At 54.5% G+C, this 141445-nt stretch overlaps 1 protein-coding gene across 3 annotated transcripts; it reads right to left on the bottom strand.

Moving 5' to 3' along the window:
- Positions 1 to 13534: 13534 nt before the first annotated feature.
- RXRA (retinoid X receptor alpha) lies at positions 13535 to 112281 on the bottom strand. Of its 3 annotated transcripts, none has more exons than XM_053962437.1 (10): positions 112136 to 112281; positions 45384 to 45649; positions 40572 to 40722; positions 39639 to 39818; positions 27952 to 28121; positions 23505 to 23634; positions 20147 to 20279; positions 19018 to 19109; positions 17356 to 17461; positions 13535 to 14241 (listed from the first exon to the last, which is right to left on the bottom strand). In XM_053962437.1, exons 1-10 carry the CDS (start codon positions 112161 to 112163, stop codon positions 14094 to 14096), a joined length of 1404 nt encoding a protein of 467 aa, XP_053818412.1. In that variant the 5' UTR covers positions 112164 to 112281; the 3' UTR covers positions 13535 to 14093. The 3 variants fall into 3 exon arrangements, 2 of the variants coding, with proteins under 2 accessions (XP_053818412.1, XP_053818410.1); XM_053962435.1 differs by lacking the exon at positions 112136 to 112281 and adding an exon at positions 46474 to 46786; XR_008434513.1 differs by lacking the exons at positions 13535 to 14241; positions 17356 to 17461; positions 19018 to 19109; positions 112136 to 112281 and adding exons at positions 19148 to 19399; positions 19494 to 19718; positions 46474 to 46609; positions 46845 to 47734.
- Between the last annotated feature and the right edge of the window lie 29164 nt (positions 112282 to 141445).

Consider the following 141445-nt stretch of genomic DNA (forward strand, 5'->3'; position numbering starts at 1 on the left):
AGAACTTCTGGCCTGGGATCTGTCTAGACACTGCAGGCAGGTCCCAGGCCGTGCGTGGGGATTCTCATGGCAAGAGCTCCCAGTGCTGACAGACAGTCCCAGCAAGCAGGGAGGGGAGGAAAACACCCTGCATTCCCTCTTCCCCGGGGATTTGGGGCTCGGCGAGAGCCTGAGGGACGCTCAGGACACGTTGGATTTGTTCTGCACCACGCTGCAGCTTGCCCAGGGCTGTCCTGAGTCCCAGCATGAAGCTTTGGGGTCTCTCAGTGCTGTCTGTGCATCAAAAGGGTCCTCACAGGTTTGTGGCCTCGCTGCGTCCCTGGGCATGGAGGGAGACATAAAATACTCAATTTAGAGCACGTGCCAAAAATCCCTATTTCCAGCAGCAGGCAGCACCCAGTGCCCATTAGCCAAGAGTTGTTGAGTTAATTAGAAATGTATATTTGATACCAGGGCTGAGCGGGGCCCCGCACGCCGCTAAGGTTTAATAATTGATTTGTAATTTATTTGCCCATTAATTCTTCCTCTTTCAGAGCCAAGGCAGGAGCTGGTGCAGGCTCGTCCATCATCCCGGGCAGCAGCAGCAGCAGAGCAGCCCCTGCTCCCCCTGAGCTGTCGGGGGTGACAGGCTGGAGCCTGGTGCAGGCTGTAATTACTTACTGACTTCAGAAGCTTTTTATAGGAGCTGCGTGTGCCTCTCGAGGAAGATTAACAAAGGGTTCCTTTCCCATGGACTGGAGCCGCGTGTCAGCACGAGCCAGGCTCCAGAAATTATTGATTCCCTTTCCATAAGGTTTGCATTTCCAAGGTAAGTGATTTGGCTCTTACAGGCAGCAGGTCCCAGGGCTCCATCCATCAGCGGGGCTGACCCGAGCACCGGCAGCAGGTTCAGCTCTAAACACAGTCTGCCACACTTTCCCTCGCTGCCACCACTTCTTGTGGCAGGGAGAAGGGTTTCCAAGGTGCCCATTCCCAGTTAATCAGAGGGAAAACATGATTGCAATCCCCGAGACCCCCACTCGTTCCTCCTGTCACGGGATCAGGGGTTCATTCCTGTCTGCTCATTCCTTTTCTTTGCCGTGTGTTTTCTGAAATTCCAGGGTTGTATCTGAAAATATCTGTGTATTTCAAAGTCCCCTGGAGGAAAACAGTTTTTTCCAGATGCCTGGAATGCCCCAAGGTCCTGGAAACCTGGGACAGCCTGGATGGACCAGAGGACACCGAGACACCCACGAGCAGCAGGACAAGCAGGCAAAATCCCAGCAGGGTAGGAAAGGGCCCTGACAAGAACAGTTGGCAAGCAGGAAAATATCCTGAATAGTCAAGAAGAACATTTCACAGAGGTGAAAATCCCATTTTTAATCAAGAAAATACTGCCCACACTCTCAGGAAGGAGAGCCCCGTGCCTGCCCAGTGCTGGCTCCCCTCTCATCTCAGCAATCCTCATCCTCCACCTCTGGCTGTCAGAACATGCCCTGATAGAGGAATAAGGATGGGAAAAGTGGGTTGGGATGGGGCAGGAATGCCAGCTCCCCACATGGGCAGGCTAGAGACGAGACAAAAGCCTCCAGGAAGGTTGGGAGGCCCAGGGATGATTTTGGCAGGAGGGAGGCCACAGAGCAAGCCAATCTTCATGTGTGAAATCCCACGTGGAGCTGCTGCTATAAATAAGGTTGACGGATTGATTGCCATAAATCATAACCCTGCTGACACCCCAGAGCTCTCACAAGCAGCAGGGATGCTCGTGGGGCTGGTTCTGGTCCCTGGGCAGAGGCAGGAGAGAGATTACTCATTCCTTGTTTTTCCTGGATCCACCTCCTCCCTCCCCCACGGGAAGAGAAGGATGGATTGAATCTCCTTGGGAAAGGGTCGGTGACATCTCTTCGTCACGGGGGTCCCCAGATTTGCAGGATCAAGTCCTTGTAGTCGCAGGGAAAGTGATGCTTTCAGCAAGGTTACAGCTTGTTTAGGGCAGAAAAAAAAAATAAATAAAATCCAAATTCTCTTCCTTTGAGGTTAAACCCCTTATTTTCACAGAGCTCTGGGGCAGATCAGGGGGCACACAGCTCTCACCTCAGCCTGGTTTGCCCTCAGCATCGGGCTGGCCTGGTCCATGGGGCAGGATCAGCCCAGGATCAGCTCACAGCTGCCTGGGAATGACCCCATGGGAGCACAGACCCCACCCGGGGCTCTGCCTACAACCTGCCTTAGTGGTGACAACCCAGGCCGGTACAAAAGCACCTGGTTCCTTTGTCTGATCTGCCTGTGCCTTCCCTGGCTCCAGCAGCATTCCTGATCTACATCCCTGGGAAGATACGAGAGTTTTCCCTGGATAAAGTCCCTCAGGAAAACCCAAGCACCTGGTTCCTTTGTCTGATCTGCCTGTGCCTTCCCTGGCTCCAGCAGCATTCCTGATCTACATCCCTGGGAAGATACGAGAGTTTTCCCTGGATAAAGTCCCTCAGGAAAACCCAGCACCCCCAGTGACACCACCAGCCAGCACCAGAGCCTGCAGCTTGTCCCTCTCCTTCAAAACCTTTTCCACGAACACACTTTCCTTAAAGTTCACAATGTTCTGGGCATAAATCCTTCCCCTCCCTTCCATGCTGCTGGAAGTTTGCTACCGGCTATATATTTTTAGATTTTAAAAATGTCACCCTCAAGTGCTCCGAGCACACGTAAGTACCGTAAGAAACAAACCCATATAGACTTGCTGTCAATAACCCAGCCTCAGATGGACTCCCTGCAGCCCTGGCACAGTAAATTACAGCCTTTCCCCCCCTCAAATGATGCCTGGCTGCTTATTATTGGCTTTCATCTTTATTGCCTCGGCAGGTGGAATGGTTGGAGTGACAACAGCAAATAGCCAGCCACAAATTGTGTCTGCTGCCAGCCTTGCTGCTGCTTGTGTGCAGGCTGAGGGGCTCAGGGAGCCTCCAGAACCCTGCAAGGATGCTGGGGTGGGCAATCCAGGGGGAATTCCTAAAGCCCAGAGTGAGGATGCCCTGGGTAGCTGGCCCTAATTCACCCTCTCACTTACCCCACTACAGATTTTGCTTCTCTTGGAGCATCCTGTATCAGAGCCCAGTGAATCCACAGCTGGCTGGATGTACAAATAGCTCTGGAATTGGAGAACATTTCCTGGGGCTGATCCTTTCACTGCCACAGGTTGGTCCCCAGGTGTCTCTGCTGTCTCCAGAACTGTCTGATTTGTGCCTGGAGACGTGGGGCCGTGTCAGATCAGAGTTAAAACTGGCTGCGCTGAGCTGTCGTGGCTTTGAAACTCGCGGGGGGCACTTCCATGGGCTGGAAGGCATCTCCTGACAATGATGCTCTTGCAGAGGGGCCAAGCAGAGAGTTTGGGAAGGCAGAGGAGGGGTGGGAACGTCCAGCAGGGCAAGGCGGTACGGGCAGGTGGTCCCCTAAAGAGAAGGAAGGCAATTCCTCAGCACCATAACGACCAGAGCCTTCCAGGCAGGGGTTAATGCCGGGGGGCTTCGGGGAGCCACCCCCACCCTGCCGACAGCAGGAAATTCTCTTCTTCGCCATAAGGAGGGAAACAATCCCGGAGCAGGAGCAGACAGGCCAGAGCAAGCTTTTCTCATCCGACCGGAGCCTGACCGGAGGATCCAGTTTCAGGATTAGGCAACGTCCCGGGGAGCCACGGGCCGGGGAGGGGACGCAGAGGGCGAAGGACACCCGGGAGCAGCCGGGCCACCCCGGCCCTGCCACCTCCCTGTCACCCGGGGAGCGTGGGACGGGACAGGGACGGGACGGGGACGAGACAGGGGTGGGACTGGGACTGGGCAGGGATGGGGCTGGGATGAGATAGGGATGGGGCAGGGGTAGAGAAGGGTTGGGACATGGGTGAGACAGGGATTGAATGGGGATGGGGCAGGGATGGGACTGAGATAGAGCAGGGTTGGGGCAGGGATGGGACAGGGAAAGGATGGGACAGGGATGGCACAGGGCTGGAGAAGGGTTGGGGCAGGGACAGGACAGGAATGGGACAAGGATGGGATAGGGATAGGACTGGGTCGAGGCAGGGATGGAGCAGGACTGGGACAAGGATGGGGCAGGGATGGAATGAGCACAGGACAGGGCTGGAGCAGGGATGAAGGACTCTGGCTGGGGGCTGATGAGGTCCAAGAGGGGCAGCAGGGCGGTGCCATCCCTCTCTGCTCTTCCTGTGGCATTTTGGGATCAGAACTCATTTCGCTGCCAGCCGGAGGAAAGGCTTTCCCCTCGCTCTGGGCTGGTGGGACTTCGCAGGGACACAAAGGCTTCCTCTGCCTGCAGGGTGGTGTGAGCCCGCCCAGGCTCTTCCAGGACACTGGAATCACTTCCCTGCCCTGGAGATGAAGCTGCAGCTCCTGCAGCCCCTCCTGGTGACACAGAGCCCTGAGGGCCACACCACTCTCCAGTGAAGTGCTCTATCCCTTCCCCTCTCCCTGGCAAGCAGGAACACATCCTGACAAGGCAAGAACGTTTCACAGAGGTGAAAATCCCATTTTTAATCGAGAAAATACAGCCCACACTCTCAGGAAGGAGAGCCCCGTGCCTGCCCAGTGCTGGCTCCCCTCTCATCTCAGCAATCCTCATCCTCCTCCACCTCTGGAAACCTCTGGCTGTCAGAACGTGCTCTGGCAGAGGAATAAGGATGGGAAATGTGGGTTGGGATGGGGCAGGAATGCCAATCCCTCTCCCACCACAAGCAGGATGAGCAGAAAGCAGCTCCCCGAGAGGGCAGGAAGGAGCTGGGAGCCCCAGGAAGAGATTCCAGCCTGCAAAGCTCCCCAGCAGCAAGGCAGGAACACCCCCAGAGAGTCACAGAATCACCCAGGCTGCAAAAGAACTTTGAGACCATCGAGTGCAACCCTTCCCAGTCTGCTCCTGACTCGGTGGCCAGGAAATTCCCCCTCCATCCCTCAGCTCTCCAGCGAACTCACACAAGGATGGGGCTGCTCTTCTTACAAGCAGGAGGCTTTTATGTTGTAAATTAAAATATCCAGACAAAGTGAACCCTGAGAGCCGAGTCCCCAGGAATCACAATGACTCAAACATGAGCTTTTCACAAGAAAATAAATTCAATGCCCTGGCTGCTTTAATCATCGGGCTTTTCTACCTTTACCATCACCCCAGCAAACACTTGTGCCTTCATTTAATGCTCTTCAGCCTAATACCCACCACAAAAGAAATCCAGCAGAAAGCCTGGCTGATAACTTCAGCGAATTTCCATTTGACCCTCCCCTTGGGTTTTGGGGTGAGTGTTGAGTGAATGAGCTTTAAAAGCATCTTTTCATTTAGCAGAGGCTCACCGAGCCAAGAATCATACCTCACTCTGTCAGAAGAAAAACAAGATGTGGGCTCAGAGCAATTGAGCAGCGCTGGAGCCCGGGATGGAAAATCTTGCCTCCAAAGCCAAACAAGGTTTCACTGCCAGTGTTGTAAGGCAGAGAGATGCGAAATTTTTGTGGCTGATATTTCTCACCCGTGCCTTGGGATCTGGGGCGCTTTGGAAAGGAAAGAGCCTCGGTTTAGGGGATGCTTCAAATGAGAATTTGTTAACCCTTGGTCAGGCTGTGAGGGAAGAGCGGGCACGGGCACCCCGGGGAGGGAAAATGAGTTAAAATGGGTCAAGATTCAGTGTTTGGGCTCTTGGTCTGTGCAACTCTCCTCAGCAGGAAATTTCAGAGTCAGGACAGGAATTTTAGGGTCAGGACAGGAATTCCAGAGCCGGGGCAAGGAGGAGGGAAGGAGCTGGAAGTGATTGAGAGCAAAGCATCTTTTAGGGGCAGAAAACCGCTCAGAAGGACCTGATTTGGGGCACTGTGGAGTGAGAGAGGCAGAGCTTCACTCCCTCATCTCTGCAGCCTCGCAGGGTGAGGTCAAAAGAGAATAAACAAACAAAACAACAGAAATCTTAAAACCCACCAAAACAAACCTCACAATTATAAATATATATCTTTTTTTTTTTTTTTCCCTACAGATTGTTTTATTCCAGCCCCAGGGCTGCTCTGGGCAGGGGAACGGGAGCTGGGTAGGGGGAGAGGGAATCGGGCAGGGGAGTGGGATCCCGGGAAAAGGAGTGGGATCCCGGGAAAAGGAGTGGGATCCCGGGAAAAGGAGTGGGATCCCGGGAAAAGGAGTGGGATCCCGGGCCGGGGAAGGGCAGCCCGGGCCGGGCTCGCTGCGGTCGGGAGATGGCAGCAGCACTTTGCTCTTTGCTCGGACGGGCCAGGCCGGCCCCCGGGGGCTCCCCCCAATCCCGGTGGGATCAGCCCCGCTCCGGGAGCCTCTTGGCCCGCAGCCGCCTCCGCAAGCCCGGCCCTGCTGAGCCGCGCTCAGCTCCCACGGAAAGAAGCGCCCGGCACTTCCCAGCCCGAAGTCCCACCTGGAAACGCCTGGAGCGCAATTCCCACCCCGCCCTGGGCAGCTGGGGATGGAGGGGGAAGCGCTGGGGCATGGCAGAGGATCAGCTGAGCTCCCGAATTTGATTTGGAGCAGAGTCTGAACCTGAAATGCAGGCGCTCTGAGCTCTCCCGGTGCTCCCATCTGCTCCATTCCCACCCGCACAGGGGCGAGCCTGGGGCTCGGTGGGTGTCTCTCCGGCTCGCTGGTGCCGTGGGGACACCCCTGGAAATGTCACTCGGGAAATGCGCTGCAGAAGGCCGAGGTGCCCTCTGTGGCCCCGGGGCGGGGGGAGGCGGCCCCGAGAGGCCACGGCAGGACCCCGACCCCGGCCCCGGGGCCAGCTGGGGTGAAAAGGCTGCTTGAGAGAGGTCAGGAGGAGAAAACCAACCTGCTTTTCTTCGGCAATTATGAAGTGACAAATTACCAGTGAAAGAGCTCATCTGTCTGGATTTTGTTTGGAGAGTCCCCTCCTCGCCGCAAACCTGAGGCACGGAGAGGGCCGGGATCACAGCCCTTCTCTTAAGGATTTCCAAACACTCTGCTGACACCCCACTCCATCTCTGTCAGCACTGGGAATGCTCAGAAATTAAGCCGTGCCTTCCCAAGAGCGAGCCCTGCACCCCCAGCTCAGCATCTCCCACTCTCCATCCCCTCCGGCACCCGGAGCACAGGGAATGGCATTTCGCAGGGGAAGTTGGGGTCGCCTCGGATCCCACATCTCCGAGAGCTCAGGATTTAAAGAATCGTGGCGTTCCTGATAAAGGAGAGAGCCCCGGAGCTCCCCGTGTGCCGTCGCTGAGCTGGGATGTCTCCACGCTGCTCCCAGGGCAAGGGTGAATCCCGCGCACGCCCAGCCCGGAGACACAACAAAAGGCCGGTGCGAGGTTTAATTGCATTACAATCATCTGCTGGTATCAAGGAATCGGGAGGAGAGTCAAAACAGGCACTTCGATCCCTGCAGAAGCTGGAAAAACAGCAACGACTTGGCCAAGGTGCAAACCTCCTCCTCCTCGAGGGAGAGCAGAGCCCTTCCCAGGTTTGGGGCTCTGGGAGTGCTCCCCAGGCAGAAAACACAGCGGGAACCAAACACAAGATTTAAAAAAGGCAAAACCTACCAAAAATCAGTGGCCAGCTCGGCTTCGCTTTCTTTTCTGTTTTGAGCGTCGTTAAAAATAGAAGCAAAAATAAATAGATTTTCAAAGGGAGATGCGGTTTCCCAAGCAGCGGGCAGCAGTGACCCGGGCAGCCCACGGAGCATCCCGGCGCTGCCCCGCACATCGCAGCCCGCTCCACCCGGGAGAAGGGGACGAAAACCCTCGGGAGGGAGGTCAATATTTACTCTCCAAACACCGAGTGCTGCCCGGAGGTTAACGAGGCACACAAGCAGCCTGTGCAGCTGGAGATGGGAGCGTGGCCGGGCGGGTGCTGCCGGCTCCCTGGGGGCTGCCGAAGCGGGGCAGGGAGTGGGAATGGGCAGCTTTGGGTAAAAAAAAACAAACAAAAAAACAAAACAAAACAAAACAACCCTGTGCCCCTTCCCCTGCCCTCCACAAACCTCCTGCCGGCGCTTCCCGAATGACAAAACCTCGTTTTTCCCAAATGAGAAAACACGGATCGGCGCTAACCGAATTGAGCCTCTGATTTTCCATCTCCCTCCGCCGGGGGAGGATTTATCCCGGCTGGAAACCCGAGAAGAGCGAGTTCAACCTCCTTTACACCTGGCAACAAATCCAGGTTAAGCGCAGCCTAAAGGCTCCCGGTCTCCCACCCTCTGCTGCCAGCTCCTGCTCCGGGGACCACTCCAGGAGGGATTTGGGCTAGCAAACATCTCCATCATCCCGTGCTGGGAGTGCCCCCAAATTCTGGAACCCTGGATACTGAGAATTTTAAACTTTCTGTGCTGAAGGGCACAGACCCACAAGAGAACACTGAATTTGACCTGAGGTCGTGGAACAGGCTTTTAAAACTGATTAACAGCACTGGGATTACGGGTGTGGAGTTGGTTAGGAGTCTGTAATATCACAGGGTGGAAAACTTAGAGTTTGGGGTTTTAGAATATAGAAATAAAGATGAAGCAAGATGGAGGTTTTAGGGTGGAGGCAGGTTGTTCTTCTTACTTCTTCACCTTCTTCTTCCTCCTTCTTCACCTTCTTCTTCCTCCTTCTTCATGGGTTTGGGTGATGTTTTGTGACTGGACAGAAAAGTCCCCATTGCGGGCTTGGAGGGATCAGTTATTGGGTTAAAAGGGAAATCAATCCAGGTGTCCTTTCTTAATTGGCTAGTTTAGTTTTAAAAGACCTTGTAACAAGAATTAATTAGCCATTTTGTGTCCCGCTAATGAAAAGCTGCCGAAGTCAGGGTTGTGAGGCTGTGACACTGATAAGAAATAATAAACACCTGAGTCTGAGCATGGAATGCCCTCTCAAGTGCCTTCAATCCCGACCTCGGGAAATCGGGATTCCCTCTGTGCCCGCAGAGCCGAGCCCTGGCACGGGGACAGCGCCACCCGCAGCCCTGGGGTGCGCCCAGGGTGGCCTCGGTCACCGCGGTGCCAGCCGGGCAGGGACGGGCTGGCACTGAGATGCCATCGCTGGGCACCCCTGAGCCACAGCGGGCACCCGGGCAGGGGCAAAGGGACGGGGAATCCCGCATGGGAAATACCTGGGGAAAAGGGGAAGAGTCCTGGGGAGAGCTGGGGCTGCTCCTGCCTGACAGCCAGCGGGGTTTCCTTGGATTTGCAGTGCCCTGGAATGGGGACAGCCCCCCCAGTGAATAACTCGAGACACACCAAAAAGAACAAACGAGGACTTGGACTGGGTTATATTTTAAAATGCTCATATATTTTCTTTTTTTTTTTTTTTTTCTCCTTTTTTCTTTTTCTCTTTTTTTTTTCTTCTCATTTTTTTTCCACGATTCTAATACAATTGTTCTCAAAATACTGGCGTTTCCAGCTGCAGTTCTTTTTTTTTTTTTTTTTTTATTTTCTTTTTTTTTTTTAACCTTTTTTGTTGTTTTTGAAGTGAATAATAATATACGGTAGTGATTTCACAGTAAAACAGACCTGCGGGAACGCCAGAGATACGTGACAAAAGACACCCCCAGACCAGCCCTCCCCCTCCCTCCCACCCCCCTCCCATCCCCAAAAAGATTTTGGAAGTGGGGGGGAAAAAAAAAATAAAAAGTTCATTCAAAAAAATTATTTCAAAAGAGATTTCATATAAAGCCTTTAAAACACGGTCAGAAGTTTCTCCCTCTTCTCCAGATCCCTGTGGCTGAACATTTACAGAGAGAAAGAGAGAAAAAATAGAGAGAGTTTATAACAATCTCTGTAGAAGAAACAAAACAATCCAGGAAAGAAAATATCCAAGGATACAGTAAGGGATAAAATTACATTTGTACAAAAATAGATTTTTAACTTTATTGATGCTTTAGATATTTTTTCCTTATCTTTTATCTTTTTTTTTTTTGTCATTCTAAATTTTAATGTCTTTTTTTTTTTTAATCTATGTATCCCATAGCCAAGGCATCCATCACTAAGTATTGGGAATTGCTAAAGCTATTCTTTACTCCAAACCACCTGCTTAAAAGAAAGAAAAAACAAAAGAAAAGAAGAAAAAGGAAACAAAAAGAAGAAAAACAAAACAAAAAGGCATCTTAAAATAGATGCAGTTCCTTTGTCTCGAGGAATAAAAATCCAGATTTGGCATCTGCCAATTCAGAAAGGGATTCAGATACAATGGAAGCAAAACACGGAAAAAAAAAAAAAAAAACAAAAAAAAAAGCGAGGAGAAGGAAAAAAAAAAAAAAACCAGAAAAAATAATCGACTTAAACCACAAAAAGCCAGGAAAAGTCTGTAACTGCTACAGGTCTCTAAGTGTACATGTGAGTGGGGTATTATACAGTGTTGGTATCTACAGTACATACACGGACACACAGAGACCCCCGAGCAGCCCTGAGGGGCTCAGCACAGCCCCAGCCTCTGCGGGCTCAGCACAGCTCCCCATCCTGCTTTTGGGATCAGCACAGCTCCAGCCTCTGTGGGGTCAGCACAGCTCCCCATCCTGCTTTTGGGATCAGCACAGCCCCAGCCTCTGCAGGGTCAGCACAGCTCCCCATCCTGCTTTTGGGATCAGCACAGCTCCAGCCTCTGTGGGGTCAGCACAGCCCCATCCTGCTTTTGGGATCAGCACAGCTCCAGCCTCTGTGGGGTCAGCAGCCCATCCTGCTTTTGGGACCAGCAGCCAGTCTGTTTTTGGGACCAGCAGCCAGTCTGGTTTTGGGACCAGCAGCCCAGCCTGTTTTTGGGGTCAGCAGCCCATCCTGCTTTTGGGACCAGCAGCCAGCCTGGTTTTGGGGTCAGCAGCCCATCCTGTTTTGGGGTCAGCAGCCCAGCCCAGGGCTGTCCCTGCGGCAGGGGAGGGGTCACAAGGCCAGGGCTCAGCGTTCCCCACACCCACCTGCCCCAAACGGCCCCAAGGGCGCTCCTGGACAGTTCCAGTGCCAAGGGAAGCCGGGCACTGCCACGGAGGGTTTGGGGTGCGCTGCACTGGGTTAGGGGTGGGTGGAACGTGCAGCGAGGGGTGCAGCAGGTGGCTGAAAGGCTGATGTTTGTGCTATCTTCAGAAAATGAAAGACTGTTCCACCAACAAGGAGTTAAAGTAAGCATTTCAAAGAGATCACCCCCATCGAAGCAGATTTTTGCAAGAGTACTGAGAGCTGGTGAAATCCATTCCTAACCTCTCTAGGGAATCATGTGCCTTTTGTTCTCCTTCAGCCACGCTCACCTCTCCACACTCAGCCTTATCATGATGAGGACAACAACAACAACAAATGAAAGCCCAAAGTGAAAAGAATACAAAGGAAAGACTCAAAGTCATGCAAAGCTCGTTGCTTTAAGGCTGCTCTGGCTGCTCCCAACACACAAAAGCTTCTCCTTCCCACGGGAAGATGAGGATGGAGGGGCTGGGCTGGGCTTTGGGGGCTCAGGGAATCCCAACTCCCTTTCACCAGCTGAGAAGTGAAATCCCCAGGACAAGGCTCAGCCTTTCCCACGGGCATGGACTGAGGCTGTGCTGCTCCAGCAGGGAAACCGAGGCACGAGGATGATCCTGACCTGGAGCTTGGGGCCTGCAAAGCCTCCCCCTTGGCTTTGTAAGGTCAGATGCTAATGGGGATGGGATGGGATGGGATGGGATGGGATGGGATGGGATGGGATGGGATGGGATGGGATGGGATGGGATGGGATGAAGACTGGATGATGTGAGATGGGATGGGATGCAATGGGACACAGTGGGATGGGATGGGGACAGATGGGAAGAAAGGGGATGGAGGATGATGGAATGTGACAGAATGGAAAGGGATGGGATGACATAGGATGGGATGGGACAGGATGGGATGAGATGAAATGAGATGAGATGGGATGGGACAGGATGGGCCAGGACGAGATGGGACAGGATGGGCCAGGACGAGATGGGACGGGATGGGATGAGATGGGATGGGATGGGATGGGATGGGATGGGATGGGATGGGATGGGATGGGATGGGATGGGATGGGATCTCCCACTGTGCCACCCTGCAGCCACCACAGCACCCAAGAGCCCCTCCCCAGCCCTCCCCCAGGAAAAAAGCAGCTCCACCCACCAGAGACCAGCGGGTTTACCCTAGTGCAACATCCACCAACTTCCCCAAAGCCTTTCCTCTGTGCCAAGCAAGCCCCAGGCTCCTTTCTGCTGGGGCCTGGGGGCTGCCCAGGAGCTGGGTGGGCTCGGGGCTCTGCCACCTCCCTGCACCCCCCTGGGGCTGCGCCAGCCTCCCGCTGGCAGGGAACAGCCTGCTTGTGTTTCCTGGCACCCTCGCCAGATTTCATTTCTCCTGCCTCGTTTTCTTGGCAAATTCTTGCAGGGTGAAGCTGTTTAATAATATTTTCAGTGGCTTGCAGGCTGCTGGGGAAACAGAGCCAAGGCACTCTGCCTGCCTCTGCCGATTCGCCACTTCGGGCCAGCCCCAGGAGGAGTTGCCACCTGAAATCCTGAGTGGTTTTTAACTTTTGGAGCTGCAGGGGATGGAGCTGGGCACTCCAGGGGGCAACGGTGTCCCCTCCAAAACAGAGGTGTGAGTGAGGTGATGGGTGCTGCTCCATCCCCTTCCAGGAACAAAGGAGGAGTTTTCAACCAGCTGCAAACCATGGGGAGCAAGAGGATCTTTGGGACCTCATCCTTTGCTTTTTAAAGCACAGAGCACGTGGAAGTGGTGGGGAAGCCCTTGGCCACAGGCACCTCTTTCTCAGGGGGAAAACCCTTCCCAACATCCCTCATCATTCCCTCTGCTTTGTTTTTCTCTCCAACTCGTGTTTTTGGTGGGGCACTGGAGACACCTGATGAGGAGGGGGTGAAGGGGGATCTCTCCCTTGCTGACCTCTGGCCACACACTCCTGGGGGAATCCCATCCCGTGGTGGGGGGGGCACATTCCTGTCCCCAAAACCCTGTCCAGCTCCCCGCTGTCACACCAAGACTCAAGGAAAGGGTTGTGCAAAAGCCAAGGTGCTTTTGGTGCTCTCAGAATCCCAGAGAGGACAGGGGTGATGGTGCTGCCACATCCCCCACCCAGCCCGGCCCTCCCAGCCCCCACGGGGGAGACCCAGGGGAGGGGGAGCCCTGTTCTTGCTTCACCACTAATTAACAGCTGCAATTAAGCAGCCTGGCCGAGCACTCCCACTAATTGTTGCCTTGCAGTGTTTTGCAGGGCTGAAAGAACAGGAGCAGCCTCCTGGGTGAGCCAAAACCCCGGAGTGGGTTGTACTGGGGCAGCACTGGGATGTACTGGGGCAGCACTGGGTTGTACTGGGGCAGCACTGGGATGTACTGGGGCAGCACTGGGATGTACTGGAATGCCCTGCTGAGGGCAGGGGTCCCAGCAAGCCCCCAGGAGCTGAGGAAGGGCCACAGAGAGTCCCTGTCAGCCTTAAAGCAAGCGCTGCAGCTGGCTCAGTCCACACCTTTGGGGTGGGCAGCGATGCCCAGGCACCCTCTGGGGTGGCCAAAGGGCATTCCCTGCGTGTTCTGGGATTCAGCTCAATCCCAAACCCTCTGGAAGAGGAAGGAGAAGGCTCTGTGCAGCCACGGGTGACTCATTCAGGGGGCACCGCCTCTCCCTCCGCAAAGTAACTACCGAGACTACTAAGAATAGTTAAAAACCAAAAATAGAATTTTTTTTTCTTTTTTTTTTTTTCTTTTTTTTGTCTTCTTCTTCTCTTTTTTCAAAAACTCCATCCTCTGAAAATAGCCCAGCTGCAATCTGGCAAGAGTCCAACCACTCCCCCTCAGGCTCGTCCAAACCCCACTGCCCCGAGGGCTGGCACCGTCCTTGTCCCCAGGGGAGGGCTGGGGGTGACACCAGCCCGTGGTGGCTCATCCCAAACCTCATGGCACGGCGGGGGTTGGCAAAGCTCTCTCCGCTCCCACTTCTCTACGGGTAGCACAGGGAACCAGCGAGCAGGTCTGGAGACGCAGCAGTGACAGCGAACGGACAGGGGGGGCAGGCGACGAGGAGGCCGGGGGTCCCCCGGAGCAGACGGTGCCTGCGGCGCTGGGGGCAGCAGGGAGGGACGGGCTGGGGCCGAGGAAAGCAGAGGAAAGCCCCCGAGGGAGCCGGGCGAGGGACTGACCCAGCGGAGGTCTCTTAAGTCATTTGGTGCGGCGCTTCCAGCATTTCCATCAAGAAGGTGTCGATGGGCGTGTCGCCTATTAGCTTGAAGAAGAAGAGGTGCTCCAGGCATTTGAGGCCGATGGATCGCAGGGCTGGGAGGCGGAGCAGGAGCTTGGCAAACCTGGGGAAAGGGAGACACGGCACGGTCAGACATCCCCCAGGTGCAGCCCCGCTTCTGGTTTGGAGTCAAAGAGTTCTTGCTACCAAATCGTGGGGCTGGCACCCAGAGCCATGCAGGGAAATCATGAATTGTGGCCCAGCCTCGGAGATCAGGCAGCCACGGGGAGATTCACAACAAACACGTGCTGGGAACGGAGCTGAAAGAGTGAAACGAGAAAGGAAAGGGCAGCCCTGGACCGGGGGGCACCCCGAGATGCTCCTGGGGTCCCTGTGCTGCAGCCATCGGGAGGAGGCACCCCGGGATCAGCCTTGGCACTGGCAGTGCTGCAAGCAGCAGCAGCAGCTCAAGTTTTGGTCAGGGAAAAGGGCAAACAGCTGGGAAGGGGCTGGAGGAGATGCCCAGTGGGGTGAGCTGGCACTTGGGCTGGGTGATGCCCCTTTTCCTGCAGGCTCTGGGCACTCCTGAGCAGCCCCACCAGTCCTCACTGGGGTTTGACCATGCCCAGCTGAGCCCCGGGGCTGCTGGCCAGGCAGGGGACACCAGGGGCCCAGCCAGGGGTGACACAGGAGCTGAGAGGGAGCACTGCAAACCAGGAGTGCTCCCCTTTTCCCAGGGCTCTGAGGAGGGCAAAAAAAAAACCCTTTCCCCACACCCTGCCCTGCCTGGAGCAGATGGTTTCAGGCCACACGAGGCAGGAGGGCTGGGGAGAGCTGGCAGCTCTGGGGCCAGGATGGCAATGAGCCACCCACAGCCATCCTCACCAGGGAAAAGCTGCTGGCTGACAAGAAGCTGTGGAGCCAGGAGAAAGCCACCAGCTCCTGCAAGAGAGCCTTGGAGCGCCCCAGGTGCCACTGGATGTCACCTCCTTGTGTGAGTGCTCCCAACCCAGGGAAAAAGCCCTTCAATGGCCACAGCAGGGTTATCTATCAGCTTTTCCTGCTGCAAAATCAGGGCTTGAACAGCAGCAAAGGGCCAGGGGGAATGGGAGCTTGCAGAAAACACACACAGAGACATGCACAAGCACACAGATATTCTATGTGCATGCACAGTTCCCTCTCCCTATTTTTTTTTAATTATATTTTTTTTTTTCTGCTGAGCTGGCGAGAATGGTGGGAGCAGAGCCAGGAAAAACAAATCAGTCCTACCATCCCATTCAGGAAGTTTCACTTTAAACCAAACCAGATGATGGCTCCAGCCCTCGGATATGTTTAACTGTGAGATAACCAGCCCAGAGCACAACGTGCCAGGGCTGGGAGGGGAGAAAAGAGCCCTGATTCCCAATTCCCTGAGGCACCCAGCCCTCCCTGGGGCTGCACAGGGGGAGCAGGGCTGGGTTTTTCCTGGGAATGCCTCTCTGTGCAGAAAAATTCCCTTTTGGTGTTTACAGGGTGCTCCCAAGCTGCTGCTGGGTAGGGATTTGGGGCACCTGAAAAGGTGGGGATTCCAGAAATCCCACAGCACGGAGCAGGGCTCAGCCACAGGGAGAACTTGTTTGCAGCCCCAGCTGGTGAGCACACTGTGCCAGCAAGATGTCCAGAGTTCCAGAGAACTTTGGGGAGCTCTTGTGCAACCCCAGCCCTCCCAGCCCACGAGTTCACCCTCCTGAGGCACGTCCTGGGATGGGGCCAGCACTGCCCTGCACCACTGAGGTGTGCAGGGCCCAGGCACAGCTCTCAGGACATCCCTGAGCGTGCAGAACCTCTCGGGTCTGCACCAAGGATGGGTGTGAACACCACACAAGAAGGTTCCCAGCCCAAGGTCACTCAAAGCCAGTGAGAGATGAAATTGCAGAGCCCCTGGCGCAGCTTCTGGGCTTCAAACACTCCCTCAAACACCAGTGAGCACTGAGGCAGAGCCCTGGGGAACTGCTGTGGGCTGGTGGCTGTGTCTGTGCTGCCAGGCATGGTGGCTTGCTGGGGCTGTCCCTGTGCCACCCCCTGTGCGTGCCAGGGCTGCAGATCCTGCACAGTGTGCAAAGAGCTCACCCCACCGAGGGAATAATCCAGAAGAGCTGCTGGCCATGATTCCCAAGGCAGCTCTCCTGGTGCCAGGAACAGCTCTTCTGCAACACCACAACTGCCAAAGTCCAGGGTCTGGCTCTGGATTTGCTCCAGAAATGCAATTTAATGAAGTCTTCTGGACGAGGAGGCAGCATGGGTGCACACAAACCCCCTGGGAGAGGAGAGGTGACAGCCCTGCTCCTTGCCCTGTGCTCATCCCTCAATTCCCCTGCTCACCACAAGCCAAACACACCCCATGGCACCCTCATCCCCACTCTGCCTGCCTCAAACCAACCAGAAATCCCTTCACAACACACCTCTCTTCATCTGCCAGCACTCTGGGACCCAAAGTGGGGGGAAAACCAAATCCAGCATCACTTCTGAGAACACGCTCTGCCCGCTGCACTCCCTGCTGTGAAAGCATCCTTTTCATCTAACCATCCACACAAGGCCAGGAATGCAGGTGAGATGCAAATCCCAGTTGCCTGGGCTGTTTTCCCCCAACATTCATGCACCAGTAGCAGCTTCCAGTGCTTTGCTTGCTTTCTCAAGAAGCTGTCAGGAACTTAACTGGCAGCTGCCAGCTCCAGGCTCTAACTGGGAAAATGCGCCCACTCAGCTCCGGAGCCGTCCAGGAACACATTCCTAATCCCCCCTCCCATTCCCAGCTGGACTGGGGGAGGCAGGGAGGGGAGAAAAAGAGCATCAATTGAGGCTTTCACTTCCCAGCAATGATGCTCATCTGCCACCGAAAATTAACTCCATGTGAGTCCTATTTTTGCTGCGGTTTCGCTGGCCGTGGTTTCCAAAGGGGAAATGATACCCCCTTCCCACATGTGCTCATCCCACTGCTGGGGCTGTGGGAGCTGGGGCTCCTCAGCTCTGCCCACCTTGCTGGATTTCCTGGCAAGGGAATAAAGAGCTCTGTGCGCTGCACAGGGGAGGTTTTTTAGGGATGCTCGCAGCTGGAGCGGGTAGAAATGAGGGGTTTGTCCGCAGGGAATCACTGGGAACGGAGAGCCCAGAGCAGAGAGGGGACCCTGGGAGCTGCAGCACCCATTGCAGGGGGTTTGCAGAGGGGCAGGGTGCAGGAGGAGGGGCACAGGGAGCTCACCTGCCGGGCTGGTCGGGGTATTTGTGTTTGCAGTAAGCCTCTAGCGAGGCGTACACCTTCTCCCGCAGCGCCTCCACCTCCGCCGGGTTCGACAGGCCCTTGGAGTCTGAAAGGCAACACAAAAACCATCAGCCAAACACCTCCAGGCTTCCCAGGCAGGCAGGAAGCCCTCTGTGCACTCCCTCCATCTCTTGCAGCCCCACCAAAGTGTGGCTGCAAGCTCTGAGCTCCAGGGATTTGGGGAGCACTCAAAGGTTTACCCCGCGATCACAGATTTTCCCTCAACCTCATACCCCAGCCCCAAATGTTTTGGCTCATTCCAGTGGTCCCAGACCCCCATTTTAAAGGGTTTCATTCCCACTCCAGCCCTGGGCTCGTGGGATTTCTCCCTCCAGCACTGTGGTGGGGCTGAAGGAGAAGCCCCTGCTCTGGCACAGCCCCCAGGACAGGACACAGTGAGGATCTGTTTTTAGCAGGGTGAAAGGGACAGTGTAGAAATCGATATCCCCAAGCCCATGTGCCACAGGAACCTCTCCAGATTCCCCATCTTTGACCATATACAGCTAATCCCAAATTACAGACAATAAATTACTGCTGATTACAAGGAGGGGGGGGACTAAAAAAAATAAAAACCAAACTGGTCAAGAAGAAAAACAAACGCAAGAAACTGTAATAAACCCTGCTGGAACAGCCTGGCCTGGCTGTGGTGGGAAAATCCAGGCAAGGAGCTGTGCTTGGGCACAAACTGTGCTCTGGGAGGGCAGGGTGGTGGTGGATGGGGAGGTTTGTCCTTGGCTGCCATCTGGTTCTGCTCTGATCCACTCTGAAATCCAGAGATCCCCCCCAGAGAGCTGTGCAGGCTGGCTCCTGCTGCACAGGGATTTGCTCCCTGGAATGCTGGAGAAAATCCCTGGCACTGAAACTTCTTCTTCCCTTGGGCAGCTGGGGCTGAGAGGGAAAAGGGAGCAGCGTGACCCTCCCAGAGTCTGTGAAACTGTGGTCAAAAATGGAAGGGTTTGTGTGTTTTATGAGCACATTTCACGTCTTTCAGCCTCTCCAGGTCTGCAAAGGTATTTTCCTGAAACACAGGTAATAAAAGCCCTTGGATGGTGAGGTTGGGAAGCAGAGACAATTATCTCCATGCTCTGGTGTTGCTCTGATCCATATTTTTCTCTTCAACAACATCTAGATTCCACTTTGTTCCAATTCAGGGACAATTCCCTCAAGCACCTGAACTTTCTTTTCACAGTCACTCTAAAAGGGGGAGAGCTGACAGGACAAGGAGGAATGGCTGTAAACTGAACAAGAGTAGGCTTAGATTGGATTTTGGGAAGAAATCCTTCCCTGTGAGGGTGGGCAGGCCCTGGCACAGGGTGTCCAGAGAAGCTGTGGCTGCCCCTGGATCCATGAAGTGTCCAAAGCCAGGCTGGATGAAGCTTGGAGCAACCTGGGACAGTGCAAAGTCCCTGCAAAGGTTTGGAACAAGATGAGCTTTAAGATCCTTTCCAAACCAAACCAACTTTCACCCCTGCCTCCCTTCCTGCCCTATGGCATCTGGGTGCCCTCTGCTATTTCCAACGGGGCTTTTTGGGGGAAGAAAAGGAGCCAAAAGGGACAGAAGAGCAGCCAAGAGGGGCCAGGAGAGCAGAGCCAGGCACGTACCGGGGTTGAAGAGGACGATGGCTCGCAGGCAGCCCAGCTCTGTCTTGTCCATCAGCATGTCCCGCATTTTGGACACCAGTTCTGTCAGTACTCTGCAAAAGGACAGAGAAAGCACAGAGTCAGCATGAAAGGGGGAAAAAAAAAAAAAAAAAAAAAAGGAAATGAAAAGCCCCAGGTGTCAGAGCCAGAGCGAGAAGCTCCAGTCACGTTTAACGAACTTGGGGATGGTGCTGGCCTGTACCAGCTGAGGATGTGGCCTCATTTTCCTCCTCCATCAAAAATAGCTCATTAGGAACATCAATAGTTCCTGTGAGATACAACAGGGACCATAAAAACCGCCTTCATCCATTCACCGAGAGGCTCTGGCACCTGAGAAAGCCGCCTAAAAATAAAAAATAACAATAAAAACCCACCCCAACAGGTATCTAAAAGTAATTTCCTCTGCCGGTAATTTTTATTGCTCCCTTTGCTCTTACTGAAGGTGTCGGTCTTGAAGTATTTTCCACTGATTGCCCAGTTTTTCATGTTAGATCCTGCAGCAAAGTCATGATCTTGCACTTATGACCTCACAGGAACAAATGATGTCACCCAGGTCCGAAGAACAATTTCCTCACAGAGCAGAGCAGCAAAGGTGATTTGGTTTCAACTCAAGATGAGTCTCAGGGAGAGAAATCAGCATTTCAGCAGCGTCTGGAGTCACGCTGTGGGTCAAACACCCTGTAAGCCTGGCTTTAAAACACCTTCCCAAAGGCTGAGATTAAAGAGCCCTCGGGACACGCCTGTGGAACCTGCTGAGCATCGCCGGGGCCTTTTCATTGTGCAAATAAAATCAAGTCTTGGTCCAATTAAAGATGAAAAGGAACAAAGGAGTGGCCTCCTCGTAATGTTAGAAGGCATCTGGACCCCATGAAAGGGGCTTTGATTTGCACTGGGCACTCCTCCCTGCTTGGGGCCGTTGGGTTTTTGGGTGAGTTTCAGCGGAGGGGTTTTCTGCGTGTGTGTTCGTGGGATGGACTCCCTCATCCTGGGCTCCTTCAGGAAGGAAGGGAGGCAGTTTGGGGTGCAGACAGGGATGGGGGTGTCCAGGCACGGTGCTTTGATGGAACCCCAGCCCTCCATCCCTGCCCACCTGTCGAAGATGGCCCCGACGCCGGCGCTGTGCGCGCTGTTCCGGTGCACGTGCAGCCCCGTGGCCAGCAGGATCCCGTCCTTCACGGCTATGGAGCGGTGGGAGAAGGAGGCAATTAGGAGCTCGTTCCACCCTGGGGAGGAGAAAACCAGCGAGGCTGCAGGTTAGGGCCATGGGATCCTCAGGAAGTTTGGGATTCGGTGAGGTCACCTGTCTAACAGCAGGAGGAAACCGCCTTGGGTGCAGGAACGTGGCTGGATGTGGGAAAGGAAGGGGGAGCCAGCTTTTTCTTGGATGTCAGGGAAGGAAAAAAACCATCAGGAACCCAATGCACTAAAAATAAAGCTAATAAGGGGAGCAGTTTCCTCTATAAACTGTGCAGACACTGAGCAAACAGCTCTGCCTGAAGCTCCTCGTGGGTGTGGAGCTCCCCTCAGCCTCCCAGCAGCTCCAGCCCTATCAGCACTTGCTATCAGCTCATCAGGCTCCTCCTCAGGCCACAGAAGTTCACTCACCAGCCCTGAGCCCTGTAAAAGGGACCATGAAATCTCTGGCTTTCTATGTGGGTTTGCTGCTCCTGCCATGAAAACACTGGGAGGGATTGGGGCTGCTCTCTGCACAGTCCCACGTCTGTGAATGCTTCCACAGCTGCCTGGAAAACAGATTTTAGTCTTATCAGCTGCTTTGGGATATAGGAATGACATCCTCTGAGCCCAGACCTACAGGGAAGGGAAGGGAGATGTGACCTCCACACCTTCCAGCTCCCCCTCCCAATCCAACACCTCTTCAACTCCTAAATCCATCACAGGCTGAGCTCAAGAATTCCTGAAACAAAGCTCCAACGAGAGGAAATGCTGCCAAGCTTGAAGGGTGGAAATCTGGGTGACTTCCAGCCAGGAGCAGCATCTTCAGTAAAACAAGATGGGGTCTTCTGCAACACCCCTGGCCTGAACATGTTCTGGAGTTCTGGTCCAGGAAACTCAGGATATTTGAATTTAGGTTTTTTTTTTTTTCCCCAGGCTGGAAAAGGAACACAACAATATCCCTCACCTCTCCTGTCACAAGAACACATCTCACTGCCTGGAATGAACACAAGGCCCATGTGTGCTGTATTTACCTTCTGCTGCAGCCCTCGGTTGTGCCATCAGAAATGTTGACAAGGAATAAAGTTCACTCTTTCCTAAGTGGCCACAGGATGTTTCCACCCCAGCCACGGGAACATTTCTTTGGCTATTTACTGGGTGAGGCCTGGCACTTTCACAGGGATTGCAACACTGTGAAACCTGAGGGGGATGGAGGAGAAGGAGCCTGCAGAAACCCTGCTCCTGGGAGGAAGAGGAACTCCCAGAGGCAGATCCATGGGAATTTGTCACACACAGCCCCACAGCAGCTCCAACCAAAAGGAACCAGAGCTGGCTCTCCACACCCAGCCCAAGCTGGGCTTATTCCAGTGCAGGAGTGCTGGATTCATCAGCATCCTTCCTCTGGATTATTCCCATGTAGAGCTGGGATGTTTCAGCTGAAATGGGGAAGATTTTCCTGCCTTGGCTTTCACCAGAACATCCCCAAAGAGCTGCCAAGACAGAGGCAGGCAGGAAAAATTCACTATAACCACAGGCAGCAGATTGGACTTAGAGACCAACCAAGTCTCCCCTGAGAGTTCTGCATTTCAGCCCAAGCTCTGGAGTGGCAGAGCAGAATTCTGTGACTCCTTTCTCACCAAACAGGGTGGCTGCAGCCTCCAGGGGTGCTCTGGCTCCTCTGGGATGGGGAAGGCACTCTGCCAGAGCAGTGACCACCCTGTCAATCCATCTCCCTGCCAAGTTTCCCCACCAGCCCTACAAAGCCAGCTGCGGGGATGTAACGCTCAGCATCCTTTGCCAGGCTGAGAAAACATCAGGTTATTCCTGTCTCAGCTTGGAAACAAGAAAACCAGTGGAAAACACGCCTAAAAAGTCAGGTTTCCTTCCCTTCCAAACAGCTCAGAGAGGGGGTGTTTTTAAATGATTCAGGATTTGAGGAAAGCTGCTGCCAGCCCATCCAGCACTGCTCCTCCAGAGCTGTGTGCTCCACTTGTTTTGCCTCCCAGGATGCCTGACTGAGGCTCTTAGCTGGATTTTAGTGCTTCAATATTTCATGGGCAGCTGTTCTCAGCAGGCCACTCAATAATGCATCCAGCCACTGGTTTAGAAGACCTGGGGAAGGTTATCTGAGGCCCTGGCAGAGATGTCTGGAGCATGGAGCTCCAGGGAGCTGCTCAGCAGTCTCAGGGTTGGAGCCACCACGAAATTTGGGATGTGATGGGGTTGGCAGCCCCTCTCCTGCTGTGTGGAGTGAGTCACAAACAGAGAACACAGGTCAGGAGTTCTCCAGCTCCAGTTTTAACCAGCTGCCTGCTAAAGAGAGAGGAAAACCTGGAACTCCCATGGTGGGTTTGGGTTCCAGCTCCCAAGAGGAAAAGGCAGAGCTTTGTCCGAAATCAGCTCTTTGCAGAAAGCCCTCAAAGATCCCAGGGAAGCAGAGAGGCTTCCCTGCTCATCCCCTCTAGAAGAGGCTCTAGAAATCCTCTTCAAATCCACACCTGGGATGTTCCACAGGGCCCTGAGCCAGCTCTGGCAAAATCCATGGAGCACCTTCACCCAAGGGCTGCAGGAGCCATCCTGGAAGGGTGCAGGACCTGAGCAAAAGTGAATTTGGGGGAAATAAAAGGAGCTTTCAAAGTACCAAGGACTTCAATGTCCCTGGTTTACAAAGAGCCTCATGTCTCAAACACATCCTTCCCGAGCTCTGCTCCTGGTTTCTTGCCCTCCACGAGCTTTGTACAGCAGCAGGAGCTTGAATTCACTCAACAGGGGAAGACCCTTCCTACAGCCAACTGCTTCCACCTCCCAAATCCTGCTCCTGCAGCCCCCTCCTGCACAAGGAAATTTAAAATAAGCCCTGAGAGTTCTATTTTCATCTTGGTGGGTGGGAGAAGAAGTGAGATGTACTTTTTCTCTCCTTTCTGGTTTTAATTATGATCAAACATTTCAGTTTGATGAAAATTTCATGGGTGCCTGAGCCCGTTTGGTCTTTCAAGCCTCAGTTTGGGAGCAAGGCAGAGTTTAACTCCTTTGGTTTAAGTCACCCAGCACCCATCTCTGCGTTCCTCATGGATCAGAGATGAAGCTGGGCCATTTTAGATCCAATTCACCAACACATCCCAGGGAAGGCTTTCAAAATCCTACTTAAAAACCAAACGATCAGAGCCTATCAAGAATCAATGAAAGATTTTCAAGCTGCCAGGAGCTAAATCGGAGGGTACAGCCTGTCCCAAGGGACATGCAGCACTGCCCACGTGGGGACAGATGTCACTCACCTGCTCTGAGCAAGATGACCTGGTCATCCAGGGGCAGCTCGGAGAAGTGGGGGATCCTCTTGGCCCACTCCACCAGGGTGAAGAGCTGTTTGTCTGCTGCCTGGCAGATGTTTGTCACTGGGTCATTGGGCTGCCAAAAAATAAAAAACAAAATAAATTAAAAAAAAAAAAAAAACAAAAGAGATGGAAAAGCTTAAGCAGAGTGAGGAAAAGAGAGGCTGGAGGAGCAGCCTGCCTGCCATCCCTGAGGTGGGTGTTATCACTCACAGGCAAAGGAAGTGATTTGGCTGCTCCACCACAAGGGTTTTAATAGTTTTTAGCAAATATTCCAGCATGGGAATTGGGAGTGCTGAGACTCCATATCCATCACCCTGACTGATGAAGCCAAGCAGCTCCAGCCTGGGGAAGGGCAGACTCCAGCATCTCCCAGCTCCATAAACCAGCACCAGAGGGGGCATTACAGGAAAAAAAGAAGAAAAAAAAAAAAAAAAAAAAAGAGAAAACCCCTTTCCTTTGAAATATTATCCAGTAACAGAAACCATCTGCTCTCAAGGAGGACAGTCAGCCTAAACACACCAAATCCCTGTTTAAAGGAACTGCTCACAGCTCAAGTGGATTTGTGATTAGGAACTGGAAGAGCCTGTTTAACCCTGGGGAAGGCTGAGCTCGCTGATCCAAGTGTGTCTGTAGGGTTTACCTCTCTGGACGGGGATGTATGAGCCCTTCCCACCTCCCACTGTAATCCCTGCTGATATCCAGCAGCTTGCTTTGTACAATTAGCTTCTCTCCATGCCCTTAAAAGAGCAGTTTCCAAACTGGAGGAGAAGTGTTTACTTCAGCCCTGGCTTGCAGGGGGAAGGGCAGCCACGAATGTCAGTGTAACCTGTGGCACAGCCCCCTCCCAGGCTGGGGCCACACTGCCAAGCCACCCTCGTGCCCCTCAGAGCCTGGCCCCACACCCCCGCCAGCAAACCCAAAGCTCTGTGCCTCAGTAGCCAACATCTCCCATTCTCCAGGCTTAAAATAGCCAGGATCTGGCAAGCTCAGGGCACCTGCCTTGGAAGGATCTCCACCTGTCGCGTGCGGAGATGGATGGGCACAGGCTGGCACCGGGCACCGCACGGGGATGTGCCCCCCTTGTCCCACCGCCCTCCAGCAGCTCCCCCAGGGCTGCAAGGGCAGGGCAGTCTCGCTGCCAGGGAGCTGGGGCTCTTCCCTGAGGAAGGAGAGGTGAGCAGGGCCTGGGCTTTTCCTGGGAGAAGGAGATCAGATGGGATTTCCCCGGGACAAGGGGAAAAGCCAGAAGTGCCCGAGAGGAGGAGCTTTGCAGGGCTCAGGGTTTCACTGGAAGCACTGGGAATGCTGACATTCAGAGGCAGGAAGGGGGAGAAGGGACACCAGAGGTGTCATCCCTGACCCCAGGATATCCCAGTTTGCTCGGCCAGGTGGAGAACCCTGGCATCCAGGTGAGGTGGGATGGGGATCACGAACTGTGCTCCAGCAGAACCCATAATTGCAGCAACAAGGGCCTGCAGGGCCCCACAAAAGGGATAATTTAGGTAAATTAGATGTTTTTGCTAAAGCTTTCATCAAGGCTGGCTCCCGGGCAGGGGCTCCAGGTTCCCCATCTGTGGGCAGCACAAGCTGTCCCCAAGCTCTGCTGCTCCAAAGCCTCATCCTCGGCTTCAGTTCCACCTCAGATGGCAATTCCTGGAACCACCACGGCTCTTCCTGGCAGAACCTGATCACTGGAGCGTGAGAAGCAGCTGGAAGTGTCCAGAGGGCCCTGCCTGGCTCCAGGAAGGGAATGGCAGTGCTGGAAACCCTCCCTGTGCACGGAAAGCGAATCCCCTCCTGCAGCAAATAGCAAGGGCACGGTGCCAGGGCGTGACAGAGCCAAAGGGCACCTGATCCTCCTGGAAAACCGCAGCTTGGAGGCATCTTCCAGAAAATGGTGACTTGAAACCAGGCCTTCAAAGGCCAGTCAAAACCTCATGGGGAGGAGCTCTCAGTTACAGGCTTCGCCTTCTGGCCAGGAGCCTGTCCCAGGCAGTGCTTGCAGGGCAGGAGCCCAAATTCCCAAGGCATGGGGCAGAGGCAAAGCCACCCCCTGGGACAGGGACATGGCACAAGGGGACAGCCACAGACATGAGAGCATGGAGTGGCAGGACAAGGGGGAATGGATCTGAACTAAAAGAGTGGGGTTAGAGCAGATATTAGGGGAAAATTCTTCCCTGGGAGGGTGGGGAGGCCCTGGCACAGGGTGCCCAGAGAAGCTGTGGCTGCTCCATCCCTGGAAGAGTTCAAGGTCAGGCTGGATGGAGCTTGGAGAACCTGGGACAGTGGAAGGTGCTTGCAAGATGATTTTAAGGTCCCTTCTAACCAATTCTATGTGGGAGACAAGGGTGCTAATCCCTAAATCACCCTGCCACCCCCATCCCAGCCTGGCACAGCCAGCTGGAAATGTCCCTGCAGGTCACCAGCCTGAGGTGCAGAAGCACAAATCAAAGCACCCAACACACGAGGCCAACAGCAAACAGCTCATGTTCTCCCTGTGTTTATCAGGGCCTGGATTTGTCTGCCTTTCCATCACCTGGGCTCTGGGGAAGGGCAGCAGCTCCTCTGTCTTCCCTCTCCTCATCCCGTGGTGGCCTCATCACCGGGAGCTGCTGATCTCATCCATCTGCTAAACCTGCTACAAATGTCACCTCGTGCTTGACAATAATAGGGCATTTCAACAAGCCTCCTGCTTCTATTTAGATGCAACACACATCCTTGTTCACAGTAATGCGTGTTGAATTATGCAGGAACCGGCTTTCAATTTGAGGAGACGCAGTGCCAGACGAAGCCATTTATTTCAGCTCCCTCTCTGGGGTTTGTTTTCAAGTCAGCACAGGGCTGGCTCCAGCTCCCCTGAAGGATTTTTGATGCTGAGAGCAGTCAGAGCCTCTCTGAGCCCTCCTAACTCCTCCAAAAAAAGCTCTTTACAGCCTCGTGGGGATGGGATGCTCCTCTTGAATGCAGGTGAGGGTTTGTACCTGATTCTCTGCCTGATCCTGGAGAGTTTCGCTGAGGGATTGGCTCTGTCATACCACAAAGCCATGAATATCCAAGAGCCACCTAAGGAATGCTAGGAAAAGCTGTCTTTGCAAAAAGAGCATCCCCAAAAAGCCAATTAGACATGTCCTGACTCCCAGATCCCTCACAGAATTCTGCTGGAAGTGACCCTAAAGATGCTCTATTTCCAACGCCCTGCCATGGGAAGGGATTTCTCACTCAAACCCTCCAAGCCTCATATAAAGAGAGAGATAAAAGTATTGTTGGTACAGAAAATAAACACTGCAGAGTCCTTGCACTTGTTCAGAATAGCTGCATTCCATCAGCTGAGCCTCACAGCCACCCAGCAGGAACTGCACAGGGATATTTCAGTGCATAAGCCTGCTCCTCTCCTGGCTCAGCCAGCTCAAATGTTGGCAGAGTTCAAACTCTGAGTCCCTCAAAGGACTTTGTGGCAACCAAGAGATGCTCCCCACTGCAGCCTCAGCTGCTGTTTTTCAGAGGAATTTCTCCATTCCCACTGCTTTCACGGGAAAAGGGACTATGGAGGAGTGGGGACTGCACCCTAAATACTGCCTGGGCTGCAGAGGGTCCGTCCTGGAAATGGAATTTCAGAGGAGGGTTTGGCTCTCACATTAGGAGGTTGCTGCTTTGCAGGGAGATTCCTCCCTTTTGATAAGGGAATATCATAAGAAAGGGCCCCAAACACTTCCCCTCACTCTCCACAGAATCCCAGGCTGGTCTGGGTTGGAAGGGATCTCAGGACCCTCTCATTGCAACCCCCTGCCATGGGCAGGGACACCTTCCACCAGCCCAGGCTGCTCCTGTCCCATTTCCCTGTCATCCCTCTCTTGTGCACACAACATCCTAGTACAGCCCTGATGCCCCAAGCAGGCCTGGTTATAATGCAAGTTTCTAACTGGGAAAAGAACTTGAAAGCCAACTCATAGGCAAAATTTCTCCAGGTTTTCTCTCCTCAGAGCCAAGCAGCTGCATAATTCTGCACCTGAGATGTCACACCCTCATTCTCCAGCTCTTATCTCTCTGCACTTCAGCCACACAGGTCTGTTTATTGCCTTGATTGGACCCTGAGCTCTTCAGAACAGAGTGTCTTCCTGCCTTTTAGCACTGAGGGCTGTAATTTACAATAAAACCTTCTCTGTGAGCTCTTTTAGTTACTCCTTACAGCACCTCTCACTTCCCCGTGGCTGTGGGACAGAAGACACCAAACGCTGGTGGCTGCTGGCTCCGCTCTCCCGCTGCTGAGCTGACTCACAGAGCCTACAGCAGAGCCAAGAATTGCATTTATTTTTTTTTTTTTCCCCACATAGGACAACCCCTCTCTGTCCTCACGGTCACTCCTGATGTCCCCAAGGCTGAGGTGCCTCACCGAGCTGGGGGTCAGGCCCATGTTTGCCTCGATGTACGTCTCCGTCTTTGGCTCCACGGCGAGCTCAGCCTCCAGGATCTTCTCCACGGGCATGTCCTCGTTGGCGCTGCTCGTGGACTCCACCTCGTTCTCGTTGCGGTCCTTCCCCCGCTGCCTCTCCTCCTGCACGGCTGCGAGGGACACAGAGGGGCAGTGGCACAGTCAGACTGGGACAGGTGAGCAGCGTGATTGTCACCGGTGAGCCAGGAACGGGTAAGTGACACAGACTCCAGGTCAGAAGGCTAAAGAGGCTGGCAGCCCCCAGTTTGTTGGAACCCCTTCTTTTATACACTCAGCCGGGCCTGATTGGTCATTTAATCAATACATTTCACATGACTGGCTAATTAAGAAGACACCCTTCAGTAAACATGAGGAAAACAACTTATTACAAACACCACCTGCAGATGGTTTGCCATTTGTTTACCATTCTTTCTCTCTGCCTCCCTAAAACTTCCCAGACCAACTCATGGGAAAGCTTATCTGGCTTTCTCACTCTCTGACCAGACTGTCATCTCCACAGTGTGACGGCTGACTCTCACAATTAAAAGGCAAATATCATGTACATATTTAAGAGAAGTTTTGTAGGTTTACAGTTATGTTTTACCTCCTTTGTGCTGTTATCAGGGAGTGGCCTGGATTTGGGACATTTGGGAGAGTTGGCAACAGCTGACCTCCAATCAAGATTTAAGGAAGTGATCTCCACCACTGGACAGTGAAGAAGGAGTCAATGGACAGAATTTTGGAGGAGCTAAAGGGTTAAAAGGCCAAACCTCCATTGTGTGGATGAGCACATGGTGGGAAAAATCCTCTGCTCCCGGCACCGTAATATTTTATCTATTCAGCCTTCTGTTGTATTCTTTTATAAGGTTTTAATAAACCTTTTAAAGTTTTTGGGAGTAGCATTTCTCACAGTGTCACCCCCAGGCCCCACAGGTGGCCATAAAACCCCAAAGCATCCTGCAGGATCACCCCCCTCTGATATCTGCTCCCACTGTGGCCAGACTGGGATATCCCAGGGAATGTGAGATTTGGGGAAGGCAGGGAGCAGCCCCAGCCTGGGAAATCAGCTCTGTGTGTGCTCCCCGGGGATGATCCTGCTTGGACAGGGCCTCTGCTGGGAAAGCCCCTTCTCTGCAGAGGGACAGGCCCTGGAAATAAAAATAAATGATGGAAAGCACCACAAAGGAAGCCACACTTCGAGTCGCTGCGGGAGAGGGAACGGGGTGAAGGGATAGAATCAGGGAATCCTAAAGAAAAGAGTCAGGTCAGTTTAAAGCAGAAATCCCAAGTTCAGCCACCTCTGAGGCTGGCAGTGCTGAATTTCCCTGGAGGCCACGCCGTGCCCCTCTCCAGCTCCCTGGCCCAGCTCCCATGGGACAGGAGCTCCATGCAAACCTCCATCCTGCCTTGGCTTGGGGCAAGCCCCAGACAGACAGGAGAGACCTGTCCCAAATCCTGTGGGGTGGGAATGATCTCGCCAGCAGCCTGTCACATGCTGATGAATTATCTCTGAGCAGCTCAGAGATGAGAAACACTTACTAGATGCTAATAACATTATTATTAGTAGTAATGACCTCCCTTGGAAACCTGCACATGCTTTTCCTACACCTGGAAGGCGGCTTTGTGCACTTGCAGTGGGAACTCTCTCCATCACCTTGTCACAGACCCTAAATCCCACACTTTTCTGTTTCCCACCGCACATTTTAGCCCACTCTGCTTGAGAACAGCCCAAGCATCTCTGGCCGTGAGGCACAATTCTCCAAACTCACCCAGCTCATTGCTGAGGCACTCCATTAACGTCAAAACGCTGCTATTTATCGACAATTACCCCAGCACTCCCTCCCTGCTGCATCTGAAGCAGGTTATGGGATGTTCAGGCAGGGCAGCAGGGGCACAGGTGTTGTTTGGGGGAAACCAGAGCTGTCTGTGACACAGCGAGACTTTTCAGACCATCAGTGGGACCAGCTCTATGCCAAGTGCAAAACCAAAACATAAAATTTGAAACTCCAGGAAAAAAATAAAATAAAATAAAATAAAATAAAATAAAATAAAATAAATCCCAGGAAATTGAGACACAGGCTACAGGAGCCCTCTCTGGCTGTTGATCCCATTAACCCAGCTCCCAGGCTCCCCCCCTTCCCTCAGCGTTGCTGTTTACTGCACGTCAACAGAGCTCAGGCTGTTCCATGTGAAAGCTGTTATGCAAAAAGGCAAGAGGTTCCCTTCTGCAAACTTCTCTGGGCCCACCAACGTTGTCTGCTGGGCTGCCAGAGCCAGGTAAACTCAGATTTGTCTCGTGGCTTTTGTCCATCTGGCATGGATTCTTCTTCTTTTTCAAGCCATCATAAAACCCTGCTTCAGTTTCACCCCTCCAACCCCTCTCCTCCTTCTCCAAGCCTCAGAAAGAGGGAAGTTTTTGCTTAATGCCAAGTCTTCCTCAGCACCACAGATGCACCAAGATTCCTCTGGGCACATTAGAGGAGATGAAACACCTACTAAATAACACGAAAGCCTGAGAGAAAGGCAAAGCCTCAACAAATGGGATCTTATAAAAAGACTTAAATGCCAAAGTGCCGGTGGAGATTGGCAGCAGCTCTCAAGGATGAAGGCCCAAAATTGGGACCACTGGGGTCACTCCACCATGGTGTTAACCCCAAAAACACATCCTCGTGCTGGACACTGGGATTTGTGGCAAAGCATTGCAGAGGGCTGGGCAGACAGGGGCTACTTAAAGCCCTTTCCAGCTGCAAATCTCAACCTCATCAGTGCCACATTCCTGGCCTGAAGAGTCAGACACACTTCAGGGGTTGTAGGAGAGGATCTTACAGGGCACCTCGACAGCACCTGCCTGCGATCAGGCTGAACGCAGCTGATACAAGAGACAGATGGGCAGAGATCAGACACGTAAGGAGTTTGTTCTATTGATCCGAGCTCGGAGCTGCTGCACCAGAAAATCGGTGCTGCAGCTCCCTGCAGAGCTGGTCAGGGGACAGCTGACTCATCCCAGCTCAGCCCCACGCACAGCCCGCGCTGCAGCAGTGACACCCTGAGCAGAGCAGATGGCACAGGCCCACCCAGCAGCCAAAGATAAGCCCAGCCCTCACCAGGGAGTGTTATCTGCTCTGCTGCACCCTGCTGCCAAGCCCAGGCAGCCTCCTCCAACAGCAGGACAAGTGTGGAATCATTTCACCCTCGCCCTTGTCAACCCATCCATCCATCCATCCATCCATCCATCCATCCATCATCCATCCATCCATCCATCCATCCATCCATCCATCCATCCATCATCCATCCATCCCTCCATCCATCCATCCATCCATCCATCCCTCATCCATCCATCCATCCATCCATCCATCATCCATCCATCCATCCCTCATCCATCCATCCATCCATCCATCCATCCATCATCCATCCATCCATCCATCCATCATCCATCCATCCATCCATCCCTCCATCCATCCATCCATCCATCATCCATCCATCCATCCATCCATCCATCCATCCATCCATCATCCATCCATCCATCCATCCATCCCTCCATCCATCCATCCATCCATCCATCCATCATCCATCCCTCCATCCATCCATCCATCCATCCATCCATCCATCATCATCCCTCATCCATCCATCCATCATCCATCCATCATCCATCCATCCATCCATCCATCATCCATCCATCCATCATCCATCCATCCATCCATCCATCCATCCATCCATCCATCCATCCATCATCCATCCATTCCTCATCCATCCCTCATCCATCCATCCATCATCCATCCATCCATCCATCATCCATCCATCCATCATCCATCCATCCATCCATCCATCCATCCATCCATCATCCATCCATCCATCATCCATCCATCCATCCATCATCCATCCATCCATCCATCCATCCATCCATCCATCCATCATCCATCCATCCATCATCCATCCATCCATCCATCCATCCATCATCCATCCATCCATCCATCCATCCATCCATCCATCCATCCATCATCCATCCATCCATCATCCATCCATCCATCCATCCATCCATCATCCATCCATCCATCCATCCATCCATCCATCCATCCATCCATCCATCATCCATCCATTCCTCATCCATCCCTCATCCATCCATCCATCCATCCATCCATCATCCATCCATCCATCCATCCATCCATCCATCCATCCATCCATCCCTCCCTCCCTCCGTCCCATTCCCTGCAGGAAAGCAGGGGCTGTTTCCCAGTGCTCAACGTGGATCCCCACTATCCTCCCTTCTCCCTGGGACCATGCCTCATGCACAGATCTTCCCCAAGGAGTGCACCTGCAGGAGCAGGGGAAGCTCAGCTCCTCCTGGTTCTCCCCACACCACCCAGAGTTTGTGTACACAAGCTGTCCCTCCCTTGGGAATGATGCAGGACACTTGCCCAGCCCTGGGATGGATGCAGCTTTTGGGGATGCCTGCCAGGCTGTTGACTCAGTTGCTGATCCTATTTTCTCTCCCTATCAGGAACGAAGTGGGAACAGCCTCATTCCTCATGTGTGCCACAGAATTGCTCCTGCAGCAGCTCTGAGCCTGCCTTGGGGTACACAAGAACCCCCCTCCCATCATCACCTCACTGTCACCTCATCCTTCCAGGTGTGGCACTCCCAAAGTCCCTCTTCAGGATCCAGTGAGTTCCAACCTCGTGTCTCCACTTCCCTAATTCTGGATCCACCCTGAAGCACCTGAGAGCCCCAGGGCTGGAGAGCCCCACACGTTGTCCTGAAAGGGGCATGGATTTGCAGCTGGAACTCCAGACTCGTGGATTCTGTGGGTTCCAAGACTTGGATTTCCCTGCAGGTGCTGCCATCCTGGCTTCAGAAGCTCAGCAGAGCTGAGAAGACATCCAAGGAGCAGGGAGCTGCCAGTCACTCACAGTCACGTGTTTTTAGGAGAGTCCTCTACATCCCCAACATCTACAGGCACAAGCCCAGAGGAAAATGTCTGCATTTCCTGCCACCAGCATTACCCTGGAGCTGCTGAGGACCTGACAAGCTGTTGCTCCTTCTTAGGAGAGGTGCTGAGGGACACATCACCATCCCAGGAAATAAATGGGGACTGTGTTCCTTGAGATGTAGGAAAAAAAGCAACACACAGAAGAGAGGGAAAGAAAGAAGGACAAGTGGTTTTTTTACCCATGAAATCTGGGAAAATCTCCAGCAGTGAGCAGACCCCTCACCATGCAGACCATTCCTGAAGTCCACTCCCCACTCCACTGGGGATTGGTCAAATAAACCACAGTGGAGATGACAAAAATTATGTTTTTCAAATGGATCTGGTCTGAGAACTGCATTTCTTTGTGGGTTTAGTTGTTATTTATGTTTTTAAGAAGAGAAACACCAAAGTAGCAGCTGCATGGCAGCTTGTCTGGTGACACCAAAACAGGAATAACCTTGCTCTTCTCAGTTGCCCAACAACACTGATTTTCCTGGTCCTGCGGGTGGCAGAGCTTTGGATGAACAGCGTGGGTCTATCCACCTCAAATGCAGGAGGTGAGGCAGGAATTTGGCTTGCTGCACCCCAGAAAACCCTCTCATGCAAGGCACAGCTCTCCTAAGTTGTAGCCACCCCGCGTCTCCAGAGCTGAGCTTCCCAGCCCTCTCCCCCGTGCTGATGGCTGTGCCAATGCTTTTATTTCTCTTCAAGGAGCCTCGGATGGCCGAGAGCTTTTCCAGGCTGGTTTCCTAAACATAGGGGAAGCATTTGAACCTTGCAATCCACTTGAGGAGAAAAAAAGATGCAGTCAGAGAGCTTGGAGAGGCAGCCCCACCTCCTCCAGCTATGTCTGAGCCCAGCCAAGGACAGAAGCCTGTGTTTTCCATGGCACCTGATGAAGAGCCTCTCCTGTTATTCTGCCTGATTTGGTCTGTACTTGCCTCAGGCCAGTTGCTGTCATGTTTCATCTTGAGCTTCTCCAGCCCATCTGCACTTCCCCAGGCCATGGTACAGCAAGACATGGAGCCCCATGTGTCCAAGCCACTCCTTGGTGACCTCTGGTGTCTTTAAAATCCAAAATGTCTTGCCCTGTGGATTGCAGATGAGCCTCAGCTATCCAGGCCTGAGGGCTGATGTGCCAAAGTGCCAGATCCATCCTCTGCAGGTGTCCACAGCACACTGGACACCTTGGCTTTGCTCATGGGGCAGCATCTGATGGCTAAAAAAGCAGGTTTGAGTCCATTGCAAAGTGCCACCCAGCCCAGTTCTGGTGGCCAAACCTACCCCTGTGGGTGGCCACGTTCTGGGCACTGCACTTCTGCACCAAAGGAATGCCAGTGGAGGGAGGGAGAGGCCCAAAGGAAAGGATTTTCCACAGGGCAGTGGTGTTTCTGAGAGGGCAGGAGCAGCACAGGTTTGTTTATTTGCTGGGAGAGACCTGGAGGCTACAGCAGCTCCAGTGACACTCACCCAGTGTCAACACAGAGCTTTTTGGGATGGAAATCCATCCCTCCAGGAGCAACAGGGTGGGGGTTGTTCTTTCTATGGGGAAAGGATAACTCACTCCCCCAAAAATGGGATTTTCTCAGGGAAACTGAGAGCACAGGGGGAAGGCACCAAAGCTCAGCCCAGAGAGCCCCAAACCTGCTCAGTTTTAGTTTTCCCCCATCCTGCAGGTGGGTGGCTGGTTATTTATGAGGTGCTGGGTGGGGGTTATTGGGGATTTCCATTTCTCTCACACTGGAATTTACTGGTCTCTGCTGCCTTTCATGAAGCCACATCTTTGCTGTGTATCATCAGCATCTTGAAGCATTTATGCCCCAGGTACCTGTTTATATCCAAAATGCCAAGACAGCTGAGAAAACAAATTCAGACAGTGTTTCTTCTGCTTTGCTTTCGTGTGTCACCTTTTTTTTTTTTCTTTTTCAGAGGTGCAGCTTTCTGCTGCTGTAAACAACCTCAAAAGCTACGACACATGAAATAAATGGTTTGTTTTTTCTTTTTTTCCTCCAACATTTTCAACTGAACGCTGTAATTTTTTAAGGGATGCAAAATACCACCGTGATAATTAAAAAGTGTAACTTCAGAGTGTTAAAAAGTGGATTGAAATCTTAGCATGAAGTTAGTTCACAAGAGGAACAGTTCTGGAAAACAACAGCAAAAAATCTCTAACTCACTTCACTCTCTGGACACTGAAGTATAAACAAACAGCAACAAAAGGAGAGAAAACCATAAGCCAAACCCATTTTCTCAACCTAAGAGCATCCTTAAAAACAACAAAAAAAACCCAAACCCAGATAATTTAACCAGCTGGTTTTAAGGGCAGCACTTTAAAAGGATATAAGAAACAAGCTCATTAAGCTGGAAGACATTTTCCATTCCAAAATTACTCCCAAAAATAACTGTGCTCTTGAACTTTGCCCCTTCACTAGGCTGTGGCCACTTGCCTGCTTTCACATTCACTTGGACAATGGGTTGGAAACCTGAATTCCTGCTCTTTCTCCCCAGATTCCTCGTGCCCCTGAGGGATGGTCCAGGGGCTGGGATGGCCCAAACTCCAGGGGGATGCACAGCCATGGCAGGGGATCAGGCACAAATCCATGTGGGAATCTTCAGTCCCTCTGGGCTAAGTGACTGAGCAGCTCCCTGGAGACATGGGAAGGTCTCTGGGCTGTGGAGATGCTGCAAGTCCAACCTTTCCCAGGCTGAACCCCTCAGCTTGGCAATTGAGAGGGGGAAAACCAACCCACAAACACGGGAAGAGGGAGAATTAACTCAGGCTGTGAAATTTAATGAAGCCCTGAAGTCAGAGACCAGGCGTGCAGCTGGACAGATGTTCTGGATGCTCCGAGCATGGCTCTGGATCTCAGCACAGCAGCTGTACCTGCACCTGGATTTAGGAACAACTCTGGTATCAGGCATGCAGCCTGAGCTGCAGGTGCTGCAGGGGAACAGCTCTGTGCTCTCCAGATGGGCTCTGAGATGCACCAACAGCCACTTCACCCATGTGGCACCAAACCCCAGCCTGCAGCCTGGCACGTGGGAGCCCTGCTCCCAACCTGGCAGCCCAGCAGGTCCTGCAGAGCCGGCCTGGCTCTCCCCAGGAGCCCCTCGTGGCCGGGGGGAGGCTCTGGGAGCCGGTTCCCAACGCTGCTCCCTGTGAGGCGGCCACGGGAGCATGGGAAAGGCTCCTCGCTGGTATTTCCTGCTCCCTGTGCGATCCCGAGGCGCTGCCAGCGCTGCTCACACGGGACAGCCCCAGCTCACCACGCCCCCGCCGAGCCCGTCACCCCTGCTGTCACCCCTGCCACACAGGACCCCCCATCCCAAGCCCTCTGGTGTTCACCCCCACCTCTTCACAAGAGCTCTGCCTCCCTGATTCCGTGGCAGTTCCCACTTTTTCCCTTTTGAACCCAAGGCTGCTGGTGCACAGACACCTCAGACCCCGATGAGGAACACACGGAGCAGGGAGAGTTCAGCTCCTGGATGCAAACAGCCACCCCCACAATAATAACCCCTGCATTAGTCAAGATCCCTGATGGTAATCTTAATTTTGTTGACTATCCGGTATTTAGTGGGAGACAGAGTACAAAAAACCAAAGCCTTACACAGCTGGCAGAAATTCATAGGGGAAAAAAATGTTCCCAGTTGCTTATTTATTATGGCTGCAGCATCTCAGAGAGTGTGGGGCTCATTCACTGTGAATGCTGGGATCTCTCTGACGTGTTTCTAGCATGAAACAGGCAGAAGAGATGCACACAGCAGGAGGAATCCCCTACTCCTGCAGGCTTTCCCCTCTTTAAGCCAAGGTTTGCAGCCCTGAAGGATCCCTGTCCCCCAGCAGGGCCACGCTGGGTACGCTGCTGCTTCTGCCCTGGGCACAGGGTCCAGTCCTCTGGGTCTGCTCCTGGCATGTTCACCTGGAGACCCCTCAGCTGCTGGGATCCAACCTCCATCAGGTTGATTTTGCTTCTCTAATCCAACTTCTCACCCAACAGCCCCTTTCCTTTTACCCTGTTTAAATGGAGTACAAGCTTGGCTCTCACTCCTCCTCCCAGCATCACCCAGCATTGCTCCCCACCCCAGCCCTGCCTCTCACTCAGCTCCAGCACTCACTTTAGAGGCTTTTATTGTGCTTCCACCAAATCCCAGCACCTCTGGGTTACAGGAGAGATACTTCCCAGCAGGAATCTGCTATGCCTTTACACAGATATAAATTAGGTCTCAGAGCAAGATGTTTTTTAGGGAAATGAGGCCCATAACCCAGGCTCTTTTACTTAAAAGATACAAGGGTTTATGCTAGGGGATAAAAAGCCAGCTATGATGTGAATACTTAGGCAAAAGGAATTAACAATGCAGGATTTAGCCCAGAACTCTTCCCCAAAACAGAGGTGGGAGCAGGAGAGGACAATTCCAGTCAGCTGGGATGGGTGCAATGGGAAGAGACCCATTTCTTGACAAACCAGGTGGATACCACATGTGAAACTCAAGAGCTGCTCAAAACCAGAGCTCGGCAAGATCCAACTTCTGACTTTCAGCTCTAGGACAATGGAGACCTTTCCGTGAGACACTGAATTTTCAGGTTTATAACAAGAGACAGGGGAGTTATTCCAGCTTTCCCTACATGGGGATTATGCCTAAATCATCTCATGATGACTGTCACATCACCAGCTCCTGCCCTTCCCCAGCGCTGCCCTCACCAGATCCATCAGCACTGCCTGAGTGCACTCCTGGAGTTATCAGGATCCCATCTGTCACACTTTTAAATAATTTGTCTGATCATTATGAATTCATTTGCTATTCATTGTGATAATGTTAATCAAGATGAATTAATAGAGTCCTCACACTGTACGTGCTCCCTGGGGACTTCCACCACCATTTAGAAATTAATTAATGGACCTGTAATTTTTAGCGGTGCTGCCCACGCAATCACCACTAAGGGCAGGCACGGAGCAGGTACCTGCTCACAGGGTGGCAGAGTTCCAGCGTTCCTGCTGCTCTTCCCAGCCCTACACACCTTGTTCTGAGGGGCTGAAAGGTAACTGGGTCTCCAGCTGCCAGTGGAAGGCTCTGGATGCAGTGCCAGAGGAAGGGGATGCTCTGTATTTCTCCTGCAGAACACACAGGAGAATTCTTGGCTTCTTTTTGCTCATGTGAGTCTCCCCATGGCTCAGGTTTTGGATCAGATTTTCCTCCTCGCACCGCACGTCTCCCATGGGATCCACTGCTCTGCATCCAGGGCAGTGCCAGCCCCCATGCCTCAACCTCTCCATTTCGTGGTCTGCTGGGGCAGGAACATTTGTTTTGAGCACTGAAGGGTTAAGCTCAGCAGGGCCAAGGAGGTCCCCTGGGTGCCCTGGCAATCCCCCCACACCTCCAGCACAGACAGCCGTGACACTTGGTGGCTTTGGTCCTCAGGTAACCCCATAAACTGAGCGTGGCAGGGTTTGCCCAACACTCAGAGCAGCTCCAGCACTGCCCCGTTTATTCAACGCCCCAGACAGGCCTAAGTGCTCTTCAAAGGCTCCCAGGCTGGAGCTGTGGGCCAGGGCCAGAGCAGGGCTGGCTTTATCAGCCTGTCAGGGAGGCAAGTGTGGCTCTGAAGATGTAAGGGGAGAAAGCAGCACAGAGCTGGGGTCACTCTCACGTCATGTCTGCTAAAAGCCTGTCCTGCCAGCTAGATTAGAACAGACTCAGTCAGCATTTAAAAAGATCATTGAAAAGAGGCACTGCCGGGGAAGTTTAGATCCTAAATTTAAATTCCACTAGGGGAAGAGCTATCTTAAAGAGACCAAATTGCTTTCTTCTTCCCAATGGGAAAAAAAGTGCAGCACTGGATCAGGTGGTGAGGCCCTGGCACAGGATGCCCAGAGAAGCTCATCCCTGGAAGTGTCTGAGGCCAGGCTGGAGTGGAAATAACTTTTCAGTAACTTTACTTCCAAAATTATGTTTAAATCTTTTAAAATGTGCTTAAAATTGTATGTTTATTCCTACATTGAATGCTAACATAATTAGGACTATGGGTCATCTTTTGCATTTAACTACTCATATTGAATATAAAGTCCTAAATATCTTTAATATGCATGTCTTCACTGCAGACATGCATATTAAAAAAAGTGCTTTTTTAAACATATCTTCAGTTTTCAAACAAAAGCTTGCTCAACTCCTGCTTAAAAAGTTTGAAAGAATAAACCAGCTTGAATAGTCAAAATCCACCACAGCAATAAGAATTAAAAAACAAGTAATAACAACCTATCAATTTGACAGGCTTTATTTTTAGTGAATTTCGAGTTGTCACATTCTCGAGGCTTTTTCTTCCAGAGCCTAGGGCTAAAAGGTGATAACCTCCTATTTAACAAAAGGTAAATTACACAAAAAATACCAACTGCCGTGAGATAAAGGACAGATCATGAGTCAGCAAAATCATCCCAGAGCTTTATCAAGGAACTCACCTTGGTGTACCCATCACCCACACACTGCTGTGGCCCTCAGTGCTGCTCCACAGCGAGCGGCACCGTGAACAAGAGGCTCTGGAGGCCCCAAGATGCTCCGGCTGAGGCGCAAAACCAAACCACAAACGCGATTTTTGCCAGCGCGGTGGCGGCAGCCCTCGGCAAGGCTGGCACCGCCTCTCGGTGCCCACCAAGCTGCCTGCAGCACCCCTGGCCAGGCCAGGCCTTACCTTCTCTCTTCATGCCCATGGCCAGACACTTCTGGTAGCGGCAGTACTGGCAGCGGTTGCGCTGGCGCTTGTCGATCAGGCAGTCCTTGTTGTCCCGGCACGTGTAGGTCAGGTCCTTCCGCACCGTGCGCTTGAAGAAGCCTTTGCAGCCCTCACAGCTGTAAACTCCGTAATGTTTACCTGGGGGAGGGATAAAACTCGGGTTTAAAGGCGGCCCCAGCTCCTTTCTTTGCCAGCAGATCTTCCCAGGGCCTCTCCCGGCTGAGTTTGGGGGGAGCGGAGGTTTCTTGGAGATGGAGAGCAGTGGCTTGGCTTCCACAGAATCAGGATGCCATGCATGGGTCACATCCTGCCTTGCATCCAGGGAAAGCCATTTCTGGGCCACGCAGCAGGGGTGGGGCAGTGCAGCAGTGGAACAGGGTACCCTCTGTACCCCTGTGAGCTCTCTGAACCTCCCCAGCAGACACACAACCGTGTTCCCACCCTCCACTTCCAGCCTGGCTCACAGGAGGGGTCCCAAAGGGCTCACAAACCAGGCAACCAGAGCTCTTCTAGAGCAGGGAGCTTTTAGAAAAGCAGGAGAATAAAGGGAATTAGCACATCTTTATCTCCCAGGAGTGGAGAAACTCCATATCAAGAGCATCTTTTCATGTGGCAGCACCAGTGCAGATCAAAGGATGGGGAGAGGGAGGAGACCCCCTGATGCCATGTTTGCCAATAGGGTGAGGTTGTGACCCCACTGCTGAACAGGGACCTGGGGTCTCCTGGCTCGGCTCTTCATCCCCTGCAGTGAGGCACAGGCAGGTCCTGTCCCAAAGGAGAGCTCCTGCTGGCACTCCCCGTGCTGCCAGGAGCCAGGGAGCCAATGCCAGCTCTCTGCCACACCCCGAGCCCGCTGCCCTGAGCCCCTCCTGGGGTAGGTGCCAGCCTCACCCGAAGATCTGTCCCCGCAGATGGCACATATGTGCTTGGTGAAGGAGGCCATCGTTCCTGAGGGATGTGCTGGCACTTTGAGGACTCCATTGAGCCCCAGGGGTGGCTTGATGTCTTCTGTGCTGGTGACGGAGTTCATGGGCGAGTTGAGCTGTGGAGGGACAAGCACAAGGCTCAGCTGGGACTGGGGACATGGGGACATGGGGCTGTGTCACTCACACACAGGACAGGGCAGGACAAGCAGGGGACAAGCTTCCAGTGGGGACCAGCACTGCTGAACCAAGAGGATTTGGGCACGGGAGCCCTCAGCCCAAAGGCACAACACTCATCTGGCCTGGCCCAGGAGCTGGGGTGGCTCTGAGATGGCAGCAGGGTGACACAAGGGGCAGGACGTGGCCAGCCTCCCAAGCACTGTGCAGGGCTGACCCTGCCCATCCAGGAAGGATGTTTTTCCATTATTTAATTGGAATGCAAGTTCCTCCTGCACTGCCCCAGCACAGCCCCCACAGCCAGGGCTCAGCAGCCAGCCCAGCTTCACACCAGCACGGGACACAGGCAAGAAGATCTGCAGTGGTGGCTGGTGGGAGAGCTGCTGGCTGGGAGAGAGCCCTTGCATGGATGATGAAGGCCAGGACACTCCTGTTTAGCTCTGCAATTTACAGATATCCCTTCAGCATTATCTCTCCAAAGGAAAGCTTCATGGCAAATAAACACATCCCAGCTGCAACAGGGCCTGGATTCCAGAGCTGGAGTGGGTGGGACATGTCCCTGCAACTCCCAGATGTCTCTCCTTCTTTCCCTTGGCCCCCAACAGGCAGAGAATTGGGTGGAACTGGCACTGGCACCATGGCACTGCTGTGGAGTGAAGGGCTCCTGGGCTGAATCCCCCACTGAGCTGTTACACACGTGTGTAAAGGAGAAACTGAGGCACAGAGCTGTAGGATCGACCCACCTCAGTAAGGGGACAAGCTCACCCCGTCCAGGAGGGTCTGGGGGACCTGGACTTGGCCAGCTGGCTGGGATCACTGGGGGTGTCCCCAGGGGAGCCAGCCTGCCAGGGACTGTCCCAGAGCCACCATCCCAGCCACCCTCTAAGCCCAGGATGGATTCACAGGCTCGAGACTCAGTTTGTTGCCTTTCTCTACTCGAAGAGAGATCCTCAGCAATTGCACTTGTCACAGATTAATTCAGGGAAATCCCAGGGCTTGTGATCTGTCAATGAGAGCGGCACAGCCGCTCCTCTGCCTTTCAAGTCTCCAGGCTGGTGGGGAATATCTGGTAGGCAGATGACTGGCAGCCACACAAGAGAGCCAGGTAAACCCACCCTGGAGAAATGGGATGGATGTGCCTCCCTCTGCCGCCCTGCCTGTGCCAGCTATGAATCAAAGGCAGCTGGGAGCTGGTGCCACCCAGGGATGCACTCCTGGCTTTAGCTGCTGTTTGACAGAGCAGAGAGGGGAGGGAGGAGCAGGCCCCAGGCAGGAGAATCTCTTTTTGAGTCCCCCATGATCTCTGTGCTCCCCTGGGAGCAGGGGTTGCCAGGTCACGGTGACCTGCCCCAGGAATTCCTCCCAGAGCCCTTTCTGGGAAGTGGAGCCAGTTCCCAAGTGCAGCTGGTGGCGAGGGCTCGTGTCACACCATCCTGGCTGTGGAGCGAGCCCAGAGGCCATGGCTGCCTGATGAAAATAAAACCCTTCACCACCACTTCCCCCAGCCCCAGCAGCCCCCAGAGCCCACCCAAGCAGCCCCCCAAAAACACTGGGGGGATGATGGGCAGAGCAAGACCCACCCAGGAGGGTGGGGATCCCACGAGCCTCCTCAGCATGGAAAATCAGCTGCTCAGAGCTGAGTCAGCCCCGGGCTAGGGAGAGGAAAGTCATCGGTTCCTCTCCCAGCACTGGCCCCAAACCTCAGCAGAGCCACCCTGGGGTTCCCACACCGCCCTGGCGCCTGCCCCGGGAGCACGTGCAGGACAGAGGAGGGGACAGCAGCCCCTGGCCTTGGCACAGCATTTCTGCTCTGGGACAGCACGGCTCCAGCTCAGCAATGAGCCCAGACAGGGGAGGAACCAGGGCTCTGCTTCTCCAGTGACACCAGCACCTCTCGGCTCCTTCCCCTCCCTCTCCAGCTCATGGCACCCACCACCGAATCCTGGCCCTCCTGGCAAGCAGAGCTTTATTCCTCCTCCTCCCATCCCAAAAAACACCCCAGCCCTTCCCTGGTCCTCCAGGCACCCTTACAAAGAGCATTGTGCAAAGGCAGACGCTCTGGAAAAGCCTAATCCCATGTCTGATCTCTCCCACTGGCCCCCAGGCATCCGGAGCTGCTGCCAGCGATGCCTGGGGCGACTGCTCCACACAGTCCTGCACATGGGAAGTCCTTCCCTCACAGCTCCTGCTGAAATTCCTGACTGTTTTCCCATCATTTTTAGGTAAGAGGGTTTAAGCAAAGTGTTAAATCCCAGAGCTGCGGGGTCTAGCCCCCCAGTCTGGCCACTGTGATCTCCCCTCATTCCTCAGCACCAGCATTCTCCTCCCATGGATGCTGGGATCCCGTGGCAGGATCCCTGCCACATGCCCTGATTTTGGGGCTGTGCTGGCAAACCCTGCAAGATCCTGGGAAACTCCCAGTGCTGGAGGGAGGGCGCTGGGAGCATCCTCCAGCACTGTCACCAAGGGCTGCAGGCTCCTCCTCCCCTCTGCAGAACCAGGTGGGGTGGGGTGAGCCCCCCGTTTTTTGGGAGCCTGGCAGCTCCTTCCCATCCCGGTGGAGCTGGGACGGAGGGGACCCACCCTGGGGACCTCGTACACCGCGTGCCCTTCTGCTCTGCTGCCTCTCCGGAGGTGACGAGGCGTGGCCTGATGGCAAGTGGCATCTGCCATCTGATGCAAACCACCTTCCATCAGTGCCACCCCTGCCCGGCGACGGGGGCACACGCCTCATTACCCTGCGCTCTGCTGGCCGGGCCAGGGGGGCTGTGCTCCCCAGCCAGCATCGGCCTCGCTGCCCCCTCCTCCTCCTCCTCCTCCTCCTCCTCCTCCCCCTTCACTCTGCTGGCCCAGGTAGGTGCCTCTTCCCGCTGCAGGGACAGGGATCTAATGTGGCCAGACAGGGAACAGATGGCAGGAGCCATTAGGCTGAGCACTTCCCAAGTGTCACCTTGAGGAAAAACACTGTAGACAAGTCCCTGAACAAAGGGGAGCTCTGAGGGCTGGAGCCACCAAGAGCTGGAGCCACAAGGACTGGAGCCACCAGAGCTGGAGACACCTGGGCTGGAGCCATCAGGGTAAGAGCCACGAAGGGCTGGAGCCACCAGAGTTGGAGCCATCAGAGTTGGAGCCACCTGAGCTGGAGCCACCAGAATTGGAGTCAACAAGGGCTGAAGCCATCAAGGCTGGAGCCACCAGGGTTGGAGCCACCAGGGCTGGAGCCAGCTCGCTCCCAGCACCATCCCACCACACTCTCACTTCCCCCTCTGCCCTGGAGCTCTGCTTCATTTCGGTTCCCCCGCTGGTCGCTCCCAAACTGCACCTTACAGTCGCCCCTTCCCCGCCGTCTCCCCGGCTTGTGGCTCCCCCCAGGGTTGCCTCACATCCCCCTTCCCACTCCTTCCCCACCATTTTGGCGCTGGGGCTGCTGATTTCGCTCTGGCTGCCCGTTCCCAGGCGCAGTTTCAGTTCCTCTTCCCCTGGCCCTGGGGTGGGAGGGACGTGTCCACCCTGCGGCTGTGCCTCAGTGGGAAGCAGGTCCCTGCACATCTGAGGGGGTCACAGGCTGAACCCTGCATGGGAGAAGCTCATCCAGAGGCAAATCTCATTCCTCTCTGACCAGCACAGGGATGCTGGATCCTGGGGAAGCTGCCTGCAGGTCCCCAGGGATAGCAGTCAGCACAGCCCCACGTAGTAAAAAATCCCTGTTATCTCTGGGAATAAATTAGGCCAATATTTAAAAATAAAGGTGCTGGCAGGTGCTTGAGTCCCAGAGAGGGCCTGGAATAAATAAACCTGCAGCGAGTGGCAGGTGGTGGCCAATTCCTTAATCTGCCCTTTTACTAAACATATCCCATGCGAGCAGCCAGCAACAGGTGGCAGGGGCTGGCCAGCACCCCGATCTGACTATTTTTAAGAAGAGCTTATCTCACCCTGCCTGGAGGGGTTTTTACATAATCTTGAGCCACTGAAGGCCAGTTCTTGCCCTGTGAGGAGAAAGGGGCAGCGGGCAGAGGAGCCTTGGGTCTGTACAAGTGACAGGATAAGGGGAAATGGCCTCGAGTTGTGCCAGCAGAGGTTGAGATTGGCTGTTTGGCATTAATTTTTTAATGGAAAGGGTTGTCAGGGAAGTGGTGCAATCACCACCCCTGGAAGTGTTAAAGGTGTGTGGGTGTGGCACTTGGGGACATGGGTTTGTGGTGGACTTGGATGATCTTAGAGGGTTTTTCCAGCCAGAACAACTCCATGATCCTGTGGGGAACGTGGGCTGGCCCTGGAAGGGATGTGCTGCTTCCCAGGAAGGAGAAGAATCCCAGACAGTCCTAGGGTGGCTCTGGCTCCTGCCACAGCTACACCAGCCCCCAGGTGACCAAGGTCATTATTCCCCTTCCACCCCAGTCCTGGGGACAAGAGGTAATGGACAGCTGTGCTCACAGCCCATCCAGAGCAGCCCCCCAAAGGAGCAGGATGCCTCCAGCTTCGTTTCCCACTTGTGCTTCTGCTTTTTGCCTCCCCTTGGCGCCTATCTGGATGAGGAACCCCCAGGGGTGGCTCCTCCTTGCCCAAACAGGCAGCAGTGACCCCCTCAGCACCGTCCCCTTACCTGTGGGCTGCTGGTGCCAAATCCCAAGCTGGGCGTGGAGGGGACAGACATCGAGTGTGGGCCCATGGGGGAGCTGATGACGGAGAACGGGGGGCCCATGCCATTGATGGGCGAGCTCAGGGTGCTGATGGGCGAGTGCAGCTGGCCCGGCGAGCCCAGCGAGGAGCCGATGCCCGGCCCGATGGACGGGTGCAAGGACGGGGTGGCCATGGGCCCCCGGCTCGTGGGGGAGTTCAGGGATGTGGAATTCACTTGGTTGGAGAAATCTGCAAGAGAAGGAGGAGAGGAAAGGGGTTGAGTCACCCATGTGGGACACAGCCCTGAGCTGCAGCCCCCTGTCCCTCCCCCAAAATTCCCAGTGCAGCTCCATCTTTCCAAACCACCTTCTTTGGAGTATCCATGCAGGCATTAGAGCATTTCCACCTCGTTAAGAGCATTTCCACCTCAAGCCAGGCATCAGTGCCCTCCTCCACCTCGCTGGCACAGCTCTAAGCTCTGCCAGGGGCTCAGCACTGCTGCTCCAGCTGATTCCCTCCTGCTACAGGATAATTTGGATTTATCACCGGGCCAGGCCGTGCGTGGGGAGCAGTGGGAGCAGCACCCACACACTGTGGAGGCGGCTCGGTCTGTGCATCACACACGTCAGGTGTGTGTCCATCCACAGGGAATGCTGCGTGTTCAGAGGTTGGATTTGAGGATTTTGGAGCTCTTTTCCAACCTAAGTGACGCGGTGATTCTGGAACACTCTCGTGCTGGCTGCGAGGGGAGCAGGAGCAGCTCTGCAGGCAGCAGGACAGGCTGTGTCTGCCTGTCCCGGGGGAGCAGAGCAGGGGGGCGGGAAGGGGGGGCTTATAAATAGACTCCAGTTCTCCCAAGAGGAGACATGGAGCCATTCCTGGCACATTTCCTCCTCATCCTGTCACGCTGCTTGCAAAACAATCCCCAGCGAGGAAGGGGCTGGCTCCAGCCCCCAGGGAGGGGCGGGCGGAAGGCGGCGGGGAAGGAGGGGGGGCAGCACGGGCAGGGCTCCCCCCAAAACCCACCCGGACCCCCCAGATCACAGCAGGGCTACCCAGAGACAGGCACACACCAGCAAGGCCACTTGGGGTGGTCATGGTGGCTCTGCCTTTGGCTGCAGACCCCAAAGTGAAGTAAAGTCTGGAAAATTCTGTCTTCAGTCGCCTGCATGCGTCAGGATCAGCTGTGTCCCCAGGATTTTGGAGCAACTGGCACATGAATGTCACCCAGTGGGAAACACTGAAGCCACGGCAGCCCAGCCTCAGCAACCTTCCCCGGAGATCCCTGATCCTGGTGGGGAAACCCCAGCAGGAGGAAGAGAAGGTTCAGCAAGGCAGCGATGCTGCTCTCGCAGAGATGTGGAGCCAACATCCCACTGCTGCTTCCACAGTCCCACCACTGGCCCCAGCATCCCACTGCTGCCCCCAGAACCCCATTACACACCCAGAGTCCCATCACTGCATCCAGAGTCTCATTTATGCAACCAGAATCCCACTGCTGCCTCCAGAACCCCACTGCTACATCCAGAATCCCATTACTGTCTCCAGCACCCTGCTGTTGCCCTCAGAATCCCACTGCTGCCCTCAGAATCCCACTGTTGACCCCAGAATCCCATTGCCACCCCCAGAATCCCATTGCCACCCTCAGAATGTCATTGCCGCCCTCACAATCCCCCTGTTGTCCCCAGAATCCCATTGCCACCCTCAGAATCCCATTGCCACCCTCAGAATCCCACTGCTGCCCTCAGAATCCCATTGCTGCCCTCAGAATCCCACTGCTGCCCTCAGAATCCCATTGCTGCCCTCAGAATCCCATTGCTGCCCTCAGAATCCCACTGCTGCCCTCAGAATCCCACTGCTGCCCTCAGAATCCCATTGCTGCCCTCAGAATCCCATTACCACCCTCAGAATCCCATTGCCACCCTCAGAATCCCACTGCTGCCCTCAGAATCCCACTGCTGTCCCCAGAATCCCATTGCCACCCTCAGAATCCCACTGTTGACCCCAGAATCCCATTGCCACCCCCAGAATCCCATTGCCACCCTCAGAATGTCATTGCCGCCCTCACAATCCCCCTGTTGTCCCCAGAATCCCATTGCCACCCTCAGAATCCCATTGCCACCCTCAGAATCCCACTGCCACCCTCACAATCCCACTGCTGCCCTCAGAATCCCATTGCTGCCCTCAGAATCCCACTGCTGTCCTCAGAACCCCACTGCTGCCCTCAGAATCCCATTGCTGTCCCCAGAACCCCACTGCTGCCCTCAGAATCCCACTGCTGCCCTCAGAATCCCATTGCTGCCCTCAGAATCCCATTACCACCCTCAGAATCCCACTGCTGCCCTCAGAATCCCATTGCTGCCCTCAGAATCCCATTGCTGCCCTCAGAATCCCACTGCTGTCCCCAGAACCCCACTGCTGTCCCCAGAACCCCACTGCTGTCCCCAGAATGCCATCACCGCCTCCAGAGTCCTCCTGCCGCCCCACTGCTGCCCCCAGGAGCCCCAGTATCCCATGTCCGACCCCAAAGGCACCCCTGGGCCGTGGCAGAGCCCCTGTCCCTGGCCGGGCTCTCACAGGATGTTGACACCGCGTCACCCGCGCCCGAGGGCCGTGAGGGAGGCACAGCAGGAACCCCGGGAAATTCCGGGAGGCTTCCAGGGCTGCTGCCGGGGTTTGGCACAGCACTGCCCAGCTCTCTGGGCTTGGGGTTTGGAAAGGGCTGGGAGAGCAGCAGAGCCCCCAGTGCCATCCAGGAGCTCGTTCTGGAGCAGGACCCCACAAACACATCACCACGGGGTGATGGAGGGACACCTTCCAAGGATGCAGCAGATGCAGGGGAAACGGGCCTTTGACCTGTGCAAAAGGAAGGCAGCAGAGCACAGTCCTTCCTTAGAAAAGATCCGGAATATTTCAGGCAGGAGAGGTCACAGGAGGGTCACTGGCAACCGGCCCAAGTAAAGCACGTGTGGGGCCGGCACCTCTCCCGAAATCCCAATTCCTGGGCACCTCAGGAGCTCCCTGAACATCCCATGTCACCACATCAGCCCCCTCACCCACCCTGCTCCCACATTAATGTGATCCCCAGCACCCAGCAAGGAACTGGGAGGGAAAAACAGCAAGGGGAGGAGAGGGATAATGGTGTGGGAATGGAGATGTGGGTAGGCACGGCCACATTTGGGGGTGTTTACACCCAAACCCCTCAGCCACACCCTGGGAAATCTGAACCAGACCAGAACTTCTGCACAGCGTCAGGATTCAAAAGTTCCAAGCAACTTCTTGGACACTGGGAGGTTTCCACTCCTCATCCAAACACTCCCAGCTCCGAAACCCCACTGGGAGAGCGGCAGCAATGGGAAACATTTACATCCAGCAAGCAAATATGGTTTGTTAAACTTTGCAAAATCAACAGTCCACTTGAGGCAACTCAGCCCAGATGCTGCCAGTCCCTGGCTGGAGGGAACTGGAGTTTAGGGAAAATATAAATTGAGGTGGAAAGATGGGCATCAGGAGTGGGATATGAGGAGTCTGCCCTCTTCCCCATCACAAGTACCCTAAAGGCCCTTAACTGCAAAAAGAATGCTACAAAATGCTAGATTTAAAAAAGAAAAAAGCGCCTAGATTGAGGAAATATCCTTAATAGAGACAAATAAATTCCCAAACTGATGAGAACCACTTGGACTGCAGCAAACAGAGGAGGCATTTCCCCAAAGGCATTTTCAGCTCGAGCATTGTGAGACTGTTCCTTCTCCTTGAGGAGCTCTGCCATTTAAAGCTGCTGTGTGTGACTATCTCTTGACCAAAATAAACTCTGTGCCTGTTTCTAAATTAAAAAAAGAAAAAAAAAATTAGGAAAAAAAAAAAAAGTTCTGAAAGCATTTCCCCTCTGTCACACCCCTCAACTGCAGCTATTTTCTGTGTGTGTCCTTTGTTTTAGCACAACGACCTCTGTCTCTCCCCGAAGATGCCCCATGGCAGTTGGGAGATCAGAAACCAGAGCTCGTCAGCAGCTGGAGAATTTGCAGTGAAGCTCTTTTTCTTCCTCCAAACTACGAGCCTGCCAGCCACGGAGTTTGGATGGGAGTTTTTTTCCCAAGAAATATGACATTTAGGGCAGGGCCACATGATCCATGTGCAAGGGATGGCTGCAAGCAGCCCTGTGAGTGTTCCCACACCAGGAATCATCCCCTGGACACCAGACCCAGCACAGGAGCCTGAGTTTTGTGTTTCTGGTGCTCATCCCTTTCCCTCAGCAGATTCCTGCCTTTCCAAGATCTCTTTGGGATGGATTCCCACCTCACAGAGGTTTGCAGCAGCCCCAAAACCAGACAAAAGCTGATGCCAAAGCTGGGAACAGATCCTGGCAGTTCCAAAATCCAGCATAACACCTCAACTGCTGGATCACCCTTACCTCAGACAGAACTCTTCTGGCATTATCATAATCATAATAATAATTAGAACAATAATATTATCATTAGAACAAGAATATGATCATTTCCAATAAGGGAAAAAAAAAATCTCCATAAAACATTTCTACCCAACACCCATGGGCAGCTCCACTGCTATTTTCCATCCCCTTGGCATTCAGCACTAAGCTCCAGCTACATCCATGGCTGGATGCAGCCCAGATGGGCAGGTCAGACCCTCCAGCAACACCCGGAATGCCACCAGCCCTTGCCACCCTTCCCTGTGGCATTTTGTCACCCAGTGTCACTCCCAGTGCTGCTGCCTGGCCAGGGCACGTCTGCAGCAGCTGAAGCAGCTGATGCTGATCCAGCACTATCACCAAGGGCTGTGATTTTAGCATTTCTAGACCACAAAATGTCCCAGAGCAGAACAATTCCAATGTGCAGAGGCACTTTTTTTTCCCAGGATAGGTCATTTGTACTGGAATAAAGTGTACCAGCATAAGCTTTCACCAGAATAATCTTCATTTATGCCTAAGAGGCTTTGCCAGTAAAACTACAGTGACCTAGCTCTGCTGGAAAACCTTTTCTGGCATATCCTGGGAGTTTACTCAGCAGCTTGGTGGCTCAGAGAGAGGGGAAGTTAAAAAAAAAAAAAAAAAAAACATATTTCAAGGCACAAACAGACTCCCTGAGCTGTGGTTTGCTGCAGCTGAGGAGAGCTGCTCACCTAGGATACAACTACAGCCAATCCACTGGCACTAGGGCTCGAGGAGCTGGCACTGCAGGGCCAACCCCAGAGCCTGTCCCTGGCACCAGCTGAGATTTGGAAAGCCACTCACAACCCCCTGCTTCTGCTCTTCTTTTCTCTTCCCTCAGCACCTCTTCCTCCTTAATCAGAAAGTGAATCAACTCTGGGTATTAAAGAGGAGGAAATTCTAAATTTGGGTTGCCACTCCCTTCCTTAAGTCAGCCCTTGGTGTTAGAGCTCTGCAGGGCCACGCTGGGAAGGGAGCAGGACCAGCAGCACGGATCAGGCTCCTGCCAACATCCTCCTCCTCCTCCTCCTCCTCTGCTCTCCAAATCACTTTGGGGGTGCCCAGGTTCCAAATCCTCACCCCCAAACGCACGGGGATCAGGTAAAGGCAGTGCCCCATGTTCCTTCCTTGGTGACTCTACACCAAAATGAACTCGGCAGTGCAGATCCATGTCCTTTTGCTTTCATTCCTCAAAAGCAGTTTGGGAATCTCCAGACAAGGAACCTCAAATGATGGAGGTTTCCCTTTCCTTTTCTCTCACAGTAAACCAGGGCATGGGTGGAAAACAGCAGGAGAACAAGAGGATTGGGGCAGGACAGTGGTTTTCACGTGAAAATTGCCATGGTAATGCTGTGACCACAAGAGGTCAGGTCCTCACTTTTGTCCTGATCACAAACTCGGGGATGAATTTAAATAGCCCCTGGCCTACAATCTTGAGTAAGTTTGCTCTCAGTTTATAGCAGCACAGCTGAGAGCTGAAGGGAGGATGGAGCAAGAGCTGCCATGGACCCAGAAGTGCCTGACTTGGGCACGCTCAGGGAGGTGACCTGAGTGTGCAGTGTGCTTCTTATCCCAAAAACTCATCCGTGGGTCCAAGAAATAAGCAGCACCCTGTGACAAATCCAAGCAAATTAAGCTGCATTTAAAGCAGTTTGCCCAGTGAGGACAGGCAGCTGATCCTCTCAAACCACCTGGGTTCTGAGCACACAGGGAATCCCTGGGAATGGATCCCAAGCTGTCAGAAGATGCAGCCATGTTCTATCCATAAATCCCTTCTGAGTATCTTTTCCACAGCTACAGGCAAAGGGACGTAGGATGATGGGAATGCAGCATGGTTGTTGAGTAGCTCTGATTTCAGCAAAAGGTAACTGGAATTGCTTTTTCTTGTTGTATTTCTGGACTCGAGTACAAAGACAAACCTGAGAACATCCCTCTGAGATCCCCAAGCCCTGCACATGGGGCAGCACACAGAAACCTGTCTTGCTGCAGGCATTTCAAAATCACCACGTGCAGTTTCTCTTCGGGAATCTGCTCTGAGATTTGGGAGACTTTCTCCAGCCACACTAAGAATCTTCCCCAGGTGATGCTGTGGTGGTTCAAGCTGCTCGAGGACAGTGAGAAACTCAGTTTCAGCTGCAATCTGCACAGGGTGGGTTCCTCCTCCCAGCAGGTTTCACTCTGACCAAACTAAAACCTCAAAGCCACAGAGCTTCTCACCTCTGGCTCCGCGCTCTCCCCGAAACCTTCCCGCAGCACCTCTGCTGAACCCAGCCAGCAGCAGAGCTGCTTTTTGGGGTTTCAGTGCAGCAGCAGGGCTTTTCCTTGGCTGGAGGGATTCCACAGCATCCCTCTGCGTGCTGCCAGGCATTGGTGCTGCCTCCTGCCAGCACTTCACCTGCGGCTCACCCTGGCGTGAGCTCACGGCACCCACGAGCAGCTTTTCCACTGCTCTCTGCACGCCAGCCTCTCCCTCCCCAGCTGGAATTCCTGCTTACCACCCAGGAAACCTCTGCTCTCTTCCCACAAGGAGAAGGGGAAGTGCAAAAGCATCCCACTGGTGAGCCACAGGGGCTCCCCAAAGTGGGACCCACCCCAAGCCTTGCAGCAGCATCCCTGTTCCACAGCTGGGTCACCTCTGTCCCTGCAGCTCCAACACCCGTTCTTCCTCTCAATCCTGTTTTATTTTCTCCTCTGGAGAAAATCCCACTTTTTGGCAATCTGGCTCAAAGCACCACTTTTGGGAGACACTCACCCCTAACTCACCCCATCACCTGCTGGACCCTGGGTGCCTAAGGGTCTGGAGACCCCCCCAGCACAGGATCCACACCGAAAATGGGACAGCTGCTCCTGATGCTTCAGAGCTGCCATGGAGGAGGGGGCACACAGACCCCATGGCAGGGCTGACCAGGTGTGCTCAGCATCAGCACAGGGGCTTATTTTGGATTTTTTTCCCTTAAAAAACCCACCCTCTCAGGAGCCTGCTAAGATCACACCCTGCTCCTGGAGCAGTGGCACAGCTGGGAGGCTGCAGGGACTACCCCATCTCCAAGGGGGAAGGATTGAAAAGGGGAATTTTCCAGAAGCTGCTGTCCCTGTGAGCTGCCTGTCACTGGAGCAAACACCACATGGACCCCACCCCAAACCATCTCCCCGCCACACGGAGCACCCCCAGCCATGTCCCAAGCAGACAGGGCAACCTCCAGGGGCAGGCAGAGAAGGGAAAAGCAGGGAGGCTGAGGAGCAGGACATATGGGAAGTGTGGGGAGAGCAGGGAAGCCCAGGGGGAGGGGAGCAGGCAGCTCTCCCCCACCCTGGCAGCGCTGGGTGGAGGGGGGAGGGTGCACCCAGGCAAACAAGGATTCTGCTGATAAAGCAAATGTGACTCAATCACACGCTTGTGCAAAGATGTCACAACAGTGCTGAGAAATTACAGGCTCCTATTTCATCCCTCAAGGGCCGGCGCTGGCCCCGCTCTCACAATGCTCTCTGTTCTGCAGGCAGAGTGCCCCTAATTTACTGGCTGGGAACCCGCTGCAGGGCCAGCCCATAATAGGGGCAGTGTAGTGCTGCTGCCAGGGCTCCTGGGCTGCCAGGGGGTGGCTGATGAAGGGCTCGACGTGGCAGCTCTTCAGAGCCCTTTGTAGAGGTAGCTCAGAGCAGGGCTGTCCCCTCCTGGTGCTTTTGGGGTGTGGGATAGGGGGGGCTGATGCCCCTGACCCAGCTGTCTGCACCAAATCTGGCAGAGTTGGGATTTCCCAGGCAAACCCTGCTTGGGGTTACATCTCTCCAGCTTCTTGGGTGTCCTCATGCACCCTAAAAGGGAGGTTTGGGGGACCCCACTGCCAAGGAACAAGGGCTCAGCCACCACTGCTGCAACTGTCCCCTGTCCCCCTTCCCCAAGCACAGCCTGGAGCAGGACATGGGGAGGTGACTGGACCTGCTGGCCCCTTTGCTCCACAAAAACAGATGGCTGCTCCCAGGGATTCTTTCCTGATGGGCATCACCATCGTGGGGACGTGGTGATGGTGGCACCCAGGCACTTCCCAAAGTCTGCCCACCCTGCCCAGGGAGCTCCTCATCCTCCCTGCAGCCGCTGACCTTGGCAGCCTCGCTGGCTCCATCCCAGTCCCCGAAAAGAGCACGGTGAGAGCTCAGGCACAGTGGTCCCGCAGGTTGCTGGAGCTCATTATGGCCTTTTAATTACATTCAATTGCAGTTTTATGGGCTTACGGGCAAATTGGAAGTGATCTGATTGCCCTTGAGGGGGTGCTGAGCTCTGAGCTATGAAAATCCAAGCAGGATCCAGCGAGATGAGCAAGGAGCTCGGAAGCTTTAGGCTCAATCCAGCAGAAAGAGGAGAAGCTTCCACTCACCCTGGAGATCCCCCAGGACATCCCAGTAATGAGCCACACACGTGGCATGTGCTGGGCCCACCAGAACCCAGATCAGGCACTGCCCCAGTTCATCCCAACCACTGTCCCCAACGCCTGGGGACATCCCCACGCTGGGCTCCAGGGAGGAGGGATGTGGAGAGTGGATGGGGCTCAGACCTGGAGCCAAGCTCTCCACTCCTGTGGAACCTGCTCCCTTGAGCCCCAGAATATCCCTCTGCAAAGCAGGCAGGGCAAGAAGCGGCCAAAAGGATGCTGAGTGCTCTGGGAAACAGGAGCTCCCAACCCTCAGCTTCCCAGCAGATCTGGGATGAGCCAAATCCTAAAGGCCAAGAGCAGAGCAGCCCAGCAGCTCTCCCAGGCACTGCCTTTGAGATCCATGGGCTAAAATGTGTTGCTCGTTTGTTAATGAGTCCTGGAGGTGCTGCAGCCACCCCTGCTCTGCTGATCTGGGGGATTGGCAGGAGGGACAGCACCTCCCCATCGCCTTCTGCTCCCACCTGAGCTCTGCACCATCAGCCCACATGGCTTTTAGAGATCCCACAGGATGGGCCAAGCTCCGTGCTCAGGTCTGAGCCAGCAGCAGGAGGTGAGAGGAGGAGGAGGAGGAGGAAGACAGCCACGAATTGCAGCTCCCTGCCTTTGCCTGGCTCTCAGGAGCAACGGCCCACAAAGCACCAGGCAGGCGGATTATATTACGGTGCTGTGCATGCACATTAATCCAGATTTGAGATAATTACAGTCATTCACTTGGCATAATGGGCTTTAATTGATCCAGCGGGGCCTGGGCTGGTGCTCACCACCAGTGTGCAGCTGGCAGCCCAAGACACCAAAGCTGCGCTGCCACCGACCAGCAAAACCAACTCCCCTTACTGGTTTTCCAGAAAACCAGTTGTGGTGGTTTTCCTTAGGGGGTGCTGGAGAATGGCAAGGCCACGTGGACTTCTCCATCTCTCAGCTGAGACCCAGCTAGCCTGGCATGGGCACGGAGGTGTCACCTGGTCAGGAGACATCTCATGAGCATCCAAGTGGGGTGAGCCAACCCTCCAGAGGCTGTCACTGCTGGGAACTGGGCAAGGGCAGCCCATGGGAACGCTGTTTTCCAAGTCTCCTTGGAGAAATGCCCACCTCTCAGAACCATGCCTGGCGGGAAGTTGGTCAACAGATCCCTGAAGGTCCCTTCCCAGCAGCATTAATGGTCACAGAGATGGAAACACAGCTAGGGAAAGGAACCCAGGGTCCCAGAACAGCCATCCCTTCCCACCTCAGCTCCTCCTCCACATCTCCAGGACTGGAGAACCCTCTGGAGTGCACCAGTTTCCTCAGGGACAAACCACCCACTTTGTGACCCTCAGCTGCAGGTCCAGAAGGAAGAAGGAGCCTGAGAACTGGGTGCTACACAGGAAGGTGTGTGACAAAACAGTGAAAGCAGAGTCAGATCCCCTTCCAAAAAAGCAAGTTCCCTCTAGAAACTAGATGCCATGTACTTTTTTTCCAAGAGGAAGAAGCTGCCTCTGGTTTTATGTGACCTGCTGGGGATCAGTAACACGTTTTGGGCAGGAGGAGAGGTTTAAGCCCCCTCAACTCCAGCTGTGTGGCCGGAGGGATGGGCAGGCAGGCTGGGTGGGTTGTTCTCCCTTCTCAGGCCAGAGAGGAAGCTTGGGAAAGCTTTTCCCTCCCTCAGGCAGGCGGCAGCAAGGGATGGGCTGCCTGCAAGCTGCCTTTGGGTTTAAGTTTCTGGTTGGAGTCCAAAGCTAATTAGGCTGCACCAAGTCCAATCAGATAGCCTCAGTTAATTGAGCTCGGCACGGACGGGTCAATGTCCAGCGGGGCTCGGCGTTCCAGGAGTTCTGGCAGCCCACAGATAACTGCCAGGGCCTGGGAAGGGGAAGGACCCCTCACAAAAATGTTCCCTTCACGTACAGGCAGCGTTCCCCTGCCAGAGCTGAGCACAGCTCCGGGTTAACCCCTCAGGCACCACAAGCACTGTCGTCCAACCCCAGTGCATGGAGAGGCCCCAAAGGCAGTGCTGGGCAGGGATAAAAGGGACTGAGTGGGGCATGAAATAGGGTGACTTCACCAGGCTTTGGTGTCACCTGTCCTGGTGTCACCCCAACAACAGGCACTCGGTGATCCATACGGCACAGATGGAGCAGAACCCCCACACCACACAGCAAGGGCAAACCATGGGAATTCCAGGCACGCAGCTCCTGGAAATGTGACACTGAGGAGCCTGGAGCTGGGTGCTCCATGGTCTCCACATGGCTCCCGCTGCTCCTCCAAAGCTGGGTCAGATGTGTCTGCACCAGACTGCAGCCTCCAGGCTAGGACAGAGGGGTTTGTCCAAGCTCTGGGAGCCAGCAGGGCTGTGGGACGGGGTCAGCAGCACCTCCCAGATGTGCCTGGGCATTGCAGCAGCCAGGGGAGGGGGACTGCAGGGCAGCCAAGCACTGGGATCAGGGAGAGCATGAGGAAGATGAGGGACTTTGAAGAAGGCTCCAGCAAGCCCTACCTCGGGTGGTTCTCAGCCCCAAGCAGCTCCCCCAGCTCCTGAGTTCTAGGGCAGATTCCAGCCAGGAAAACAATAACATCCAGCTTCCCAGAAACCACACTTCCTTTTTTCCTCTAATCCTGCCTGGACTTCCAGGCTGAGCACCATCAAGGCAGGCAGGAAGATGGCAGCCTCGATCCCTGTGCCGGGAGCACCGAGAGAATCCCCACATCCTCCCCCTCCACCTCCAGCTGCTGGGAAAGGCTGTTCCTCTTCAGCTGACAAATGGATGAGACGTTTCATTAATAAACCCCAGCTTCTCCTCACACTTCTGATTACAATCTCTCTGTTTGGATCCCTGCTCATGTTACACGTTCGTCTCAATTATATATTCCCTTCTCCTTAAATCCCCACTTATCTCCTTTACCACGTAAATCACGGAGTGGGCTCTGGTTTGGTTGGGGTTTTTTTTTTTTTTTTTTTTTTGCCTGCCTAACTTTCCCTGCTCCAACGGCACTTAGAAAATAAACAGGAATTTAAACTGCAGCATGTCCTGGTAGAATTTGAGTTCATCTTCCAGCAAACCCATCCAAGGAGGGTGACACTGATCCTGCTCGCCACCACTTGCTTCCAGCCCCACCACGTTCACAAAGCACTTTTATTTATTTTTGGCCCAGCCAAATCCTTACTGGGGCATCCCTGAGAATATTTCCCCCCCCACAAATCCCTTGTTCCAGCTGGAGCAGAACATGAGACACCGACCAAAGCAGCAGCACAGGGCCAGCCCAGCCTGGCTCTCCCTGCACAGCCCCACATCCCTCTGGCAATTAAAGCAACTGCTTGCATGGAAACCTAATTATATTAGGGAAGTATTTAGTAATTTTTAACTGTTGGGCTGGTGGCTTGGCTCCCTCCCCCTCCTGCATTCCAGCAGCGCTGGGCAGGAGCTGCAGCACTGGATTCTCCCCTTCTTCCACCACTGCTTTGAAGAGAGAGGAAGAGGAGCACGGTGGTGTGACGGGCTTGGGCGGTGGCCCTGGAGACCCTGGATGAGCTGGAGAGTCTCCAGCAGTTTGCATAGGATGCCTGGGAATGCCCAGCCCTGGCACGTGGTGGCCTGTGGGTGCCACCAAGGCAAAGATGCTCCAAGGTCCCCTGCCACAGCACCTTGCTGTCCCCAGGCAAGGGCTCAGCCATCTCTGATGCAAATTCAGCACTCCAGCCACAAGGTTTTGGGTGCACTGGATCTGTCTCTGTCCTCTGCTCTGGTACACAAAACCTGAGCAGGTGAGAGGAGAGCAGAGGCACCTCTGCACCAAGCACCAGGTACCCAAAAATAACAGTCCCAGGAGCACCTCGGCCCTGTTTGTCCACAGGCAGCAGAGCAGGAGCCCACCACGGATTGAGCTCCACCATGGAGAGCACCACAGGGCCCTCACACCGGATCATCTCCGTGGGCACACCCAGCTCACTCAGGGGCCAGCAGGACCACGAGGCTCCCCCAGCCCAGCCCTGACCCCCCCAGTTCCCCATTCCCAGCCCTGGAGAGGCCGGCGGTGCCTTTAAGAGGCCGGAGGGGAATGTGATGGCCGCTTTTCCGAAGGCCCATTAATTTGCCAGCGTCACATGCTCCGCAGCTGCAGCCTGGCAGTGATTTATACTCCTCTGAAGTTCATCAGAGGGAAAAGTACTTCCCAGGCACAGCCTATCCCCCTTCCCTCCTCTGCTCCTCTCCGGTGCGAGCTGCCCGCGTCCAGGGCCCGGTGAAAATCCCGCGGCCCCATCCATCACCCCGAGTGTCACCCCCTGCCCTCGCCACCCAGCCCAGGCACTCCCCTTCTCCCCGGCATCTGCCAGCAAAAGAAAACTTCCTCTGCCTTCCTCGCCTCCGTGACCCACCGATGAGAAAGTCATTAATTAATAAGGGGCAGCGCTGCTGCGGCTCCTCTGCGGCCTGCAGAGCCCCCTCCTCCCCATCGCCAGGCCCTGTAGCCAAAATAAACGTCAGGGAGGAGGCGGGCGTCCCCTCCTCCTGCCGTCCTCCGGGGAGGTTCAAAAGTTCAAGATTTTCACATTTCCCTAACGTTATTTCAGGAAATTGCTGGAGAAAGGAAAGCCGGCGCTGCCGAAAAAGCGATCCGCGGGCGGATCCAATAACACACGGAATCCAGAGGCAGGGCTGGGCGTGTGCCAGGCGTGGTTCAGAGGGAGCCCCATCCCCACCCCGACGCTTGCTTTTTGGAGCATCTTTGCACACCGCTGGCTTTCACTGGGTTTTTTCCTAAAGCGAACCCATAGCCAGTCCAAAAGCAGCCCCAGAGGTGGCAGACACCAGAATAAGCTGCCACAAGGTCCTTGGGTCACTCCCCAGAGCCAGGATTCTCAGAGCACCAGCACTTATCAAATTCTAGCAGCTGGTTTGGGGGTGATGCTGGTTCAGAACATTCCCAAGAACATCCCACAGTGTAGAGAATATGGGTGCCACGGTCCTAGGTCCCCAAGGAATGAGAGCTTGGCCCCAGATGTGTGCAGGGCTCTCTGCAAGCACTGCCCTGACATGTGTTTGGGTTCTCTCCTTCCTTCCTCTCAAAACCCTTCGGATTTCACGTTTGCACGGACCTCAAACGCGACCCGAGTCGCGCCTGGGTTTGCATCAAAACCGGGCTCAACGACAGCTCTCACTGCAGGTTCGTGGGAAAGGTTCGTAAAACTACTGAAACTCCTGGCAAACCTGAATTTGGGGTTACAATGAAATATGAAACTCGGCTGCTTTCATGTGGTTTGGGGTTTTCTGTTGCAAAACATTCGGTGCAGCAGCTCGGGGCGAGAGCGCGACAGCCGAGCGCACCGCGGCGTGTCCATAGGAGAGAGGAATTCGGGTACACCCCGGCAGCGTTCCCTGGCAAATGATTAACCGGGATTGGGAGCCACCTCATTAGCCCGGGGGCTGGACCAGTGCCACCAGCACAGGGCAGAGCTCTTGGCACTGGCAGGGACCCAAGGCGGGGAGGTTGCCTCGCACCGGCGTGGCTCCGATGGATCGTGGCTGTGGAAGAGCCTGGACGTGCCATAGCACGTGGAATTGTGCCTCAGGCAGGTGCTGGCAGCTCCCTGTGGGACCAAGAGATCCCAGCCATGGTGCTCCTGAGGGCCACCCCATCCCAGCAGGACACTGCTCACCTTTTCCCTGCCCAGCTGATGGCAAAGAGGGGGTGGGAATCCTTCACTCCCCAGCGTTGCCTCACTCTATCCAGGCAGTGAGGGGGTGGGATTGGTTTGCTCTGGGATTTTTTAAGTTTGAGGAGTTCTTGGGGTGCTTGGAGTCAGAGCTTCTGCTTTGAGCCCACTTTGTCCAAGCGGCCTCACTAATTCCAACTGGGAGGTGGTGATGGAGACAACGCCTTGAAAATGAGCAATGGGAGTATCCCAGATCACTGATTTCCCTGGAGGAGCAGGAGTTCTGCCCTGGTATCCATCCCTCTAAGCCTCCATTAACCCCTTGCTCTCCAACAGCTCCTCAAGGTCTGGGTGTCACCCAGGCCACCACAGGCAGGGAAGAACCACAAAGGATGAGATCTGCATTTTGCCACCCATCCCTGAGGCTCTTCACAGCCGTGACAGAGCTCCAGGCACCGGGCAATGCCTCCAAGAGAAACCACATCCCAAAGGAGGGGGCGGACACCCAGCCAGGTCAACCAGAATCCCGGGCTGATTAAGGAAGTTTGTATTAATTAGAGAAATGTGTTAATACCCTGGGAAAACCACCAACCCTGGAATGCTGTGCAGACACCTCCTGCTCCCCTGGAACAGCTCAATCCCTTGTCACCCCAGCCTTCCCCACTCCCTCCCTGCACTGACCTCTGCCAGGTATCACCCCCCTCACTCCCATCTCCTATTTACACCCCTGGGCCACTTTTTCCCCCTCTCTTACACATTTTAAAGCTGCCCACCTTAAAGCACTGCTGCAATTTCCCAAAACATCCCAAATTATGTTTATGGCTGCACAGAACCCAGGTGACACGAGGGCCAAGAAGCAGCACTGGGATGTTGGGTCACTTTCTGAACCCAGCCCAGGCTAGGACGGGATTAAGCTCATTCATATCTACACTATAAATAATAATAATCACAATAATGTCATTTTTGCAGCGCGGTTCTTTCAATAGGGGATGATGAATGTATTTGTAACGAGCCGTGGTAAAGATTTTCAAGCCATCTAATTAGGCAGCCGTTTCCTTTCCAGACATGCCCAAGTCCCTTTGGAAAAGGAAACGTGGCCTCCAATGCTCCCTCTCTGCTGTGGGAACGCTACCCTGTGTCCTGAAACTCAACTTCCCTGGGGGCGCCATTTGGAATCCCAAATCTCCCATATTCCGGAGCTGCTTCATTTAATGAGCACCCAGAGGGAGCTGGGATCACACAGGATCTGCTCCAAGAGGAACCAGAAATCCCAGGGAGGTGCTGGTGTGCAGAACCATCCCACTGTACATGGTGTCAGGGAGACTCAAAGAAGATGGGGAGGAGAAAGGGACAATTCAAGGGACGGGGCAGCCCATCCCAGCACCGTGCTGATGTATTTTTCCTTTTGTGCTCAGCATTCCCAGAAAACACTAACTTCATTATTGATTCCTGCTCGTTTGTCATTTTTATAACCTGGCCAGCACTTCTCCTGAGGGCTGTGACTAATTCCACTTCCCCAGGCTGGAAGGGGAAGAGAGGCTTTAACTCTTTTGGGATGGGCTCTGGCAGGGCACCCACAGAAATCCCAAATGTTCAGCACTTTATCCGTGGCAATGGGGACACCTGCCCTCCCCAGCTGAGCCACCAGCTTGGGAAAAGCCCCCAGTGCTGGGAAGGCTGATGGAACCAGCAATCCTTCCCTCCTTCCCAGCAAAGCCTCGGGATGGAACTCCCAGAGGAGAAGGTCCATTGAGTTAAAGGCAGCAGATGCTGCTTCCGAGGGGTGGGATACAGGGAGCACCGACCACGGCATCTGCAATTATGGAAAGCCAGATAAAGAAAATCAAATCTCATGCTTCAGGGCATGGGCTGATGAGCCCAAGGGTCAGGAAGGAATTTCTCTCCCCTTACACAGCAGTGCACAATTGGGTCAGTGCATTACCAGGTGCCACAAGCCTGGGATTGTTTTTCCCTTTCCTTTTGGAAGAGCTGTGTCTGAGGGAGACGATGCCTCTCCCACCACCCACATTCCTAAAGCTCAGAATTCCTATTCCCAGGTGAAAGATGGCACAAGGACCTCTGCCACCACTCTGTGGTGCTCCCTGCCCCTCTCAGCCTTAATTATTTCTACCACAATCACCTAAATTAGCAAAATCCCCCCTGTGAGAAAGGTACTTTTCTTCCCCAGTGTTTGAAAACCACTGTGTACACCTCTGGTGCTATTTAAACAATGAGCAGGAATAATAAAAGCAGCAATGCTGGCTTAGGAAATAATGCACTGGAAAAGGGGATGAATGGAGAGGACAGAGCAAAAAACCCCCGATGGTTTTGTTCCCAGAGCTTGGGAAGTGATGGTTTTGTTCCCAGAGGTTGGGAAGTGTTTGTGGTAACAGCGGTTGCTCTCACTTCACGCCTCATCCAGCATCCTTTCCCTTCCTTGAGCAACTTCCCTGTGCTAAAACTTGCTTAGCTGGGAGGGTCTAACCACAGGGAAGAGGGTTCAGTTTCAAATTAAAACAAAGCGAGCAAACAAACACAAATTTGGTCTGGAACACGTGTCGATCTGCATCGGCCCTTGCTAAGCCAGGCTTTGCCAAGCCACACGCTTCCTAATCCTGACAAACAGTTGTTGGCCTTTCCCACTGCCAAGCAGCTCTTCAGCAGTGATTCCCTGTCAGCCAGGGTGGCATTTCCCAGCGTGATCTGCACTGGTCACGCTCGACACCTGCCAGAGCCAGCAGCTCTCCCCAGACCCTGTGAAACCACACTTCACAGACCCTGTCAGAGGGGGCTGACGGGGATTTTATCAAACAAGACCTGTGATTAGTGCAATCTGAAGTATGAAATTAATGCACCCAGCTGTGACCAGCTACCCAGCAGGGAATTTGGGGGGGTGTGTGCAGCTCCAGGCTGGGGCATGGCATCCCTGCCCTCCTGCTCTCAGGAGGCCACGGCTGAGCCCAGCACCTGCGCCAGGAGCCTGAGCCCCCTGGCCAGCACCACCTGCCCGAGTCTGTGACCTCGCTGTCAAGCTCGTTTTGGAATTCAGTGCAAGATGAGCTGTCCCAGAAAGGTGTAAATCAGCCAGAGGGTGGGTGCTGAGCTCCAAGCCCACCCCACTCCCAGCACCACGTGGGCACATCCATGGGCAGGGAGTCACGTCCCTGCAAAGCTGGAATCAAAGGTATGAAATGGGGCTGGATGGGATTTGGCGTGCCCAGGCTTGGTCCCCACAACCCAGACACCCAGCCAAGACAAGAAAGCAGGAGCAGAAGGTTGGGATGGGGCAATGGGAGTGGGAGAATAGTTTGCAGGGGAATGTCTGAAGGAGCCTGTGGTGGCTTGCTTGGGGAAAGGGGAAAAAAAATAAAAGAGGAATGAAACAAAAGAAAGAAAGAAGAATAAAACAGCTGTGGAAGAGGCTGGGGATGAGGGCTGTGTGTGAGAGCATCTCTAGCAGCATGGAGAGCATTCCCTCCCCACTGGGCAGGGCTGGACACGTGGCCAAGCCTTGGAAAACCAAACCAAAGGAAGCAGTGGATGGTGCCAGGAGCCAGCAGAGGGGAAGGATCGGTGCAGAACTCCAGCACAGAGCTGGGGACAGTCCTGCAGCCAAGGGGAGAGGAGGGGGCTGCACTAGGAGCTGGTCTCTGCCCTCAGGTCTGGTATTTTAGTGCTCAGTGGGCTCCTCGAGGTGATGGAGACACGAAGCCTCACCTGCCTGCATCCACCTCCCCATCCCATGACTCAGCAAAGCTCCAGAAATGCCCAAAACCCCCAACTCACACCAAGACAGGAAATTCTGGCCACCGTGGAGACATCCTCCCCCAAAACCATCGTGTCCCAGAGCTCGTGTGAGAGCAGAGGAGGAAACATCCCTTCCCCTCCAGCCCTATCCAGCAGAACAGCTTGGAGTAAGCTGGGAACATCACCCATGCTGGGAACAAAGCAGTGGTTGTACCCTGGGCACTGGGAGAGCTGGGAGGGGAGTTTCTTTTTTTAAGTAGAAAGGCTTTGGGGGGTTGTTTTTTCCTTTTTTTTTTTCCTTTTTGTGGGTTTGGTTTTTTTTTTTTCGTGTTAACTGAAATTGTCAATGAAACCAGGACAGTTCCCAGAAAAAGGACTTACACAGATGAATTAATTTCATGTTTGGGGGAAGTAACAATGGAAATTCTCAGAAGATCCCATGTCAACAGCTGTTTTTGTAAAAAAAAAAAAAACCCAACTTTTGTATTGAAACAATTTCTTGTTTCTGCTCCTTTGCAGTGATGTGAAATTCTGCAAAGGCTGAAATCAAACCAAACAGAAAGATTTGGAACAAATCTTGAGAGAACTTCATGAAACCCGTCCAACACCTTCCCAAACACCCTCAGGCCTGGGTTCCCAAGAAGGGTTTGGTCCAATAGGATGGGGATTGGATAGGGATGAAGTGACACATCCCCATGTCCCACCTCAGGGGCAAGACCTGTCTCTGGCACCCCAAATCCGAGTGAGCCCAAAACATATCCTCACCCTGCAGGACACCAAAGGTGACACTGGATTGCTGAGCTCCAGAACATTAAAAAAATCCCCCAAAAGAGAAGGAAGAAGCAGAGGCTGAGTCATGAGTCAGGGCTGCACCACTGTGAGGAGGTGTCAGGGTCAGATTTGGCTCCGGGGCTCCACCCAGCATCAGAGGAATGGTGTTTTCCTTCATTCCCCAGCACCTCTCCTCCTCCATCCCGGGTCCTGCAAGAACCCTCAGATCTGCTGTTTGCCTCAATCTGCTTCCAATTACCCACAACAATGCCGGGCCCTGGGTGGACACGTAAAGTGTCTCAAATTTATTGTCATTTTAAGCCGTCCCTAACACTGCACAGACATCGCTGGAATATTTCCTCCTCCTTTCAGACCCTCCGATGACTCTGCAAGGCAGAGAGGGACGCGAGGACAGGCAGCAGGAGATGAGTGGAGCCAGCTGCCTCTCTGGCTGTGCTGGGGGCATGGGAAGGGAGCACTGAGGGTCCCCGAGGTGATGCTGAGCTCGGGGCAATGTCCCCTGGGCCGTGCAGGGACCGACGGGGCCGAGCGGCCGCTGAACCCGCGCTCGGCTCCTGCTCCAGGGAGGGAACAGCCCAGGCCAGAGGGGCTTTGGCTGGGGCAGGACCACCCTGCATGGCTGAAAGCCCACCAAGGGCAGCCCCCGCTGCCCCTCAGATCCCTGCATGGAGCTGGCTTTTCCCAGGGCAGGCACTGGGATGTGCCGGGGTGGCTGTGCTGGCAGGGTGACATCCCTGCCACCAGCATCTGCTGTCCTCCACATCACGGGATCTGGTTTGGCTTGGGAGGGAACTTAAAGTTCATCCAGTCCCACCTCCTCCATGGGCAGGGAACACCTTCCACTATCCCAGCTTGCTCCAAGCCCTGTCCAACTTGGCCTTGGACACTTCTGGGGCAGTCACAGTTTCTTTGGGCACCCTGTGCCCATCCTCTGAGTAAAGAATTCATTCCTAACATCTCCTCTAAATCTCTTCTCCTTCAGGCAGCCATCCCAGCCAGCATCCCTGCTGCTCCTTGCATCCCCACTGGCATCCCCACAGCCAGGCAGGCACTGAGCCTCTGCCTGCAGTCAGCCTCATGTTGTCACACAAATTGCACCTGGGAAACTGTTACAAGAATTAATTGATCATATAAGTACAGTAATTGGAACTTGCAAAGCATAGATAATTACCTTTTATTAGTTCCTGTAGATAATCCATTATGCACTGATTAGGCCTCAGTAAGGATCTTACAGCCCTGGTTTGATTAATGGCAGATTATGGATATTAAACTCAAGCAGGAATAGATAAGTTACTATTTTCTTTCTTGCCTTAGGAGTACATCACCCTATGAGTTATGGCCAGGAGTTTTTTGAGGTGCTGGGGAAGTCAGGCATGCCTGAAATTCCCACCTGACCTGACCATACTCTATGTCCTATGGTGGGTACCAAACTTTTCCCAGTGGCTCAAGATCCCCCAATCCACATTTATCAACCTGCTTCCCACGGACAACCACTTGTTCTGCAAGGCCTGACCAGCTCCAAACCTGGAGAAATAACTGCCATCATTTTTTAACCCAAACCTCTCCCTCCCTCTCAGATGCTCTCATTTCCACAAACACTTTGACCGTGTATTTATTTTCCACAATGCTCTGCCCAGGACAGAATATTGATCTGCATTTCCTGCTTGGCTGCTGCCTGAGGTCCTTCCTGCCCCACTGCCACGTTCAGTGGGGCTGTCCCCACACCCAAACCACCGTTTTCCCTGTGAAAGGGATCCTCAGTGGGATCAGCTGCAGGACTGGGGTTCTGCTCCAAGGATCACCACTCCCTGTCTGCAGAGTACGGAGCACAGGATGGGGGCAACTGGACAAAATCTGCCTGCAGGCTACAGGAGGCTTTATTTAAGAGGAATAAATAAAAAATAAGGCTGTGATTATCTGGGGCCACTCTCCAGCTGCCACCCAGGGACAGAACGGGGAGGGGGGGAGCGCTTTTCAAATGAATAAACAAACGCGAGCGGATGTGACATGCCGAGGCACAGGGACGGATTCCTCCTCTCTTCCTGGCCAGATAACCCCGTTATTGGCACGGCGTTGGGGATTAGGAGAGAGGAGGAAAGCAGGAAAACAGCAAATATGGGAAAAGGGGAAAAAAAACACCCCTTGGAGAAGCCACGGGAGCGAGGAGGCTGCGTCCAGCGCCAGCCTATTCATCCCGCACGCTCCGCACTGCCAGGGCTGGGGATGAATGGGATTTACTGCCCATTAAAATAAAGCCCTTTCTGTAGTTTATAAACAATGTCGCTGCTCGGTGGGAGGCTGGACATTTTAGTTCATTAAGCAGCAAATAATCTCTGTCGCTTTTTTATTTTTAAGTTTATTTACACCTAGGGTTGGGCTTTTTTATCCTTTCCTCCTCCTCCTCTTCCTCCCCACCTCAGCCAGGAGCTGAATTCTTCTCCAGGCCCCGAGCTTGCTCCTCCTGTGGCCGCAGGCCAAGCCACAGAAATAATCCTGCTTATGTATCAAAAATGTTCCTTACAGGAAAAAAAAAAATTCTATCTGCCTAAACCCCGGGCGTGGCTGAGGGAGGTGCTGGGGCAGCACTGCTGGGCACAGAAGGAGACTCAGCAGCCATCCTGGGAATAGAACTGGGCACTGGGGGAAAGCCAGAGACATCAGCAGAGACTGCCAGATCCCAGCGTGGCCTGGGACACCGACAGGGACAGGGACACCATGGTCAGAGCCCATTGTGCCAGGCAGGAACGTGAACAGACCCTTCCCTTGGCATTACAGTAACACTGCGTGCCTGCCTGGAAATGCCACCCTGTCTGGGAGCCTTACCTTGTGCAAGGGGACCCCTTGTAGGGAGGGGAGGGTGACAGGGTGACACAGCTCCAGTGAATCCCTCCTGACACCTCCAGATGTGCCTGCCTGGCCCTTTTTCCAGAGGCTGGCAGAACTGCTCCTGGCCAAAACTCCCCGGCTCCTGGCTCCACACCAAGGCTCTGCCAGCAAACTCCTCCAGCAGCAGAGGACAACCTGCAGGATGCTGAGGATGCTGACACCAACTGTTCCTCGAGCCTAAGGATGTCCCACCCTAAAACCAGCCCTGGGATGGCACCGTGGAGCAGCCAGGAGCTGGCTGAGGGTCCGTGGTGCCCTCTCCACCTCCAGCACAAGGCATAGCTGCGAGGGGACAAGGACATGCAGGAGGGGCAGCACCTGGTTTAGCCTCCAGCAGCTGTAAGGATGCTCTGATGGACTTTTACAAGGGGATGGACTTTTACATCCCTTCCCAGCCAGGGTCAGGGATGCCCTCCTGAACCGTGCTCCCACCTCAGTGCTAAGTGGCTCCTGCATCCTTCCCTGCTTCCTCTGTCACCCCCCAGCAACTCAGCCCTGCTCGCTGATGGGCAGAAGGGATCCCTGCTCGTGTTATCTCGGTCCTGAAGCACTCGAGCAGACGGCAGCCGTGCGAGCCATTATATCATTCACGCACTATCAAAAGCTCACACAGTGGCACTTAATTACAGCCCCGGAAGCGCAGGCTTCCTTAATAAATCAAAGAAATAAAGTCAGAGATGATGCACTGAACAGAGGGGGTGGGGTGGGGGGGGTGGGGGGGAATAAAGAGCTTACAGTTTCCCTCTGTGTGTCCCCTTTAGATAACAGATGCTCTCTTCTTAACCTCTCACTTCATCAGATCAGCTCCAGCTGTGTTTGGATCAAGTGCACAGCCTGGCCCGCGTCCAGCCTGCCTGCTTCCCTGCTCCAGTGCCAGCTCCATCCCTCCGGCTCCGGGGCTGGCTGCGCCGGGGTGGCACAAGGAGGGGAGCCCCGCCGAGCCAGGCCCTCTTTCACTGAACACATTTCACTCCATTCCTGCTTTCAGCCACCCAGCTCCTTCACCAGAGCATCCCTGCGACTCTCGGAGGGCTGAACGCCAGCTCCATCAGCATCCCGAGGCTGTCCCTGGCCGGGGGCAGCCCGGGAGCCGCTGGTGTCACCGCAGTGACACACGGGGCATGGTTGTCCTCGCAGCCCCAGGGCAGTGTGACAGCAAACAGCTTCCAGAGGCTGAGCCGAGAGCCTCGCCTTGTCCCGGCCATAAATCACGGGAGAAGCCCCCCGGGATGCCCTCGGCTCCTGCCCCGGCGCGCACCACCCACCTCTCCCTGTTTGTTTGGAAGTGTCACCTCCTCGCTCCGCTGGCGCGCAGCCGGGAGCGCCGTGATGGATGGGGCTGCCCCGGCAGCGGCAGGACATCCCTTCCGGCACAGCCTCTGCACCAGCAGCCCCCCGTGCCGGGCTCTGCCCCCCCGGGAATGGGGGTGCCAGGAATGCCCGGGTGCTCTTACCCGCCTGCAAACGTGCGGCGCGGCCCGGGACCTGAGCGCAGACAAAGCCGCTGAGAAATCCCCGCTGCTCCTAATCCCCCAATAGCACAAAAATAATGGAGCATTATCTCATCAGGCTTTAACCCACTAATTACCCCGGGGATGGCTTAATAAGGAAGGGACACCCACCTGCCAGAGGCAGCCTAAGCCTGTCTGCTGGCCAGTTATACAACAGCACGCTGGGCATCCTTCAGCCCTCCCGGACCACGCTGGGACAGGGAAGCAGGAACAGCCCTGTTCCCAACCTGGGGGATGTCTGAGAGAGACCAAATACCCAAATACCCACAACTGCTTCCCCAGAGCACAACATGTCACTGCCCCGAACATCCCCGTGGACCCAGCCAGGAGAAGGCAAGTAGGAGTCTGCTCCCAAACTCCCCAAAACAGCCCCAAAATCTCAGGGGCTCGGTGGAGGGAAGCACCTGCTCGCAGGCTCTCCACACCACCCTGCCCTCTGCAGCTCATCCCACATCCATCCTGATCCTCCAAGGGACAGTGTGGGGAGCAGGCTCTGAGATGGGTTTAAACCCTGTCCTGGCAGCTTGGCCTGCCAGTGCCAGGGGCTGCTCCTAAGCTCCCTGGCAAGACCAACATCTCCTCACCACAAGAGCCCAAATCACGAGCAGCTTCAGCAAATCTTAGCCAGGGCTCCCCACGAGCCCACGTGTCCCACTCAGTGAACGGAGCTGGAGCGTGAAAAGTGAGCTGGGCAGTGGGGAGGGCTTGGGTTACAGCTGGGAACAGCCACGGCGGGGCTGGAGAGGGCTCTGACAGCTCCTGGCTGCTCCCTGGGCAGCGATATCTCCAGATCTCTTACAAATAAATATCATTGCTCATTATCTCGGCATTAAAGTTACATGCTGGGCGAGATGGGCACTGAGCTTTCTCTCGCTAATCTAAAACGGATGCCAGCGCTTCCATTATTAATCTCCCAGGTCCCTGCTGCTCCATCACTGCCAGCTCTGCCACCGCCACCCCATGTCCCCACAGGACAGTGGAGCAGCTCAGCAGCCTCTCTGTTCACACGTGGCCTGGCAGCTTCACAGCCCAGCTCCTGGCAGGGGTAAAGCCTCCCCCAGTGCCAGGGCTTGGAGTTTCCTGAGGTCTGCCTTTGCTGAACCCATTTCCACAGGGTAAGATGAGCAAGGGACAGTGGGGACAGTGGAGGTTCCCCGCTCCTGGGGGTGCAAGGATGCACAAGAGCATCAAATCTTCAGCTTGACAAGGCTGGAGCCCGTAGACCTGCTAAATGTGAAGCCCCAGGGAAAATCCCTGCAAGAAAATCGCCTGGCACAAACAAAACCGAGACCAAAACCCCTTGGTGGTTGTGCTCACCCCAGGAGCAGCATCCCACTGTGCCACAGACCAGATCCCAGGCTGGGAGCACGTGCCTTGCAAGGCACCGATGGGGTTTGACGCCCACATCCTGCCATATCCCAGGCTCCTGCTCCAGCCTGGCATGGAGCTGAGCTGCTGCAGGATGTGGCAGGGCACTGCCCTTGCTGCCCACACATGGCACCAGCTGCTTCCTGCGACGCCAGAGGACGGTGAGTCACCAGCACGGGCTGCACAACTCATCCTGGCCCTGCCTGCAGCTGCAGGGGCACGGCTGCAATCCAGGGCCCAGCAGCAGCTTCAGGGCAGGGATGGATGGCACAGCCACGGGAGATGGGCTTGGCCCTGCTGCTGACAGCACAGGGCAGCCCCGATGCCCAGAGAGATCAAACCAGACTGCTAAACACTGGTCTGGTATAGAGAGAATGGCCCAAAGTCTCAACACAGGAAGTTTCCCTTCCCCTGACCACACACAGATAGACCAGGAGAGAAACAGAAGCAGCTTTTCCCATTTCCCCAAGGTTAGTGCCCAAGGCATCCACCAGTCCCCACTGCCAGCACCATGGAATCACCCACCAGAGCCCCAAGTCACAGCGAGGTGACAGCACCATCACCCTGGCTGCTCCCTTCCCTTCATTTCTCCTTTTTAAGAGGACAATTAAACTTCAGCCCTTTCGTTATTTATACCAGACCCTGACCTGGCATCCTCCTGGCTGCTGATCCTTCCCGTCACGTCTTACCAGCCCCCAGCCACGCTCCCACCGTCCCCAGGGGATGAGGGTTCCTTGTGCCAAGCCCTCTCTTGCCAAGGGGGACGTTTCCTGCCTGCCCTGACGTCAGGCAGCCGCGTCAGGGAAATGAATGTGGATTTCAACATCCTTTGGTTTGTCAGCTGCTCCTTTCGACATCCCCATGGTAAACCCCCCCCAAAAAAAAGCACACCCCGTCGCTCCCCTGCAATCCTCCTTCTGCTCACTTGGCTCCATGCAGGAGAGTGTTTGTCACCTCCAAATAAATATTTATTAACCGAGCTGCAGGTGTCTGGGGCTTCCCACCTCCTCTGCTCTCAGCTGCGCTGACACCGGAGCTGTGCCGAGCTCCCAGATGTCAGCTGGGAGCAGCTCCGGGAGCGTTCCTGCCGCCTGCTCTGAGCCCAGCATCCACAGAGCTGCTCCAACCTTCCCACTAAGCCCAGCCTTGGATAACAGAGTGGCAGCAGGAGTGGATCCAGGGGACGGTGGATGAAAAGGTGGTGGTGGGAAGGAGCCTTCCTTGGGCTTTTCCTCCTGGCAAAATCATGGGCACAGTGAAGGAACACAAAGTCCAAAGGCAAGGGTCACTCCTGCAGGACTGACCCTCCCCAGCTCTGCCACTGCAAATGTGGGATAAAGACTTCCCAAGCAACAGAGGGATGGGAGAAAAATGAGGGGAAAAGAGGAGAAAGTCCCAAACAAACTGCCTGCAGCACAGGGCGGTTCACTGTGGGTATGGAAACCTTCCCAAGCCACATCCCTGGGCATCCCTGATCCCCAGCCAAGGGACAGCAGGAGCCACGAGAGAAGGGAAAGCAGGAACCCGAGATTTAGCGGTCCACCACAATGGGGGAGATGCTTATGCCAAGGACAGCGTGTAGAAGGGACACAGGGGTCCCTGTCCTCTCTGGGGACAGTCCAAGGCCACCACACCGCCCTTGACGCACAAAGCAAAGGGATTTGGGCACCTCTGATGCCCTTGGGGACACCACTGGGCTCCTGTCCAGCACAGCCTCCTGCCCAGGGTGATGATAAACCCGAGACTGGGAAACGCTCAGACGCTGCCACAGACACGGGGAGCATTTTCACAGTCTGGCCTCTCCCCCTGCACGCCCTGTCACCGCTGTCACCGCGTCCCCCTGCTCCCTCCCACCCCTTTCGAATTAGCAGCCATCGACCTCGTCCCCCTGCGGAGCTGACATTAATCCGGCGATGTTTGTTTAACAACAGTTCCCATTGATCTGTAGCCTGATCCTCCGAGTCAATGCAGGCTTTTGCCAGGGTCTGGAGTGCAGGATCTGGCTCTGGAGTGGCCCTTCAAGAGAAAGGCTGGGCAGGCTGATAGGATCAGATGCTGTCAGTGCTGCTCTGGGACCCATTAGCTTTAATTAGCTGATGATGCTGTAGAGGCCACATAAAACAATGAAGGGGATTGATCCCTCGTGTCACACTATTGACAGTGGAGCTGCATCTGGGATCAGTTTGGTGCCGGATGCATCTGTAGGGTCTATAAAACCAAGGCCTGTTTTCTTTTTCTGGGTTTTTTTTGGGGGGGAGGGGTATTTTTTGTTTTGTTTTGGTTTTTTTTAGCTTTTATTTTAAAATCCCATAATGTTAGGGCTGCCAGGTTAAAAGGGAGAAAAAAAAAGGGAAAAAAAGCCAGGGAGCAGGGGAGCCCTCTGTGGTTAGGGCACATCTAAGCACTTCCACATCCCTCCCTGCCAAAGACCCTCCTGTGGATTGCACACGCCGGTCATTAGGTCATTAAGGCACTGCTTCCAGGTCACTGTCATTATCCCATTTGGAAAACAAGCCATCAGCTCTCCATGTCCTTTGCTCTGAAGAGCACACCAGTCCCTGAACCACCTGCATTCTGCAAAGCTTCTTCCCTCTGTGCAGTGTCACCCATCACACCTGCAAAGCCCTTTTCCTCTGCAGTGTCACCCATCACACCTGCAAAGCCCTTTCCCTCTGCAGTGTCACCCACACCTGCAAAGCCCCTTCCCTCTTTGCAGTGTCACCCATCACACCTGCAAAGCCCTTTCCCTCTGCAGTGTCACCCACACCTGCAAAGCCCCTTCCCTCTTTGCAGTGTCACCCATCACACCTCCAAAGCCCTTTCCCTCTTTGCAGTGCCACCCACACCTGCAGCAGGGAACCAACACCCCCAAGGACCACAGAGGGAACCCTAAAACACCAGGATGTCACTGCGAGCTCTTCTATTTTCAACTGCCCTGCTGCAATCAGAGACACTGAGGTGGGAAAAGACCTGAAGGTCATCCAACTGAATGTCTCCATGTGCCCAACACCATGTGGGGATTTCTCCTGGGGGCCTGAGATGCTGGCAGGCAAATGTCTTTATGGCCCAGGTACTCCCTAACGAACGAAGAAATCCCAGTGGGATGAGCCCACAGGGATTAGAAGCAAGGAGAGTGCAGTGAGAACCTCCCCAGACACCTCCCAGAGCACTGGGGAATCACAGAGGTTTCACCTCCCACAAACTCCACCCTCGAGCCTCCAGCAGATGCAGCACCACATCCCTGCTGAGCTACAGCTCGGGCATGCCAGTCCAGAAACACATCCAGGAGATGAAAACTCCCCTGAGCAGGCAGAGAGTTTTCCAAAAGGGTGCCAAGAGGAGGATCTGCACAGGGAGCACAGGAGGATCCCAGCAGAGCTGGGGACCACAGGAAAGCATTCCTGATGACAGGAAAGCATCCCTGATCTCAGGAAAGCATTCCTGACCACAAGAAAGCATCCCTGATCTCAGGAAAGTATCGCTGACCACAAGAAAGCAACCCTGATCTCAGGAAAGCATTCCTGACCACAAGAAAGCATCCCTGATCTCAGGAAAGTATCGCTGACCACAGCAGAGCATCCCTGATCACAGTAGAGCATCCCTAATCTCAGAAAAGCATTCCTGACCACAGAATGCATTCCTGACCACAGAAAGTATCCCTGACCACAGGAAAGGATCCCTGATCACAGCAGAGCATCCCTGCAGAGGTCAACCCTCGGAGGTCTCTGGAGCCCTCTCTCCCCACAGCAGCTACAAAAACTCCCTCAAAACTCTCCAAAAAGAGGAGGCAGAGAAAACTCATCCCCTGGGCCCTCCGGGGCAGGCAGTTTGAAGCCTGAGTGCAGTGTCAGGGCATGGAATAGCCGGGCAGGCAGGGCACGGAGCAGGCAGGGAGGCAGGCAGGGTGTCGGAGCCAGCGTGCCGTGCCGAGCCGGGGGGAGCACATGCCAGCCCTGCCGGCTGACACCCCGGCCTAACACTTTCCAGATGTGGCTGCAGGAAGACAGAAGCAGAGCTGTTCCCTGCTGAGGAAGCTGGAAACGCTCAGAGATAATGTGGAATTCCTGAACAGGAGCCAGCAGCAGGCCGGGGCTGGGGCGCAGGGACAGCCAGGGAGAGGCAGCGCGCCGGGGCCGGCACAAAACTCCTCTCTCTTTTGTGTGTGTGTGTGTGTGTGTGTGTGTGTGTTTTATTTCGGGAACTCTGCATGTAAAAGCCCTTAATTTATACGCTGTGTGGGTTGCCGGCTGTACCCAACAAATGGAACATTTTCTCCATCCCCTTGCGAGTGTGATAAACAGCCGCTGCGCAGAGAGGGAACAGAGCCTTTTTCTTCCCCGTGATAAATACGCTCCCAGCAGCTCTCAGCTTCTTGGCTTGCAGATTATTATTTTTATTTCTTCTCCAAGAGGGAGGCCTCGGCCCCCTCACCAGGTAGCCAGCCCAGCAGCAGGCAGGAGAGCAGTGGGTGCTGCTGGGCCCTGCCTGGCTCATCTTGTGATCTCTTCCTCCCCAGCAGTGATGAAGCTGACACAATCCTGCGAGCAAACCCCGGCACCAGACGCCTACAGGGACCAGTCCCTGTCACACACCGGGCAGAGATGGGCACCCATCCGCTGCTGTCCCACCACAGCTCCCTCTCCAGGGTGCTACAGAGGAGGCACTCCATGCCAGTGGCACCCACAGCCACGCCAAGCAGCTCCTTCAGGAGCACCCATTTCACACCCAAACTCTGCCCAGATCCTGGCTGAAAGAAACTTCAGAGAGCTGAAGCCCAGGACAAGCAAACCTTCATCCAAAATCAGGGGGTTTTGCCACTTCTGACTGAGGAAGGTATCTTGGACAAACAGCATTTCCTGTGGTATTTCAGCACTTCTTTCAAACCAATCTTTTCTCAGAGAGAGCAATCTCAGAATGGCTTCCAGGAACATGGATGGGCTTTGGAGCAGGCCCAAGGGGAGAACAACCACAGGAATCAGGAGGTCTCTTGGAGCATCACTCTGGTTCACAGCAGCTGGCATGAGGGGCCAGAACGGGGCTGGCACAGGAGACACGGGGCAGGGACAGGGACCACAGCAGCAAAGCACTGATGAACTCAACATCTCCACATTGGCAGCCCATGGAAATTGGGGTACCCCAAGAGGGGTGATGGTTCCTCTCATTTGTAATCCAGCTGATGGGGAGCTCAGTCCATTGCTCCTGCAGCTCGGTTTATTCAATGTTTCCCAAAAAAAGGGGATGTTGCTTGGGGAGACCTCGGCGTTGCGGTTTTGTCACCCATTTCCTGACATCAGTGGGAATGGGATGGCTCAAGGTCAGCTCAAGGGATGCTCTGGGATCCTCCACACAGGCAGCAGGTAAAGTTCTGGTCCAACACTCCTCCAGTGACCCTGGGTGACAGCTGAGGTGTCTCGTGTGACTCCAAGAAGACATTTCTGAGTGCTCCCCCCAGCCTGTCCCCCAGTGTGGCAGAAAGTCATGACAGAACAGGTTAAAGAAGGCAATTCCCCCCCCAAAACGGTCCCTTGGTGACCAGGAGGGGCTTCAGTCAGTAACACCAGAACACCCCCAGGAGCCCTCTGAGCCAGAGGGGAGACCCTGAGGAGCAGTCTGGGAACAGGGACCATCCCCTGGCCTTCCCACCTGTGCATCCAGGGATCTTTACACTGACACCTACATGGATCCTGACCCCACCACCCCAAGGCTGAGCAGCACCCAGTGCCCAGACCTCCCCAGCTTCTCTGGGGATGCCAATCCCATACGGATTTTCCACACCAGTTACATCTTAATTTCCTCTGGGGACAGTCCACGGGGAATGGCTGCTGCTCAGCTGTGCCTCCCACCCTCCCCTTGGCAATGTGGCTGGGCAGGGGTGAGGGCAGGCCAACGAGCAGCAGCACGGCAGAGCTTCCCATCAATGATACTGCACACAGGCCCCATGGCTCCCCTTTTAACCTCTGTTAGCGAGACAAAGCCCTTGAATTACCCACCCCAGCACACCCCCACCTCCCTGCAGCTCTGCTGAGCCCCAGAGCCCCCTTGGCAATGCTGCCCAGCCTCCCAGCCCGGCCCTGCCAGCATCCCTGGGCGTGGACAGGCAGCAGAGCTGATGCTGATGGGCGTGAAGGTCAGTGGAGAGGGAAGGTCAGTTCTGGCAGCCCCGCGGGCAGCAGCGCCCTGGCCCTGCCCAAACCCATCCCGGGGGGCTGCTAGGGCACAGCTGAAATAAAAACCTTGGAAATGCATCGCTGGGAACGGGAGAGGAAAGCAAAGTGTTAGCTCTGAGCAGCCCTGCAGGTGCCACCGCTCCCTGCCCTGCTGTCGCTGCGAGAGCCAAACGGGTTGAGCTGGCAGCTGCTCTCCCACCACTCTCCAGGGAATGTCGGAGTCTCTGGCAAGCTCTTGGAGCGATGGGATGACCCAGGGTGCTGTTTGCCACAGCAGGGTGTGATCCAGAACGATTTGATGCACCCAGCATGGGCAGTGACCTTCCAGCCAGCCACAGCCGGCCCGTTCTGTATTTCCCCCAATCACTGCTGGGGGAAACTGAGGCACAGAGGGACCCTACCAGGGACAACAACCCCCACTGCCCATTCCCCCCACATTCCCCCTGTGTGGCTGCAGCCCTCCCTCAGCAGAATAAGCCCAGCGAGAAGAGCCACGTCCCCAGTGCTGTCCCCAAACCACTGAGGACCCTCAGAGCTGTGCCCAAGTGTCTTCTGTGCTCTCCCCCACGTTCCTGTCAGCGCAGAGAGGGTGCCAGGCTCAGGAGTGCCACACAGCCCCCATCCCTGCCTGCCTGGCTGCACGTGTGCACACATGCGTGCAAAACAGCCGCCCGTAATCCCCCTTACATCTGCTCTTCCCTGCATCCACCAAACACGGAAATTCCCCAGCTCCTCACACAGCAAAATGTGCGGTGCACACACTTCCATAGGGCATCACTCCTCCCCAGCCCAGCTCCAGGGTTCTCAGCACCCGTGGAGTTTACAAAGAAGAAAACACAGCTGGACATGGCTGGACGGAGGAGAGGAAAGCCACAAATCCACGGACACAGAGGTGGGAAGGAGCCTGCATCCAAGCGGGATGAAAATCCCAGCCTTACGGCTCTACCCTTCCATCTCCCCACTTTTCAGCTGCTCCCCTCTCTCTGGAAGCAAAACACAGCCCTGAGGAGAAGGACAAAGCCACCACGTGTCCCATCCCTGCTTCGACACCTCCTCCCGCTCGGCGCGTCCAGCCCAGGCTGTCACTCGTGATTTGTGGCGTTAATATTCCAGGGGAGGGACACCAAGGGGTGACAACAGCAGGGGAGAGCCAGCTCTTGGAGAGTCATAGCTGAAGGCAAAGCAGCAACGCTGATGGGGCCCAGGATCCGGGGTGGCAGGGGGTGGAGGAGGAGGAGGAGAGGAGAGATGAAAGCAGGCGAGGAAGGCTGGCTAAGAGCAGAAACACAAAACTCTGCCTTTGCATGAGCTTGTTACAGTTTAGGGATGGAGCAGCAGCACCTCAGCGAGGGACCAGGACGGCAGGAGAGCCAGGCAGCAGCGGGGTGAGGTGACAGGCCTGGCTGCTCCCAAAGGATTGCTCCCTAACACCGGGAGCATTTCCCTGGCAGCAGCCGCCAAAGCTGCACCGATCCAGCCCCAACGCCAGGCATCACCTGCTGAGCCTGCCCTGGCTGCTCCCACCCCGCTAATGCCCCGCCAGCCCGGCCTGAGCCCAGCAGACTCGACAGCCGGAGCCCTTTTTAAGACCTGCAACCCTTGAGAGGCTTAAGGACAAGAATATCTCGATTATCCGAGCCCGCAGCCCTCCAGCAGCCCCAGCTTAAAGGCTGGGAATTACCGGCGGGGGCACCCAGGACCCCTCCTGGGTGGCATCCCTCACTGCCAGCCGTGCCTCTGCTTCCAGGGGGATGACAAATCTCCCCAGACCCCCCCAGTAATCACCACTCCATCCCCTCCCCGGCGCTTTTCACACCTCCCATCAGCAGCCAGGCATGTGCGCCTGGCAGCGAGCCACAGCCCTGCCCGCCGCGGAGCTGAGACGGTAACATTTTGCTGGGAAAAGGGCAATTTAATTATCCCGTTCTTCTGTTTCATGACAACACAGGAACACGCTGCTCAGACACGGAAAGTGCCGTGCAGGCAAACAGCAATCCCGCCTGGAGCTTCCCAGAGATGGCTCCTGGCTTCCCGCTGGGGAAGGAGAGCACGGAAATGATGGGGTTAAAACAAAGCCCCAGACTCCCAGGTTTTTTAAGAGTCCAAAGAAGCGGGGGAAAAATGGTTTTGTTGTCCAGCTGCAACGCTGCTTCTGAGCTCCAAGCGAGCTCTGAGTGTCATCTGGGGGCTGTTTGGCCACGCCGGTCTATTTTTACAGGGGAAAATGGTATTTTGAAGGGAAAGGTTGAGCAGAAGAGGTATTAAAAATACTGCAGCCCTCTGTGGGGAGATCAAACTTCCCTGAATTCAGCCAGACTTCACAAACCATGTCTGACCTTCCAAAGCACCACTTAGCAGAAAATTTACTACTAAAATATATTAAATAATAGAAAATATGCTCAAAAGCACCCCTTAAACTCAGCCTTAGCCATGAGACGCAGGACACAGGGACAGAGAATGCTGCCAGGAGCAGCTCCTGTTGCATGGTGTGGGCAGGAGAATCCCGGGATGCTGGCTGGGCCGGGTGAGGAGCAGCACGTGTGCCTGGTGTTTGTTGTGACAGCAGCTCCATTAGCGCCCAGGAGCCAAGCTGCCTTCCCAAGGACACGGCACAGACACTCTAATTAGTGCTTTAACCCTAATTAGTACGTTAATGATACTCGTTGGCTGGGAGAGAGCAGGTGTGAGAGGATGGAGGGGGAGCTGCAGAGTCCCATGGGCTGAGCCAGGTCGGTCCCAGACCCCCAGGTGCCTCTGCCACAAGAGCTACAGGGACAGAAAATCAGTGGGAGGAGGAATAAAGGGACTTCTCAGGTAGGAAAGTCACAAAAGGACAAACAAGTTGGTGTGGGGCACACCAGTGTGCCAGCTCAACCCCAACAGCCACCCAGAAGCCTGGCACTAGGAAGTTCCCACGCCCCAGTGAAACTCTGGTGACAATCCCAGCGGTGAGCTGGCACGTCCTGGGCACAGGAGAGATTACCTGGCAGCCTGGCTCACAAACAGGTGACAAACAGCGAGCTCTCTGCCCACTCAGGAGGGCTGGCAGTGGCATTTTGGGGACAGCAGATGACGGGCTGTGCCGCAGAGCCACAGCAACGTGAGGGAGCCCCGGGAGCTTCCCTGAAGGGTTCCCTTAAAAATCAATTTGCACTCTCACGGGTCCTCTGGTTCACCCTTCCCTCCCTTTCCCCCCTCCAGGAGCAGAGGGCTCAGAGGCTGCCATCCCTGCAGTGTCAGACAGCAGAGCCACTTGGGCAGCACCCGATGTGACAGAGGACGCCCCGTGGCCAACGCCTGACACCAGGCTGGGTGACAAAAGGCATCTCTCTGCTCGGAGAAATCTGTCCCCCCCCGCCTGCTGGGGAGCAGCCAGAGCTCTGCTTCTTGCAGGGCCAACCAGCTGTGCATCAGCAGCTCCATCCACCCTCTCCTCTCCTCCTGCTGCCGGGGAAGGACGGGTTCAGCTGCCCCTGCACTGCCCCGGCCCCAGGCAGGTGCTCAGCAGGGCAGCCAGGGCAGCCAGGGGCAGGTCAGCACCTCATGGCCTGGGCTGGCTGGTGCACAGCTCACGTTAACCAGCTCTGGTGGGTGCTGGAACACCTCTGGTGGATGCTGGAACACCTCTGGTGGATGCTGGAACACCTCTGGTGGATGCTGGAACACCTCTGGTGGATGCTCAGGACAGCTCTGGTGGATGCTCAGGACAGCTCTGGTGGGTGCTGGAACACCTCTGGTGGATGCTGGAACAGCTCTGGTGGATGCTGAACAGCTCTGGTGGATGCTGGAACAGCTCTGGTGGATGCTGGAACAGCTCTGGTGGATGCTCAGGACAGCTCTGGTGGATGCTGAACAGCTCTGGTGGATGCTCAGGACAGCTCTGGTGGATGCTGAACAGCTCTGGTGGATGCTCAGGACAGCTCTGGTGGATGCTCAGGACAGCTCTGGTGGATGCTGAACAGCTCTGGTGGATGCTCAGGACAGCTCTGGTGGATGCTCAGGACAGCCACAGCAGGGAATGCCCCGCCTGGGCACACCTGCCCGCTGTGACAGTGCAGTACCACGGGGGGACAGGCCCTGTGACCGCCAGCTGACCCCCCTGAGCTGGCTCGGGGTCAGAGTGACCCCACACCTGAGCTGGTGGCCAGGGGCGCTGGCAGTGCAGCTCCACCTGCTCCCTGCCCTGCAGCACAGGAGCCTTTCCTGGCCTCCCCATGGCTCCGGCATCATCGGGGCCACCCCCACGCCCAGGCTGAAGCCAAACCACTCCGAAGTGCACCTCCCACCCCTCCACCTCCTCTCCCTCAGCGTTTGCAGATGGGCTTTACTCATCCCCCAGCCCGGAGCTGGCTCCAGCCCTGCTGTACAGCCACGGCCACGCTCGTCCCTAGGAGTGTCTGAATGGGAAATGAGCAACAGGAGTCCAGACTTCAAGGCTGGCGGCTTTAGATGTCATTTGGGTTGTTTTTTCTTAATCAGATCCATTGTCAACCCACAAAAATGTGCCTCTGACACCCTGGGGATGCGTATTCCTGACGCTGTCTCGGGAGCACAGAAATGCAGATGATTCAGCTCCAAAATTATCGGCAGTGGGATGAGATGCAAGCCTCCAAGCAGATCCCTGGCTATTCCTGGGCAAAAGCTCAAAGCCGCCCTTGCATCTCTCTCTCCTCCTCTTGAAATCAGAGCAGAGAATATAATTCCATATTCCCTTATTTTTCGCTGTGAATACATTCTGGTCTCTGCCAGCCCTGCAGGAAGGGAATGGAGCTGGAGCTCCTGGGCCATGGCTTTGCTGGCTGGCATCCCTGCGTGCCAGCAGTGCCAGGAAGGACAAACACGACCCCGAGCACGACCCCGTTGGCCTTTCCCATCTGCCAGGAGGGTTTGTCCCGACTCCTGCTGGGCTCGGGCGACGGCGCGGTGCTGCCGCTGCTATTTTCTCCTTGTTTTCCTAGACATTGACACTTCCTCCCTGCACCCACAGGACAGTTTCCAGGCTTCAATTCTCTTCCCTATGGCAACAAAAACCCAGCCAGGAAACCTCAACCCACTCGCTCAACACTCTGGCAGGGGAGGGAGGTGGGGGAAGCTCCAGCCCCTCTGGGCTGGTCACTCCAGCTCGACACAAAACTATTTGAAAGCAAAACTTTGGTGACAGTTACAAAACAAACTCGCTACAGGTGTGGTTCAGCTGGGTCTAAGTGTCACCAAACCCCAGGCAAGCAGGGGCACACCAGGAGAAGGATGGGATTTGCAGAAATCCCTGTGGCACGTCCACCCCAGCCCAGATTCTCTCAGATGCTGCGCTTGAGCACTGGATTGATCCAGCCTGCAGCTCCCCTGCTCCAACAGCATCCCAGCGATGCTGCTCCCAGGGATGATGCACACACTGCTCCTAAAATACCCAAATTGTCAGGGAAAGGCCAGAGCAAGAAGAGGAAACGGGGAGGAAGGAGAGAGCAAACAAATCGTATCAACTCAAATCAAAGCAGGCCACGGAAATGATTACGCTTAAGCTTTTCACGCCTGGTTAATTTTTTTATTATTCAAACAAATTCCTGGTTTTGTTTTGCCTCCTTGAAGGAAGAAGCAGAGAGGGGAGAGAGCTCCTCCAGCAACCCCAGATAATAACCAGGGTGAAAAAAGGCTTCCTGATCCAACAATGGGAGACAATTAGCACGAGCTGAGGTGCAGGAGCATCTTTAACCTAGCCCGCCTTGTCAAAACAAAACCAGAAACACTTTGTGGGGAAAAGGGCTGAAATTAGGGATTTATTTGGGGTGGGAAGGCCACACACCCCGGAACTGCATCGCTCACTTTGCTGCCACAGCAAAAGACATTTTGGGATCTCTGGGGAAAACCGGGCCAGGGATGGGACCCAAGGATGCCCAGCGAGTCTGAGCAGCGAGGACACGGTGCAGCAGGCAGGATGTGACCCTGAGGTGGCCGCTGGGCTCACAACCCCAGTCCCATCTCTATTTTCAGTTGTGTCTCTCTCTGCTCGGGAACTTCGGTGTCTTTGCTTTTTCCCTGTGCAGGTCCCACAAAACCACCCACCGGCCTTAGGAGGATTTTCTCCCTCCAGGACAATTCTTCAAGGCCAACAGAGGGATGAAGCCCTTCCAAACCCACCAAGGGGCAGCTGAGATGCTTCTCCAGCTGCTCAGCCCGAGGAGGAGCAGCCTCTCCCCCTCTGCAGCCGCTGCTCCTTTAACTGCTCCGTCAGAGAAAACACCCGCGCTGCAAATCCAACCGTGCGTCATTCAGCTCTCATTTTGATTGTTAAAAATTCATTAATGAGAGCAGATTGGTATTATATCGCTGCCTTAATTAAAGAGGGCTACGGAACAGCATTTTAAATAGCAATGTCATTTTCTAATTGACACAGCTACGTTATAAAGAAAAATACTTAAACAGAACTTGAAACCGAGCCGGTTTCTTCTGATGGCAGAGCTCATTTTGGCTTCAATTTTTAATCTGCTCGTAAAATATTTATGGGAAAGGGAAGGGATAATGTTTCTCCAGGTGTACAGTTCCCCTCCTCCTGCCCAGGCCCCAGGGAGGCTGGCGAGGGAGGAAGGCTCCAGCATCCAGGGAAGCTGCTCCTCCATCCTCCTCATGCAGGATCCCATGGCTGCATGCCTTCCTAAGCCCCAGGAGACTGGGAGACCCCACGCCCTGCTCCACCTGCATCCTTGCAGTTAAATCCCACTGGAGTTGAGTGGAAAATGTGCTTTTTTTTTTGCTGTTTTTCCTGGGTGCAGCATTTCTTCCCCACCAAGGGCAGAGGGATGACAGGGAAAAGCACATCTGTGCCTGAGGCGGGTTCCAGAACTGGCTGGGTTGTTGTGGGCTTGCTGGGGAGGCACAGGGATGTGGGATGGGGATGCAGGACAGCTCAGGCCAAAAGCATCCCATGTCCGGCCACGTTCAGACACCGGATCTCCCCCTCTCACACGCAGACACTCAACACCTTCCTCCCCTTTTTAACGTGTTTCATCCACAAACTCCCTACATCCAACAGCTAACTCCACGCATTTGAGAGCACAGATTACTCCTGTTTTCCATTTAGGAAAAAATCTGGTCACCACCTCAAGCAAATCAGGGAAGAAAACAGCTCCGTACGCCTGGACGTGAATTCCTTCGCGAGGCGGCGCGTCCCCCTCTCCCCACCCCGCACGCAGCAGTCTGGGAAAGCAGCCCCTGCTCACGCCAGCAGGAGATTTTTCCACCAGCATTAGTGGAAATTAGTGGCATTAGTCCACGCCTGCGTTTTGCCAGCCAGCCGGGGTGAGCTCATTGCAAAGCCGCCCGCACGCCAAGCCCATTGAAACCGGTAGCACCGCGCTTTGGCCACCGCGCTCAGAACAAGCACGAGGGCAGGGTGAGCCAGAGGACAGGTTGCTCAGAGGCTTAAACTCTGGATCTAACTCTCACTAGCATTCCAGATGACCTTCCAGATCCTAGAGGCACCCTCCGCCCTGCCTCAGTTTCCCTTCTTGCCCGCTCCCTTTTTCCAGGTGCTTCTACGGCATCCCCAGCCTGAGGGGTGCGGGGACTGGGGGGATGCTCTACCCAGCCCTGGGGGTTTGGAGCATCTCTCACCCTCTTCCCGTCCACAACAACTTCCAAAAGCAAAACACCAGCAGCCCGCAGGGTGGCTTGGCACGGCTGTGCTGTTTTGACAAGATTTGGAAAACCAGCAAAAAGGGAAACATCAACTTCTCGGCGCCTCCTTCTCCCTCGCTCTCCGAGGGAGGGCTGCTCACCTCCATACCCCATGGATGCCCATGGGAAGCAAAGAGCAGGAGCTGGCACCACACAGGATGAGCCCAGGGAGGTGGCAACACACCCACCCAGCTGCTGGAGGGTCCAGTCCAATCCCTTGGCCACCCAAGCCTCCCTCTGCCACCATCCTTCCCGTGTCCCCTTCCCCTCCTGTCGCGAGAGGGTGAGGCTGTCCAGCTGGCTCGAGGAGGATCTGGCCAGGCTGTTTAATCAGGGAGAGTGATTGGGCCGTAATTTCTTCTGATAAAGTATTACAGATGCTACATTTCAAGCCATCTGGCAGCAGCCCACGTTTCCTGCCTCTGCTTCTCGCGCTCTTGGGTGGAGAGGGGAGAGAGGGAGCAAAAACTACAGGCAGGACGGCAGGGAGGGCTCTACCAGGATGGGAAGGGGAGCAGGGGAGGATTTCCCAACTCCCACTCCTCCCAAAACCACACTGCCCATCCCACAGGTGCTGCTCAGCAAAGGATGGGACAGGTGAAGAGCACATCAATGTCCCCAGGAAAAGCAGAGCAAGTGGGGCTGGAGCTGCTAAAAGCCAGGGCAGGGACAGAGCCCTCAGACCATCCTCCTGAGCTGGAAAACCCTCCTGGAAGGGTGAAACCCCCTTCTCCCTGCCTGCCCCACACTTCAGCCCCAGCACAGACACCAGTGAGGGTCCCCAAACTCTTGACTCCAATCACAACATCAGGAAAATCACCTGCACCAGCGCTCATCAGAGCGAGGCAAGCCCAAAACCAAACAGATCCGAGTCCATCCAGCCTCACAGCAGTGAGTAATTCACCCTGAGCCGAGCAATCCGGCGGCGCAGGGGGAGGCTCTGCAAACAAGAGGCAGCTCCTTCGGATTTAGCCGAGCCTGAGCAGAGCCACATTAAAAATAACTGAAGGGAAGGGCTCGCACTTCATTACTCTCGACAGAACTGGGTCTTGGTCACGCCAAGGATCTGCTGGGGAGCCCTCACAGCCCCGCCTTGCGCCGCTCAGGTGTGAGGCCAAAGTGATGGGGATGCAGGGGGCTTTATTTGCCACTTTTCCCTCACTTGCTGGTGCAAAAGGTACAAATCCCTTGTGCCCAGCATTCCCTGCATCCCCGCAGTGCCTCTCTGCACCCCCATCCCGGGGATGGAGATGCTCCAGCAGCACACAGAGATGCTCCTGGCACAGGGCTCCTGGGATGTGTGGGATCAAAGCCCTGAAGTTTCTTTGCGAACCACAGAGAGTTAAAGGCTGGCCAAGGCCCCGCAGCACGAGCTTTATGCATATGTAGCCAATGTAATACAATTATACATTAATCTATAACTAACAGCCACGGTAATACAACATTACAGTAGGTAGATTATCCCATCTCCTGTCATTTATTATTGTTATTTGTAATCCATTAGTGTCCAGAGCTGGACTGGGGTCAGAGTGCAGTGTCCTGGCACGCTTTCACCCACCCTGGAAGCAGCAGGAGGATGGAAGACCCTCCTGCTATGGGGCCAAAATCTGGGCAGAGGTCTGCCTCTCTGTTGGCACCAGCACAGTTTTCAGGGCTTGGGTTCCCAATGGGATGCATCCACCAACACTGGATAAAGCCACCACAGCTTTGCCCACCATTCCCTGCCCCAAAATGCTGGGGCCAAATGGGATGAGGGGCTCAGCAGGAACCTGGGAGCCCAGGGGCCAGACCACGGCCACACCATCACCATGGAACCATCCTAGTTGCCTTTGAGTAGAGGGAACAAAGCCCAACTGGTTCCACACAGCCACCAATTAATCTTGATCGACAACACCCTCCGGAGTGAGTCATCCACACGAAGTCAATTTACATTTTTATTAAATCACACGGGAAAATTAGGAGCGTTATTACTCCTCTCCGATCCAACACGAGTCCTGTGTTCCCCCACCATTCACCATGTGGGAAAACATCCCGGCATCTCCGGTTTAACCATTTCTTCCCAGCACTCCCCATCCCAAAGCAGCCCTTCTTGCATAGCCTGGAACTAAATCAGGCTGGTCTTTATGGGAGGGAAACCAGATCCCTCGAGGGAAACTGTGACAGCTGGAGATGCTGCTGCCCAGGGAAGGAGGGTTGGGAGCATTCCTGGACACCCAGTGTGTGCCACAGGCAGCACCAGTAATCCAGAGCCTGGAGGGACCCCCGGGGCTCAGCCAGCTCTGTTTGTGTCACTCGTGTCACCACCACAGCCCCTGCACGGAGCTGCATCTACCTCAGGAAGTTCCCTGGGAGGGAAAGGCAGATCCATGGGGGATCAATGCACGTTTCTATCCATCCTTACACCCATCCCATCCTGCCGTGTGTGCTGCACGCAGGATTATATCATCCTCACTGCTGCAAGGCAGGCAGCTAAATTCAACAGCCTTTTATTTATGGCTCCCACATGATGCAAGCGGATCTGCGGGAGAGCGGGGAAGGGATCTTTGGAGAAGGGATAACACCCAGTGCGTGCACAAGCCAGACCAAAGGGCTTCCCCTGGAGCAGCACGTCAATCCTGTGGCTGTTCAGTGGGCTAAAACAAGAGGAAAGGTCTCCTGACACTGCCTGGATTAATATTTGCTTGAAGAGAAAGCCCAAAAGCTCCTACTGGGATCACGACTCCATCCTGCTGGGGACTGGGATGGAGTGCTTGCTCAGAAGAGCACTTAATGTGACTGGGTCAGAAAATTATTTCCCAAGGATGACTGCTCCAATGATGGAATATTTCCCAAGAATGAATGCTGATTGTTTGCAAAGTCTGATCAATTTGGGCCATATTTCCTGTGAAAGGAACAAGAGGAAGGAGGGGAATTTCCATTGTGCAATTAAATTCCAAAAATCCTGTCTTTTTCTCCCAAACCAGCACAAAAGCACGGTTTGAAATCTCGGCGCTTCCTGCCAGCGGGGAAGAGTCCAAGTTTCAACCACACTCTTTGCAATTCAATTAGCTGTGTCCTAGGCAAGGGCTGAAATCCCAAAATCTGAGCGACGTGCTCAGGGATACTCGTGGCACAGAGCTATGATGGCACAGGGATCTCGCAGCACAGGGATCTCATGGCACAGGGATGCTCCAAGCCAGCACAGCCCTTTGGGATCACACTGCCAAACCCCAATCCCAGCACAGCCCTTTGGGATCACACTGCTGCTGAGCCCCAATCCCAGCACAGCCCTTTGGGATCACACTGCTGTTGAGCCCCAATCCCAGCACAGCCCTTTGGGATCACACTGCCAAACCCCAATCCCAGCACAGCCCTTTGGGATCACACTGCCAAACCCCAATCCCAGCACAGCCCTTTGGGATCACACTGCCAAACCCCAATCCCAGCACAGCCCTTTGGGATCACACTGCTACCAAACCCCAATCCCAGCACAGCCCTTTGGGATCACACTGCTACCAAACCCCAATCCCAGCAGAGCCCTTTGGGATCACACTGCCACCAAACCCCAATCCCAGCAGAGCCCTTTGGGATCACACTGCTACCAAACCCCAATCCCAGCACAGCCCTTTGGGATCACACTGCCAAACCCCAATCCCAGCACAGCCCTTTGGGATCACACTGCTACCAAACCCCAATCCCAGCAGAGCCCTTTGGGATCACACTGCTACCAAACCCCAATCCCAGCACAGCCCTTTGGGATCACACTGCCACCAAACCCCAATCCCAGCACAGCCCTTTGGGATCACACTGCTACCAAACCCCAATCCCAGCACAGCCCTTTGGGATCACACTGCCACCAAACCCCAATCCCAGCACAGCCCTTTGGGATCACACTGCTGCCAAACCCCAATCCCAGCAGAGCCCTTTCCGCCTCTCCGGGCGCTTCCATCACCTCGGCAGGATCTGCTGGCTCAGCACAGCTCCCCCCTCCCCAGGCTGAGGGAGCAGCCAGGAGCAGCCAGGAGAGGGAATCCCCTCTCCAGCATCCCCCTGCCATTCCCGGCAGGCACGCTCCTCCTCGGGGGGCAGCCACGATGCAACTTTGGATTTCCCAGGCTGCCTGCAAAGGGCCTTTCACGCATTCCTGCCGTGCCTGCAGCGCTTCTGAAGTCCTGTTTTTCCACTCCAGCAGCCCCCCCTTCCTTGTTTTCCTTCTCCGGCTGCTGACCCAGATTTCGTAATGAATGAATCCATGCAGCGCTCTTCAGACTTTAATTATTTTTTCACTTTTTCTCATCATACATTATGCATCAATAATAAAAAAAAAAAAAAAAAAAAAAAAAAAAAAAAAAATCCCACAAAAAAACCAACGCGCCCCAGCACAATTAATTTAAGGCTGAATGGTTCGCTCCTGCCTATCGCTAATCGCAAACGGGCCTGGAAATTGCAGTGCTTATTTTAGACCTTGTGTTAATGTCAGAATGAAAACAAACAGGTTTTAGGAGGCCGCTGTGCCTCACACAGCAATGCCAACTCATGGGTTTCTTCAGAAAAGAACCAAGCCTAAAAAAAACCAACCACAGAAGTTTGGGGTTTAGGGTATTTACAGTGAGAACTCGCCACGGAGCTGTCTCTTCTTCCCCTGCTCCTGACCATGAGTGAGAACTGCACGGATCGGGCAGGAGGGCAGTGGGATGCAGGAGGGCAATGGGAACCAGGAGGGCAATGGGAACCAGGAGGGCAATGGGAACCAGGAGGGAAATAGGAAACAGGAGGGAATAGGAACCAGGAGGGTAGTGGGAACCAGGAAGGCAGAGGGGAGCAGGAGGAAAATAGAAATCAGGAGGGCAGTGGGAACCAGGAGGGAAATAGGAACCAGGAGGGCAGAGGGGATCAGCAGGGAAATAGGGATCAGGAGGGCAGTGGGAACCAGGAGGCCAGAGGGGATCAGGAGGGCAATGGGAACCAGGAGGCCAGAGGGGATCAGGAGGGCAATGGGAACCAGGATGGCAACAGGAACCAGGATGGCAATGGGAACCAGGAGGGCAGAGGGGATCAGGAGGGCAGTGGGATGAAGGAGAGGAAAGAGATGCAGAATGGCAATGAGATGAAGGATGGCAGTGGGATGCAGGAGGGAAATGGGATGCAGGAGGGATATGGGATGCACGAGGGAAATGGGGGCCAGGATGGCAATGAGATGCAGGAGGGGAAAGGGATGCAGGGATGGCAATGGGATGAACAATGACAGTGGGATTCAGGAGGGCAAGGAGATGAAGGATGGCAATGGGATGCAGGAGGGCAATGGGATGCAGGAGAGCAATGAGGGCCAGGATGGCAGGGAATTCATCCATTCCCCAGGACTGCAGGGGCTTTGGTGGAAACCTCCCAGCTCACAGCCAGCACGGTGACTTTGCTTTTCCCAAGGGATAACATTTTAATCCCTCCACCTCCCAGGCCTCAGGGAAGTCCCTGAGCCAGCCCTCCCTCGGGGTGGGCTTGGGGAAACATCACAGGCTCGGGGGCTCTGCCAGCTGTGCCCACACCTCTCCCCTGCAGGCAGGGCCACAAACACATCCCTGGCTGAAAAGCAACTCTGGACCAATTGTGACCTTTCCAGCTGAAATTCCAGCCCTGCCACAGGCACAGGCAGCGCTGTCCTGATTTACAGATGGTCAGAATCTGCCCGTCTATGTGCCAAGCCCTTCCTGCAGCCCTGCCTACGCAAGTCCCTTCAGAAAAAACAAACCAAAGCAACACAGGCAAGTACAAAAGGCCCTAATATGATCATTTTCCTCTGAACTAAAGGCACCTTTGACCTAAATTTCCACCACGGGTTGGAATTCACCCTCAGCTGGCAGTGGATTAGGGGAGAGCAGAGCCCTGTGTGCATGGAGAGATGCAGGATCCTGCTGCCAGCCAGCCCCGGGGCTCTGCCTCCCTTCCCAGCAGAGGGGAAGGAGGGCAGGAACCCCCAGCGCGCCCTACCCAGGCCTAGAAGCACCTGGGTGTCTCAATTTATGTAAAGTGGAGCTAATTTCACATTATCATATGATATTAGAGCAGCCTACCTCTCTCTTGCAGCCCATGTGCAAAACCCGCGAGCGGAGCTATGAGGAGCATATGGAAAAACATCTCCAAGCACAAACATCCACCTACGGCGTGAGCTGTCGAAAGTCACAGAGCCATCCAAGAGAGGGGGATCACAAAAGAGGTTTCAAGCAAAAGCAAACAGTCTTGTGTATGTTTCTTTTCCTCCCAAAAACACCCAGAGACTGAAGCTTCCCCTAAACACATGCCTGGCATTTTTGCTCCTGCTGGCAGTTTAAAGGCGGCTCCTGGTGCTCGCTGGTTTTGTTATCAAGGTAACAGCAAGAATTATTCCTGCTCTGTCATTAGGAGCAGGTTTCCATCCCCTCCAAGCCAGCCAGGCTGCCAGAGGTGAGGAGAGGCTCTGACAGAGGCAGGAAGGTTTGGTGGGTGCTCGGGGAGACAGAGCTGACCACAAGCTGCCCCTGCATCCTCTGACTTTGTCAACACCTTCGCAAGAAATTTCCTGGAGAGGAGGGAGAAAGGAGATTACACAGTGCTGACAAGCTCATGGGATGTTTCTGAGATGCCCTGCAAGCTGTCAGGCTCTGATGAGCCTCCTCCAGGGGCTGCAGGGAGAGCAGGGATCCCATGGCACATTCCCTGCTGGGCTGCGGGGATGAGACCATCAGCTCACGCCGGACTGAGTCACCTGAACCTACCAGTTCTCATCAATCATTCTGGCACAAGGAACAAGTAATCCTCAGGGAAAGCTGTTTTTGGAGGCTGCTGAATTGTTCTTGGCACTGCTCAGGAGAGCTTTGATTCGCTGGAAAACCCCAAGCATTTTAATATCACCAGAATATTTGCTCATGAAATGGGACCCAACCTCTGTGTCCCCCCATCACAGGGACACTCCACTCTGCCTTTGTCACGTTGATGAGGAATGATGCTGAGACCAGCCAGGGTCACCTCCTGCACAGGGTGACACGGCCATGGGGGCTGTGGACACAAGAGCCACCTTGCCTGGCCAGGAACTCCATCAGGAGCTGGACCAGCCCTGAGCCATCAGGCTGGGATGAGCAACCATGCCCACCATGCACGCCCACCAGCCTGGCCAAGCTCCAAAACACCTGTGTGCCATCAGACCAGGGGGTTGATCCTCACCTTGTGCCCACACCTCTCTGCTGTGCCTTTTCCAGGTGCCATCAGACCAGGGGGTGATCCTTGTGCCCACACCTCTCTGCTGTGCCTTTTCCAGGTGCCATCAGACCAGGGGGTTGATCCTCACCTTGCCCCCACACCACTGTGCTGTGCCCTTTCCCGGTGCCAGCCAGGAGCAGCTCCAGCCACCTCCCAAAGTGTTGACTTTGGCTGTGGGCAGCCACATCTCTTCCTTGGGGCCACCTCACAGCCTGTTTTCCCTTGGCCCAGGGAAAAACGCCTAATTATTGCTTTTTTTTGCCTCTCCTTTCTTCTATTTTAAGATCACACGCCTAAAATTAGATCTGCTCACACAATGGGGCTCTGAGATTTAATCCCTTCCCTAAAAGCTGACAAAATAAGTTGACGTTTGAGTCATTTCTACAGACTCCTCAGCCGCCAAAAGAAGTAAATAAACAAACAAACAGAAAGTGCACAGTGGCCAAACCACTCTGTCCAGAGGGATTTAAAAATAGCTGCACCTGCACCAAACCATCTGCTGCACCCAGCGAGGAGCCTGAACTCCTGGAGAGCTCCTCTCTCTCTGCAAACCCTCCACTGTGCTGTGGATGCTCAGATGCTGCAGCAGCTTCTGGGGAGCAGAGTGAAGAGCCAGCAGACACAAGACTGCCTGTGTGGGTGGTGGTTACCAGGAACATCGTGGCTTCAGCTGCCTCCCCCTAAAACGCTCACGGGGACGGAGCAGGCAGGGAGATGCTCAGGTTGCAAAGTCTGTGGGCACAGAGAGCTTGCAGAGAAAAACAGAGAGGGATCTACGGTGGGATCTGATCCTGCCGTGCCTGCAGCCCCTGGTGATTGTTCACCACACCAGCAGGAGCAGAATTAGCCCTGGCTGGAGTCACAGCCCTGGTGTTAACACACCTCGGGGTGTGCTCCACACCTCAGTCTGTCAGGTGGGGTAATCGCACAGACCTCGCTCGCAGCAAAACAATTAGTTAATATCTGCAAAGTGCCCTGCAGTTAATTAATTGCCATTAACTCATTAGCCAGATTTTTAGCCTCCTAAGCCCAGCTTTAAGCCCTGCCCAGCTAGGCAGGGGCTGAAGTGCTCAGCCAGCTCGGTGCTTGCAGAGCCCGTGCCCAGCTGGCTGCCCCAGTGCCCAGGCAGCAGCACCAGTGTCCCTCGGGGTGTCCCTGCACAGCTCCTCGAGGCCATCCAGCCCTGCCACCCTGCCCACCCTCCCAGGGGTGGCTTTGGGGCCGTCCCTGCGGGGACGTGGCCACCAGGCTGAGCGCTGCCTGGCCGTGCATGCGGGAGCTGCACCGGGGGCCGGAGCACTGGGAGCAAATTCCCATCTGGCACTGGATCACCTGCCATATGTGAATGTGTCTGCCTGCAGCTCAGCACGAGAGGGGTGCTCACCTTCCTGTGCACCCCAACCCTCCCTGCCCATCCTCGCTGTGCTGGTACCCGCCCCAAAGCAGCAGGGTGAAAATTTAACAAGCTTACATCCATGTCCCCTCCCTGTGTGCACAGACCCGTGGGCATTTCCCCCTCCCCAGGAAGAGATGTCCCTTCCAGCATCACCTGAGGCTGCACCAACACTGCTGGGTGGATGCAACACCCGAGGGCTGCAGCTGCATCCCTTCCACGTCCCCTTCTCCACCCTCAGGACAAGACTGGCTCAACGCCCTTGCTGGGAGTCTGGAGCCCAGAGCCCACAAGCCCTGTCCATCCTGCCAGGTGCTGTGGCACTGCCAGGGCTCAGACCCTGCAGGTCCCTCAGGGATGCTGCAGGCAACAACAACCAGCACGTGATGCTGGTCCCTGCTGGAAAATCACCTGCCACCCCTTTGCAGGAAACCCCAAAGATTTCACCCCAAAAAACTCCCTGCTGTGCCAGCAACAAGTCCCACAAGCAGCAAAAACCCTTCACAAAAGCACCACGCTCACTGCCCTGCACAACTGCCCTTCCCAGCTGCCTTTCCATGGATAATCCCAGATGGGCCATGGAGCAAGACCCACACCAGCAAGGTGGGCCAGAACCCAGGCCTCACTACCCCCACCAGCTCCCTGAGATGCCCATGATGGGCAGAGTCCACTGGCCACTCAACACCAGCTCCCAGGGATGCCCAAAATAGACAGAGCCCAGCCCTGACCACCCCATGCCAGCTCCCAGGGATGCCCACAACGGACAGAGCCCAGCTCTGGCCACCCCACACCAGCACCCCAGGATGCCCATGATGGACAGAGCCCAGCTCTGGCCACCCCATGCCAGCTTCCAGGGATGCCCACAACGGACAGAGTGCAGCCCTGGCCACCTCACACTGGGCAGAGCCCAGCCCTGGCCACCCCATGCCAGCTCCCAGGGATGCCCACAATGGACAGAGCCCAGCCCTGGCCACTCCAAACCAGCTCCCAGGGATGCCCACGCTGGGCAGAGCCCAGCCCTGGCCACCCCATGCCAGCTCTCCAGGCCACCCGCTGCGGGCCGGCAGCAGCCCCGGCACGCGAGACCGCGGCCTCGGGAGCAGCCAACAACAACAAACTCGTGTGTGAGCCACAAAGGGAAAAACTCCGCGAGGAAACAATATTCAGCTCGACTCTTCCCGAGCCCGTATTGTAAATAACGCCGCGTACGGGTTTGTTTTATTTGTTTTAATTATGAAAACACAGCCCGGATTGTCCTGCTGGCTTGGGCAGGCTCTGTCCCCGAGCAGGGGAAGTGAGTGACACCCCACAGAGCCACTGTGGCCGGCAACCCTACAATAAACAACGGGCCCACGGTGCCTCGGCCCTGCCCTGCAGAGCTCTGAGCCCTCAGCAGAAGCTCAGCACCCTGCCAGGCTGAGCCCGGGGCCAGCCCGGGTGGCACGCAGAGGCCAGCGGTGCCAGCGTCCGGTGACAGCTCCACAGCTGGGAGGGAGGGAGGGAGGGAAAGGAGCCCCCAGAGACAGGAATATTGCACACTTCAACGGCTGTTTCCAAGGCACTGGTGTCTGGGGCCATCAGTCCTGCATGCTGGGGCTACAGGCCTTCCCAAGATACTCATCCTTGTTTTCCACAACGATCTCAACGCCAGACCGGCTCGCCCGTCGCTGCTGCCATTGTCCTGACACACCATTCCCATTGCTCCACACTTGTGTTGGGCGACTGGGCCAAGCAGGAGGAAGCTCCTGAAATGGTTTTCTCGGCATCAGAACAAACCTTTCCTTCTCTCGCTTCCTCCTCCTGGTCCAGCTGGGGATGGAGGGTCCAGCCCCCACCTCCCCCCACATCCACCTCAGTGCATGGCCAGGCCAGCAGAAAGCCAAGCAGCCCGAAGCTGAGACAAGCTTCAGACACAACCAAGTTAAAAATACATCTTTTTCAGACTAAAGTTCAGCCCCCAAATGGCAAGAGGATCCAGGAAAAATGCGGCAGGCCCGGCTGGTGGCCGGCTTCCAGCACCAGCACCTCCCTTCGGAGGAATCCAGCAAGGAGTCTCGACTAATCCACCCAGGACACACCAACATTTCTTCCTCATATTATTGGGTAGGGTGTTGGTTTTTTTCTTGTTTTTTTTTTTTGGTTTTTTTTTTCCTCTTTTTCGTTTTTCCATCTGCTCAGCAGATCTGGCATTTGCTGGGGAGGCACCACAGCCACGGGGATGGAGCTGGTGGGGGGATGGAGGGACCCCCTGGAATGCTGCGTGCTCCTGGCACCAGCCCAGAGACTGCAGGGAGGAGTGGCTGGAAAGGAAGGGACCGGTGCAAGAGTGGGGAGCACGGCACACGTGTTGGCGCTCACACTGAACGACCACGCAACGTGCCTCAGTTTCCCTGCCCTCACAGACGTGCTGGGGGGGCAACACAGGCACTAAAGGGGAACGAGGCCATCGAGGTGGCACAGGCAGCACTGCCAGCATCCAGCAGGATGGGTCCCCAAGGGTTTCCTCCAACCCCACTGAGGACTCGGGTCTCCCCTCCAGACCATCCCACCCCACCTGCTTCTGCCCCTGCTCCCTCGCAATTCCCAAACTGCACCCCAAACCCACCTCACTCTGTCCCCAGCTCTGCCCCTGGTAAGGTGCCACACGCTCCCCAGGAGGATTTTTGCAGATCCACCACCCCACTGAGCACCAGGCACACTGCCACAGCTCCATGCCGGTGGTTCCCTCGTGCTGGCTGGAGACAGGACACACATGGCCTTGCCACCCACATCAATTCCTTACTGTTGGGAAGGAGAGGAGCTGGGGGCTCACATTTGATCCACAGCAGCCTCTCCCCAGCCCCTGACCAGGGAGGAGCCGAGCTGCTCTCCCTCCTGCTCTCCCTCCGGGTGAGATGCCCCCTGAGGAATTTGCACCTCATTCCTTGACACCCGCTTTAATTACAGGTATCAAGTCAGCTTCTGTCTTTCACAAGAGCTGTGAGCTAACTTCCTGCTCCCCTTTCTCTGCGAGGGGTTCGTGAGTCACTGGAGCCCTCCCTACACAAGCAGAGGGTGGTGGGCTCTGCCAAAGCCCCCCCAAAGGCTGGAGCAGAAACTCCTGGCACCGAGGCTGTCGGCTGTGACATCCCAGGATGATCTTCAGAATTTCAGCCTTGGTTTGCTGCTGCCACCAAGGAGAGTCAACAGGCAGCAGTGACACTGAGATGTGGTAGGTGCTGTCTCTAAAGCCACGTGGCTCAAGAGCTCCCTGCACACAGGATGCTCCGTGCTCGCCCACCGGCCAGCACAAGCTCCTCCAACAGCAAAATGCTCACGGGTGTCTCCAGAATCCTTCCCCAACAGCACATCCCGATGCTGCAGCTTCCCTGTGACTGTGCCACTGCCCACCAGGCTCTGCAAGGAGCAGGTACACCCCAATGCCAGCTTGGTTTTCCTCCCCAGCTTCCCCATGGCACCACTGCCCCATCCACCCATCCCTTCCTGACGGAGTTCCCTTTGCAGGGTTGTGGGTTTGAGTGTTGTTGTTGTTGTATTTTGAAACATAAACTCATTAATTTCAGCCTAATGAGGACTTTATTGGCCGGGGATTACCATTATTCAGCCTGAGGAGACACAAATAAACATTCACAAGCTCTACAGTCGAAAGGATCCCGATCCTACTGATGGCTCCCACCCCAGCACCCACCTCTCCATCCCCTCCTGGCCAGACAGCTCATTCCACTGCCATCCACCTTTTCCCTCCCATTCCTAGATTTCCCTGGCCCACAGGAACCCCAGAGGGCTCGGGGAAGGGACCCCGGGCTCACAGCAGCCTCACCACACCACTCTGTTTGCTTTAATTTTTAATCAAGTCACAAGACGGGGCGGATGCTGCTGGAAATAAATCATCAACCACAACAGCAATAAAAGCACCCTGGTGGCCTCGGCTCAGACGTGGCGAGCACAGGATCAGTGGCCAAGCCACCACTGTCCCATCACTGACAGGGTGACAGAGCAGCTCCTGCACCAAGCCTGGACACTGCAGCTGTCACTGAAGAAATGGTGACAGGGTTGGACCAGGAAAGGAAAGGCAGAAGGTGCTACAGCCAGTCAGGCCAGCTGCACAGCCCTGCATCACTGGGAAAAAGGGATCCAGGATTGCAGCAGCCCCTGGGATACCTGCCCTGGGGACACACATCCCTCCTGGCTCGGGGCTGCAGCTCCCCTTTCCAGCCTCCTCCAGTCCCAGGGCCAAGGGGAAAAGGGGAAGGAAAATCTCTGCAAGTCTCTCCCACGTAGGGTGTCAGCAGCGCTCCTCTGCAGGGATTGAGCAACGTGGGGATGAGCCAGCAGCATCTCCCCAGCCCTGCACCACAGCAGTCAGCTCCCAGGAGCTGCCCTCCCAAATGGATCCCAGGAAATGAAATTTCTCTCTGCTCCTGCCCAGAGGATTCCTCCGCACCAGGCAGCAGCACCGGGCTGCTGCCTCCACACCAGGGTCCCTCCAGCCCCCGCCCAGCTCGCAGCAGAGGGATGTTCTCCCTTTCTTCTCTGTGAGGATTAGACACACTTCTTTTCTCTCATTGCTTTTCAAAAGAGAGCCTTTTTATCACTGCTGATCCCTGGGGGAAATCTTTCTGTCTCTCTCTCTCTCTATTTCTCTCTCTCATAGCTGGGACAGTGGGAAAGGAAGTTTTCCTTCATCTCAATCTCCGTGCTGACAGCACGGGCACAGCGCAGCTCCCCGGGACCCTGCGTGCCCCCAGCTCTGCCCCGACCCCAGCAGGGCTCCCTGGCACCTCCTGGCACCACGGGCCCGGAGCACAGCCAGCAAAAACCCTCTCGGAGCCATTTCGAAACCCACACTTGCGAAATCCTCATAAAAACCCCGGGCAGGACCCGCCAGCAAACCCAGCTACAGGTGCTCTGCCCTCGCCTACCTGCTCCCTGCTCTCTGCAGGCTCCCATTACATCTTCCAGCGTTTCTTAAATGGATTTTTTTTTTCTCCCCTCTCCCCTCTCCCTCCTCCCTCTTCCTGACTGCTGTGGAACAGATCGAGCCGAGGAGAGGAAGCCAAAGCTGGGAGCTGGCAGGGGTTTAGACACGCACGGCGCTTTTAATGGGAGAACATGCCCAAGTGTGCCTGGGATCACAGCTGCACAGTGAAACCAGCAGAGCCAGCCATCCCTGAAGTGTGGTCAAAAGCACCCAAAAAGTGAACTCGTGGTTTTTTCTACCCTCTGAGCTCTCTGTTACCGAAATCAGGGCCCAGGCCGGTCACAGACAGGGAGTTTTTTTAATTATCGACCGTGTTGCAATGTTTTCTCTTTTTAGTTTTAGGAGGCCCTCTAAAACTATAGAGGAAATTATCCAAAAGAAGTTTGTTCAAACGGCCTGTCAGTTTGAGGAAGTGAAATTAAACCAGAAAAAAAAAGAAACCCCAGCCCTGAATTCTAATAAATCACACATACACACACACACAAAATTGGAGAACTCCGGGCATGCCTCCAAAGCCAAGTAAATGGATGATAAACAAAACAAACCTAGTTCTTCCCGGTAATAAAGGCTTCCACAGTGGGAATTTCTCGCCCTGGAATCACTTCCACTGAGGAGGGCACAGCTGGTGGCACATGGGGAGCTTCCCTCACTGAGCTGTGCCTGCAGGGACAGCCAGAGATGCCATCCCATGCTGAGCTGCTCTCCATGGACAAAAATCCTACACCGCATGAATTTCCCTCCATAAATCCCTTTGGGAGCACGCCCTGGCCCTGTCCCCACTGAGAATGGGTCGACCACTCCATGACACAGAGAGGTGGCTGCTTGGTTGTGCTGCTGTCACCAGCTGGGCTGGCAGTGGGGACCTGCTCAGGGCTCACAGACCCACCCGGAGCAAACAAGACTCACACCTTGGAGGGGGGAAAAAAAAGCTGCAAAACAAAAGCAAAGGAAAGGGCAGAATGGAAGAAGTATGAAGATGCTGAAATAAACCCCACCAGGCACTCAGGTGTCTAAAGCAGGAGGCAAAATCAGAGTGTGGGACAGCAAAAATGGCAGTGCCAAGGCCCCTTTCAACCTCCAGATGCAGCTTCCCATAGGTGAGGATGCTGCAGAGTGATGCCCATCCCTCCCCACCCACGGGGTTCATCCTTTGAGGCCACGCAGCAGCAGGGAGAGCAGGGCAGGGGCACTGCCTGTGCCCTGAGGAGCACAGTCCCGTGACCCAAGAGCAGCCCCTCCATGCCCAAAGCAGCATTTTGGGAGACCACAGCTGAGCCAAGAGCTCAGGGCTATGACAGCTAAACCAGGGGAGGGGTGGGGACATGCAGTGGTGACCCCGGGACCAGCTGGCACAGTCCCCATGACCACCCTGGCACGGCCACCAGCGAGCCCTGGCTGCAGGGAGCTGACCCCACGTGGGCAGCCCATCCTCTGCTCCATTCTCTCTCTGCCTTCCAGCAGAGATTGCCAGGAAACAGTTAAAGCTTTCTAAGCTGGGCTCTGCAGAGGACTCCAGTTAAAAGTCCACCAGGCATTTTCCCATGGTGGACTTTACCCCGGCGCGCGGCCGCGATAACGCACCCGGAGGTGCCAGCCTGAGAGGGACCAGCCACCAGCCCTGCCACAGCAGGGAGAGGTGGCACCAGGCTGGGAGAGCCCTGGAAAACCTGCACAGGACAGAAATCTGCAAACCAGCCCCAAGAGCAGCATTTTGGGGTTTGGCTGTGCAGAGCGTTCCGGGAGCAGCGCTGCGCTGTCCCACCTCATGTGGGAATGACGTCCCTGCCCCCAAGGAGCCCAGAACAGGATCAAATTCCCACCTAGCAAAACCCAGAGATTTCCCTCCTCATTCCTGAGGGTGAGGCAGAGACAAGTGGCACTGCTGTCCCTGCTGGGAACAGCCACCTGGCTCTCCTCTCCAAGGTTGTCTGCAAATCCTCTCTCACCAGGACGACACACACCACTTTTAAAAAGCTGGGTGACGTAACCAACCCGTATTTATCATGCTGAAAACATCCCAAAGCTCCATCTCTTCCAGCTCCCAAGCACACAGTGTTCTCTTAATAAAATAATTGCAATGATGAATAGCTCCTTATAATGTTCTTCTTCTGCAGCTACTGACAAGGCCAAGAGCTGGGATGGAAATTCCTTCTCCTCAATGAACCCTCAAGGTACATTCAGGATTTTACATCATCAAAGCAAAAAGGACTGAAAAATTGGGGAAGTGCTGCCAGTGCTGTTCCAAGTCATCCCACCAGGCAGAGAACACCAAAATCCCTCTCCTCCAGCTCAGCCCCATCATTGTCATAATAATAAAGTCAGCAAATCACTGCAGGTCAATCCCAGTCCCTGGTTCAGCTGACGCAATCTTGAAGCCACCTGATGAAATCAATGCTGAGCTCCAGGTCCTGCCACAGGGTCCACACAAATCCACCCTGACAAAAGCTCCTCTGCCCAAAGGTCCGTGGGACCCCCAAAACCAGCGTCAGGAGCTCGTTTCCTGCACTTTGGAAATCAGGCTGTGGATTTAATCCTTCACTGCAAGTCCTCATGTGCCTGTGATTTCCACACTGACAATTACAGGGCAGCTCAATGCATTGGGGTTGGCTTTTTTTTTTTTTTTTTTTTTTTTTGTAGAGTCACTTCTACCTTATTCATTTCTAAAGGTGCTTTGAATTAGAAGTGCACTGGCTCTGCCTTCCCTTCCCACGCAAAGCTGGCTTTTACTCCCAGCCAGGGCCAGGCTCTCTGGGTGTTTTCCCAGAGCCTGTGCTCTTAAAGACTTAAAATTGAGCAGCCAAGGAAGAGCCCTTGGTGGCAGAGAGGGACCTGGGACCTCATCCTGGCCTTGACTGCAGCTCGAGGGACTTCCCAGAGCCTGGGAGAACTGGCAGGACCGGCTGCTCCCACCCTGCAGGCACATCCCGACACCCAGCTCCAGGCTCACCCCTTCCTACCCAGCACTCCTCCACCTCACCGTGTCCTCTCCTCCCTGCAAAGGGCTGCTCTGGGGCCCCCAGATTTTGGGCAGTACTGGAGCATCTCTCTGCTCTCAGGGATGAGCCAGGATGAGCTTCACCCTCCAGGGCACTGCTTTCCCAGGCTGTACCCTAAGGTTTGCCTGCCTGGGAAAGCCCTGAGAAGAGCTTTGGGGCTCCCCCAACACCATTTCCTGGGGTGCTGCTGAGCTCCACCAAGCTGTACCCCCAGGGTGTGATGCTGCACCTTCCAGCATCCGAGGGCAAATGCAACTGCTCCAAGAGAGAGACCTGGAGGATTCCTGGAGCAGCCCCACATCCCCTGCTCTGCCCCAGGGTTTTGGGAAGGTGCCCTTGTGTGCGTGGGTGGGGGCTCCAGATGGGCACCTTGCTGTTTGTTACCTGCCACACAGGGCCTGCTGCAAGAAATCCCTGCCCTGCAATATTTCCTGCACACGCCTAGAGGCCGTGAAACCTGGCCAGACGTGGTTTTCCTCGCCTGCCCAGCCTCAGCTCCCATGGCTCAACACCGGGATAACCGGAGGAGCGCCCGGGTGCCCGCAGGGAGCGGCGCCCGGCACCCCTCAGCCATCCCAGACACAAAAATGCAGTGGGAAAAGCCCAACAGAGCCCGATGGCCTCTGATTTCCACAGAACAAACCTGCCCCACAGGTGAGGCACAAAGAGGGAGCAACCTGCCAGAAGGGAATTGCTGGTTTTTCCCCCCCTCGGAGAGGAGGGTGACACTCCAAGGTGAAGCACCAGGGCACGGCAGCACCGCTACCAAAACACAGCTCCAAACACTGCCAAAATCCCCTTAGCCAACGAAATCTGTGTCTCCCAACCTTACAAGAAGGGTGTAATTCGGGGTGCCAGCATCAGCCACCCCAAACTGCTCTCTGGGGGTCCTGCTCCCAGCAAGTCCCGGCTCTGAGCCGCTGTTTAAAGGCTCCCACATTTGCACACAAGAGCTACCCGCTGGCCTGGGGCCAGGCTATCTCCAGCTGGGATCAGCTAAGCCTTCCTAAGTGCTTAAATAGGGGCCTGCAGGTAATTGTCCCAGGAGCCTCAACTCTTCCTGGAGCCCCTCTGAGGTCAGACTCTGATGAGGAGCACAGGGAGGTGCCAGCCTGAGAGGGACCAGCCACCAGCCCCGGCACAGCAGGGAGAGGTGGCACCAGGCTGGGAGAGCCCTGGAAAACCTGCACAGGACAGAAATCTGCAAACCAGCCCCAAGAGCAGCATTTTGGGGTTTGGCTGTGCAGAGCGTTCCGGGAGCAGCGCTGCGCTATCCCACCTCATGTGGGAATGACTTCCCTGCCCCCAAGGAGCCCAGAACAGGATCAAATTCCCACCTAGCAAAACCCAGAGATTTCCCTCCTCATTCCTGAGGGCGAGGCAGAGACAAGTGGCACTGCTGTCCCTGCTGGGAACAGCCACCTGGCTCTCCTCTCCAAGGTTGTCTGCAAGCATGGCAGTGGAGAGGACGCGGATTTAGGGCAGCACAGGTCCCTACATCCTGCCCTTCGAGCCCTATTCCCGACTGCAGCGCTTCCCAGGATCTGCCTGGGCATCCTGTAAATTAATCCCACGGCAGGGCCGGGGAGAGCAGCCTGTAAAGCACAAGGCATTAACACCCAGGCTGGCACGGCTGGCTCACAGCGTGCCCAAGCAGACAACCACAATTTGCTTAGGGGTGCAGAAAGTTTTGGTTTGCCCCGGCAGGAAGGGAGCCTGGGTGGCCTCTGTAGGTACAGGAAACCCCTTTCTATCACGCACATCGCTCTGCTTCCTCTGGATTTCTTTAACCTTTCACTCTTGGCCTGATTTATGCTTTCACACTGACTTTTGCACGCGTGCATTTCCCTCCTCCTCCTCGCCGCTCCGGTGCTGCGGAACCACACCAGCAGAAAAGCTGGCAGGGCTTTGGCATCCAGCTGCCCAGAGCCAGAATAATCCCTGCAGGGAAACCTCCTGCTCTGTTTCCCTCCAGAAGAGCTGGGTTTTGGCAGGAGGAGGGGAAAATGCCGCGTCCTGGTGTTGTTGTGCTCCGGGGCTGAGCAGCCAGCACGCAGCTCCAGCCCACCCATGGGATCCACGCTGGGCTGCGTGTGATGGGCAGGCACTGGAGCAGCTAATCTGGGAGCCCAGGGACACATCCCAGCAAAGCCAAGTCAGAGATGGAGATTCTGCTGCAGGGTGGTGAGCCCCAGGCTCCAGCACAGCCCAGGGCTGATTTTTCCTTGCGGACAAGGAAAGGAATCCACGAGCAGCTCAGTCCTGAGCCCTCCAAAGCATCCAGGCATTACACAGCAGGCAGCACCCTGTCCACAAAGGGCATCCCTGGCACCACAAGCACGTGGAGCAGTGCCCAGCGATGCCATCAGAGGCAGGAGGGTGTGAGGACAGTGGGGACACTGCCTTAATGTCACCTAAAGGGCCTCTTGGGTGGGAAGAGGAGCTGCTTGTTCCCAGTCTCCACAGGGATCCTGGCACAAAACAAGCAAAACATTGGACTGTGTTGGAAGCATCAGCTTCCTGGGAGTGGATGGGGAAGCTGAGGCCAACAACTCCAAGGCAGTGTCGGAGCAGGGACAGCAACTCAGAGCCCAGGGGAAAGGCTGGGGAGGAATCGCAGCTGAAGTCAATTCTCCAGGCCCAAACTGGGAGCATTTTAATCCATCCAGCTGGATAAATAGTGTGGGAGCAGGTGGCCCTGGTGTCACCAGCCATCACCAGGGAGAAGGGATGACAGAGCCAGTGCACCAGCCTGGTGTTCCAGCCCTGCTGTCCTAAGCCCCACAGAACAGCCTGCTCAACCTGAGCCTTACAGGGAAAAGGAGAAAACTCCCAAGGGAAAGCAAAGCAGGAAAGCATCTCTTCATTCCCATTTGCATGGGACTTGGGAGGCCACCCTGAGAGCCACCAGCTCACAGGGCTCCCTCAGCCTGGCACAGCCACAAAAAGGAAATGAAGTCGCAAAGGTTATCGCTTTGGTGTCTGACCGAGCACAAAAATCCCGCTCTGAAAACAAAAACAAGGAAGAGGCAGACAGGGAGGGGAGGAGAGGGGCAGGGGTGTACAGCCCCAAGAAACGGGAGAGGGGGTGCAGGGGCTCACCCCACACCAACACACATCTCCACGGCAGGAGAGCTTCCCGGGAAAATAAATGCAAAGTCTGTTATAAAAGTTTATCAGCGAGGAAGAGCGAGCGCGCCTGACTACAGGATAGAGATGTCATTATTTTCATGCATCTGCCTTACCCAATTTTATTTAGTTGCTTTCTGCACCATTTCATGCTCATTCTGCTGCTGAGCTAGACAATTGCTTTATAACTCTAGGGTGCAATTTCACTGTCTGTGAGCCACACGCACGCACGCGGGGGCTGCGCCGGGATGGAGCGGGGAGCTGCACCTCCCTCCCTTCTCCCCACACCCCGAGGTTTGGGAGCTCGCCTGGAGAGGAGTTTTCTTCATGCATTTGAGGGGGAAAAAAATGAAATTAAAATGCTAAGTCTTTAATATATTCCAGGAGAGTGTGGGGGGAGCAGCCCCAGTGAGCAGCGGCTCCCCATTAAGGCTGAGCAGGATGAACTGGAGGGCAATCTGCTCTCTCACGCTACGTGAATGCAGAGAGACAGAGCTCAGCAGGCTGCAGGGCAGGAACGCTGTGAATCACGCTGGATTTTTATGATCAATTGAAAGTCACACTTGAACAAGTGCAGGTCAGCAGGGAGGGTTGGTCACGCAGGTGCAGAGCTCCAAGACAGCGGCTCTCAACTTGCTCAAGTCACCTGCTCCCTCACAGGCTGTGGGCACCCTCCTTGGTACCCCTATTTCCTGCTCAACCACTAAACATCCCCCCCAAGGGCTGCTGTGGGGTGTGAGGGGTCTCCAGAAGCAGCCCCAACACTGATGGGATGCAGCGTGGGATCATGGATTTCCCCAGCACAGTGTGCTCCACATCCCCAGCATGACCCAGCGCCTGCTCCACGCTGTCAGAGACCACACCAGGCAGAGCCACAGCTCCCCAGGCCTGACAAAATCACTCATCTCCCACAAATGGGGCAGAAAAAGAAGGGGTGGGGGCAGTAGGGGAGCCCAGTTTAGTCTGGTAAGGATGACCAGTACAGAAAGGGCGTTTCTCTTTCTTTGATATCCCTTTTCCAAGAGCCCCCACCTGCACACAGGTCTTTGGGAGCAGGGCAGGGAAGCTGCAGCACTGGCAAACCACTCTCACCCATCCTTCACACCGCCAGGAGCAGCCAAACAGCTCCCCCAGCTCAGTGTGATGCCCCTGGCTCTGCTCCTGCCTCTCTGATCCAATTCTTCTCTGCCACCACTCCCCATCCCTCGCTCAGCTCCTCCGTCCCCTCCCATCCCAACCCGCGCCACCTCCACGGCTCAGGGTGCATTCTGGCTGGAAGCTCACCCCTTCTCCTGCCATCTCCGTGCCTCGGGCTGGATTTTGGCTGGAAGCTCTCCCCTCCTGCCCTTCTCCTTCCGCTCTTGCCTCACCACTGCCATTGCCTCACTGCGACTCCGGAACGGGCACGTAGGAGACGCGCTGCCCACAATAAAATTGTCTCGCAGCAGCCCACAGAGTTCACAGCAAAGGGAAAAAAAGAGAAAGAGAAAGAGAGAAAGAGAGAAAGAGAGAAAGAGAGAAAGAGAGAGAAAGAGAGAAAGAAAGAGAGAAAGAAAGAGAGAAAGAGAGAAAGAGAGAAAGAGAGAAAGAGAGAAAGAGAGAAAGAGAGAGAAAGAGAGAAAGAGAGAAAGAGAGAAAGAGAGAAAAGAGAGAAAGAGAGAAAGAGAGAAAGAGAGAAAGAAGAAAGAAAGAAAGAAAGAAGAGAAAGAAAGAAAGAAAGAAAGAAAGAAAGAAAGAAAGAAAGAAAGCAACTCTCCTCCAGCACTTACTTGTCAGCCAGAAATGGAAAAACAATAATCAAATGTTTCTGCCTTCCCGCCCAGCTGAAACGAGATGGGGCATCCCTCCCTAATCCGCTCCTGGCAGCACAAAGGATCTGCTCCAGGAGCTGAGGGGGCTGTAAATCTCAGGAGGCTCCCTCAGCTCCCTCTCTCTGGATGTTTTTCCTTTTTTTTTCCCAAGTCTGTAAAGCTGAAGAAAGCCAAAACTCCACAAAAGAGGAGCCCATGAAAAGTAACAGCCAGCTGGGAATCCCATTACCATTTTATTGGTCCCCAATACCACTATTGCCCTTTTATCTCCCGCCTCTGCAGCGATCCTGCAGCTGATGGGATCCAGGGAAAGGCTCAGACAAGACCCAAACCCACAAACACCACCAACCTCCACTCATGGCCCAAAAAAACCAAGTTTTTGAGCAAAAAATCAAATCCCCGAGGGTTTGGAAGAAGGAGCAATGACCACAGTGCGAGGGATTATCTCCTGCAGGAGCAGGAGGGGATGCCAGCCCTCACCCTGCTGCTTAACTACCCGAATCTTTAGGGTGTTTCTTCCTTGCCCTGTGCTTTGGGAGCACCTGGCACACCCACAATCCCCACCTGGGAGCTTTCCTTTGCTCCTGGGCCAAAAAGCAGCTTTGGGGGCTGCGGGGGTTTGGAGGTTTTGGACCCTGCAGAGCTCAGGGGAGCTCCGTGGAGCTGCCATCCCAGACGGATCAGCTCTGCAGGGCTGGCAGCCGAGGTTTCACAACCACCCCACGCCCTCGCTCCGGGCCCCGTTCCCAGCTCAGACGCTCCCGCGTGCCTCAGTTTCCCACCGCTGTATCTGCCTCATCTGGGCAGACGAGGAGTTTTGGAGGCAAGATCCATCCCCTCCTGATGTGCAGAGGCAGGAGCTGGCACGGGCACAGCTGCGACCAGAATCACAGCCCCAAGGTGCAACCTTGGAACTTTTATTGTGGATCACAGTAAGAGAAAAGGGAAAGAAAGGGGGGGCGAGGAAAGCCCAAGCATCTCGTGCTTACGAATGGTCTGTTTGAACAGGATTATTTTTTAACTCCACGTTAAACAAAATCTCAAAGGAGAGGAGCTGCATTTGGGCTTAATTTGAGCCCTTTCTTCCCTTTCTCACAAGGGAATTGTTCCCTGTTTATCTCAGAAAACACCCTCCATTTTGAAATGCTCCCTCCCCTCTAAATAAAAACTCAGGTTGATTTCCTTGACTTTGCTTTGCTTTTTCCAAGCCAAACCTTGTCAGAAAGGCAAGTTCTCACAGCCAGTTTCCATCTCAACAATAGAGCATTTTCCCAGGCTAAATTGCTTCTGTCTGAAAATCTTCTGGCAGTTTGAGCTGGCTGGCATGTGTGGGGATCCTTCTGTAGGGTTTTTTAAATCCTTATTTGCAATATTATTTCATCTGCTTCGCACTGCCTTGATGTTCGAGCAGCCTTTGGAGAGACACAACCGCTCCTCCCTCCTCCTCCTCTGTCCTCCCTCCAGGCACACGCTTCCCTTTGAGGAGGAGGAGAGGGGAGAAATAAAATAAAAGACAAGCAAAGAGGAAAATGTCAGAAAGCTGCTTTTTGTGTGCGTGTCAAACGTTCAAAGTTATTCCAGAGTCTAGTCTTTAAATGTAATAAAATACAGCAACTCCTGACAAAATCAATTAAAATAAAACCACCCAGGCTGCCTCCCCTATTGCTTTGTAGCTCAACTGACTTGGAGAGCCCACCTGGGCCTTTTAGGAAGCAATTAGGGAAGTGCTGGGATGGATCCCATGCAGAGCGAGCATCCCTCATGTGCTGAGCATGCCTGACACTTCTGAGCATCCCTCCACACTTCCAAGCATCCCTCCTGAGTGCCCACATCCCCCAGCACTCCTCTGAAATGCCCAGACCCCTCCACACCACAGGTCAGAGCGAGGAGAGCCCCAGTTCCTTCCCTCCCCACAGCAGATCCCTCCCCAACTTGGGGATCAGAGCCAGAGAGGGATTAATTAGAGCCCAATTAGGTTGCCCAGCTCACAAGGAAGGTCCCTGCAGCTCTTGGCCAGCAGGGGTTTGAGGGATCCCAGGCTTTGGCTCGGTGGAGGAGCCCAGCTGGGGCACAGGGACCCCTCAGTGTCCCCACACCATCAGCACACCCCTCTTAAATCCCTTGCCAAGGGCCACCAGCTCTTGCTGTCTCACTGCTGGGTTATTTATAGCAGGAATGATTTGGGGATTTCAGGCAGCTGGGAGCCTCGGGGAATACTCAGAGCACACACAATCCCCAGGAAAAGGCACCAGGATGCTCACAGGAACACACAGCCCATAGACAAGGCAGGACCAGAGCACACCCCAAAGCCCAGCAGCACCCACAGCTCATCTGCTTGTTTCTTTCCTTAGCCATCCTGCAAAAAACCCTTAAAAAAACCAAAATTCAGCCCAGTGGCAGGGCTCTAGCATATGGCAACCCAGCCCTGCTCCCAGGAAACAATACTCAACAAAAAGGTTTTTAACCCATTTCTTAATAAATATTTATTTTTGCCTTGAAGATGTGGGTGGGACAAAGCCAGGGTGTATTTTCCAGTGAAATGTTTTGATTCCCCCCTCGTTGTTTTTTTTTTTTTTTTTTCCCTCAACAGGAACAAAACGCCAATAATAATATTTGCAATGAATAACTCAAATTCTGTGGCTTTCTCCTCCGCTCTCTTTTAAATAAATAAAATACCCTAAATTTGAGAAACACAAACGCTCCCTCCAACACAGCAGGACGACGTGGAATAAACTCAGGGAAGCTCTGAGGATTTATTTCACCGTCACAGCCCAGATTCTGGAAAAGGCAAAAATTCCTTCCCAGCTTGTTTTGCATATGTGAGGAGAGGTTGAGCCCTACAGGAGGCTCCAGCAAGAGAGACCAGGGCACAACCAGACTTCATCTCCTGCTCCTACCAAGGAGCCCCACGGAGCCAACCAGATGTGGGGCAGAGGATTCCTCCTTCCCCACTGGGATGCTCAGACGCTTCCCACATCTCTCAGCTCTCCTCCCTGCAGATTGTCACATCAGCTGTCCATTCCTGAGGACACCAAGAGCAGGACTGAGCATCGTGGTGAGGTCTCAACCCAAACAGGGGTTCCCACCGAGGAGCTCCCTGCAGCATCCAGGCTCACATCCCGGCCCCACGCCCCGGGGATGCGGGATGAAGGTGCCTGATGGATGCTCAGCCCCCAGCCCTGGGCTGTCCCAGCTGGACACAGGGGGGGTTGTTTTGCTGTTTTCCTCGGAAGTGTTGCCGCTCCAGCCCCGAGCACGGCACGGAGAGTCCTCACCCCACATCCTGAGCAGCTGCAGCCGGCCCTGGCACGGCTGCAGGGTGGGGAAGAGGGACACACAGAGGTTACAACCCGCTGGAGTGACCTCCGGAGGGAAGCGCCAGCCTCGGACACCCGTTAACTGTTTCTGCCCCCACAAGGCTGAGCCTCGAGGGAGAGCCCCCTGAACCCACCACCCCTCCTTTGCTCCCCAGAGATACCCAGGGAATGGGCAAAGGGAAAACAAAGCACTAAGAGGATTGTAAAAGGCACAGAGCAAGCAGCCAGCTGAAGAAACGAGTCCTTGGTTTGCACATCAGCGCCCTGTGAAAGCCTGACCTCATGCACCCCACCAGAGGTGACCCCCACAGCCCCAACAGCACTTGCACCACGGATTTTTCCTACAGTTTCCTCCTCCTGGAGACCTGGCACATCAGAGAGGAACAAAAGCTGGACAGCCCCGAGCAAGCTAAGCCTAGTAAAGGCAGGACTGTAACTCCAGATGGCTCTAAGGCAGCATCTGCTGGACCCCGAGGTGTTTTAATCCCCACCAGGGCTGTGGAGGTACCTGTGCCCACAGCCCCCGTGCCAGGCTGCAGGTTGTCCTGGCAGTGGGATGGCAGAGGGTGACAGCAGCCAGCCTGGGAGATGCCCAGGGACATGCTGTCCTCATGGGGAGCCTCTGGCTGGCATCTGCCAGCAGCTCTCCAGAGAAGCAGGAAAATGAGATACTACTATTAAAAGTGCCCAGTGCTGGCCACGCTTCCAGCCATGACATCAGCAGAGTTATCTAAGTCTAACCACAGGCAGGACTTGGCCAGGAACCACCAGGTTGGCCTTGTTGGGCCAAACTGAGCTTAGATTTTGATGGGGTCACAGTAATGGAGTAGAATTTTGGCTGTGCTGCTGCTGTTCCCCAGCTCAGGCCTGTACTGGTGTGCAGGCAAACAAATCCCACAAGCTGGGCTGGTTTTCTCCCCTGGGTTTTTCCAGCACCAGCTCCCAAAAATGACATGAGATTGGGTTGGTGAAACACCCTGGGACCCTGCAAAGTTGGGACCTGGTGGGATTTGGATCATCCTACCTCTGAAGAGGCCCCATGGCTCATCCAGCTCTGCTCTGGTTTCACTGGGAAGGTCTCAGCTCACATTCCCCACAATCCTACAAACTGCTCCCAAGCTTTTAGACACAACCTGCCTGCACTGCCCAGAGCAGGACCAAGGGTCTCCCCCTCCAAATCCTGCAGCAACCACTGCCCTTGCAGCCAAAGGGATTTTTCCCAATAGTCAGTGACCAAAGACCAGCACATAAAGTTTGGGAGTCTCTCAAGACAATCCCAGACCACACACCCCAGACAGCTCCCACGGACAGACGGATTTTCTCCTGAGACAAGGATGAGAAGTTTTAACCTCCCCCAGCAGGGCTGTCCTGGGGGACTGCCCTGTTTTCCCTGGGGATGCTCCTGGTGTGCTGCACAGTGTGTGGCGCAGCCCCACCACGCACACATTTCTAAATGAGCAGAGAAATCAGTTGTTTTCCACTTGCACCAGCGTGAAAACCTTTCCCCGAGCCAGCAGTCACAGACTCTCCCCCTCCTACCCCCCCCTCAAGCCAACCTGAGTAATAACACAATGTATTTTTTAGCATTTACAGCACAACAGGAGAGTTCAGGACTGACAGAAAACACAGCTAACGTACACAGAGGCCTGAGCCTGCCCGGATCAACAGAGATTCGGATTGTCTTCCACGAGAACATCCAAGGAAATGTGAATCCCCCAAACAGCCCCCCCTAAGGTTAAACCACTCCAGTGAGGCAAGAGAGGCACCTTCTGCTGGGATGAGCCCCAACAGCTGCACTGGACACAACCAGGAGGAGCTGGTTTGATTTGGAACCAGGGACACACTGCAGGTGAGATGCTTTTGGCCCCAGCAGCATCTCCCAGCCCAGACAACGAGGGGCACTCTGAGCCTGGGATTTTTGGGGGCACGGAGATGCCGCCTACAGCTCTGCCAGCCCACAGGGCCAGGGTCTCCCTGCCAAAGCCCCCAGACCACCACAGCCCTGGAAAGCCTCTCAGCGAGCCGGGCTTGCAGGAAACCTTGTGATGGTTACTTGTATTTATTCTGCTCTTTGAAAGGAACGACTGAAATTGCAATTTGTCAACAAAACAAGCAAAAAAAAAAAAAAAAAAAACCAAAAAAAAACCAACACACACTAAAGAAAAAAAAAAAAACAAGAGGAAGAAAGAATCAAAACACACCAGCGGCAGGCTGGAGAGGCTGAGCACAGATTTAAAGCCCGGAGAAGCCAGAAGGGACGGTCTCGCTGGCCATGGCTCGCTCGGCCGGAGGCTGGGAGCCAGCGGGCTGAGCGGGGACAGGGATGGCAGCACTCGCCCCTCTTCCCCCTCGCCCGGACTTGGCGCCAGGCGACTTCGCTCAAACTTTTCTTCCCCCCACCCCGAGCACTCTGCAATATCACTTCTCCTGGAAGCGAGACGCAGGAGGCATTCGCCCTTACAAGCCAGGACTTGACTCAGTCACCGAAACGATGGCAAACTCCGGCTGGAAATAGGTTTTAAAACGCAGCTAAAAGGGGAGGGGGGGGTGAGAAAAAATAACAACAAAAAGGCAGGAGGGTCCCGACCGCGGCGGGTCAGGGAGCCGGCGATGCGAGCGGAGGGGCCGAGCGCTGCCTCCCCCTGCCCCGGCTGCGCGCCCCGGATGCCGCGGAGAGAGGAGAAAAAAAAAAAAAAAAAAAAAAAGAAGAGGAAAGTCAAAAATTAAAGATTAAAAAAAAATAACCCGAGAGGGAAGGCAAGAGGGGGAAGCACAGGCTGCGCGCTGCCGAGCCCCGAGCAGAGCCGGCCCCGGGCGGGGAGGGGGCTCTGCCGGCTGCCGCTGCCCCGTTCAAAGCGCCGCTGCGGCCGCTGCCCGACCGGCCCGGCCCGGCCCGGCTCGGCTCGGCTTCACCGGCCGGGGCCCGCCGTCCCCGGGGCTGCGCCACGGCAAAAAAAAAAAAAAACAAAAAAAAAACCCAAAAAAAACAACAGCAAACCAAAACAAAAATACCAACTCCGAGGCAGGGGCCGGGGGGGAAGGGGCCGGGGCCGGCCCGCGCTCGCCGCGGCGCTCCCCGGGGAAGGGGCGAGCGCATCCCCCGCCCGCCGCCCCCCGGTGCGCGCCGCTGGAAGGGGCAGCGGAGCCGGGCCGGGCTGGGGGGAAGGCGGCAGGACAGGCGCTGATTTTATCGTCCCGAAGCACCCCCCCACCCCCCGCGGTAGGAAGGGAGAATCTCTCGGAACAGAACTCACCCAGCGGCAGGAAGTGTTTGGTGTCCATGGCTGGTGCTTAACTCATGCCAAGGGGCTCGGCGAGCGCGGCGGCGAAAACACACAGGCAGGGCGGGCGGAGGGGAGGGAAATCAGCGCGGGGGGAGAGGGGAGGAGGGGAGAGGAAAAAAAAAAAAAAACACCCACGGGGAGGAGGAGGAGGAGGAGGAGGAGGAGAGGGAGGAGGAGGAGGAGGCAGCGGGGAAGCTGCAGCCCCGCAGCGGCGGCCCCGCGCAGCCGAGGCCGCGGAGTTGAGGCAAACTCCAACAATGTAACTCCGCCGCTCGGCTCCGCCGGGCGCGCCCGGCTCCGCGCCGGGGCCCGCGCAGGGGGGGAGCGGGAGCGCCGCGCCCGCCCCGCCCCGAGCCGCGCCGAGCTGCTCCGAGCCGAGCCGAGCCGCTCCGAGCTGCTCCGAGCCGAGCCGAGCCGCTCCGAGCCGAGCCGCGCCGCTCCGAGCTGCTCCGAGCCGAGCCGAGCCGCTCCGAGCCGAGCCGCGCCGCTCCGAGCTGCTCCGAGCCGAGCCGAGCCGAGCCGCTCCGAGCCGAGCCGAGCAGCGCCGCCCCGCGCCCGCCCCGCCGGCCCGCGGAGAGCGCTGCGCTGGTGGTTGGTGGTGTTGGATGGTTTTGTTTGGTGTTTTTATTTTATTTATTTATTTTTGGTTTGTGTTTTTGGGTTTTTTTTTTTTTTTTTTTTTTTCTCTTAAAGTGATGGGGGGGAAAGGGAGGAAAATAGAGTGGGGGGGGAGGAAGAAACAAAAGTGAGGAGGGAAAAAAAAAGGGGGAAAAAGAGGTGGGGAGGAGGGGAAATTAGAGATGGGGAGGAAGGGGGGGAGATGAGGAGAGGGGAAAGGAGAGGAAAACGGGAGAAGGAAAGAAGAGTGGAAATAGGAGAGGGGAAAGAGAAGGAAAAGGAGGGGGGAAAGAGCAGGAAGGGGGAAGAGGTGAGGAAAGAAGGGGGAAAGAGAGGAAAAAAAAAAAAGAGGTGCGTAGCGCTGCAGTGGCAGCCTCGGGAGGGGGAGCAGAGGGGGTTCCTCGAGTGATGCTGAGCAATGCCAGCTGTGCCCAGCCCCGCAGCAGCCAGCGAGCCCCCGGGCCCGCTGCCTGTGCCCGGGGTGTGCCACAGCGCGGGCAGCGCTCAAAGCACGATTTAATTCATTTCCCATCCGTGCGGCACGACAAATAACTCTCTGTGTGTGCGCGGCTCCTCTGCAAACTCTCCCCTCCTGGGCACCGCCGGTACCACCCCAGCAGCACCGCTGGCTGCTTCCCAGAGCCCCGGCCCCCCTTCCCAGGCAGGCCTCCAGGTTTAATAAATGATACTCAGCCCTGTAAGAATGTGTATTAGTGGCTTGATGGACCAGAGCGACTCCACTATGCACGAAGCATATTAAACATCCTATCGACCCTCGCTTTCCACGGCCGTAACATGCATAACAAACAGGCTGGGGCCACGCTGCAGCTGCTCACACACGCTGGGGAGCAACGCCGGGCACCGAGCGAGGCTGGAGGGACACCAGGGACAGCTGCTGGGGGGGTTCTGCTGGCACAGGTAGCTCCCAGCGCCGAGCCAGGCTCTCCTGCAGTGAGTGCACCGGGGTAGCTGGGACAATCAGGGATGTCCCAGAGGCTCTGCCATCACCTCCCTGTGTGGCAGATCCGTGGAACGCTCCCCAGCCTTATCTGCCCTGATTTATTCTTTAATTGGCAAAGTGTCTCGTGCCAGAAATATTAGCAAGCGAGCAGCTCCTCCTGGAAAAGTGAGGCCTCTTATCTGCCACCGCCGTGTCCCTGTGTGCCCTTATCACTCCATCTCCTGCCTGTCACTGTGGGATCTCGAGCCGTGCAGGAGAGGCTCTGGGATGGCCCCCAACAGCTGGATTTCTCCTACAACTCTTCTGGTGTAGGAGAACACGAAACCCTGCCCTTCCTGCAGGGCAGAGCCACATGGGGATGGTCGGATGAGGGGTACACAGCTGCAACACCCCAGGATCCCAGTCTGGGACCTCTTCACCAGTCCATCTGCTTTAGAATAAAAATTCCAAATCCATTGCAATCCACCTGAAGAACAAAAACACCAAAAAGGACCCATCTTGTGTCAGGCAAGCGGCTGCAAACTGACACTCAGGTGGAGCTGCAGAAGTTAAAACTAAATAAAGCGTCTTGGATCCTTTTAATCCTCTGCTCTTGTAATTTTAGCATGTCCAAACAGATTTTGGTGTGTGTTTATAACTGGTAACTTCATTTGCTCCCGGGCTGGGACCTTAAATGCCAAGTTTCATCTCCAAGTCAGTTTTTTAAGAGTGAGTTACATCCACTCCTGGGATAAAAGAGGAAAAAAGGAAATACACAAGGAAATAAAAGAAAGTTGGGGGTTGTCAGAAAAAAGCAGGTTCAAAGTCTCTAAGAGTGCAAAACTCATGGATTTTGTGGATGTCTGTGTACAGACTGACAGCTCAAAGGTAGAAATCAGTTTCCTAATAGACAAACTAAAGCTCATCTCTCTGATAAGGGCAAACACAGCTCGGGGCAGAGCTGGGCTCTCACCTGCCTGTCCCCACCCCGCTGGGTGCCCAAGGCCTTTGGGGCTTTGAGTGTGTCCATCACCAACACAGGGGGTGGGGATCTGGCCCCAAAGCCCCATCCCAAAGCAGGCTCAGCTCCATGGCTGCAGCTCATCCCAGGGTTATGAGAGCCAGGGCTGCAAATCCACCTTTGCAGACTCCAAACACATGAAATTACCATAACCAGGACATTTCATGCTCCTCTCCCATCAAGCTGTTTAGAGCAAATTAAATTTCTCCCTAACCAGGCTGTAACAGTTCATGTTAGATGTGGATCTAAATGTTAATTGCAGTGACAATAACAGGTCTGATCCTGCAATCCTTATTTGAGTAAAACCTCCCACAGAAGCCAAAGGAATTTTGCCCCAGAGAAGGCAGCTGGATGCAGTCCCACATTTCCAGTCTCTTGAAGATGCCAGAAGGTAAGCCAGGATATTTCTGTGATGTTACAAACCTTCTCTTTCCCTTTCCCCTCCCTTCCACCTCCCTTGAGTTCTTTAATGCACTATTAATTTCATAAGCTGCCTAATGCTGTGCTCACCTTCAGCCTCGCACTTCCCAGGAAGGACTTCAATCATCACGGGGTGGGGGGGGGCACATTCAGATAATTTTGGCAGCTCGTTGCCTTGTACATCTGGTTGGTGCAGGGATGCTTGAAGGTCCTGTGCTGGCTGGGAGAGCTGGCTTGGCAAACTGCTGCTCCCTGTCCCCTGCACCCTTGGGTGATGCCAACGCCCTTCAGCCTGGGCTCCTGAGGAAGGCAGGCTGATCAAATGGGATCGTTTAGGGGTGCCTGGCCTCAGCTCTCAGTCCCAGCTCTCAGTCCTGGCTGAATTTGGCAGGGAGGGATGCTGTGTTCATCAGATAAACAAATCAATTAGGCAAAGGCTTCTCCTTCCATCCACACTCCCACCCCGTTACCTTCCCTTTGGGGCAAAGGGATCCAGGTGCACGTGGGCCTCAGCAGGAGACAGGCACTGAGAGGTTTTGGGAGCTGGGACCACATTCAGAACTGGGCACTTGGGCCCAGTGAGTGAATTTGGAAATCACAGCCTCTATGATTTTTTTTTTTTTTTTTTTAAGTGGTTCCAGCTTTTCTTCTCCATAACCCTGAATTATCTGACGGGACACAAAAGCAAAACCTGCTGTGCTTCCCCTACTGTTTTATGCCCTCCTGCACAGTTAAAAAAAAAATTAAATCTGTTTTCCTGCCTGGTCGCATTTTGTTACAAATTAAAGAAAGAATAAATGCAAAATCTGACTGAGAAAGACTAGAAGAAGCTGATGGGTTGTGTCTGGGTTCCATCTCTAGCTGCACACGGAGGCTGTGGCAGGTGGCCAGAGGTGCCATGATGTGGGAGCAAGGGTGGCTGTGGCTACTGGCCTGGGGCTTGTGGCCACAGAGTCTCTCCCTGAGCCGGCAGTGTGGGACTCCAGTGATCCGAGAACCAAACCCAGCCAGGGAAAGACACCTTCCACTCATGCAGAGTTTGTGGGACCTTCCCAGGCTTCTCTTCACCTGCAGTAACCCGCTGTCCCAAAGTCACTGCGGGTTCCAGGACCAGGATCTGTATTCCCTGTGTCTCCCAGCAGAACTGCAGGAGAAAATTCCCTCCACTGTGCGACTTCTGCCTCGGTCTGTGGGTCTTCAGGACAGCACCTTCCTCGTGCTCTCGGGGGCAAGAGGAGCTCACAACCTGATTTTCTTCACTCTAGGCAGGAGAGAAAGACACAAGACTTTGGGGGACAGGTCAGAGACTCTGGAGCCTGACAGTGGAGTTAGTCCCTGAAGAGAGCCTTGCCAGGACTCTCAGCATCCCTCAGGCACACCCAAACCCGTGCAGCTGCTGAGGGGGGTTCCTGCTCCTCGGGGAGACACAAACCAGCAGAGCTCCAGCACAGGCCACTTGTGTCAGTGCTGCAGATTCAAACTGCCTCGTTTTGTTTCCCAGCAGCATTTAACAGGCTGCTGGGGTTTGTTTATGAAGTGAGATGCACATGATTTATTTGATCTGCTGGAGAGCCTCATTCCCACGCCGAGGCCAGGCAGAGACACTGCATTCTCCCCTCTTTGGGGGACTGCTCAGATCAAATCCTCTCTTGCACAGGCAGAGCTGCTCTCTCAGCTGCTTCAGAACTGGGCATTAAACGCTTGTTAGAGACCTCCAAACTCCAAGCCATGAGGCTGCATTTGTTCTTGTCTGTCTCTGCACACAGAGCGAGTGTTAATAGAGTGTTCAGGCTCTTAAAACAGGTTTGGGGAAAAGGTCTCAGGGCACCTGGGCTCTGGTCTGGATCCAGCTTGAATAAATCCTAAGGGAGATTTCATCCTCTCCTCATGCTTTTCTGGTGGATTGGGTTTGGCATGTCTCACCTGGCTTGCAGGGACAGTGGTTTAATGAACTGCTTTGCAAAATGACTTTACAAATGGAGAGTCTACTCCTGCCTCTTTTAACACCTGGAATAAAGATCTCTTTATTCCAGCTCATCACCCAGACCGGGGCCTGGCTGCCAAAGAAGCCAGCAAAGAAAGCATTAAGGGATGGAAGATGAAACGCAGCACATGAGCTGTGAGATTTACAGCTCTCGGTGGAGAGCACACAGAGCATCACCCATCCTGCCAGTGGGACAGGAGCCAAAGCCTCACCTGATGGGAGCCAGCAGCAGCACAGGAACCCGGGCAGTGCCTGGGCAGCAGCTGGAGCTCACCCCAGCCTGCCCAGCGTGGCACAGCCACCACCTGATTTACACCAGGGCTTGAGGATGTGACTCAGTCACTCAGAGACAGCTCCTGTGCTGGCCTTCCCCTGGTCCCTGCATACAAAACACTTTGCAAATGAAGTGTGAAGATAATATGCTTTATCATGGGCATTTATTACCCGTGATTGTGGCATAAATCTCCCTCCATTCACATACATATACATAAGGTGTATATAAATATGCAGTATCCGGCAGTACCCAGAACCTTTTTGATGATGTCAATGTAGCCCCCATAAAGATAGTGGGAAATGATTCATAATATTTATATGACAGACATGATATGAACTGTAATAGCCTGTTGGGATCGAGAATATCCATAGGTCTCTGTCAGCCACAAATGTGATTTAAATATTATATATGTGGCAACTGTAGCATTAGTAATATGATAGCTGTTATTGATAGTGGTCATAAAATGCAGTAGTTTTGCACTGAAGAATGTGAAAAATAATCTAGTGGTTTTCCTAATGGTCTTCCCAGCAATGCACTGAAAGGAAGTGTACTTTCAATGTCTCCTTTTTTCAGTGCCTCCTCCTCTCCTCCCCCCACCCCAAATTACCATCCCATTCTCTCAGATTACTGCCAGGGCCATATTTTACTCTGCTGATGTCAGGTTGTGGCATCTCATCCCCCTGGGGCTGTCTGGGGAGGGCAAAGGCTCCCTGTGTGTGCTGGGAGGGTCGCGTTGGTGCTTCCTCTGAGAACACGGAGCAGGAGGAGGGCAAAAAGCAGCAAGAGAGGGGCTCAGGGGAGTGGTGCCACTCTGGGTGTGAAGTCTGGACCGTGGCAAAGGGTCCTCAGCCAGAATAAATCAGCACAGCCCTGCAAAAACAATGCAGCCACGCCGAGTTAGGCTCACTGGGCTTCCCAAGGGGGGTTCTGGCACTCAGAAACGGAGTGAAGCATCTGAATCCTCTTCCTTTCCCTTCCTGCACTTCCACACCCAAAGCCTGCCCAGCCAGGGTTCTGCTGGAGGACTGGAACAGCAGCAGGAGAGTGGATAAAGGCACCTTGAACCTTCCATGTACACCAGAGTTTACCTGTGCTGGAGCACAGGAGAGCTGGGGGTGACACCTCTGACCCCAAGGGATTTGCTCTTTGGCCACCGCACACCTCAAAAGGCTCCTCAGGGCACAGCACAGGGGCTGGTGGGAGCTGAGGGACTCCTGGCCACAAAAAACAGCCCCACATCTCAGTGAAGATGTCCTTCCATCGCTTCCAAAGCAGCAAAGGTCACTTCTCTGCTGGTTGCCAGCCTGCCTTGATCTCCCCATCTCTGTCCTTGGAGCAAAAATAGAGGGGAAAACTCCTTAAATCCATGATAAACCACTGACAGCCATAAATTACACCAGTCCCTGGATTTTCCCCATGAGCAGAACCAAGGGAGAGTGAGACCTGCCAGGGTGGGCAGCCCAGCTCAGGTTCCCTTGGATGCCCCAGCCTGGTCTCACCCAGCAGGGTCTGGGGGGGATTCAGGGGCCCAGATCACACCCAGAAATGATGTCTGGTGTCCAGCCAGGGAGCTGCCTTGAAAGGGAGCCTCTAGCAGGGATGAGGTGTTGCTCAAAAAGGTTAACTCAGGATGCTGCACCTGTCAAGGGGCAGGAGCAGCCTGGGAGGCAGATATTGGGATGCTGGCTCCATCCTTCCACATCACAGGGAATAAATCAAGGCAGTGATATGTGCTCCAAACACAGCCGAGCTCAGGGCGAAGCATTGATCAGCTCCCTCGTGTGTAGCCTTAAAAAATAAATTACTTAAGAGTTCTGTTAGCGGGGCTTTGCAGAGGGCCCCACGTGTGCTGGCACTAACGAGGGCTGTGGGGCTGCAGGCTGACCTCTCCCACCCCTCTCCGAAGGGATTTCCTTCCCCAGGATTACATTTAAATATTTTAAAGCTAACAGGATGCCCACATTTCAATTTAATCCAAAGCACCGGCCTCGTGGTGGACAGGGCTGGGACCAAGGAAGAGCTTGTGCACAAATGGGTGAAATTGGGGTGAGGAAGGGCTGCTGATTTTCCCCAGAAAAGTAGAGGGGAACAGCAACCCACCCTCCATCAACCACATGTCCAGCCCTCCCTTCCAGCTGACTCTTCCCATGCCTTTTTAACTCTGACAATACGGAACATTTTATAAAAGAAAGCAAAAGTCTTTTTGGAAGTCGGAGTCCAGGTGTAATTTAATGTCAGTTTTCTCCATCATTTGCACTGCAAGGGACCTGATCTTCCTCTTCCCCACCCCGGTGTGAGCCAGGCATTGCTCCAGGGAAAACCATGGGCCTACTTCTGCTGTCGTTTGCACAAACATAAATCAGGAATTTACTCAGTTGAAATAAGTGGAGCTGCACCAGTGTAAAACCAGTGTGAGCTCAGAGTTACAGTGCTATAAAAGCAGTGTGAGGCTAGAATCAGCCTCGGTATTTATGGAGATGGTTTGAGGAAAGCCTGGGGAAATTAGTAAAATCGGGAACAAACAAAGAGAGAAAAAAAAAAAAAAAAAAGGCATGTGATTTCCTGATGATTTGGCAAATCAAATCCTCAAGGCCAGCACTCATATTCCTTCCTCTGCTGTGATGCCTGTTCTGGTGAGCACTTCTGCCAGAAGAGCCTTTCTGCATTATTCCTCTTCTGGGTGACGCAGCTGCGAGATGCTCGCTATGGAAATGCCGTATAAAAATGAATTGAATCGAATTAGGGAAACAACTAAAGTAATTTCTTCTCTGTCCTCACATTAATCCATTTAGGTTGATTCTCCGGGTGCTCCAAAGGGGATTTGCATTACTATCCTGTCAGCAGCCACAGTCCCTTCCTCTCCGCTCAAACAAGCCTCGGCACCTCCTAATTCGATGTCTTTTTATTATTCTCCCCCTCTGCCTGCCCCTGCATGGAGACTTCAAGGAGATTTTTTTTCCAGGGTGATTGGCTTCCCTGGCAGGTTGGATTAAGGCACGATTTGCTCTCAATTGCGACGTTTTAATGAGATTCATTTTTTGAGCAGGGTTGGGGGGGGGGGGGGGACACACGAATTAAGAGAAGGGAAAACAAAAACCATCTCGTAAATGAAATCATGATGTGTGAGGCCTGAGATCTAATGAGAAGCATATCAGTGGCAATCAGAGTTGCTAATGGAGCCTGTGCATTGATATCTGCTCCGAGGCAGCCACGGCAATTCCGGCGTCACGGCCACGGCGGAGGCTGGGCCCACATCCCCATCCAGCAGCACGGATTTCTGCTGCCCTAAAATTGTGTTTCCGAGAGGATGAATTCCAGAAAGTCCCAGGGCCCGGGCTGTAAGTAGGTCAGGCGAGATGTTCATCGCCACGGTCTCATATGGCCCCGCAGTCTCCGTGCCCTGCGGCCAGGATGCAGAGCGAGCAGTAAATAGCACAGGGCCGGGGGAAAAGGGCTCCATCCTCCTGCCAGGCTGGGCACGAGGACATGGCCACGGCCCTGGGGACACTCCAGGGCTCCTCCTCGTGCTGTCCCACACGCTGGTGTGGCGCCAGCTCCGCTGGTCCATCCCTGCTTCGTTCCCGCTGAGTCTGTCAAGGAGTGCTTGGGTATTCCCATAAGCAAAAAAGGAGCTGCCTCTGCAAAATATTCCCTGCGTTATCCCGGGAAAATCACCGGCACTGCCACGAGGTGTAAGTAATTCAGCCCTTGGTGCTGGTGAGGAGCTCAGGGGCAGCACTGCAGCACAGCCACCCCTCACGTCAGCTGCAGGGAGACGCTGGGGGAAATGCTGATTTTTTTTTTTTTCTCTCTTCTCAGTTGGTAAAAAAATCCCAGGATTTGCCATGAAAACCCCAGAATCATCCTCAGTCCGGGATGGTCCCCAAGGTAGGAGGTCTTGAACTTGGCTCTCTCCCACTGCCCCAAGCCCTGACCTCTGACTGCACAGTCCCCCATTTCCTCCTCCCCCAGAGCCCAGGAGGGTTTCTCTGCTCTGTTATTTCAGCCCTTTGGAATTTCCCTGCAAAAATGAAAGTCCACCAGAAAAATTCCCTCTTGGCTGTGTCACACACCCAGAGGGGCAGGCACGGGGGGCCGTGGTTGCCCAGGATGCTGTGAGTGGATCTGGGGGCACAACCCCTGCTCCCTTCTCCTCTCATCCTGCCCGCACATCCCAAATCCTGTAACACCTCCAAAAGTGCTTTGGAATGCCTGGGTCATTCCCCTCTGCAGCTCTCGTGCCTCCTCTCCCAGCACTGTGATTTCCAGGATGCATCCCAGAATCCTGACTGCCAGCTGCTGACACCGCACGTTTCGGGGAGAGAGAGGCAGCACAGGGATTTCCAGTGTAAACCAGGGGACAATCCAACATAAATATTTCAAAAGAGGTGGTGGGAGGGGGGATGGAGAGCAGCTTTGTATGGGGGGGGGGGTTGATTCTGCTGCCATTTGCACGATGGGAAGTTGGACGTCACTTCCCAGCCTGGAGTGACCTTGGGCTGATTCTCCCAGTTTTACTCAGATTTTGTGGCAGCGTCACCGAGAGCTGGGTCTGACCCCTGAGGTCTTGCTTAGCAAGCAGGGTTGGAATTCCAAGAGTTGTCTCCTGAAATTTCTTGAACTTTCTTGGTTTCCTCCCCCAGCACTGACCTCAGCTCCCAGGGCTTTGTACCCCTGGCACAGCTCTGCTCTACAAACACAAGAAATCCCAGCTCAGCCTCAGAGATTTTTTGGCACAGCCTGACAGTGAAATGCCCTGGCCATGGATGGGCAAGGCAGGTAACAATTCCCGTGGCTCTTTGGGAACATCTGGGTTTGCTGCAGCTCCAAGCAGTTTTTGATCCTGCTATTGGGTGCATCACTGAAACACAGTTTGTGGTCCACCATGCTGTAGGAAATATTATCATCCTAAAGAAATTCCAAAAATACATCCCAGAGGTGCATAGGCAGAACAGGAATCCTCCCCTTCCAGACCCCAATCCAGCATCAGCCAGAGGAGATGTGCCCAAGGACATGATTGGCCTCTCCTCTCTTCTGCTGCTGAAGTTTTTCAGCGTTGATGGGGAACATGGAAGGCAAGGACCAGGACAGTTTTATTTCCCATGTCTGCTTTTTCTCAAGGATCAATGATTCCAGGGTCTTTTGCCAGATGAACCCTGGTTAAGTGAGTGTATCTTGGCTCACTCAGGGCTGAGGACTGGCTCTCGCTCAGGATCTCAGCAGGCACTGAGTTTGAAGCTGGGTTAGATGTGGTTCTGGCCTTTGTATCCCTCTCGAGTGGGCTGGGCTTAAAAACTTAGTTTTGGCCTTCTGAGTGTGTGATCATTCCCTAATTCAGCCTAAACACCTTCCCTGTGTGGAAAGCAAGGCTCAGCAGGGTGCCAGTGCCAGGGGCACCTGTCCCCTGGGTGCCATCCCAGAGTGCTGCTCTGGGCAGGGATCCATCCCCCAGTGCTGCCAGATGTGCTGCCTTTGATGCCAAGCAAGCTCAGTCCTGCTGCTCCAGGCTGGAGCAGGCGGCTCCCAAATAATCCCTGGTTCTGCAGCCACAGCTCAGTTTTACCCAGAGTTTTGTTGGTGGTCAGATTTCTCCATCGGGTGCTGCAGCATCAGCAGGGACGTGGCAGAAACCATCAAAGGCTGAGGAGAAAAATGGGGACAAAGTGTCCAGGCCTGTGTGGACAAGGGGCTGTCATGTCCCTGTCCCTGTCCCTGTCCTGCTGCCCACACCAGCAGCCCTTCCAGACCCTTCCCAGGTAATTAACAGCACTCAGATCACCTCATTACACCAGTGGGTACCCGCCCCGTTATCACCATGGCTCCACAACATTCAAACCTCATTAGTTTTCAGTCCTGACAGGGTTTTTTAATAACCTGATGAGGGTGCAGCTGGACTTTGATGTGTCCAAGGGAGGGTAATCAGAGATTCTGTGTCTGCCACGGAAGCAAAATGCAAAATAAAACAGTATCAGAAATAATAATAACAGTGTTTGTGAGCTGCACAATGCGGGAGCTCAGTGTTGGCTCAGTGTTGCTTCATTCCAGAGTGCTCTCCTGCTAAATCTTTTCTGATATTAAAGCTGGCTCAATAGGGTCCTGCTCCCTGGTTGAAACATCAATATTACTAATAAATAGAAATAACAAGTGAGGTAAAGGGCCAGACCAGCCTGACCTGCTTTATGAATTAATGTAGTGAAAACTGGCCCTTTTCCTCCAGCCTTTATAGACTGCAGGCACATATATGAACATTGTACACATTTATTGGACATCAGAGCTTTGGAATACAGCTGGAGCCATGCTGTAACCTAATTACTGTGCCAGGGAAAAAGTGGGAAAGGCCCATTGCACAGCCCCCTTTGGCTTTCAGGATTGCTATGAATGAAATCACCTCTCCCAGCCAGGATTTTTTTGTCCAGGGTGGGTCCCCTCCAGCCCCAGAGCTGAGGGGTTCTGTGGCATCCAGGGCTTCTAGTTTGCAGGGATTTTAGCTGGACTCTGTGAGTCTTGTGGCAAGGCCATGTTTGGTTTGGAGCTGGGGCATTTGGGGGATGGCTGCCAACAGGAGCTGGGCAACCTGACCCCTCCACCCTGTGCGTGTGCTGGTGGCTATATATATCCATATATCCATATATCCCTGGCTATATATACCCATAAACGTGGGGACAGAGGTGCTGGCCACTGCTCTGCCCCCCTGTAGCTCTGCCCTGTGATTCCTGCCTGCTGGGGGATGATTTCTGGGAGGTGTGAGGCAGACGTGACCCAGCTTTGGGATGTGAGCTGATCCCGGTAATGTTCTATCCCAGATCCAGTTGCCGGGAATGCCAGCACGGCTTTACACCACGGAGCAGCAATCTGGGGCCAGCCCTTGCTCCCAGACACAGACACCGTGTGCTGTCCATAATTTATAAGCTATTCAAAATTTATCGCCGAGAACAAACTCCGGCTGCGGAAGGGTTTTAAAGCCTTGTTAAGTATTAAAGTGGAAATATCCGTGCTGGTGAGGATGGGGATGGGGAGCATCTTCCTGCCCAGGATCAGCCTGCCCCGTGCAGACCTGGCAGGGCTCAGATTATCTCTCTACCCCCTTATTTTTCCTTTCTGCCCCCGCTTTTTTTTTTCCCTTTGTGCTGCCCCTCCATCGCTGCGTTTCTCCAGCCACGGCAGCCCCTGGGTCAGGGGTAGGTCGGGGCTGGCCATGCTCCCCCCCAGTGCCCCCAGCCCCTTCCCTGGGGGACCCTTGGCTTTGCTGCAGGGGGCCCAGGCCACGCTGGCGAGGGGCTGACAGAGCCATACAAGCACTTGTCACCCCGGCGGTGACGAATCGGCCTCGGCTGACAAGAATGGATGGAGCTGTTTCCCGGGCTGATGAGGGGCAAGAGCAGGGCTGGGGATGCTCTGGGCCGGGGGGATGCAGGAGAGGTGCTGGAGGTGGGAGGTGAGGTGGGACTCAGGTGGCTGAGCTGGGGCAGCCCCATGCTGGGGATGGGGTTTGGGGTCTGGGCTGGGGCAAATTTAATAAGTCCTACAGTGGCCTCCTCGCAGAGCTTGGCTTAATGGGATGCCAGAGACGACAGGGTTGCCTCGATCTGCTCATTCCCTGGGCCTGGGGAACCATCCATCTTGTTCTAACCCTATTTTAAAAAAATATAAAAGGAAAGAAAAGGAGGGGGTGGGGGAGAAGGAAAAATGATAAATCTGTTCAGGGCTTTTGTTTGCCTGCGATTCCTGTAAAGGACAAAAAAATGAAATAAAAGCCAGGCCCATTTTTTCCCTGCTTGGTGTTGCCATGGGATAGAAAACCCCCTGTTCTCAAGAGTGCAGTGCCTTTGGGGAGGGGAAAACCCCTCGTTAACGTTATGAGTTGCATCTGTTCCCTGGGTCCGGGTCACTTCCAGCTCTCCAGCTCTCCCTTGCTGCCTCCCCCACCCCCTCACATTCCCATTGCTAATTTATTTGACCATCAGAAACCAAAGGGGAGATCCTGGCTCCCAGCTTGGGCTCTGAGACAATGGCCACCATGCTGAGAGCATCCCAGATCTGAGAGCATCCCGGCTCTGGGAGCATCCCAGCTCGGGGAGCTCTCAACCAGGGGCAGGAGACAGAGTACAGAGCAAGGTCTTGGCGTGCAGGGCCTCCTCACCCCTCTGGAAAACAGAAATAATAATCCTGGGTCACCACTTCAAGAGGCAGGAGAGGGAATTCCCCCTCGGACCACGCTGTGGGCAGGAAGGGTTTGGGGCAGCACGGCAGGATATTGATCCTGCTCTCTTCCTTCTGCTGGAACCTGCCAGGCCTGAGCCCTTGAGGAGCCAAATGAGCAAACCTCCCTCTCCTGCTCCTGCTTGCCTCTCCAGCTCTTTCCCTGCTCAGGGAATGCATGTGATCAGGACCCAGCGCTATTTACCACATCTAGGAGGGTGAGGAGGCGTAAAAAAAGATCTTTGATGTAACACAATGCCATAAAAACCTGTCTGTACAGCGGAGCAGAGGCTCTCCAGGAGTTTGCAGGATGAGGGAATTGGCTGGATATTTCCAATGGCATGTGACAGGGAAGGTACCAGCCACTGCCCATCCTGGAGCTCCGAGGTGAAGCACAGGAGCTGGAGCAGGGCTGGGAGCCATAAAGCAAAGAGCTTCACAGTGAGAGACAAAACAGACCCAGCACACGGAGAGGAGGATTTTCTTACCCAGCCGTGGCTCCTATCTGCTCGGATCCCATTTCCAGGCTATTTATAACCCAGGTGGCAGCAGAAGGCTGGTGGCTGTGAGCACTGAGCCCCCAGCACCCCGTGGCTGCCAAATGTGCCTGGTTCTCTGGAGATCTGGCTCCAAGAGCAGAGGGGATCAACAGCCACAGCCACCTGGGTCTGCTCTGCACCAGGGAACATCCACGGGGAGTTTGGGTGGGTGCAGGCAGCGGGATGGGGCCGCAGAGAGGGAGGAGTGGTGATTTCAGCTGGTGTGAAACAGAGCTTTGGTGCCTGATGTGCCAGTGGGGTCCAAAACACGGCTGTGCAGGGGGCTCCAGGTGGGAACACGTCCTGAATGGGACGAGCAGCATGAGGAGCCGTGCCAAGCCATGCTGTGCCAACTGCACCATGCCATGCCATGCCATGCCACCCGGGCTGGGGACACGCTCATGGATCCCAGGCTGGCATCATGGCTTGGCAGAGGCTCACAACCAGGCAGAGGCATCCTCGCAGCACTGCTGGCCAAAGCCTGGCATCACTGCCTGGAAGGAAGCGTGGAAGCTGTGCCTGGAAGCCAAGGAGAAGCACAAAATCTCTCTGCATGCTCCCAGGATCCCTGGGTAACTCGCAGGTATTGGTGTGCTGGATTGTGTGTAAAAGGCTTCACAGCCCTTATTATAAACACTATAAATAGGTTTGTGGTTCTTCTTTGAGCTTAAGAACAAAAGGCTGTTTCATTATCATTAAACTTGCGTTTGAGTTGCTCTGTGACTGAGTGTCTGGCCTTTTATTGCAAGCCAGGGCTTTCAAAAGCTCCTTAAATGTTAATGTCACCTTTAAAACAACAGTGACGAGGCCTTTGATCAGCAGCGCCGGTCACTTGGTGCAGCTGGAGTAAGAAGCAGCCACTGACTGATCTTGGGGTTTTAATATTTCCCTCTTCCCCCTGAGGATGCCTGGCACCAGGAGAGCAGCCAGGCTTTGATCAGACCTGGGTTTTTTGGCATCTCAAAGACCTCCAGCTCAAAGGAGATGTTCAGCACTGGGTTCCCGTGGCTCGGTGCGATGGAGGAGAGCAGGGAATGGCCAGGTTGATCCTGCAAGAGTGACCCAGTCACGCTGCCCCTGCCTGGCTTTGGGGACAGGAGAGAGGCCCTTCTCCACTGCTTTGCCATGGACCTGTGGGATTGCCCAGGTTTTGGGGCCACCGGCTGCACCCCCGTGTCTTTGCCATGGTGCAGCCCCGCAATTTGGAACAGGATCATCTCAAAGCCTTCCCCTTCTCACGGCTCCAGCTCTGCCCTTCACCAAAACCTCCCAGCAAGACCACATTCCCACAGTTTCTGTCCATGCCCAGCTGCTGTGCATCCCACACACATGCCCAAGCACACGGTCAGTGGGGACAGGGTGACACCAGCCCTCCCTGAGCAGGCAGCAGCCAAACGCCCCAGGAAAGCACATTTCAGGTCCAATTAATGCCATCCACGGCTGTGCTGGTGCTGTGCTGGGTACAAGGATATGTTTGCAGAGATAAGTGTGAGTGTAACCTGATGACACAAGTTGCCTGCTTCCAAATGTCAGGCAAAGTTCACCCAACCCATGTGAAACGAGTTAAAATTTAACAGAAATCTGCAAAGTGTTGCGTTGTAATTGAATCCATGATGCGGACGGGAAGCATGTTCAGACACATCCCAAATTTGCCTGAACCATAATATTCTTCTGGAGAAAAAATAAAAAGAAGAAGAAGAAAAAAAAAAAAGGGAAAAAAAAGGTCGATTTAAAGGAGGCGGCTGCTGCTAAATATGCACGCGCCCCCTCCTTCCCCTGCTGCAAGGAGAAAGTTCTGTCTGAAAACTTCTGAGTCATCCTGCATCGGTTTTGATGTGTCAAAATTGGTTTAAAAATTCACAGCTGAAGCAGCAGCGGGGAGAGCTGAGCCCAGGCCCAGGCAGATGAATGCAAAGCGCTGCAGAGCTGAACCTCATGGGCTGCGCATCCACGAGAAGAGTCGTTAAAGCCGGACCCGGGCATCAAGGAGGAAAAAGGCTTTTTGGCTTCTTGACACTGTGATGTGGCTTTGTGTTGTTTTTCTCTTTGCTGGCTGCTAATTCTCCCTTTGTCCTGGCATGGCAGGGTGCAAACCCCTTCAAGCTTTAGAAATGGAAAGTTGTTTTGTTGGTTTTGTGCTCCCTTTCTATAGCGAGTTCAGCCCCCAAGGCCTCCCTGCCGTGGTCTCTGGGCAGCAGTGGCCAGATGTGACCAGCACAGCCCATCACAGCCCCACGTGGGCTGGAACAACCTCTCCACGCCTGAGGCTGCACAGAGCCATCCCAGTGCCCTTTTTCCTTCCCTTTCCACGTTCTCCTGGCCGGATCCCGCCCAGGTCCTTCATCCCGAGCCTCAGCTGCCAAAAGAGCCGTGTCACAGTGAGGAGGAGGAAGCAGGAGAAATGAGCTCTGTGCTCTGGCTCACTCTGAGGGTTTTGTCTCTATCTTTTCCATTTAGGGAATTTATTACACTAAGTGATGGATGGAACGGATTAAAAAAAGAAGAGGATGGCCATGGCAGTTTGGAGTAACTGAAGACAGCCCCGTGCCTGGGCCAGCTCTGCACACAGCATCCCCATGGATGGATCTGGGGCTTGGCTCTGGTTTATCCCCTGCTCCTTGCCAGCAGATTAAACCTGTGATCCTAAAGGTCGGTGCTGCTGGCTGCTGCAGAGCCAGGCTCTCCCCTGGACACAGCAGGAGTGGAGGAAAACTGCGAGGGATGCCTGAGACCCTTGTGTGCTTTTACTCTGCAAGGGCTTTTCATAGGGGAGCTAAAAACAAATTTAGCACTTAATGCTCTGAAGAGTAAACACTTAAATACCCTATCATCTGCCCAAGTGCTTTGTTTATTATTCAGAGAAGCCAAACTGAAGCAGTTTTCCATGGAGATGTAGTACCTCCTTCAGATTAGGCAGCTTAATTAGATCCTGGTTGCAGCGCACTGCTGATGAGGGAAAGTCAAACAGCCACTTCCAGAAGTCAAGCCTGCAGCTCCACCAGGCACAGGGCAGGATTTTGAGAAGAGAGTGGCAAAGCTGGACATCTCGAGCCCTGGTTCAAGGCTGATCAGTGCAGGTGACAGGGACAAACCCAGCACTGGTGCTGGATGTGGAGAGGAGCCACCATCTGCTCCCAGCCATGCCAGTCTGTCCCAGCTTCCATCTCCAAATCCCAACAAGGACAAACCTGATCTCTGGCGAGGATTGACAACTTTAAACAAGCTATTTTTCCTTTTCTTTTTTTTTTTTTTGAAAGAAAGTTGGATGAAAATGCCAGTTTAGGTACTAAACACTGGTAAAGGCCACTCCTGAATAGGAGCTGCCATGGCTGGTACTCCTTGAAGCATAAAATCCCCAGTCTCCCATTTACAAGCTATTAAAGCTGTTACATCCCATAATGGAGTTCCTCAGGTGAAGAAGACAAACAAGGGAAAATGCTGAAACACCACCGCAAGGCCTGACACAATAACAGACACGGCACAAGAAGGATGTGACACGGGGAGACAAACAGGAGCGAAATTTATGTCACTGGAGATTACAAGGGCATCGTATATCAGCCATGGAGACGAGCTCTGAACGGGGCTGGCCTAACCTTTCAGGGAAAAAACTCAGAGCAACAGCCCCAGCCAAGAGGAAAAGCAGAGCTGGGGCTCTCTGTGCTTGGGTGGGGAGGAGAGGGAGAGGCCAAAAAAGTGACACAGTGGCCACGATGTGACAGCTGGAGGTGTTGCTCAGTTATTAGTGATACAAGGCTGGGAAATGTGTGCACAGATAAGAGATACCTGTGCCATGGTGTGAGGGGTTTTTCCTGGGCCCAGTGGCATCGCTTTGGGCATGAGTGTCTAATTCTGCTGTTTGAGCTGGTGGGGCTGCTCTGATCCCCTCCTGAGCCCTGCCCATCACACCTCCCAGAGCAGCTCTTTGGTCTCTGGATAAAGCTGTGGGGGAGAGGAAACCAAAAGCAGAGAAGAGCCCAGACTCCAACATCCCACGGCATGGAGGGGAATTCTGTCCTTGCTGATGCCAGAGATCAGGAGCAACCTTCTATCATGGAGAAACCCTGTTGTGAATGGCTTTAATAACATCACTGAACCAGTCTGCAGGGGAAGGTTTTACCCACAGCTTATGGGATTTGGCCATTCCTATATCAACTTTCTCATGTCCATCCAAAAACCTGCAAATAGCCATGAAAACTCAGGAACAGGAGAAGGGTGTTGCCCCTCGGTTGGATTTGGTGTAATGTGAGTACTTTGGACTTTGTTTAGCACTCAGATGAACTATTGGCTCCTCGTCCTTCAGCTCAGAACCTTCTTTTCTTGCTTTAAGTGACTGTTTGCAAACCTGTGATGTCTGCCCTGTCAGAACGCAGTCCCCACTCTGCACCTTGCAACTGCTCTTGGAAGTGTCAGAAATTATTAGGAGAGGCTGGATGTGGGCACTGCTGTTTCACAGAGCATCTCAGGTTGGAAGAGATCCATAAGGACCATCAAGTCCAACTCCAGGACTGATCCATACGACCAAGGGCATCATCTGCCTGCTCACTGAACTGTGCTGTGAGCACTTCCCTGTTCCAGCGGCACATCACATGCTGGGAAAGGGAGAAATCCAAAGCAATTTTTCCCATGGCCACAGAATTAACCTATGACCACAGTGTGACCTGAATATTGGGAATAGCTGTGTCATCTCCAGCTGGTTTTGGTGTTGGAAATGCCTTTACCAGCCTGCCCCAGTGCCAGGGTGCAGAGCAGAGATGCCTCCTGCTGCCCTGTGCCTGCCAGGAAGGACGAGTCCAAGGTAGAAGAAGATTTAAGAATCCACCTAAGGGTGATGCTGCAGAAAGAGAGGGTCCTGCAGGACCTGGCTGCTCAGCTGTGAGTCTCCTGCAGCTCCCAGCCCTCATTATTTCACTCCAAGTCAGTGCAGCAGCAGTCAGACTTCAGAGTAAAACCTGTCCTACTTTCCAGTGACTGAACGCAGGCCGTGCCTCAGATTCCTGTTGCCGCGAACACACGCTTCCAGTGGCGTGGGCCTCCCAGCTCTGCATGGTTCCCCTCCGTCCTTGGGTTACATGAGCTGAAATTGGGGTTGATCTGTCTGGCCCCAGCACAATAAATTGCCCAAAATGGGAGTAAGATTGCTCCAGTGCCAGATGAACTCATCGCAGGAGCACTGCAGGCCTTGGTTCAGCGCAAGCGTGTCTGTCACGGGCTCCACGGGGATCAGACACCCTCAGCCTCCACCTGGCAGATAAAAAATGCCTTTTCTTCTCCAGCCTCACAGAGCAGCGGCTCTGCCTGGAGCCCAGAGGCAGCGGCAGAGCCTCCTTCCCTTCTCTTCCTCCTTCCTTCCCCCTCTCAGGCGGCGATATTGCATTCATTCATCTCGGGGGGAGGCTGAGCTCGCGGCCTGACGATGCATTATGGTGATGTAGGTCTTCATTTCGTGCTGTCAGGGTACAACAACTGTATCCATAACCCACGGGGCCAAACAGGGCAGTTCCCCCAGCTCCTGCACCTCTGGGGATGTCCCCTGGCTGTGTCCCACCCACGAGGCTCCGGGAAGGAGGGCAGTGCCCGGTGCTCGGGGTGTGGGATGCGGAAAGGGGGAGCCAGGAGGAGATGGATGGCCCCGAGTGCCAGGAACACAATGAGGTAATTCCACCCAGCAGAGCCTCATCAATCCCGCGGCTCCGGCGCGGCGTCCCCACGGCCACGGATTGCCGGGGCCATAGCCCAGGTGTGTGGCTGTCAGGGAGATAAAAGAGGCTTAATTAAGACCCAATAAGCTAAGTGATTTGTTATCTCAGCACAATATATTACTCCAGCCTATCGATCCCAGGGAAGCACATGTGTCTGAGAGCCACCGACCAGGCTGGATCCCTCCCTGGTGAATATCTGCCATGGAATTCCCACTGGAGCACCAGTTCCTGCTGCTGGCTGCTGGCAGAGGCCAGGAACCAGCCCGTAAGATCTCCCCACTGCTGGACACAAGCACAAAAATATCAGGATTTGCTTTGCCAAGGGAAGAACACTGTGCAATCTGGGAAAAAGCAGTTTCCATAAACCAGCATGAGCTCAGCTGTGGTATGGGAAGCCCCAAGGCTTGTCCCTGTCCCAAGCAGAGCTGGGTGTCCCCAAGCAGGGAGCCAGGTCCTGGACACACACGCCATGACCTTGGTGCTCCAGCCCAGCCAGCACCACACATCCCTGGAGCTGCTGAAACATTCCCTTCCCAGCTAAGATCAAACCATTTATTTTTCAAAACTTGAAGGAGGGGTGAAGGGGAGAGGGAGGGGAACCCAATTCCTTTAACATTCGAAATGTTAAACTGTTCATGGAGTTCTTTGATCTTTTGAGGTTTTGCTGCAAAGGGAACACCCTTTCCCCATTGGTTTACTGAGTCACGCTTATTACTTCAATGCAGAAATATCCTTTATGTCAAGTGTATAAATATCCAGCTCTAAGCTTCAGAAGCCTTTTCCTTTTTTCTTTTTTTTTTTTTCTGTCTGCCTTTATTTTTTTTTTTTTTTTCAGAGGAGCGTGTTTCACGCTCTCCCGGAGCCGCCTGCATTCTCCCTCGCAGCCACGGTGGCTTCCCAGCAGGAAAACAGGGTGCTCTGCATGGGTGCCTGGCAGGGACCACCCATCTCTGCATCCTCCCCACATTTCTTGTGGGGAATTCGACAAAATAGCAGGAGGGAGGAAGAGAGTAGAACAACCAGCCTGGAACTGCAGTTGTGTTAAGATCCCGGGATGCCCCTGTTGCGGGATGCGCTAAAAAAGCACGGGCTGGGGAGCGGCTGCACGGCTCTCCCACGTTTCCTCCCGCATCTCTGGCATCTCCGGGCCGAGGCCGGGGTTCAAAGTGGCCGCAGGTGCGGAGGAAAAGCCCCGGGCTGGCAGAGCCCGGCTGGCAGAGCCCGGCTGGCACGCGATGCCGGCGGCACCCACGCGCCCGCCCGGACCTCCCGCAGCCCCGGCTGGAGCCGGGCCGGGCTGCTCCGTGCCGCCTGCCCCACGACTTGGCCCCGAGCTACGTCTGCGACTGGGCTTGTTTGAACAGTATTGATGGCAGGCAAGCCGGAGCTTGAGCAGCGGGAGCCCCGGGAGTGTTTGCTTCCACGGGGAAGGAGGCGGTGATCCCCCCCGCGCCCCGTCTCGGCTGCGGGATGCGGAGTGCAGCACCCCCCTGCTTTGGTTCATCTTCCGAGCAGGATGTCGCCTCCAGGGCGGGCCATCCCGGTGCCACGGGTGTGCCGGGTAATGCAAAGCATGTTTTAAACCTTCCAAAGCATGTTTTAAACAATCCAGAGCTCGACAGCTCTGGATTTCCTTTTTCTGCAAGGAAAGACCCTGCAGTGTTGAGCAAACCGTGAGCCTTGCTCAGAGCTTAGCCAGGCTTAGCCAGGCAAATGGAAGCATTCCCGACAGCCTCCCCAAAATGGGACAGCATTCCCACTCCAGCCAGCCTTGGCTGAGAGGAGTCAAAGCTTTTAGGAACCACATTCCCTGTCCAGTTCTTGCTGTAAGCTGAGATGGATGCTCAGAGCTGCCTCGAGTCACCACCTCTGAGGACCACGGAGCAGAATCCTGACCAGCTGTGTGTCCTGTGTCCCCAAATCAGGAGCTACGTCAGGAATGCCAACCTGGCAAGCTGGGGCAACAACCAGAGCCCTCACCTGGCAGAGGGATCAGGGCTGGTGCTGTGTCAGAGCCCGCCCAGGGATGTGTGTCTGCCCTGTGCCCTCCCTTCCTCTGCAGCACAGCACAGCAGGGATGACCAGCATCACCCCCTCGTGTCACCTGGGGTCTCAGATGCTTTTGCTGGAAGTGGCACATCCAGGAATGCTGGGTGGACCCTGATCCACCCCAGGAGCTGAGTGTGGCAGCTGCTCTGGCTCCTGCAAGCCCAGCTGTGCCCAGGCTGATGAGGCTCCTGGCTGGAACCTCTCCCTGTGCTCCCTCTTCATCCCAGCGTGGAAGTGGGTCCATGCTTTCCTTTGCCTTCCCTTTTTCCCCTTGTTGGAGGTCACACCCCCCAATTACATAACCAGGAGCCAGCTCTGGGCAGAGCAAGGAAACTTGACATTCACAGAACCTGCCAGGCTCTCTCCAACAGGGATTATTAAGTCATTAGAGTCTGTTAGCAAATTTTCCCAAATACTTTTTGCTTCTTCCCAGGGGCACCTTGATGGTTAATGATCCCAAACTACGGGCTGGGCTTAAATTCACCCACTCTGGTCAAACAACCTCCAGGGTGTGGTAGAGCTGCAGAGGGAGGGGTGAGGAGGGACCCTTAAGAAAATTCCCTCAAAAGGATGCTCCTGTTGAACGGCAGAAGGAGTGAAGGGTCGGCAGAGGGGAAGGGGAGAGGTGCCCACCCCAGGGAGGGTGAGGGGGTGATGCCCATCCTCCCTCAGTAACACACACCTGCTTTTCTCCTCGGCTGAGCTGGCAGCCCAGGGCAATATTTCTAACAGGCAACTGTATTGCCTAACTGGAGACAGAATAAAAAAAATAATCATAAAAAACCAGTCAGGCAGGCCAGTTGAGTAGAGAGGAGATAGGTTGCACCCAAGTGCAGCTGGCTTGTCCTCACATTCTCAGGCTGAGCAGTGTGCACATCAACACCCGAGGAGCTGAGGCTGGTGACAGGGGACATCCCCTGGCCCCAAACCCTCACCCAGGGGCAGCATCTGTTCAAAATCCACCCTTTTATCATGGTACCCCTCATATTTTTGTGCTTGTTGAGAAGTAGATTCTGGAGGAAGGGTTCCAACTGCAACCCAAGGTGTAGGAAAAGGGGAAACCCCACACAGCCTCCTCTTATTTTAAACCCATGGCTTTTAAAAAAGAATATTATATATTTAAAAGGATTTCTGATTCATTTGGCATTTAGAAAAGCCTTCATAACTTTTTATGAATATCAGTAAAACTAGCAATAATAATGAAGTGATGGCTACCAAAGTGTGCCTCCAGGTAACTCTGAATCATTTCCACTCAGATAAGCAGTACAGCTCTCTGATCCCCACGACCCCACAGCCTCAAAACCCTTTGAAAGACCAGAGGAGGCCATGATTTCCATCCCAAGCCATTTTTTGGTTAATATCTGTGAGGAAGCCACCTGGGTATATCCAACATGAGGTTCAGCATTGGCATGGGGCTGCAGAAATCTGATTTCCCAGGCAAGTGCAAGCACCTGGAGCCCCCCAAGCATCCATCCCACAGCTCCCAAGACAGGGAATGGAGCCTTGCAATGGATCCCCTGTCAATGACCAGAGATCCCTCGGTGTCACCAACCCCTTCACCACCAGGCAGAGAGCAGGGAGCCAGCGAGTCCAAAATTCACCTTCTCTGCAAAGTTGCTCGTGGAAGGAGATTTGTCACATGAGCCTGTTTGCTCCAGAAATAAATCTCCCTTTAAGGCAGGTAAATCTCAGGCAGAATCTGTAAGATACCCTAATGTGGCATTAAGCTGAAGTTAAGGTTATATTCCTCCAGGGATGCCAGATGGGATTTGCTTTCCTTGAAGACAGGACACATATTTTAACTTTAATGGGTTGATGGAGCCCCTTTTATCTTGTAAATATGAATGAGGAAGGGGGAGCTGTTAAATAAATGGAGGGGTTTTACCTGAACCTTTTTCCCTGTCATTGGCTTGGACTGTGCTAAAGACCTTTGTTTTCTCAGCGGAAAACTCGCTCAATCATTCAGAAAGGGAACTAAATGCCTTTTGAGAACATAACCTTTATTTTCCAGATAAATGGTTCACTCAGAGCAATTTGCATGTGGGAAGCTGGTATATGGCACAGGGAAAAAAAAATTATATTTAAAACCCAATAGCAATGTAGGTCATGATACAAACATCTACTGCTGAGATGACTTCTCTGGGGTTGGAGAGTTAGGGAGCTCGAGGCAATGTAAAAGGATGGGGAGGGCTTGTGCAGCAGCTCTGCTTGGGGCTGAGTGGGGAGATGAAGGAGTGAACTGATCCACAGTGGTCCAGATAAAAGGGGCTGGGCCCTGGGAAGATGCAGTCAGCCAGGTGAGAAACTCTGCAAAGGGTTCCCAGCACCCCACGCCTGCTCTGCAGCCTTGTCCCCAAGGCTGGCTTTGCAAACCCATCCCAGCCCCTCTCTCTTTCCAGAGCTGATCCCACCAGACATGTCCCATTCCCCGGAGCTGTCGCACCGACCCCAGTGACACTTGGCCACCTCTGCCCAAGCACAATTCCCACAGCAAAGGGAGCTGCTGCTGCCACACCAACAGGGAGGGACAAACCAGCATTCAAACCTGATGGTTCATCCTCCTCCAGCAGCAGGTTCCCCTAAAGCCCTCCAAATCAGCACACCCTAAAACTTCTCATCCCCCTGTCTAAGCTGCTATGAACAGACCCAGTCCTAGTCCAGCCCAGAAACAGCCCCCAGCCTTCCAGACCCGGGGCTGGGAACTACAACCCCACTCTCTAAAGGGAGAGAGGACCCTGCGAGGCACTGACCCCGCTGCAGGTTGTGCCCCTGCAGTGGCGTGGAGGAGGCAGAGCCTGGGAAAGGCGCCGGGAGCAGCTGCAGCAGAGCCCGGTGCCAAGCCCAGCTGCTCGTTAATTAGGGTAGCATGTTGTCTCTTGTACACACCTCCAAAGACGCTGCATTAGCTTGATAAGTATTTAACACTTGGCACAGGGGGAAATTTCCACTTAGCATCCAGCAGCGCTGAGCAGCAGGGAGGGAAAGGTGGCACAGGCAGGGCAGGAGGTGGCACAGCCCTGGGCATCCAGCCGTGCCCAGCTGGGACAACATCAGGCAGCAGCTGAGGGGTTTGTGGGCTCTGCCATCACACTGGGAGCTTGCAGCCCTGCGACGAAGCCCTGGCTCTGTTCTGGGGTTAATCCAGCCCTCTCCTGGGGGTTGTGGCTGCTCGTGCCTTTCTTTGAGAGGCTTTTGGAGCGTGCTGGCCGTGACGGGCACGCATTGTGCCGGGGTGCAGGTACCGTGCAAACACACTGCCAGGGCCAATGTGCTGCTGCCTGCCAGACATCTTCATCCCCACAGCTGCCTTCCTGCAGGGGGGCTTGCAGGAGAAAGGGCCAGGCTCAGCTCCTGGGATAGCGGGATTTCCCCAGAGCTGAGGGAAACTGAGCTAGGACCCAGAAAAAATGGTCCTGCCTGCAAAATTCACCTTTTGCAAGCACAATTCCCTCCAGAGTGGGCAGGGATGATCAGACTCTCTCCAGCTTTGGGGACTCATCCCAGCCACACATAAACCAGGGTGGGGAAGCTGGTCCCAGTCCATCGGGCACTGCCCAAGCCTTACACAGGGCCGGGCAGCAGCCCAGCCTCCTCTTTCCACTACCAGGTGACATTAGCATTTTCCATATGTTTCAGTGCAGATAAATCTTTTGTCTGAATCGAAATCAGTAATTATGAGTCAGTGTTAGCACACAGCGGGTGAGTCAGGCACAGAGGCATTTTTGCCTCGTACCCTCAAGGTCTAAGACATATCGCTCTCCTGAGCCTCCCGTGTGTGGTCTTTGTTCGGGGCTTTCACAAAACTTCATGGGCAATCCACCAGCAATCCCCAGCCGGAGCTGCCACCTCCTCCTCAAATCCTCAGGGTGGGAAAGCACCCTCAGCACCTGGGGAACGCACAGGTGGTCGCTGCTCACTCCATGCCCTGTTCACTTGTCTCCAGCTCTGGAGGATGTGGTTGTTAGAGGGGATGTTTTATTGATGGGTGTGGCTGGTTGGAGATTTGTCTCCCCATTCCCTTTGATCCCCCCCACTCATCTCCTCACCCCATCTCCTCTCCTCACACCCCCGTGAAGTTCAGCCCCATCTTTCCCTCCTCTGTGGCACTTGATCCTCCCACACACCAGGCCTGGCCTACGGAAAAATGATCCAACCCTGAGAGGTGTCACGGCCTGTGGGTTGGTTTGGTCACCCAGGTGCACGGAAGGAGCTCCAAACCCCACAGTCAAACCCTGGAGAGCCCATCCCAACTGCTGAGCCAAGCTTTAAAGATGTGTGGGCAGAGCAGTACACGGCCTAAATCCTTAATCTCTGCAAGGGCCACATTGTTAATGTCACCAGGGTGAGGCTCACTCGTGGCTCTTCTGCTCCCTCAGAGTGGAACTTCTGTAGGGGCTTTGTCCTAAAAAGACAGGAAGCTCACGGCTCCAGAAGTTATTAGGAGAGAGAACACATTCCAAGACATCCCCACATCCAGCACAATCATCCAAATTTCATTTAATTTAGAGGTGCCACAAAAGAGTAACAACACCCTGACGAGTGCCACGAGCCAGCACCACACACACAGGAGGGAGAACATCCCCACGCTCCTTGTTTGAGCCACAGCAGAGATAAAAATCCCACTGGCATGACCCAGGAAGGAGCTGTCAAGCCCCAGCTCTGCGCAGAGGAGATTAGCCCAGCGAGCCTGTGTTTGCTTTCCTTGCCTTAAAGCACGCAAAACCCAACAAAACAGACTTTGTTTACTGCCCGTCCTAAACCGCTTAGGCAGGGGGAGATGAGCTGAAAGCTTAGACACGCCGCAGAGCTCCAGCCAGATGTGCTTTCCAATGGCTGAGCTAGGCACCTCTGAAACCTGAGGTTTATTAATGAAGGTGCCTGCTGAACCATAACGAGCTGTTGTAATTACCTCGGCCGCAGCATCCCTGCGGCCGGACAGCACCGCCACGAGTGCCCAGCCGAGTGACCACAGCATCCTGGGGAGGTGAGGAAATAGGTGAAGGTCATTGCCCACGCTGACAGGCTCTGGTGGATGGCTGGGGAGAGATAACAAACCACCAGGGTCACCCCGATAAGGGATGGAAAAACCTCTGGAGGCGAGGAATAATTACGTGTGAAGGGCGATGTTCCCTCCCAATGACAAGCGCCTCGTCAGAGCCCTCCAGAGCTGAGGGTGCTCCCCTGAGGGACCAACCACTGAGTTGTGTCTCTGTGGGGTGAGCACTGGGCAGGAGAATCCTTCCCTGCAGCCCAGATGGGCCTTTCCCAGTTCAAACCAGTGCAAGGAGCAGAACAAAGGGGTGTTCTCCTTATGGCAATTCCATAGGTTGATCCCAACACCCAACCCCGCTGGTCACCTGTGGATGAGCTCTTGGATGCTCAGGAAATGATGCTGGGCTGCGCCTAGGTAGGAACAGCTTAAACTGCAGTCAGCCCAGAGCCCCCAGCAGAGGGAATGGAAAAGCCACCATGGTTGAGGACCAGAGAAGCACCTACACCAAACCACGGGGTTGATGGAGACCAGGAAGATCAAGGAAGACAAATCCCAGCATCCAGGAGGGGGTGACAAAGCAGGGGGACCAGGTGACCCTCCCCAGTGGGGGCACAGAGCTGTCCTCCTCCCCTGTTCCCCGAAGCACAGCCCTGCTGATGGAAGCAAACGCTCACTGGGAGCTTTTCACACCTGGCTTAGCCTCTTGAAGTTTCACACCAGTGAAGAGCTGTGACCTCAGGAGGGGAGGGTATCAGTTATATTTCCCAAATATCAGCAAATTGTGTGAGAGAAAGAGATATGCTAAGGGGGCAGACTGCTCAAACCATTACCATCCTTCTTAGTACCACTTAGCTGAACCGTTAAAAAGATCCAGGGCTCCCAAAGACAATTAAGCTCAAGGGAAGCCATAAATCTCAATAAACATCAAGCCAAGTTTTCTTCACTGCTTGAAACAACAGATATAATTTCATTGGTTACTGAGCTCATGCTCCCAAAGGGATTTCAGATAAAAAGCCACTTATTCAAAACACCAAACCCAGGCTTCTCCTGTCTCTCAGGCTACCGAGGGGTCAGATTTCCCAGCATGGGAACATGTGCCCCGCGGTCTGCAGAGGTGGAGCCTGGCTGCAGCGAGCCTTTGCAGATTTATGGTGTCTGTGGCACGGCGCTGTGACCTGCCACCAAGGTCAGGCACCTGCCCGGGGAGCTGGCTGATCCCAACGGGAAGCAGGAGGGATCCTGGATGCTGGGCACAGCCCTCCATCCTCTGCTGAGCTCGGCAGGACACGGAGCTGGTGGAGCTGGACGCCCGCTCTGGGACCCCAGGGACTGAGGTCACACACGGCCAAGGTTGTGGGGAGCACTTTCTGTATCTCCAAGCTGGCTTCCACCCCTGCCTCGTTATCTCTGAGGTGCTTGAGGAGCCCAAAGGGGCAGCACAGAGCACATCAGCTCTCCCAGGAGCCTCCTGGCACTTTGCCCTCGTGCCGTTTACGCAGCTCACAACCGGCCTCTCTTACCCACGTGCTTTCCACTGCGGAGATCAGAGTGAAAGCCATGCCAAGGCAGCACATGCCAGCCTCAAGTCCTCACTCCAGGGTTTTTTCCTGGCAGGTTCTGTGCTCAACAGGGCTGAGGCCTCAGTTTTGACAGTTCTCTGCAAGGTCATTCCATCCGCCAAGCGCTGCTTCCTCGTGCTTTGATTTAAGTTCTGGCATGCCTCTTGTATTGATTTCTCTCAGATGTATTTTATGGGGAATAAGCACTCAAACCAGGAGGCCAAGACCTCCTGCATTGTGCACGGCATGGTAATGGATGAGCTCCTTCTCACACTCCCTCCCTCCCCTTGTCCCCAATTCTCTCACCTTTTATTTAATCCACTTGCAAACGCAGTGGGGTGAAGGATGGCAAATGCACAAACACATGAAATGTCCCTGCTTTGGATGCTTCCCTGGGAGAGCCAAGCAGGGGATGGCTTTGGGTTCAGAGTAGAAAGACTTCTCCCAGTTTTTATCAGGAGTTCCAGGTGCAAAAGCATTTCCCTGGTTGAGACTGTCTGTGGGATCTCCTTGACCACTGGGTAGTGGTCAAGAGCCTCAGGAAGCCTAAAGAATTCAGCCTTGTCATTATTTAGCACCTAAAAGCTGCAGGTGGTAGAACCAATTCAAACCTCAACTTTTCACCCTAAGAGAAACCACCTTTACCACCAGAAATGCCCTGATGGGATGGCAGGGAATGTGTCCTCATATCTGTTCTGCTGTCTGTGCAGACTATCCAGGGCCAAACACATCCAAACATTCCAGGGAAGGCTTTTCTGCCAGCTGAAAAATCTCCTGACCTCAGCAGAGGTGGAGACACGCAGGATCCTGGGGGACAGCCTGGGCTCTCCAGGTTTCCAGCCCAGTGGTTTATCAGCATCCAAGATGTGCACTCTGGGTTTGCTGCATCCAGCACTGCTGGAGGTGACCTTGGCAGTGCTGGTGTCCTGGTTAAACCCCAGCCTTAGGTGAGACCTAAAAATCACCACCAGAAACAGCAGAACAT

Source organism: Vidua chalybeata, chromosome 21 (assembly GCF_026979565.1).
Source record: "Vidua chalybeata isolate OUT-0048 chromosome 21, bVidCha1 merged haplotype, whole genome shotgun sequence".
Classification (NCBI taxonomy): domain Eukaryota; kingdom Metazoa; phylum Chordata; class Aves; order Passeriformes; family Viduidae; genus Vidua; species Vidua chalybeata.

Excerpts from the sequence above, each read along its gene's own strand:
- RXRA (XM_053962435.1), bottom strand. The coding sequence starts at position 46,618 with ATGTGCCAGTTGCTCCAAAATCCTGGGGACACAGCTGATCCTGACGCA. Across the intron at positions 28,122-39,638 it reads CATGGGCATGAAGAGAGAAG|CCGTGCAGGAGGAGAGGCAG; the intron begins GTAAGGCCTGGC and ends TGTCCCTCGCAG. Across the intron at positions 20,280-23,504 it reads GGTCATCTTGCTCAGAGCAG|GGTGGAACGAGCTCCTAATT; the intron begins GTGAGTGACATC and ends TCTCCTCCCCAG.